Raw genomic sequence first — 144179 nt, forward strand, 5'->3', positions numbered from 1 at the left:
CACACCACCTAACAAAAACAACCTCGTAATCTACACTCGTGCCTCAAGTTCCTCATACGTGGAAGAGGAACATGAAAACCTACCTTTGAGCATCATCACGGGGATTAAATGAGGTAACTTGTGTCTGGCACACACTGGTGCACAAATAAGCTTTGCAAATGCTTTTATTGTTTTTTAACAAGACACGGATAAAGCTTGCCCAGTGACATAGTTTTCATTGGAAAGGTAATATCACATGCTTCTAACCTAAACCTACGTCTGACTTCTATATAATAATAGACAAGTTAAGACACCAGAAGTATTTTTGTAGGTGAGCTCTGTTAGTCTGCGTTAAAGAAGAAAAAAACCTTTTACTACAGACCAAGAAGGAAGAGAACGAATAAACCCTGGCCTCTTTAAACAATGATGGATTTTTTTTTTTTTTTTGTCAGTACGTTCAAAAAGCTTTTCTTATACAAACAGGAGTATTTGCTGGTCAGTACCCAGATTTTTTTTTTCTTTTGATGTATATTAAAAAAATTAAAAGGAATATCCTTAGAAAGACATCTGTGCCTCGCGTGACTCACACTTGATCAATCCCTGTGAACCAAGCTTTTCAGGAGATGTGCAATTATTTGCTCAGTTAGGCTTAAACTTTTTATTTATCTAATCACCCCCCTGTAATGCTTTGATGTGAACTTCCAAGGCCTAGTTTTCAACCACTTTAGCTACATATTTTAAGTCTTATAGTCTAATCAACCCCAGACCATAAAACATGCAATGTCCTGTTCAATGCATCCTATTAGGAAATCAGCTGCCACACGGATTTTGAAATCTCCCCCTGTGACTGGGTGAGCCGTTTGGAGGTGTCATTACTGTCATTATTCTGGGCGAGCAGGAGAAAGCCAGCAGCCAAGTGCGCCCTCCCGCATCCAGACTGGTTTCTCCCTGCGAACGTTTGCCGAGTGACTCAGAGGTGAATCACCGATGTCCGCAGGTGTACGCTGGGTAGTCCTGGAAGCCTTCCACATCCTGGCGGGGGCAAATGTTTACTTCATTAGTTCATGGGGTTACTCAGTATCCCAGCCAATTCAAGCTGACTTACAACAGTTTAATCAAGAAAAGATTTTACGTGTGTGCGTGTGTGTGTGTATAGATAAATATTTATACCATGTATCATATTATGTTATATCCCAGGAGTGCGCTGCAGCTTATAAAGTGAAAAGTAAGCCTGTCATTGTGTAATTAGAAAATGCTGGGTTAATTTATGTTATTTTATTGAAAAACACACTCTTGTAATAGTATCCCTCATCTTTCTTGCTCTCTAGTTGGGCTTCCTAGGAATTCCGTCTCAACACCTGACTAGGGTCTGTCAGCTGGTGAACTGGCAGACTCTACTTCCTTTTCTGGTCCTGGGGCTCGTTCATTTGACTATCTTCAGAAACTCTAGCATATCAGAAACTTTTTTTTTTTTAAGACAGTCAATTTTGGGCTTTGGAAACGAAAAATTAACTAGAAAAAAATATTTCTTTGTTAATATCTGAAGAAATCTTACTTTTATATGATTGTTGTTGTTGTTCTTGTTAGGTGCCACCGAGTCAGCTCCGACTCATAGCGACCCTATACACAACAGAGTGAAACACTGCGCGGTCCTGCTCCATCCTTACAATCGTTGTTATGCTTGAGCCCATTGTTGCAGCCACTGTGTCAATCCACCTCATTGAGGGTCTTCCTCTTTTCCGCTGACCCTGTGCTTTGCCAAGCATGATGTCCTTCTCCAGGGACTGATCCCCCCTGACAACATGTCCAAAGTATGTAAGACGCAGTCTCGCCATCCTTGCTTCTAAGGAGCTTTCTGGTTGTACTTCTTCCAAGACAGATTGATTCGTTCTTCTGGCAGTCCATGGTATATTCAATATTCTTCGCCAACACCACAATTCAAAGGCCTCAATTCTTCTTCTGTCTTCCTTATTCATTGTCCAGCTTTCACATGCATATGATGCAATTGAAAATACCATGGCTTGGGTCAGGAGCACCCTAATCTTCAAGGTGACAGCTTTGCTCTTCAACACTTTAAAGAGGTCCTTTGCAGCAGATTTACCCAGTGCAATGTACCTTTTGATTCCTTGACTGCTGCTTCCATGGCTGTTGATTGTGGATCCAAGTAAAATGAAATCCTTCACAACTTCAATCTTTTCTCCGTTTGTTGCTCCAATTTTGCTTATTGGTCTAGTTGTGAGGATTTTTGTTTTCTTTATGTCGAGGTGCAATCCGTCCTGAAGGCTGTGGTCTTTGATCTTCATTAGTAAGTGCTTCAAGTCCTCTTCACCTTCAGCAAGCAAGGTTATGTCATCTGCATAATGCAGGTTGTTAATGAGTCTTCCTCCAATCCTGAGGCCCCGTTCTTCTTCATATAGTCCAGCTTCTCGGAATATTTGCTGAGCATATAGATTGAATGCGTATGGTGAAAGAATACAACCCTGACTCACACCTTTCCTGACTTTAAACCAATCAGTATCCCCTTGTTCTGTCCGAACAACTGCCTCTCGATCTACGTAAAGGTTCCTCATGAGCACAATTAAGTATTCTGGAATTCCCATTCTTCGCAGTGTTATCCGTAATTTGTTATGATTCACACAGCCGAATGCCTTTGCATAGTCAATAAAACACAGGTAAACATCCTTCTGGTATTCTCTGCTTTCAGCCAGGATCCATCTGACATCAGCAATGATATCCCTGGTTCCACGTCCTGTCCTGAGTTTCTGGCAGTTCCCTGTCAATATACTGCTGCGGCCATTTTTGAATGATCTTCAGCAAAATGTTGCTTCCGTGTGATGTTAATGATATTCTATAATTTCCACATTTGGTTGGATCACCTTTCTTGGGAATAGGCATAAATATGGATCTCTTCTAGTCAGTTGGCCAGGAAGCTGTCTTCCATATTTCTTGGCATAGACGAGTGAGCACCTCCAGTGCTGCATCCGTTTGTTGAAACATCTCAATTGATATTCCATCCATTCCTGGAGCCTTGTTTTTCGCCAGTGCACAACTTGGACTTCTTCCTTCAGTACTATTGGTTCCTGATCATATGTTACCTCTTGAAATGGTTGAATATTGTCTAATTCTTTTTGGTATAATGACTCTGTGTATTCCTTCCATCTTCTTTTGATGCTTCCTGCATCATTTAGTATTTTCCCCATGGAATCCTTCACTACTGCAACTTGAGGCTTGAATTTTTTCTTCAGTTCTTTCAGCTTGAGAAACACCGAGCATGTTCTTTCCTTTTGGTTTTCTATCTCCAGCTCTTTGCACATGTCATTATAATACTTTACTTTGTTTTCTCGAGCCGCCCTTTGAAATCTTCTGTTCAGTTCTTTTACTTCATCAATTCTTCCTTTTGCTTTAGCTGCTCAACGCCCAAGAGCAAGTTTCAGAGTCTCCTCTGACATCCATCTTGGTCTTTTCTTTCTTTCCTGTCTTTTCAGTGACCTCTTGCTGTCTTCATGTATGATGTCCTTGATGTCATTCCACAACTTGTAGCAGTGTCTAACAAAGATAATAGCCATCAATTACATAAAGAAACAATATTGAGGAATATTGCAATGCAACCTCAACGTGCAAAGTGGCTGAAAATCGATGGTCATTAACCAATCAATGACAGGCTGTGACTCTGGCAATATCATTTCATTCCTTACTATGCTCCAGCACCATGTAATACTTTATGTAATTATTGGAAGAAACTTATAGTGTTGGTACTGTTATTGTCACTGTGTTGCAGATGAGAAATGCCAGGAACAGAGAGGTTAAGTAACCTGCCTAAGGTCACCCACGGAGAATAAATGATGCAGCTAGAATTTAAACCCAGTGGTCAGACCCCAGAGCCTGCATTATAAAAGACTATGCTACTATGAGAAGGAGCGCTGGTGGCCCATGTTTAAAGCTCTCAGTTGCTGGCTGAAAGACTGGTGATTTAAACTCACCAGCCCCCCGGCAGGAGAAAGATGTGGCAATCTGCTTCCGTAAAGATTAACTAAAAAACCAAATCCACTGCTGTCGAGTCAACTCTGTCTCCTAGCAACCCTATAGGACATAGTAGAACTGCCCCCATAGAGTTTCCAAGGAGCGCCTGGCGGATTTGAACTGCCGACCTCTTGGTTAGCAGCCGACGCGCTTAACCACTACGCCACCAGGGTTTCCTCTGTAAAGATTAAAGCCTTGGAAATCCTATGGGGCAGTTCTACTCTGTCCTACAGGGTTGCTAGGAGTCGGAGTTGACTTGACAGCAATGGTTATGCTACTATGATGTAAGAACATAATTTTAAACAAACAGGACAGAACCTATATATAGCAGTGAACCCCGCCTACTCCATAGTAGTTATTTTGTATGCGGTATACTTATTCCAAATACTGCCATGACTCAGCACTTCTAGAACTGTCTTTTCTTCTTCTTTTTTAAATTTCCTTCAGAGTCTATGGCTTCTCATTTTAAATATAACCAGTATAAAGTTTTAGCATTTGAGGATGAGTTTGATTTTTGGGGGGGGGGAAAAAACTAAAGTAATTTAGGACCCAGTCTGGCAAAGAGGAGTTTCGGGGTGGCACTAATGGTTAAAGCTCTCACTTACCAACTGAAAGCTTGGTGGTTCAAACCTACCCAAAGGTGCCTCGGAGGAAAGGCTGGGCAATTTGCTTCCGAAAGGTCTCAGCCTGGGAAGCCCTATGGAACACTGTTCTGCTCTGCAACACGTAAGGTCGCTGTGAATCAGAATTGACTGGACAGCAGCTAGAGGGTTGCTGTAAGTTACAGTGTCTAAAAATAATTTTAAAACAGATTCTATAGTTCCAAAAATATTTTGTATAATGGCAGCGTCACTGAAATAAAGATTCAAGCCTGCAGAGATCACTCGGAAAAGCTCTGGAGACAGGCAACAGCAGCATGGATGGGTCGGCTGCAGTGATACATCCTCCAAACACAGTGTGAAACCACACTGGTAAGTCGTGACTCGGTAGGCATCACTTGACTACCTCAGAAGCTGCTGTTGACGTTTTCCCATATCCACATTTACATATGGGACGTGTTAGTCAGGATCTTGGCAAGAAAGAGATAGCAACTCAAAATGGGCTGTTGGGGGCACTTAGATAAAGAGAAAAGATTGAAGTTGTCAAGAATTTCATTTTACTTGGATCCACAACCAACACCCATGGAAGCAGCAGTCAAGAATTCGAATGACATATTGCGTTGGGCAAATCTGCAGCAAAAGACCTCTTTAAGGGATGCTGGTGAGGAGTGAGCTTCTTGGATCAGGTGGACACTTGAGACTATGTTGGCATTTCCTCCCTGGAGGGGAGATGAGAGGGCGGAGGGGGTTAGAAGCTGGCGAAATGGACAAGAAAAGAATGAGTGGAGGGAGGGAGCGGGCTGTCTCATTAGGGGGAGAGCAGTTGGGAGTATGTAGCAAGGTGTATATAAGTTTTTGTGTGAGAGACTGACTTGATTTGTAAACTTTCACTTAAAACACACACACACAAAAAAGACCTCTTTAAAGTGCTAAAAAGCAAACACATCACTTTGAGGACTAAGGTGGGCCTGACCCAAGTCATACTATTTTCACTCACGTCATATGCATGTAAGAGCTGGACAATGAATAAGGAAAACCAAAGAAGAATTGATGCATTTGAATTATGATGTTGGTGGAAAATAGTGAATATACCACAGACTGCCAGAAAAATGAACAAATCTGTCTTGGAGGAAGCACAACTAGAATGCTCCTTAGAAGCAAAGATGGTAAGACTTTGTCTCAGGTACTCACATGTTATCAGGAGGGGTCAGTCCTTGGAGAAGGACATCCTGCTTGGGAAAGTAGAGGGTCAGCAAAAAAGGGGAAGACCCTCAGTGAGATGGCTTGACACAGTGGCTGCAACAATGGGCTCACGCGTAACAATGATTGTGAGGTTGGTACAAGACCAGGCAGTGTTTTTTTCTGTTGTACACAGGGTGGGTATGAGTCAGAACCGACATGATGGCATCTGACAACAACAACATAGTCCTATATGCTCATGTTATAGTATATATATTAGTGATATGAGTGGTTGGTATCCCTGGAAGATGTTTTATAAACAACACTCTTCTGGTAAATGTTTGGCATTAAGATCTGGGTTTTGAAGTAGAATTTATTATTTCTATTATTAGAATCAGACATAACGTTACTTTTCTGTTGCTAAGAATACATGCTTAAATGGTCTTATTTTTACCAGGAACATGTCTTTTTCTTTCTTTCTTTCTTTTTTTTACCTTTTTTCAAGGCGGGGAAGCTGATTTCTTTGAGTTACATTGTTGGTGTCCTTCATATTAAAGAACTGTTGTCTGGTGGCTTGTGACCTCAGAAAATGTAAAGCTCAGTAACCCAATGTAACAGCTGTCGTCATGAGGAGAGAGTGTTGAAGTGATTTTTACGGCACCCAGTCAAGCAATGGCAGAGTTTCCTGACCTCTGCAATGGAAGAGAGCGTTAACAAAACCAAACCTCCGCCATCCAGTCGATTCTGACTCCTGGTGACCTCGTGTGTTTCAGAGTACAACTCCACTCCATAAGGTTTTCAAGGGCTGGTTGGAGCCCTGGTGGCGCAGTTGTTAAGAACTCAGCTGTTAACCAAAAGGTCAGAAGTTTGACTCTACCAGCTGTTCCTTGGAAGCCCTATGGGGCAATTCTACTCCATCCTATAGGGTCGCTGTGAGCCAGAATTGAGTAGATGGCAACAAGTTTACTTTTGGTTTTTGGTGCCCTTTCAGAAGTAGATCTCCAGGCCTTTCTTCCAAGGCACCTCTTGAATTCGAATCACTAACCTTTTGATTAGTATATGAGTGTTTAACCACTTGTGCCACCCAGGAAGAGGGCATTTCAGTAGAACAATAGCCATGAAGGAAACATTAAAAGTAGAGCCTTTATCTCTTTTTCCTCTTCCTCTTCCTCCTGTTCTCCAAGTAAAGCAGAGCATTAGGCTTTTATTTTTTGATAAAATTTTTATTTTCAAATTCTTTTTAATTTATGGAAAAATTACAAAAACCATGCAGGGAATTCCAGTATACCCTGCTCCCAGTTTCTTCTATAATTAACATCTTACATTAGTATTACACATCTGTCACAATTAATGAACCGAAATCAACACAGCACTATTAACTAAGTGACTTTATTCATACTTCCTTAGTTATTACCTAGTATCATTTTTCTCTTCCAAGACCCCATCCAGGACACCACATTACATTTAGCTATCATGTTTCCTTAGGCTCCTCTCGGCTCTGACATCTTCTGGTGGTGCAGTGGTTAAGAGCTTGCCTGGTAACCAAAAGGTCAGCAGTTTGAACCCACCAACCACTCCATGGGAGAGAGATGTGGCAGTCAGCTTCCGTAAAGTTTACAGCCTTGGAAACCCTATGGGGCAGTTCAACTTTGTCCTATACGGTTGTTATGAGTCAGAATTGACTCAATGGCAGTGGGTTTGGGTCTGGTTTTTGGTGACAGTTTTGAGGAATAACGGTCAAGTATTTTGTAGACTGTCCCTTAATAGGAGTTTGTCTGATGTTTTTCTCATGATTCGACTGGGGTTATAGGACTTTGGGAGGGAGACCTGAGGTAAAGTGTCATTCCCGTCACATCAGCAGTCTTCTTTTTGTAGCATTAGTAAATCACCTGGCATCTAGCAGGTCTCAGTAAATGGCAGATTCTTCCTCTTCTTCCACCCCCAGTTCCCTTCAGTCACTGGAGAGCAATTTGTAAATGAAATGTTCTTACAGTGTTTCAGGTCCTGTCTTCTAGGACAGGTGGGAACCAGGTGAAGAGCAGGCTTGATAAGAAAGTAGAAATTCAGATTTTTGCCCATTATATTCATTGGCAACACCAGTGGTCCCTGTGCTGGATATTTGCTCCCCACCCCCATTGTTCCTTATCCTGCTCTGTCCTCAGAAAGGTGATCTGTAATAAGGGATGGTCTCTTTGCCCTCTGTGTTCTTGTTGGGTTTGGTCAATGGGGCACAACCAGGAGTTTGAAAGGCAGGGGAAAGTGATGCGGAGGTACTTATTCTATGCTGTGTCTCTCCCTGCTTGGCCTCCCTCTGAGGAAGACCATGGCTACTGTGAGGCAGCCCTCTCCATAGCGCCACCCTCCTAGTTTCCTGTTCTGCTCCTCCGCTGCCCCTCCAGGCTCAGGGACAAAGATGGTGCCCCTCTATTGCTTATCCGGGATTTGGCACTTTCTCTTGGTTTTCACAAACCCTCCTCATAACCTTGTAAATTGAGCTTTTCTTTGTTGTTGGTGGTAGGTGTTAGAAGATAGACACCATGTGAAGATCACCCAGAAATGGAGGAACACCGGAGCTACAGAAAGGAGACACGCATCTCCCAGTGCTCCAGCAGAGAGAGGGGCCGTCCCCTAGAGCCAGTGCCCTGAATTTGCACTTCCAGCCCTCTAAACTGTGAGAAAATAGATTCCTCTTCTTTGCAGCCACCCACTGGTGGTGTTTCTGTCACAGCAGCACTAGGAAACTAAGGCATATAGCTATTCTTTGGCACAGGTGTGACCAAATAGATAAGGGTAGCCCGAGCGCTGAGCCTTGGTTCATTCCATTACAGGCAAACCTCTTCTTTTCTCTGAGAAGCAAATCAAGTAAAGAAGAACCAAAGGAGAAACAGTGGCAAAGAGTTGGAAGTGTGAGGATTCTGCAGCCTGGAGAATGGGTTTGAGTTGCTCTGACTTTGCCCTTGATTGCTGTGCGTCCTTGGGTAAGTCTCCTAATGTCTGTTTTCTCGTGTCTAAAACAGGGATTGAGGACCAGAGGTAATGCCTGGCAAGTGCCCGGTACATGATGGAAATTCAGGAGATGGTAGTTATCACTGAGCTGAAGACATGGCCTGAAGCAGAAACACCATCATTTTTCTTTCTATAACCCTGACCGCTCATTTACCATAGAGTAACTAGCAGCACTTTCCATTTGGGTCTGTTGCTTTTCATTTTTTGCTAGCTTGTTTCTCCTGCCAAGACTGTGTCTTAGGGTTTTTTTTTTTTTTTTTTTTTTTGATCCCATACAGTTTTCTAGAAGAGATGCACATCGAGTATGGTAGATAATATGTGTTCAGTGAATGAATCAATGAACCTTTGAGACTTTTCCACAGCACGTGTGTACATGGATGGGTAAGCATGTATGTGTATACACACAGGAGTCCCTGGTGGTACAAAAGGAGTCCACCCAGAGGCCCAACAATCTGCCTCCAAAAAATCAGCCACTGAAAACCCTGTGGAGCACGGTTCTGTTCTGACACACACGGGGTCGCCAGGAGTTGGAATTGACTAGATGACTACTGGTTTGGTTTTTTATGTGCACACATGTGGACAAGAAGACAAGTATCCATGGTATCCTTCAGTGCACACCCGTGTATATGGCAGTACAAACACTTACTTATGAAAAGCAATATGGGCATATTCATGACTCAATGAGCTGAGTCACCAGTTCTGTACATTTCAAATGGTTCTTCTCACTAATGTAAGTTAACGTTTTAAATGTGCAAGTGAACGGATGCTGAATTGGTATGATTGTGCTGGAGAGCCTCTGAAATTGGATATTAAAGCATTCTACAAAAAAGTGCCAAAGAATAGCTACATATATCCATGAATGAATTTCCAACAATAAGTGGGCTTTTGAAGTTTTTAGGAGAACACGGTTTCCAATGCCTACTTCAAACACAAAAGCAGACACGTGCCAAATTCTGAAGTGCCCTTCCTGGCTCCATTAATGGAGATCCAGTTCTGTCAAGATAATGCTACTCTAATTGCCCACCAAAAATAATGGGCGTGTCGTATTTATTATTAGTCCTTTTGAATTCTGAAGAATCCAATTCTAAAACGGTAGGTTTGTATTACATTTGTTCCCCAGCACACACTGATGGGCATTTTTCTTCCTCAGTTTTGGAATATTTTCTGGGTGTGACAAGGACATACACGTGGATCGTGTCTCCAGCCACCCCTATATTCCCAGAAAGTTAAGCAGAAGGAATGTAACGTGACGATGCATAGAACAGGGCTGAGTGGTTTAAAAGAAACAAAAACACCAGTTTTATGACAGAAACCAGGCTCCAACTCTTACAAACTGTATGTCCTTGGGAAAGTTACTTAACGTCTCTGCCTTATTTCCACGATAGTAAAATATGGGGGAAAAATACCCACCTTACACAGGATAATTGAGCACTTTAAATGAGATAATAACAAGTATCTGATATATAATTGGCATATAAGAGCTTTTGGCTACAAAAAATGAAAAATTAAAGACCAAAAACAACATTTATAAGAAGGAACCTTATCTTTTTTTTGGAGAAACCTAAAACAGCTGCAGTGAACGATTAAACCTCAACAGTCTCTCTCCCCTGGTCCTGTGAATCACCAAGGGATCAGAGGTCTAACTGAGACACACATAAACATCGCCAGTGGTGCAGAAATGGGGTCTCCCCTGGGTGATGGCATTTGTGAGGCTTTCACAAGCCAGAATCTCTGCACCTGTGAGCTCCACGCTATGGGTGAGAGACAGAATTGTACCTTTGTCGTTGTTAGCTCCAGTCCAATCAGCCCCAAACTCATGGCAACTCCATGACAATGGGATGAAATGCTGCCTGGTCCTGTGCCATCCCCATGATCGGTGTGAATCAGACTGCTGTGATGCACTGAGTTTTCATTGGCTGACATTCAGAGGTAGATTTCCAGGCCTTTCTTCCTAGTCTGTCTTAGTCTTCTTCCTAGTCTGTCTTAGTCTGGAAGCTCTACTGAAACCTGGCAGCATCACAGCAGTACACAAGTCTCCATTGACAGACAAGTGGTGGCTGCACATGAGGTGCATTGACTGGGAATCGAACCCGGGTCTCCCACATAGAAGATGACAATTCTACCACTGAACCACCAATGCCTTCTAGTGGTCAAGAGCTCGGCTGCTAACCACAAGGTCGGCAGTTCAAATCCACCAGCTGCTCCTTGGGAACCCTATGGGGCAGTTCTTCCCTGTCCTATAGGGTTGCTGTGAGTCAGAATCAACGTGACAGCAGTGGGTTTGGTTTTGGTTTTATATGAGTAATAATTACTATGATATGTCTGTTGCCGTAACCCGTGGCTATCTGTGTCTGTCTACTATCTGTCAGTGTCTGGCACAGAGCAGGTCCTCACTCAAGGTTTGATGATGGATGGACTGGAGGAATGAATGGACAAACTCTCACTTCTGTTCTTCTCTTCATCTCATTCACCGTTCTTAGTACTCCCCATTCTTCTTCTTCATTCAGGCGGTCAGCTCTGGCACTTACTTATCTCTTGGCAATACTCACCTCCTCCAGGAAGCCTTCCTCGCTCTATTACTCCTCCATCCCCAGCCCGCAAAGCCCACTTTGTGACCTTTCTTCAGAGTTCAGAGTACTTGAATAACGCCTTTGCACTTGAGTTATTTTACGTTTTCATTGGCTACCTCCCTACTAACCTTCCTCTAGGGCAGGAAATGTCTTCATTTTGAAAAGAAAAAAAAAAAAAACTTTTTTAAACAAGTTTTTGTGTATTTAGGTAGGTCCCTCTAATATGGTGGGCTAAATTTATACAATGTGAAGCTAGACAATGGTCTCACCCTTAAAACACTTACTTGGCTGGAAAGAGAAGACCTAGAAGACCCGCAAGACGAATACCCCTGAGGCGGTGACAGGAGAAAGGGGAGGTCGCATTAGATCATCCTAGACAGCACAGTCGGGAGGGTTGGTGAAGGAGGTGCCTGTAAGTGTGGTAGGAAAAGCACCCCTGTCAAGGGGGAAACATGTGCAAAGGCACTGAGAGGGGTGTGAGAGGCAAGCATGGCAAGTATTTACACTGCACTTGGAGATTCTCCTCTGGCGTGCAGTTCTACTCTGAAACACAAGGGGTCACTATGAGTTGGCATTGACTCAATGGCAACTGGTTTAGGAGTCCTTGAGGGGTGTAAACGGTTAAGCGCTTGGCCACTAACCAAAAGGATGACGGTTTGGATGCATCCAGAAGCACCTCAGAAGAAAGGCCTGGTGATCTACTTGGGAAAGATCACACCCTCTGAAAACCCCATGGAGCGAAGTTCTGCTCTGAAACACATGGGGACGGCATGCGTTGGAATCAGCTCCGCAACAAAGGGTTTGTTGGTTTTTACAACTCTCAAAGGGCCTTCACGCTCTTTCTAAATTATTCTGCGTAACAGTTGGTGAGGAGGAGGACAAGGCAGAAATTACCTGGCTGCTTTCACAGGGGTGCAGAGAGGTTGAGGGACTCACCCAAACCAGTGTCTGGGCTAGGACATGACACAGCTGTCAGCAGAGCTGAGATCTGACTCCATGTCCACAAATAAAGACTCCTGCTACGGACAGAGAAATGGCCCCAGGAGAAATCAGTCAGTTATTGTTTATTGGCAGTCAAGGCCGGGGTGAGGAAAATGAAGACTCCCTTGCTTCTGGGGAGGGAAGCAACATTCCAGGAGGTTCTGTGAGAGGCTGGAAGACCGTGAGAGACTGGGCCTAAGAGTGGACATGGGCCCACACTGCCTTCTTCAGCGATTTATCCTGTGCCAATTCTGGGCAGTGGAGACCCGTGTAAGTCAGGTAGCCGAGACACCACAGGCAGTGCAGGGAGCGTGGCAGAGGGAAGGTTTCCTAATAATGACAATGGCTAGCACTTACTGAGTCCTTTCTCTCTGCTGGACACTGTGTTACCTCATTTAATTCTCACAACAAGCCTAGGGATGGGTGCTCACCCCACTTTTAGAGATTAGGGAAACTGAGGCTTAGAAAAGTGAAGACATGATTCTCAGTTCCCAGATCAGCTGGTAAGGGGTGGAATCAGGATTCAGCTCTGTCTGACTGCCCTCCTAACCACTGGCCAAGGGGTTCTCAACTATTTGTGTGCCAGGGACCCCTTTGGCAGTATGGTGAAACCCATGGACCCCTTATCAGAAAAGTATTTTTAAATGTATAAAATATACAGGAAATCAATTATATTAAAATTCGATTACCAAAAGATGCAAATGTATGGTATAGTGATACACGTTGCTTTTTATTAACAGATGAGATGATAGAGCTGGATGCAGATCATGATTTGGAAGTCACGACGAATATAAACAATGTTCTGGGATATCAGTGACAACTACATGGAATATGAAAACATCTACGATCTCTGTTGGTGATGGAGTCATAAAAACCAAAAACCAAACCCAGTGCCGTCGAGTCAATTCCAACTCATAGCAACCCTATAGGACTGAGTAGAACTGCCCCATAGAGTTTCCAAGGAGCACCTGGCAGATTCGAATTGCTGACCATCTGGTTAGCAGCCATAGTACTTAACCACTACGCCACCAGGGTTTCCGATGAAGTCATAGGTACTATTAATAGGACTGTTTCGTTGCCCACATTCAAAATGGAGGAAAATGATAAATTTCAGTTAGACGTCAGTTTGTTAGTCATCTCGTGCTGCTATAACAGAAATACCACAAGCGGATGGGTTTAACAAAGAGAAATTTATTCTCTCACAGTCTAGTAGGCTACAAGTACAAATAAAATTAGACTGAACTACATGAAATTGCCCTTTTGGTAGGTCTAAAATGGGTAAATATGGGCAATTTCATATAGTTCAAATTATGTTGTTGTTAGGTGCCATCGAGTTGGTTCCTACTCATAGCAACCCTATGTACACCAGAAGTAAACGCTGCCCAGTCCTGCACCGTCCTCACAATCGTTGTTATGCTTGAGCCCATTGTTGCAGCCACTATGTCAATCCACCTCGTTGAGTATCTTCTTCTTTTTTGCTGACCCTTTACTTTCCCAAGCATGATGTCCTTCTCCATGGACTGGTCCCTCCTGATAACATGTCCAAAGTACATGAGACAGTCTCGCCCTTGCTTCTAAGGAGTACTCTGGCTATACCTCTTCCAAGACAGATTTGTTCGTTCTTCTGGCAGTCCATGGTATATTCAATATTTTTCACCAACACCATAATTCAAAAGCATCGATTCTTCTTTGGTCTTCCTCATTCATTTTCCAGCTTTCGATGTATATGAGGCGATTGAAAATGTCATGGCTTGGGTCAGGTGCACCGCAGTCCTCAAAGTGACATCTTTGGTTTTTAACACTTCAAAGAGGCCTTTTGCAGCAGATTTGCCAATGCAATGTGTCGTTTGATTTCTTGACTGCTGCTTCCATGGGTGTTGATTGTGGATCCATGTAAAATGAAATACTTGACAACTTCAATCTTCTATCCATTTATCAAGATGTTGCTTATTGGTCCAGTTGTGAGGATTTTTGGTTCAAATTATAGTTTCTGGTCAACAAAGGGAGCAGCTGACAGTACACCCAGTTCTACTTGCTGGATCCAGTTATGATATGGGATTATCTATCATGTATACCCACCACCCATCTTTGTTGGGAGAGGGCTTTTATTGGGAACCACCTTCTGCATCCCATTACATCACATTACACAGAGTTAATTCTGCAAAGGGTTGCTTCAACAATATTCTCGTTGGTTTTCCAAGGAGCAAAAAATCACAAATCTCAATAGGGCAAAGAGAACCCATGTGACCTGTAAGTGGATGAGGAGGTGGAAGGAGGAGGCGAAAGGAGAATTTTACCCACCTTGGACTACTACTCCTATTTTTATGGTACAAAAAAACCCACAGAAAATGAATTGGAAAAAGACGTGATTTAGACCTGGGCTCTAGCCCATGCTCTATGCTTAATTCTTAATGACTTGTACGATTTTGGGCCTCTCATAGCTGTGCTGAATCCTGGTCTCATCTGTAAGAGGGCATATTGGACTGGAACATTGCCAAGGCTCCATTCACCTTTAACCTTAACAGTGGAGGCCTTGGTTTGCTCCTCAGCTCTGCCACTAGAATACCACAATTTCATTCAGGTCCCAGCTCACCAGTGGAGCAAAATAACTCAACCAGTATAATGTGGCTTAGGAAACCCAAGTTTGGAGTTGACACTGAGCGCTGGTGACGCAGTGGTTAAAGGGCTCAGCGGTTAACCAAAAGGTCAGTGGTTTGAACCCACCAGCTACTCTATGGGAGGAAGATGTGGCAGTCTGTTTCCATAAAGATTACAGCCGTGTAAACCCTATGGGGCAGTCCTTCTCTGACCTGTAGGGTCACTATGAGTCAGAATTGACTCGAAGGCAGTGGGTTTTTTTTTGGTTTCTGCTAATCTGAAGGTGGCAGAACTGGGCAGATGTCTGGAGGACTGTGCGGAAGGGCCTGTAATGAAGCAAAACGAGAGCAAACAGCAGCACCCGGGGTCAGTGGGGAGAGTTGTAGGAATAGCTGTTTGGGTTTGTTTTGAAGTAAATTTTTTTTCTAAAAGCTCATTTCATATCAAATTGTAAGAAGCTCCTGGAAAAGTGATTACAAGCTCTCTTTGCAGTAATAAAACAGCCCTTGGGGCAAAGAAGCACTAAGGCTTGATTGAAACTGATGTAGGTGTGCTTGGGGAGGTCGTGCCTTTTTTTCTTCTAATAATAATACTGTTTGGCAGCTTTTCACCCTATCTTACCACGGATCTTTGCCAAAGCATGAATTTACTTCCGTCAGATTACCTGTCTCCAAAAACAAACTGGCATTTCTTCTAAGGGCTCCGATTAAAAAGGATAAGCTTGAGTGACACCCCCTCAAATGGCTGAATGTCCTCACAGGGCTGGGAAATCAGAACTGGAAAAGTAGCAAGAGCTGTGTTTCATCAGCAACCACACAGCCGCCCAGGCGCTTAGGCTGTGAGAGGGCTGTCGATTTGCTTTGCCCTGACTTTGGCCATGTTTTGAAATGGCGGATAAATTATGATTGTGAGTACGCACCATCAAAATTTGTGTGTGAGAAATCCTTTCAAATTTCTGAACCATTGCTTTGCTCTAGGTCCCAGCTTTCAGCTCTTTGTTTGTTTTAAATATCACCTTCAATAATTTTACTGATCGAATTCTGTTGGCTTCCCCAAAGCACCAAGGAAACAGAGGGCCTCTTGGAGTGGCAGAGCTGAATGCGTATGGAATTTGAATGAGCCAACCATGTATGGGCAAAAGAACATTCTCTCTTTAACATTCCAGTAGACGGAGAGGCGAGTCCAAGGAAGACAGAAAGCAAAATGAAATGAAGGAGATATTTACCATTTCCCTCTTCACATCTGTCTGTGGTTTGACCCCCAAGAAGTAAAGGTCAAAATAATTTTCCAACAGATATTTTTCTATATTTTTGTTAATTTTATTTTCAATGTGTATTTATGTTTGGGAAAAAAATAAAGAAGGGTGTCTTAGGCTGGGTTCTCCAGAGAAGCAAAACCTGTGAAGCATATATGTACATAGAGAGAGAGATTTATCTCAAGGAAATGGCTCACACAGTTGTAGAGGCTGGCAAGTCCCAAGTCCGTGGCAGGCATCAGGCAGGAGGATTCTCCTGACTCACATAGCTGCAGAAACTGATGAACACAAATTTGGCAGGTCAGGTGACAGGCCGCTGGTTCACAAGCTGTGGAGGCTGATGAATCCCAAGATCTGCAGGTAGTATGGCAGGCTGCTGGCTCAAGTCTCAAGACCAGAGAGCAGATGATGATGAGCCGGATGCAGGATCCAGAGCGAGCAAAGACAGAGAGCTTTGCCAGAACATCCATGTATATTGGATGCAGGTCAGTCCCCCACTGAAACTCCCCATACAGTTGATTGGCTGATCACACCTTTGAGATGTTTACATTATATCACAAAATGGAGGATAACTACATCATTGCATAACCACCAAATTACATCATCACATAATTGCCAAACTACATCATTATGTAACTGCCAGAGCACTGAGAATCATGGCCCAGCCAAGTTAACACACAACCTTAACCATCACAAAACGTAGAGAAGAAAGGAATGGGGTTGCAAGTTTCTTAACAGATTATACATTCGAATGCCTAAGAAACACAAAATATTCAAATGAGGTAACATTTCAAGAATTAAGAGCCAAAGTGTGGCTCCTGAACATTCTCTAGCTGTGAATTTCTCTCTCTCTCTTTACCAGTTGTCTCCTTCACTGTAACAGGACCTTGAATAAAGGAGTCCTGTTTTTTTTTTTGTGACAGCTCTACGGAAAATCCTTCGTCAAACATATATGTTAAATTCTCTAATTCAGTATTGAAACCAGCCATCCAATAATGAAAAAATGCATATATTATTGATTTTTTTCACTTTTATAACTCAATCTGAGAAGATGTAGGATCAGTAGATAATATTTTAAATTCATGCTGAAAAAAAATATTGCTCAGATTGCTATGGATAGGTAAACTTTTTATTGCTAAAATTATCTAAGCATGGCTATATTTTTATTTTATTATTATCCTAAAAAATTTTTTTTTTTTTTTTGGGGAACTGAAAGTGGGATTACTGTCACTTCTCTAAGGAGCTCTGGTGGCGCAGTCATGAAAGCACTCGGCTGCTAACTGGAAGGTCACTCCACGGGGAGGGGGGAGGGGTGGGGGGAAGAAGAAAGACGTGGCAGTCTGCTTCTGTAAAGATTACAGCCTTAGAAACCCTATGGGGCAGTTCTACTCAGTCCTGTAGGGTCGCTAGGAGTCGGAATTGGCTCGTCAGCAACAGGTTTGGGTTTTTTTTTTTTTTTTGGTTGTCGCTTCTCTGGGTAAATCATGCTGAGAAGAATTCAGAAGTGGATGGTCACCAGCATCGAGTCCATCAAGGTACTGCGTCTCCGTCCATTCCTTCTGTCAGGGCAAAAGGCAGGAGGACCGGCTCCGGTGCCCCTGGGTAGCTCCTCCTCAGGTGCCTCTTTGTGATATATATACCTCATCAAGAACGGGATCATCCATAAAGACCTGGTAAAAACTGAAGTGGATTTAAAAAATATCTTAGCTCACCTCCCTAGAATTCCCTTAGTGTGTTAGATCGACAACCTCTGGGGATAAGCGTTGTTCTTGGGACTTCATCCACATTTTCACATCCAATCTTCTAAACCAGTGGTTACCAAAATTGTTTGGTCAAACGCCCCAGCAATATTGTAGGTGGGACACGTACCCTCACAAAACACACATTCATTTATTTGTTATATACTCTTAACCACTACACCATCAGGGTTTCCGTCATATACTTACTGCACTATTACTGTATCATATCATTATGAAATGTGTACAAAAAGAAATTTCAAAAGATGAATAAGGAATGAACAATATTTTAAATGATTGCTTTAGTTATTAAAGGTTTAATAATATTTTACTCTTACTAAAAATATCCTTAATAGTATTTTAATGAGACAATGAGGGTAGCACAAATGTTTAAGCTCTCGACTTCTAACCAAAAGTTTGGCAGTTTGAACCCATTTCGAAGACAGGCCTGGCGATCTGCTTCTGAAAGGTCACAGCCTTGAAAACTTTACAGAGCAGTTCTTCTCTGCACACATGGGGTCACCATAACTTGGAATTGAATGGATGGTAGTTAACAACAACAATGAAAGCAAGATGACTGGGTAGGCATTATGCCCTATGAACCCTGACTCATCACTTTGTGATCCAAAGGTCTACCTCTAAGTTCACTTTACTTTTATGCTTGTTATTAATGATGTCAAGGCTTGAACAGACTATTGTTGTTTTTAGTTCAATGTCACAATCAAGGGGCTCATAGCACGGGGAGGAAAAGTGCAGGATTTGCCCTTTCCTTGTTCATTTGCACTCATGTTATTATTACCAATTTCAACATGTGGGTTCATTTCAGGGATCTTTTAAAGCTATTAGTCCACTTTGTGAGGTATATTTTAGTTAAAACTAGATTGTGGAACCCCAAGTTCCACTTCACAGAGCTCTTGAAAACCATAATACCTTACAATATGCCGGGGAAGGTGCTGGGTTTGCCCCCTGTGAGATGGTCTCTCCGCTCTTCGTTGGGATCTCTCCTGAGCTGTGTGAATCTGTGGTCATTTGACATGTGGAACAAGATGTGCCCTAGGGTCAATCCATGCTTGAAGTCAGCAAAGCTTTTATATAAGTAAATATAAGCCAAAACCCACTGCAGTCATGTCGATTCCGTCTCATAGCAACCCCATAGGGTTTCCAAGGCTGTAAATCTCTACGGAAGCAGACTACTACATCTTTCTCCTGAGGACCCTCTGCTGGTTTCAAACCTCCAAACTTCCAGTTAGCAGTGGAGCACCTTAAACCACTGTGCCACCAGGGCTCCTTAAAAGTAAATCTATGTATATGAAATTACAATGCTCAGTATACATATATGATAAAAGTGCACCAATGTCTTCTTCTCTCACTTCTTGGGTCAGCATACCTGATTTTGGAGGTTACTTCTCTAAACTACCTTTTAAAATACAAATCACCCTCATTTTACTGATGAAGAAAATTACAGTCACTGGCTCTCTCTTTTCCTGCCGCCTGCGTTTTCCCATAGCCACTGGCAGAAAAATAAAATAAAAATGCAATGAAGTAGTTTAGCTACCCTGTTTTTGTTTTACTTTTTAATCCCATTTTTTAAAACAATTATTTTAGGGGAGAAACATATCTTCGTTTGGTAGGAGATGAAAAAAGTGTTTGTAAACCAATTATTCATAGTAATTATGAAAACTCAGTGACAGGCATCCCGGGGTCCTAAACTAGAGTTAGCCTATAATGAAATAAAATGACGTTCCATTATTTCTATTAGCGATTATCCTAGCATTCACTTTCTTTTTCTTTACGTCCCAGATCTTCTCACCAACATGCCTACCAGCTAGGCAGCAGCCTTCTTCATTGCCACAGGCTCAGAATTTACCTGTAAAATAACTCCTGTGAAGTGGAAGACTGATTTAAAACATTTCTTGAAAATGTGACCCCATCTCACACTATTCAGCCTAAATTAAACTTTTTATATCATGAGAATAATATATACTTGTTATAAATAAAATTTGAGAATACAGAAAAAGGGTTCAGAATGCAACATGACCAGTTGACGTTTGAATGTATAACCTTCTAATGCTTTTCCTGTTTTTTTACATTGCTGCAATCATACTATATAAGGAAGTACCCTGCTTTTTTTCTTTTTTTTTTTGCCTTCACGTAAATAGAATAAAAATGATTCATGTTTATAAAGTCTTGTTATAAATTCTTCCTAAGCATAAGTTTCAGTGGCTGCACGATGGTCTGTTGGGTGGATGGTAGCATACGCGTTTGTTTATAAAGATCCTTGGGGCAGAAGCATCAAATAGGTTATGTGGGCAAGTGCAGTCAACTCTTGATTACGACTCTAATAGAAAATGTGAGTAGACTGAATGCGTGGAAAATAAATTGTGTTTTCCTTCAGAATGAATTCCTTTCTTATCCCTAATCTGTTCTGAATTTTGCTTAGGCTGAATGAAAGTTATTTGATATTTTGAAAACACCCAGAAAAGTGAACTAACCCATGAATACGGTAATTGGCAGAGAAAAACCGTTTTTTTCTTCTTACAGATAAGATATGATACAATCATTGTATAAAAGATAGATAAATAAAAGTTAATTGCGTGTACAATATTTTAATAAATCCTTTTTAAGTTGTGCGTTCTTACTGCTGTGGATATTATTAGTGTAGAGTTCAGGGATGAAAGATTGGACACTATTTTATAAATATGTCTCTGCCCTTGTGAAGATGATTTAAAAGAAGTTAACTTTTACATGAAAATTTCCATTTCTTAAAATAATAAGTACTGCGCATGGTGAAAAAAGGAACAGAGAACTCTTCTTGAGTCTAAGCTGTTAGATGGAAAAAGACTGTGTAGTCAAGTCGGCTGACAATTAGCTGTGGAAGCAGTATTGCTGGTATCATATGAACCATTTTTAATAAAGGTGCTTGCTTTATGGTGAGGTTATAATTATTTGAAACTAAATACAGGAACAAAATTTGAGGTGTTTTTGCATATATTTCGCTACCTATCTTACAACCAGAATGCTCCTTAGAAGCAAGGATGGCGCAACTATGTCTCACATACTTCAGACATGTTGTCAGGAAGGACTATTCCCTGGAAGACATCATGCTTGGTAAATAGAACTGACACATTGGCTGCAATAATGGGCTTAAGCATAACAACGATTGTGAGGATGGCGCAGGACCGGGCAGTGTTTCATTCTGTTGTACATAGGGTCACCATGAGTCAGAACCGACTCGATGGCACCTACCAAAGACAACGTATCTATCTATATATATGTATTTGGTTCATATGTTATGCATTCATATACATATGAACCAAACTTGGTTATATATACAGAGGGGAGCTAAGGTATGGCAGCCAGGGCATGTGCCCTGGGAGTTGCTTGAGGTCTCACAGCCCCCGTATAGGCACACACACACACACACAAAGACACACATATTAAAATATAAATTAAAAAAAAAACTTTAAACATTTAGTTAACTGGATATTTAGTTCCATTTAAACAAAAATGTTTGGACCATTCCCTTGCAGTTCTTTAGACTTTTCGGGAAAAAAAAAAAAGTTTTAAAACAGTCTGGCTTTTGAATAAAAATAGTCTTCTGCCTTTGAATGCAGAAGATTCTAAGATCTAAGATTCTGCGTAGCTGCTGAAATGACTAAGCCATTTCAAGCAGTTGAGGAAAGCAAAAAAAATTATGGTGTTAATTTGGGTGTCTTCCTAATTTCTCTCCCTCTTTTCTTCTTCCTCTTTTATTTTTGCACAAGTTCATTGAATTTCTTGAATGTTCCAGTGTACAGTGGTTAACCTTTGGACAATTTAAATTGTCCACCCTTTTGTCTTCTGGAAATTTCTGTAATAGAGATTCCAAGACACGACCTTTGAAGATTTTTCACTGAATAATAGAACAGTCACTTCCTCATCACAGTAACGTTTGATAACCCCCAGAAGGGATGGCTGTCTTGCTCCGGAATTAAAGAAACAACCAGCTCTCATGTGCCTTGTTATCTGACAAGCATGTGCAATCTTGGGTCAAACTCGCTGAGCCTCAGTTTCTCAACCGTAAAATACTGTTGTGTGGTTTTGTACCCTCGAGTCGATTCGGGCTCATGGTGATCCCAGGGCAGAACGCCCCCAGAGGGTTTCCTAGGCTGTGATTTTTTTTTTTTTTTTAATTTTTATTAAGCTTCAAGTGAACATTTACCATTCCAATCAGTCTGTCACATGTAGGTTTACATACATCTTACTCCCTTCTCCCACTTGCTCTCCCCCTATTGAGTCAGCCCTTACAGTCTCTCGTTTCGTGCCAATTTTACCATCTTCCCTCTCTCTCTATCTTCCTATCCCCCCTCCAGTCAAGAGTTGCCAACACACTCTCCCGTGTCCACCTGATTTAATTAGCTCACTCTTCATCAGCATCTCTCTCCCCACCACTGACCAGTCCTTTTCATGCCTGATGATTTGTCTTCGGGGATGGTTCCTGTCCTGTGCCATCAGAAGTTCTGGGGAGCATTGTCTCTGGGATTCCTCTAGTCGCAATCATACCATTAGGTGTGGTCTTTTAATGAGAATTTGGGGTCTGCATCCCATTGGTCTCCTGCTCCCTCAGGAGTTGTCTGTTGTGTTCCCTGACAGGGCAGACATCGATTGTGGCCGGGCACCAACTAGTTCTTCTGGTCTCAGGATAATGTAGGTCTCTGCTTCAAGTGGCCCTTTCTGTCTCTTGGGTTCTTAGTTGTCGTGTGACCTTGGTGTTCTTCCTTTGCCTTTGCTCCCGGTGGGTTGAGACCAATTAATGTATTTTAGATGGCTGCTTGTTGGCATTTAGGACCCCAGGCGCCACAATTCAAAGTGGGATGCAGAGTGTTTTCATAATACAATTGTTTTGCCCATTGACTTAGAAGTCCCCTCAAACCAAGTTCCCCAGACCCCAGCCCCTGCTTCGCTAACCTTTGAAGCTTTCATTTTATCTCGGAAACCTCTTTACTTTTAATCCAGTCCAATTAGGCTGACCTTCCTTGTTTTGAGTGTTGTCTTTCCTTTCACCCAAAGCAGTTCCCATCTACAGATTGATCAATAAAAAGCCCTCTCCCTCCCTCCCTCCCTCCCCCCTTTGTAACCACAAAAGTATGTGTTCTTTTCCGTTTTTTCTATTTCTCAAGATCTTATAATAGTGGTCTTATACAATATTTGTCCTTTTGCAACTGACTCATTTCGCTCAGCATAATGCCTTCCAGATTCCTCCATGTTATGCAATGTTTCAGAGATTCGTCACTGTTCTTTATCGATGCGTAGTATTCCATTGTATGAATATACCACAATTTATTTACCCATTCGTCCGTTGATGGACATCTTGGTTGCTTCCAGCTTTTTGCTATTGTAAACAGAGCTGCAATAAACATGGGTGTGCATATATCTGTGTGAAGGGTCTTGTATCTTTAGGGTATATTCCGAGGAGTGGGATTTCTGGGTTGTATGGTAGTTCTATTTCTAACTGTTTAAGATAACGCCAGATGGATTTCCAAAGTGGTTGTACCATTTTACAATCCCACCAGCAGTGTATGAGAGTTCCAGTCTCTCCGCAGCCTCTCCAACATTTATTATTTTGTGTTTTTTGAATTAATGCCAGTCTAGTTGGTGTCAGATGGAATCTCATCGTAGTTTTAATTTGCATTTCTCTAATGGCTAATGATCGAGAGCATTTTCTCATGTATCTGTTGGCTGCCTGAATATCTTCCTTAGTGAAATGTGTGTTCATATCCTTTGCCCACTTCTTGATTGGGTTGTTTGTCTTTTTGTGGTTGAGTTTTGACAGAGTCATGTAGATTTTAGAGATCAGGCGCTGGTCTGAGATGTCATAGCTGAATATTCTTTCCCAGTCTGTAGGTGGTCTTTTTACTCTTTTGGTGAAGTCTTTAGATGAGCATAGGTGTTTGATTTTTAGGAGCTCCCAGTTATCTGGTTTCTCTTCATCATTTTTGGTAATGTTTTGTATTCTGTTTATGCCCTGTATTAGGGCTCCTAGGGTAGATCCTATTTTTTCTTCCATGATTTTTATCGTTTTAGTCTTTATGTTTAGGTCTTTGATCCACTTGGAGTTAGTTTTTGTGCAGGGTGTGAGGTATGGGTCCTGTTTCATTCTTTTGCAAATGGATATCCAGGTATGCCAGCACCATTTGTTAAAAAGACTATTATTTCCCCAATTGACTGACACTGGTCCTTTGTCAAATATCAGCTGCTCATAAATGGATGGATTTATATCTGGATTCTCAATTCTGTTCCATTGGTCTATGTGCCTGTTGTTGTACCAGTACCAGGCTGTTTTGACTACTGTAGCTATATAATAGGTTCTGAAGTCAGGTAGGGTGAGGCTTCCCACTTTCTTCTTCTTTTTCAGTAATGTTTTGCTTATCCGGGGGTTCTTTCCCTTCCATATGAAATTAGTGATTTGTTTCTCTATTTCCTTAAAGTATGACATTGGTATTTGGATTGGAAGTGCGTTGTATGTATAAATGGCTTTTGGTAGAATAGCCATTTTTACTATGTTAAGTCTTCCTATCCATGAGCAGGGTATGTTTTTCCATTTAAGTGTGTCCTTTTGAATTTCTTGTAGCAGAGTTTTATAGTTTTCTTTGTATAGGTCTTTTACATCTTTGGTAAGATTTATTCCTAAGTATTTTATCTTCTTGGGGGCTACTGTGAATGGTATTGATTTGGTGATTTCCTCTTCGGTGTTCTTTTTGTTGATGTAGAGGAATCCAAGTGATTTTTGTATGTTTATTTTATATCCTGAGACTCTGCCAAACTCTTCTATTAGTTTCAGTAGTTTTCTGGAGGATTTCTTAGGGTTTTCCATGTATACGATCATGTCATCTGCAAATAGTGATAGCTTTACTTCCTCCTTACCAATCCGGATACCCTTTATTTCTTTGTCTAGCCTAATTGCCCTGGCTAGGACTTCAAGTACGATGTTGAATAAGAGCGGTGATAAAGGGCATCCTTGTCTGGTTCCCGTTCTCAAGGGAAATGCTTTCAGGTTCTCTCCATTTAGAGTGATATTGGCCGTTGGCTTTGCATATATGCCCTTTATTATGTTGAGGAATTTTCCTTCAATTCCTATTTTGGTTAGAGTTTTTATCATAAATGGGTGTTGAACTTTGTCAAATGCCTTTTCTGCATCTATTGATAAGATCATGTGGTTTTTATCTTTTGTTTTATTTATGTGATGGATTACATTAATGGTTTTTCTGATATTAAACCAGCCTTGCATACCTGGTATAAATCCCACTTGATCAGGGTGTATTATTTTTTTGATGTGTTGTTGGATTCTATTGGCTAGAATTTTGTTAAGGATTTTTGCATCTATGTTCATGAGGGATATAGGTCTAAAATTTTCTTTTTTTGTAATGTCTTTACCTGGTTTTGGTATCAGGGAGATGGTAGCTTCATAGAATGAATTGGGTAGTATTCCGTCTTTTTCTATACTTTGAAATACCTTCAATAGTAATGGTGTTAAGTCTTCTCTGAAGGTTTGGTAGAACTCTGAAGTGAAGCCATCTGGGCCAGGACTTTTTTTTGTTGGGAGTTTTTTGATTACCGTTTCAATCTCTTTTTTTGTTATGGGTCTATTTAGTTGTTCTACTTCTGAATGTGTTAGTTTAGGTAAGTAGTATTGTTCCAAGAATTTATCCATTTCTTCTAGGTTTTCAAATTTGTTAGAGTACAATTTTATGTAGTAATCTGATATGATTCTTTTGATTTCATTTGGTTCTGTTGTGATGTGGTCCTTCTCGTTTCTTATTCGGGTTATTAGTTTCCTTTCCTGTTTTTCTTTAGTCAGTCTAGCCAATGGTTTATCAATTTTGTTAATTTTTTCAAAGAACCAGCTTTTGGCTTTGTTAATTCTTTCAATTGTTTTTCTGTTCTCTAATTCATTTAGTTCAGCTCTAATTTTTATTATTTGTTTTCTTCTGGTGCCTGATGGATTCTTTTGTTGCTCACTTTCTCTTTGTTCAAGTTGTCGGGACAGTTCTCTGATTTTGGCTCTTTCTTCTTTTTGTATGTGTGCATTTATCGATATAAATTGGCCTCTGAGCACTGCTTTTGCTGTGTCCCAGAGGTTTTGATAGGAAGTATTTTCATTCTCGTTGCTTTCTAAGAATTTCCTTATTCCCTCCTTGATGTCTTCTATAACCCAGTCTTTTTTCAGGAGGGTATTGTTCATTTTCCAAGTATTTGATTTCTTTTCCCTAGTTTTTCTGTTATTGATTTCTAGCTTCATTGCCTTGTGGTCTGAGAAGATGCTTTGTAATATTTCGATGTTTTGGATTCTGGAAAGATTTGTTTTATGCCCTAATATGTGGTCTATTCTAGAGAATGTTCCATGTGCGCTAGAAAAAAAAGTATATTTTGCAGCAGTTGGGTGGAGAGTTCTGTATAAGTCAATGAGGTCAAGTTGGTTGATTGTTGTAAGTAGGTCTTCCGTGTCTCTATTGAGCTTCTTACTGGATGTCCTGTCCTTCTCCGAAAGTGGTGTGTTGAAGTCTCCTACTATATATGTGGAGGTGTCTATCTCACTTTTCAATTCTGTTAAAATTTGATTTATGTATCTTGCAGCCCTGTCATTAGGTGCGTAAATATTTAATATGGTTATGTCTTCCTGATCAATTGTCCCTTTTATCATTATATAGTGTCCTTCTTTATCCTTTGTGGCGGATTTAAGTCTAAAGTCTATTTTGTCAGAAATTAATATTGCTACTCCTCTTCTTTTTTGCTTATTGTTTGTTTGATATATTTTTTTCCATCCTTTGAGTTTTAGTTTGTTTGTGTCTCTAAGTCTAAGGTGTGTCTCTTGTAGGCAGCATATAGATGGATCGTGTTTTTTTATCCAGTCCGTGACTCTCTGTCTCTTTATTGGTGCATTTAGTCCATTAACATTCAGCGTAATTATAGATAAGTAAGTTTTTAGTGCTGTCATTTTGATGCCTTTTCATGTGTGTTGTTGGCCATTTCATTTTTCCACATGCTTTTTTGTGCTGAGACGTTTTTCTTAGTAGCTTGTGAGATCCTCATTTTCATAATGTTTAACTTTGTGTTTATTGAGTCTTTACGTTTTTCTTGGCTTTTTTCTTGAGTTATGGAATTGATATTCCTTTTTGTGGTTACCTTATTATTTACCCCTATTTTTCTAAGTAAAAACCTAACTTGTATCCTTCTATTTCGCCTTGTATCACTCTCCATCTGGCAGTTCAATGCCTTCTATATTTAGTCCCTCTTTTTGATTATTTTGATCGTTTATTGATTTCCATGATTTCCTGTTGTGTGTATTATTTTGTTTATTTATTTATTTTTTAGAATTAGTCTTAATTTGTTTGTTTTTGTGCTTTCCCTGTTTGAGTTGTGTTGATATCAGGACGTTCTGTTTTGTAACCTTGTATTGTCCTGGTACCTGATATTATTGGTCATCCGGCCAAACAATCTCCTTTAGCATTTCTTGCAGTCTTGGTTTAGTTTTTGCAAATTCTCTAAACTTGTGTTTATCTGTAAATATCTTAATTTCTCCTTCATATTTCAGAGAGAGTTTTGCTGGATATATGATCCTTGGTTGGCAGTTTTTCTCGTTCAGTGCTCTGTATATGTCGTCCCATTCCCTTCTTGCCTGCATGGTTTCTGCTGAGTAGTCTGAACTTATTCTTATTGATTCTCCCTTGAAGGAAACCTTTCTTTTCTCCCTGGCTGCTTTTAAAATTTTCTGTTTGTCTTTGGTTTTGGCAAGTTTGATGATGATATGTCTTGGTGTTTTTCTTTTTGGATCAATCTTAAATGGGGTTCGATGAGCATCTTGGATAGATATCCTTTCGTCTTTCATGATGTCAGGGAAGTTTTGTGTCAGGAGTTCTTCAACTATTTTCTCTGTGTTTTCTGTCCCCCCTCCCTGTTCTGGGACTCCAATCACTCGCAAGTTATCCTTCTTGATAGAGTCCCACATGATTCTTAGGGTTTCTTCATTTTTTTTAATTCTTTTATCTGATTTTTTTTCAGCTATGTTGGTGTTGTTTCCCTGGTCCTCCAGAAGTCCCAGTCTACATTCTAATTGCTCGAGTCTGCTCCTCTGACTTTCTATTGCATTGTCAAATTCTGTAATTTTATTGTTAATCTTTTGGATTTCTACATGCTGTCTCTCTATGGATTCTTGCAACTTGTTAATTTTTCCACTATGTTCTTGAATAATCTTTTTGAGTTCTTCAACAGTTTTATCAGTGTGTTCCTTGGCTTTTTCTGCATTTATCCTAATTTCATTTGTGATATCTTTAAGCATTCTGTAAATTAGTTTTTTATATTCTGTATCTGATAATTCCAGGATTGTATTTTCATTTGGGAAAGATTTTGATTCTTTTGTTTGGGGGGTTGGAGAAGCTGTCATGGTCTGTTTCTTTATGTGGTTTGATATGGACTGCTGTCTCCGAGCCATCACTGGGAAACTAGATTTTCCAAGTAGTCAGCTAAAAAAAAAATGCAGTCAGATCCCTATCTGAATTCTCTCTCTGGCTCCGGGTATTCGGATGTTAATGGGGTCGCCTGGGGAGGGTGGGGGAGGGATCTGAGAGCTAGGAGTGTAGCACCACAGAATATAGAGCTGAACACGACGTTCACGCTCCGCCCCCGTTCGCCAAAATCCGGGCTGGACGGGTCCCTGGCTAGGACACGGCTTTCCTTGCTCGGAAACCAGTCACTTCCTCCTGGGGACTTCCTCCGGTGCGCGGCACCGCTCGTGGGCACTGGGTGGGCGTTTCCCGCACGAACGGGTGGGCCCGCCCCCAGGGTCTATTCAGGCGATTATAATTGGGTCCCGCGGTCACGCCCCGCCCGTGCGCGCGCCCAAATCCCAGCGGGATGACTTCCGGGTTGAGACGCTGCTTTCCCCGTTCCGGAACCAGTCACTTCCTCCCGGGGACTTCTCCTTCCGGAGCTCCGCACCTCTCGAGCGAACTGGGTTGGCGTCACCTGCACGGCCAGGTGGGCCCGCCCCCTGGGTCAATTCAGGGCAATAAAAATGGACTCCGCGCTCACGCCCCGCTCGTGCGCGCGCCCAAGTCCCAGCAGGACGGCACCCCATCTGGGACGCTACTTTCTGCGCTTCGGGACCAATCACTTCCTCCCGGGGACTTCTCCTTCCGGTGTGCCACACCTCTCGCGCAAACTGGGAGGGCGTCACTCACAGGACCAGGTGGTCCCGCCCCTTGGGTCAATTCAGGGTAATAAAAATGGACCCTGCGCTCATGCCCCGCCCGCGCGCGCGCGCGCCCAGATCCCAGCAGAATGGCTCCCCGTCTGGGATGCTGCTTTCCCTGCTTTGAGACCAGACACTTCCGGGGATTTCTCCCTCTGGTGTGCCGCGCCACACGCGCGGACTGGGTGTGCGTCCTCCCGCACGAACGTGTGGGCCCCGCCCTGGGGTCACTTTAGGGAAATATAGTTGACCCCCCCACCGCTCGCGCCCCGTCGGCTTCTCGCCTAACTCCCAGTGGGACGGCACCCCAGCTGGGACGCTGTTCTCCCCCCTCCCAGATCAGTCACTGCCTCCCGGGTGCTTCTCCCTCCGGCTGCGCCCCTACGCCGCCTGCGCCAACCTGCTAGACTTCCTCCCGGGATGGGTTCGGGGGGGAAGGGGTGGGCCCCCTTTCTGTGCCGTCTGCCCCCCTGGGCTCTGCCCCAGATCGAGCTCCAAAGGTCACCTGCCTGGTGCGCTGGCTCCTAGTTCTGAAAACAGTCGCTGTCTGCCCGTATTTGTTTGTTTTCCGTCTCTAAGTCTGTGCTTGTTGTTCAGAGTTCATAGATTGTTATGTATGTGATCGATTCCCTTGTTTTTCCAAGTCTTTGTTGCAAGAGGGATCCGCGGTAGCGTCCACCTAGTCCACCATCTTGGCCCCGGCTCTAGGCTGTGATTTTTATGGGAGGAGATTGCCAGATCTTTTCTCCCACAGAGTGGCCGGTGGGTTCAAACTGTCGACCTTTCAGTTGGCAGCCAAGTGCTTAACCATTGCACCACTAGGGCTCCTTCATCCATAAAATAAGAACGTTAATAATACCTCCTTCAGAAGGTCAGTGTAAAAATGAAATGGACGGCATTTGTAAAGCGTTTTGGCAGAATACCTAGCATATAGCAATTGCTCAATGAACAGTAGCTCCTGGTTATTTGGTGTATGGTTTCCTTGTGTGTGTGGTACACACAGTACTGACCTCATGTTCCAAGGAGTGGTTGCCCAAGGGCTCAGCTACGTTGCTCTAGGTAACCAAAGGACTGTTACAGAACTCAAGGCAAATAGGATGTCATTTAATTCTCAAATGACATGTTTGTTGGTGTAGTCATTGTATATAAATTGCAGAAATAGCAAACAACCAGCTATGCCTGGAAATACTCGGACTTACAACACAGGTTGATTTTCTGAAACACATTTTATGTGTTCAGTGTGGTCAAGGACTAAAAATGTGGTGAAGGTCAAAGATCTGCTAAAAGACCACGAAAGTTAAAACGAATGCTCAAAAAGAAACAGACACTCACAAAACACTTTGCCGAATATTCAAAGCCCCAGCTTTAAGAACATTTTACTTACCTAACAGAATTTCACTTATGCCCTTAAAAAAAAAAAAAAGCCATCTGCAGTATTTATTTTTAAAATTAGTTGAAAGTCTCACGCAAAATATGGAGCAAGTATTGGAACTGCCCAAGACTATAATGTAAAGTAGTATATTTACTAAGAAAAGTAAGAAACTCATTGCCATTGAGTCAACTCAGACTCATAATCACCTCATAGAACAGAGTAGAACCGCCCCGTAGCCTTTCCAAGGAGCGGCTGGTGAATTTGAACTGCCAACCTTTTGGTTAGCAGCCACGCTCTTAACCACTATGCCGCCAGGGCTCCAAGAAGGCTGCTAGAAATATGGGGGCATTTCATCCATTTTTCTCTCTACCTGACTACCCCGCCCCACAGAAAAAAAAGAACAGCCCGATTTATTTGTCATTGGAGTCTGTCAACTTAATCTACCCAAACAGGAACCAAGCAAGGAAGACTGGAAAACAAGGGAGAAAACACAGCTGCTGGACTCAGTGCTCGGTAAAGGCAAGTCCAGATTAGAGTGATGGTGGTTCCTTTAGAGCCATCCAAAAGCACACCTTCACCTTACTAAAAAGGAAGCCTACTTGTCTGCTCTTCATGAGACAGCAACCGCCCCTCACCGCGCACGACTGTTCCACCTTTTGTCTCACCACAGGACTTCACGTAAATAAAGACGTGCTTGCTGGTGAGGGGAGGTCAAGGTGCACAGCTCTCTCTTTCTTTCCCTAAAGATCTTTTGGGGTTTCCAACCAATTCAGTCAAGGGCAAAATGAATTAATTAGTGGAAAGTGATATTTCAAATAAAACAATTAGCAGTTTAATACAATTTTTACGGGTGGTGGCGACTTCACCAAGTCTTCTGCCTTCTGTTGAAATGAATGCAATCTCAAAGTTAATTTTAAAAATTAGAAGCACAACCTTGAACCTCAACAGAAATATTTAACTATTTGCAGTGGGTGCTTCTTTTATTCTTCTTCCCCTGCTGGGTGAAATGGGAGGGCTTATACAGATTTCCTCTGTTGCTTTATTTAGGAGAAAAAGAAAGAAAGAAAACAAACAAACAAGGGAGACAAGGGGGTGGGGGCTGCCAAACTGCAGTTCTCAGAAGGGTCTCAAAAACATCTCCCTGGTATTCAGTAAGAACACAAAGTAAAGGTTAGCCTGTGCACGATCAAAATGAGGTGCAATACTTGGCAAGAGACTAAGGAAATCAGTAGTTGTTTTTAGTCTCCTACACTTGGCTTAAACATTCTGACTTCAGGTTAAAAAAATTATATACAGAATATACTGTTCTATAAATCAAATCAAAGACCATGAATCATAATGTAGTTGACTAATCAATGATTCTCAAGTTCTGGGAGGTTTTTTTTTTTTTTTCCTTCTAATTCATAAAAAAGTAAATACAAAATTAGCCCTGGAAGAAGTATTTTGGTTTTTTTAAAAAGTAGATGGATTTATTTTTCCCATTTTTTAGGGCACAAGTCACTGCATCTTTGGAAAGCTAGGTACCGTTCAAGTTTTAATATACATGGTGTAATTTAGCAGAGCTTGTAAAAAGTGCTGAGAGAAGTTTAAGGGAGGAGTACCTACCACTGAGCTTACTGATCTGTCAGAGAAAATGAACGCCAGGAGCTTACACCAAACTGCACAACAAGCAACAGCTATGGGTTTAACACTGAGTCTCCCAACATTAACCCTATGAGCACCTGCTAGGAGAAGACCACAGGAAGACAGACAACATGTAAACGAGAGGGACAGATGGGTTCTGGTGAAAGCTGAGTGGTGCCCATATCTCAGGCAGTCTTCCTCAACCGTGCTTGGAAAGGTTAAAAGCCTGTGCCGCCCAAACCTAAGTAATACCACCACCCACAATGAAGAAAGAAATAAAGGGCAAAACAACTTTTTTTTATGAATCGACACTTCTTACTTCAGAGCCATTTCTAACATTGCTGGCCCTAGACATTCTCCAACGAACAACTTTGATAAAAGTGTTTTCTTTCAGCCACATCATTGGTCGGTCTAATCTTACTTTTCACTTTAATTTCAAACCAAAAAGGGGAAAAGTGATTTCAAAAGCTCCTGTAATCTAACATGTACGAGCAGAACTGAAAAGTTTTTTTTTTCCCCTTCAAAATTGGAATTAATCAGCATTATCAGAAAAACAACAAGGGGAACAAAGCCACCCATATGTAGTGCATTAATCATATTGCTAGTAATTAGTGCCGCAGTAGAAACACAAGACAAAACAAAGAAGTTGGAAATAGCTCTGAAACTAGTCATACTTTGTAGGTGACACCAGCTAAGAAATAGACATACCTGGACATGCAGAGAGAACTAGAGTAAAATAGAATATCGAAAATCACACAGAGTTGAAAGACTCAACTGTATAAATCCTGAACCCCAGAGAAACGGAGAAATTGATACATTTATAGTGTCTAATGCCCAGAGTTAAAAAAAAAAAAAAGACAGGGAAGGAAGGGGTGGCAGGAGGATGAAGACAGACCAGAGGAAAAGACTGTTTCCATTTTTAAAGAGAAAGAGCTTAGGCTGTTGTAACAAGGCTAATGCTAGGTCTGGCCAAACCTCAGATACGTGAGATCATTTTGACACACAGAAATACCAAAAGTCCTCTTTGCTTTAAATATATGATTAGAGGACCTTGGGGAATGGAAAAACTTCCTCAGAGAGGTAAAATATTAAATTAATTATAACCTTTAAAGAGTGGAACAAACCACATGGCCGATTTCTGGGCCCTGGATTTTTCTGTATCAGAATCGGCTCTGAGAACCTTCCATAAAGTCATTTCATCTGAAAATACTGATTTGTGGTAATTTCGTTCTAAAACTTAAGCATTGAGCCCAATGAGGTGCAGAAGAATATGGGTGAGCGGAAGCCTAATTGTTTTCTTCTGGCTCTGAAGAGCCCATATCAAATCATTCACCTTTCCGCGTTCCAATTCTTCTTACCACGAAAAGTGAAAATTGGCAAAATAAAAATTATACTCTGAGTGTTACCTCCTTGAGGATGGCCTTACAGGGCATGGGACACACAGGACTTCGTTTCCCTTAAAAAGAGGGAGAGAGTTGTGTTTCTGGACCATGGGGTGGGTGATGCTGACCTGGAGGTGATTTTCACTTTGGGGACTGCAGAGTGAAGAAGACAGGAAAGAAGGGGCCTCTTAGAAACAAGATGGAAGGGAGACGTTTGCCCTGGGCTCGCCCTCTTAGACTTCTCTGCATCTTCCACCCTCATTTTCAAGCTTTGCATTTCTCAGTCTTGGAATCGCATTTTTCCACACTTCTGTCTCTGACTCTCCCCATGTCTCCCTTTTTCACTCCTTCCTCATTGATTCCCTGGTTTCTTTTCTCCCTACAAACCTTGTCTACTTTGACTTCGCATTTTAAGGTACTCAGCAGTGAGTCTGGGAGTCGCTCACCCGCTCGTCTCCCTCTGTCTCTCACCTCGATAGTGTTATTTCTCAATTTCGTGTGCTTTCATTTCCCTATCTGTATGATGATAATAGCAGTGTTTATTATCTTAAGTGGCCTCAACCTTTTCGATAAAAGAAAATAGACTAAGCAAGTTCCACTCTTACTTAATTCGACTAATGAAGCCGCTAAGATAGTATTTTAATGGTCTTTGCAAAGTTAAAAAGAAAGGCTTTAGAAATATGTCTCCATGAAAAGACCATGGTAAACTATAAATTAGGCTGGTAGGAATTATAGGGAAAACGGCTATTAATTCTGATCACATGAAAATAATAAATGCTTCTATACCAAAAAAATAAAGTTATCATATAACCACAAACTGGGAAGAAATGTGTCCAACATGCACATGCCAAATAAAACATCAGTTCAATTAATACACAAACAGCTCTTATGAATTAGTAAGAAAAAGACAAATGACTCACTAGAAAATGAACAGAGGACATAAACACACTGTTTATAAAAAAATAAAATATAAATGGCCAATAAATAAGCAAAGAAAAATGCTCAACATCACTTACAAAAATGCAAATTAAAATGACACATCATTTTTCATCTATCATAATGATTTTGAAAATTTAACAATGGCTATCGTTGGCAAAAACATGGAGAGATGGACAGTCATTTATATATATATTAAACATAAATATTTACCAAGTTCTGTTCTGAAAGGGAAACCCTGGTGGCATAGTTGTTAAGTGCTGCAGCTGCTAACCAAGAGGTCGGCAGTTCAAACCCGCCAGGCGCTCCTTGGAAACTATCCAGCAGTTCTACTCAGTCCTATAGGGTCACTATGAATCAGGATCAACTCGACAGCCGTGGGTTTGGTTTTGGTTTTATTCTGAAGCAGGAAACCGTGGTGGCATAGTGGTTAAGAGCCACGGCTGCAGTTTGAATTTACCGGCAGCTCCTTGGAAACCCTATGGGGCAGTTCTACTCTGTCCTATAGGGTCGCTATGAGTCGGAATTGACTCAACGGCAAAGGGTTTGGTTTTTTGGTTTATTCTGAAACAGGAAACCCTGGTGGTGTAGTGGTTAAGTGTTATAGCTGCTAACCAAAAGGTTAGCCGTTCAAATCCACCAGGTGCTCTTTGGAAACTATGGGGAAGTTCTAGTCTGCTTAATAGGGTCACTATGAGTTGGAATCGGCTCAACAACAACGGTCTGTTGTTTTTTTTTTTTATTCTGAAACACTGACAGCCCGGCTGTAAATTGGTACAGCTTTCTAGGAGGACAATTTAGAAATACCTAATAAATTGTTGGAAACCCTAGTGGCGTTTAACAAATATTTAACAAATTGCTAAATGCACTCATATTTGACTCAGCACCTCTGCTTGTAAGAATTTATGTTCACAAAGATCTATATATGCAATGAATTTACTATTTTAATGCTTGTAGTAGCAAAAAAAAAAAAAAAAAAAAAAAACCCTTAAAAAAAGATCTAAATGTCCTCCAATAGGAGGTTAGTTAAATATATCATGGTAAATTTATCACCATGTATATTATAAAATGATAAAATGAATATAATAGCTGTTATGAAAAGCTATGATATATTAAGTGAAAAAGGGAAATTATACAGATATAGGATATAAATATATACTCTAGTATGATCTCATTATGTAAAATAAGGGCTATATCTATATTTATTTCCACAGGTCTGTTTATGCACTAAGCATTTATGGAAGACTACAGAAGAAACTATGACCAGTTGCCACTCCTGGAGAGTGGTAGCAAGAGTTAAGAAGAGGACTTCACATTTCACTTTATGCTCTTCTCTCCTGTTCAAATTTTTGTTTTGGCCAGGAGTATATCTCTTGCTGTCACAGTTTACAGATTAGTTTATAAAATATGATGCCAGAAAAACACATTTCTTTTCTTTGGAAAATTTCATTTCAAAAAGAGAAGGGAATTTACTGTGAATCCTTAGTTTTGGCAGAAATAAAATCCATGAACAAAGCCAGGAACCATTTTTTCCCACAATCTTAATGTATATTTCACTAAATTCTACATAGATGCGAATATGTAACAGACTGTAAATGGATGTTCATAAAGTTTGCCTGTGGGCGGCAAAAAATTTACATGTTTGAATTAGTGAAATCAGGATCAAAAGCTAATAAAATAATCCTCTCAAATAAGACTAGGGAAAGAATAGTAGACTCGTGGTCTTGGGAAAGCTGAGCAGTGTGTTTTTCACCGTCCCTTGTAACCTACCATACAACTTTAACAACAAAGGCTATATCCAAAAATCACTTTAAAGAAGACCCAGAGATGATATAATAGTAAACCAGAGTGGGAGATTTCTGAGTCTTCAGAACTCCCCAGGGACAGCGGGGTGAACTAGAAAGAGGACGGACCGTGGGTACAGCTAAGCAGCCACCTGAAGTCCAACACTTCATCTCTCTGAGCCTTGGTTTTTCTTTGTTTTTTAATCTGTAAAACAGAGGAAATGAAATTCCTCTTCAGGAACTAATGTAGGAAATATTACTTGACATATGAAGGCAGCATGATACTGTGTGAAGAATATTCACTTTAGAGCCACTTCAGATTTAAGTCTTCACTCTACCGCGTACCAGTTGTGTGCTCTTGGGTCTACTAACCTGTCCTCTCTACACCTCAGTCTTCTCATCTCTAAAGTAGAGATAACAATGTAACTGCTATGGAGGGTAGTTGTGAAGATTTAAGAGATAAGGGACATAAATCATGGACCCTGTTACAAAAACACTGCTGGGAATTCCTGTATACCCTGCTCCCAGTTTCCTCCATAATTAACATCTTGCATTAGTATTACACATTTGTCACAATTAATGAACCAAAATCAACACAGCATTATTAACTAAGTAACTTTATTCACAGTCCCTTAGTTATTATCTAATATCATTCTTCTCTTCCAAGACCCCATCCAGGACACCACATTACATTTAGCTGTCATGTCTCCTTAGGCTCCTCTTGGCTGTCACAACTTCTGGTGGTGCAGTGGTTAAGAGCTTGGCTGCTAACCAAAAGGTTGGCAGTTCAAATTCACCAGCTGCTAGTTGGAAACCCCATGGAACAGTTCCACTTTGTCCTATGGGTTGTTATGAGTAGGAATCCACTGGACGGCATCAGTTATTGGTCAGTCAGTTCTAGGTATACAACCCGCCATCTTTAACAACCCTATAAGGGTTTATAGGCCCACTAATATCATCCACATTTATATTTGAAAATACTGGTGCAGGAAGCCTAAGGAACTTCCCCAAGGTCATCTGTGGTTTAGCTGAAGAATTAGATCTAAACTCCAGTTCTTAGGATGTGCAAATTTTCTTTATAGAATCTGGCTTAATATGGATTTTCCATATATGTATTAGTTCACCTGCCCCTATAATTGATCATAACCCATGATCCTGGTATGTCTAATTTTCCAGAACCCACAAGCCCCAGTTCCTGTTCTCTGATATAGCCACACCTGAGCTACTTCTGCATGAGAAACCAATCTGGCTGACAGGCTTTTCTGGCCATCAGCATGTTTAGGGGCACGGCCGATGTGCGATGTCAGCCTTTGAAAAGGACCACGTACTACTTACTCAGTGATGATAAAGTTGAGGAGGAGGATAGTAAATCATTGCATGGGGTATTGCAGTTTACAAAGTGGTTTTACATATACAATTGTCCCTCAGTATCCTTGAGGGATCGGTTCCAGGACCTACTCAAATACCAAAATGCTCAAGGCTCTTAAATAAAATGGCGTAGTATTTGCATATGACCTACACACATCCTCCTGAATACCTGAAATCATCTCTAGATTGCTTACAATACCTAGTACAATGTAAATGCTATGTAAATAGCACTTCACGCTCCCTCTTAGCCTTTGAGGCTTTGACCACTTTATTGCTTTCTAGGAGCCATTTTTTCACAGAAACAAAGGGCGCAGACAACACAAGGAGCGAATGAACGCGATGCGAGATGAACAATGCACAAAAAAGGAGTGCTGGGGAGAGTCTGGGGGTCTGTGAGACGGCGGAAGCTACAGCAGGGGATGCTGCACATCATTCCCTCCGCCTGGATTCAGGGTAGTGCCCCACGCAGCGCATGGCACATTCAAGTTTTGCTTTCTGGCACTTTCCTTTTCTGGATATTTTCCGCGGTTTGTTGAATCTTTGGATATGGAACCCGTGGATATGGAGGACCAACTATACAATTTAAAATTTAACCTTTATAATAACCTGTTGGGAAGGTATTATCATCAGCATCCTCATCTCCATCTTACAGGTGAGAAAACAATATAATGACTACCTCCAAAACAACAGCTTCTAAGTGGTAGAGCCAGACCTGCTGTGTACCTTCTGGACTTTACTGATAGCCATGGCCTGCCCACTTCCCATTTAACAGATTGTATTATCAAGGCCCATGCTTACTGCCAGCTCCCCCACCCCAGATTAAAAATCTACCCTCCCTATGACTCTTGGTTTTCCTTTTGGCCATATGTAACTATAAACCCCCACGTATCTGTCAGTTTGTCGTACTGTGGCAGCTTGTGTGTTGCTGTGATGCTGGAAGCTATGCCACTGGTGTTTGGATACCAGCAGGATCACCCATGGAGGACAGGTTTCAGCTGAGCTTCCAGATTATGACAGACTAGGAAGAAGGGCCCAGCAGTCTACTTCTGAAAAGTATTAGCCAGTGAAAACCTTTTGACTAGCAGCGGAACACTGACTGATATAATGCTGGAAGATGAGCTCCCAGGTTAGAAGGCACTCAAAAGATGACTGGGGAAGAGCTGCCTCCTCAAAGTAGAGTCGACCTAAATGACATGGATGGAGTAAAGCTTTTGGAACCTTCATTTGCTGATGTGGCACTACTAAAAATGAGAAGAAACAGCTGCAAACATCCATTAATAATCGGAACCTGGAATATACGAAGTATGAATCTAGGAAAATTTGAAATCATCAAAAATGAAATGGAATGCATAAACATCCATATCGTAGGCATTAGTGAACTGAAATGGACTGGTATTGGCCATTTTGAATTGGAAAATCGTATAGCCTACTATGCTGGGAATGACAACTTGAAGAGGAATGGTATTGCACTCATCGTCCAAAAGAACATTTCAAGATCTGTCCTGAAGTACAACACTGTCAGTGATAGGAAAATGTCCATATGTCTACAAGGAAGACCAGTTAATACGACTATTATGCAAATATACGCACCAACCACTAGGGCTAAAGATGAAGAAATAGAAGATTTTTATCAGCTGCTGCAGTCAGAAATTGATCAAACATGCAATCAAGATGCATTGATAATTACTGGTGATTTTAATGCGAAAGTTGGAAACAAAGAAGAAGGATCAGTAGTTTGAAAATAGGCCTCGGTGATAGAAACAAGGCCGGAGATTGAATGATAGAATTTTGCAAGACCAACAACTTCTTCATTGCAAATACCTTCTTTCACCAACAAAAATGGTGACTATACACATGGACCTCACCAGATGGGACACACAGAAATCAAATTGACTACATCTGTGGAAAGAGACGATGGAAAAGATGAATATCATCAGGCAGAACAAGACCAGGGGCCGACTGTGAAACAGACCCTCATTTGCTCATATGCAAGTTCAAGCTGAAACTGAAGAAAATCAGAGCAAGTCCACGAGAGCCAAAATATGACCTTGAGTATATCTCACCTGAATTTAGAGACCACCTGAAGAACAGATTTGACACATTGAACACTGGTGACCAAAGACCGGACAAGTTGTGGAATGACATCAAGGACATCATACATGCAGAAAGCAAGAGGACATTGAAAAGACAGGAAAGAAAGAAAAGACCAGGACGGATGTCAGAGCAGACTCTGAAACTTGCTCTTCAATGTCGAGCAGCTAAACCAAAAGGAAGAATTGATGCAGTAAAAGAGATAAACAGAAGACTTCAAAGGGCATCTGGAGAAGACAAAGTAAAGAATTATAATGACGTGCAAAGAGCTGGAGATGGAAAGCCGAAAGGGAAGAACACGCTCGGTGTTTCTCAAGCTGAAAGATCTGAAGAAAAAATTCAAGCCTCGAGTTGCAATAGGGAAGGATTCTATGGGGAAAATATTAAATGATGCAGGAAGCATCAAAAGAAGATAGAAGGAATACACAGGGTCATTATACCAAAAATAATTAGTTAATGTTCAACCGTTTCAAGAGGTGGCATATGATCAGGAACCGATGGTACTGAAGGAAGAAGTCCAAGCTGCTCTGAAGGCGTTGGCGAGAAACAAGGCTCCAGGAATTCATGGAATATCAGTTAAGATGTTTCAACAAACAGATGTAGCGCCGGAGATGCTCACTCATCTATGCCAAGAAATGTGGAAGACAGCTTCCTGGCCAACTAACTGGAAGAGATCCATTATTTATGCCTATTCCCAAGAAAGGTGATCCAACTGAATGTGGAAATTACAGAACAATATCGTTAATATCATACGCAAGCAACATTTTGCTGAAGATCATTCAAAAACGGCTGCAGCAGTATATCAAAAGGGAACTGCCGGAAATTCAGGTCGGTTTCAGAAGAGGACGTGGAACCAGGGATATCATTGCTGATGTCAGATGGATCCTGGCTGAAAGCAGAGAATACCAGAAGGATGTTTACCTGCGTTTTATGGACTATGCAAAGGCATTCGACTGTGTGGATCATAACAAATTATGGATAACATTGCAAAGAAAGGGAATTCCAGAACACTGACTGTGCTCATGAGGAACGTTTACACAGATCAAGAGGCAGTTGTTTGGACAGAACAAGGGGATACTAATTGGTTTAAGGTCAAGAAAGGTGTGCACCAGGGTTGTATTCTTTCACCATACCTATTCCATCTGTATGCTGAGAAAAATAATCCGAGAAGCTGGACTATATGAAGAAGAACGGGGCCTCAGGATTGGGGGACAACTCTCTAACAACCTGCGTTATGCAGATGACAGAACCTTGCTTGCTGAAAGTGAAGAGGACTTGAAACACTTACTAATGAAGATCAAAGACCACAGCCTTCAGTATGGCTTGCACCTCAACATAAAGAAAACAAAAATCCTCACAACTGGACCAATGAACAACATCATGACAAATGGAGAAAAGATTGAAGTTGTCAAGGGTTTCATTTTACTTGGATCCACAATCAACAGCCATGGAAGCAGCAGTCAAGAAATCAAAAAGATGCATTGCATTGGGTAAATCTGCCACAAAGGACCTCTTCAAAGTATTGAAGAGCAAAGATGTCACCTTGAAGACTAAGGTGCGCCTGACCCAAGCCATGGTATTTTCAATTGCATCATATGCATGTGAAAGCTGGACAATGAATAAGGAAGACCAAAGAAGAATTGAGGCCTTTGAATTGCGGTGTTGGCGAAGAATATTGAATATAACATGGACTGCCAGAAGAAAGAATAAACCTGCCTTGGAAGAAGTACAAACAGAATGCTCCTTAGAAGCAAGGCAAGACTGCGTCTTACATACTTTGGACATGTTGTCAGGAGGGCCCAGTCTCTGGAGAAGGACATCATGCTCGGCAGAGTACAGGATCAGCGGAAAAGAGGAAGACCCTCAACGAGGTGGATTGACACAGTGGCTGCAACAATGGGCTCAAGCATAACAACGATTGTAAGGATGGCGCAGAACCAGGCAGTGTTTCACTCTGTTTTGCATAGGGGTCGCTATGAGTCGGAACCAACTCGACGGCACCTAACAACAACAACTGTATAAAGGAAACCCCGGTCGTGTACTGGTTAACAGCTACATCTGCTAACCAAAAGGTCGGCAGTTTGAATCCACCAGGCGCTCCTTGGAAACTGTATGGAGCAGTTCTACTCTGTCCTGTAGGGTCACTGTGAGTCAGAATTGACTCGACAGCAACAGGTTTGTTTTGTTTTGTTTTCCCTGCAAGAAGTCTTTTCCCTTGTAATTCTGTCCCCAAACTCTTCATAAATTAAGCAACTATATGAATACTATATCTCTCACAGATCAATGCAGACTTAGAAATTGGGTTGGCTTTGCTTTCTTTTCTTTTTAAGATTCGTAAAACAAAAAGCACCATTGCATTTTTTGAAGCCAAATAGGCTGTAAAACTAAAGAAGACTTGACAGTGCAAAAGCTGTCAAATTTCAATCTAAAACACTCTTCATTGCAAAGAAAAGACCAGAAACCACCCTTTGGTTAAAAGTCCTGTGTTGCTCGCCCGGGACCCCTCTTTCCACTCACTATAGGCAGGAAAACAGGACAACAAAACAAAAAGGATAGTGAGTAGAAGAGAATTTGTAGTAAGGAAAGCTTGTTCACAACAAAATAAAATTATTTGGGGAGGCATCTTTGCTTCCTCCTCATCTCCTCCCCGTACGTCTCCACATCCTCTGAGATGTGTTTGTTTGTCTTAAGAAAAGGCTTGCTGGATGTGAATCAGGGGCCTCCATGATTTTTCCAGATCTTGGAGCCAGCAGGAAACTCAACCTTAAACTCACTGAAGCTGCAGTTAAAAATAAAGTGTGGATGGCTCATTTTGCTGCTCAGCGTTGCCCACCAAGTGCTATGAAACAATCTCCCAGAGCATTCCTCAGGCTCCGCAGCCAAAGCCCAAGATCCATTATCTCTAAAAATAAACATGCACTGCCTTCAGAAACAAAGTTGGACGCTCAATACGTCTTAATAAAAAGAAGAAAAAAATTACTTCATGGATTTTTTTAAAGTATACCAAAATTCTTACCCATTGAGTGTTTTGACCTAACTGGAAGGCTGGAAGCATACGACAGTACAGATATGAATTTAGCGTCCAGCTTATAGGATTCCCAGACTGTCGTTGTTCTATACAGATGGAGAATTCAGCAGATAATTAACACGAGTGACTCCGCTCTTTGAATCCCGTGCAAATCTATTCCTTTCATGCTCCAAAACTGAATGTTTCATATAGAATAAAAGAGAACTGCTCACTACATGTTCTGGGCAGCACTTTGTGGTACATTGTGCTTAAATGATAAAACACCCATGTTAAAGATAACAGTCCAAAGGCATGTAGGCAACATGTTGTCCTTGTTAGGTGCCATTGAGTTAATTTTGGCCTGTAGTGACCCCATGTGACAGAGCTAATGGTCCCATAGGCTTTTCTTGGCTGTAATCTTTGCGGAAGCAGGTCACCAGGTCTTTCTCCCGCAGAGCCACTGGGTGAGTTCGAACCACCAACCTTTCAGTTAGCAGCGGAGCACTTAACCGTTTGTACCACCAGGGCTCCTGTAGGTAGTATAGTACGGTTCGAAGAGCTGGCCTGGGAGCTGGGTTCCAGTTCTGACTTGACATTATGTATTGTTGCTGTGTGCCATCAAGTCAATTCTGACTAATAGGGACCCTATATGATAGAGTAGAACTGCCCCATAGAGTTTACTAGGCTGTAATCTTTTTTTTTAATCTATAAAGGGAGCAGATCACCAGGTCTTTTCTCTTGTGGAGCCACTGGTGGGTTCAAACCACTGACCCGCCTGTGAGCAGTGGAGCGCTTAACCACTGTGCTTCCAGGGCTCCCTTCTGCATTGCATAGTCTCAAGAAAACCATGCCCCTTTCTAGACTTCAGTGTCTTCTCCTATAAAATGAGGGGATTAGACCAGATAAAGCTCCTCTAAATTACTGTGCCCAAGATCAGCATTGTAATAAATAAAATGAAAACGACTTCCTCAGTGTGCTTCTAAAAATCATTGTTTTTATCCTGTAATCTGTACTGCTTTCCCTGGAAGGGAGAAGAAAACACTAACAGAATTATGGGCTCATGCAGCTCGCTATTTGAAGCATGGTCTGATTTTACTTTTGCAATGTGTCATTGATGTGTTAGACCCAAATAAAAACCAAAAAACCAAACCCAGTGCCGTCGAGTTGATTCCGACTCATAGTGGCCCTATAGGACAGGGTAGAGCTGCCCCATAGAGTTTCCAAGGAGTGCCTGGCGGATTCGAACTGCTGACCCTTTGGTTAGCAGCCATAGCACTTAACCACTAGGCCACCAGGGTTTCCTAGGCCCAAATAGGAGAAGGCATTTTCCAAAGGGACACAAAAGCAATGCAGCATCTCAGAATGGGAGTTGGTGCCTTTCTTACCAATAGGAATAGATTCTTAAGAAGGGGAAAGTTGTTGTTATTGTTGTGTGCCATCAAGTCAAGTCTGACTCATAGGGACCCTACAGGACAGAGTAGAACTGCCCCATAGGGTTTCCACAGCTGTAATCTTTATGGGAGCAGATTGTCGGGTGTCTGCAAAAAAAGAAAAAAAAATCCCATTGAGTCAATTCCAACTCATACTGACCCTATAGGACAGAAACTCGTGCCCCATAGGATTTCTGAGGAGCACCGGTGGATTTGAACTGCCATCCTTTATGGTTAACAGCTGTAGCTCTTAACCACTACGCCACCAAGGTTTCTGCAAAATGTGTAACTCCAAACCCATGCTTCCTCAAGGAGTAGCCCAAAGAACGAGACTTTCTGGAGATTGTAGGGTCAGTTACTGAATCTCTCTGGCATAGACTAACATAACATTGAGATCACACAGAAAAAAAGCCTGGGGTAAATTCACAGTTTCTCTTCAGATTCAAACGTTTTCCTGTGTTCACCTCTCATACCCTAACACTGTACTACTCATTGATGTTGCCACCTCTTCTTATCTTATCTCACTCCATCTTACCTTTCCTTGCCTTATCTCAGCCTCCTGAAGTCATTACACTCATATTAAGACCCCTTCATAACACAAAGGCTTTTGTTCTTAATAGGGCCCTTCTAAGTCCTCTTCCCCTCCGCCCTGACATAAAACCTTAGTCCTCGTTTCTTTTTGAGTGAAATATTCAGATGGAAGCTAAAAAAAAGTAGATACTTTGTTGAACATGAGGAAAGACACGTGCACACACACCCATCCTTGCACCAGTTAGAAAAGCGAGCTGCCGTGAATAAACTGGAAGGCCAGGAGCTCATGTGTTTTGTGCAAGCAGGTGCTTGGGAACAAGGAGATGTCAGCAGACTCAGGGTGTTGTGTGAGGATCTGGCTTCACTCATCGCCCCTTGTTGAGCACCGGGAGCAAAAATGTGGCAAATAATGCAAAGAAAATCCTCCTAAGAGAGCTGGGTCCAGACACTAATCCAGGCAAGTATGGCTTGTGTCTCCAGTGTTAGGAGGGCAGATTTCTTTGGTATTTAATTAGTGAATGGGTGGAATCTGCACAGTGAATTTAGGTAGAAAACATTTCACTTTTTAGTTCCTGAAAAGTCATGGCGCGGTCCAGGGAAGATATTGAATTACTCACAGCAATCTTAAGTGTCAAGTGGGGTCTCTTGACTACTACTGGGCATCACAATGTGCCCAAACTGAACAAGAGGATGGTAAACATGAGTGAGAATTAAAAATGGACAGGGGATAGATGATCACTTCAAATTTTGGTGTGGAATATGGTAACAGGTATACTCAGGAGCAAAAAACGTGGGGTGCTACTTAGCTTTAAGCTTTGACTTTACCGGCAGAGGGTGACCTTCCACCACTACTAGTGGTCATGTTAGAAATCCAAGTGATCTACCCGTGAGTGGTCAGTCCTAGCGCCCACAAGGGCTACCACAGGTAGAAAGGAAGGGAAGGAAGGCTAGCTGACTAACATTTGTTAAATGCCTGCTCTACACCAGGCACAGTGTGGATTCTGTCAGGACGTTGGCTGGGGAGGGCTGAGGGAGGAGGGGGAAGCAGAGACGATGGGGGTTTTTGACAGAAGTGAGTTTCCTGATCCTCATTCCTTGGCCTGGAACTGCTCCCTTTCAGCTTACAATTTTTCTCCCCTTCTTTCTCTTATTCACCTGGAATTCACTGGTCAGATCACTCTCAGGCTCTGCCTTGACTTATCCCGGATAGATGATGAGGAGGGTGTGATGGTCCTGTCAGCTTCGCCTTGCCTGTCCACCGAGGGTGAGAGGAAATGTCCAAGCCATAAAGGGGGATGGACATGGAGGGACAAGAATCAATGCTGAAGTGAGAAACAGAACTCTAGTAACTTGAGGGACCCTGCTTGAGGAAGACCTACCCTTGGCTGCGGGATTGTCACTTACAGGCCATGGGATCTAGGGAAAATTACACGCATTATATAGGGTCGCTACAAGTCAGAATTGACTTCATGGCAATGAGTTTGGGGTTTTATTTTTGGTTATAATATATACGGAATCCTGGTGGATAGTGGTTAAGAGCTTGGCTACTAACCAAAAGGTCAACAGTTCGAATCCGCCACCCATGCCTTGGAAATCCTTTAGGGCAGGTCTACTCTGTCCTTTAGGGTGGCTATGAGTTGGACTCGGCTCGATGGTAATGGGTTGGGTTTTTTAATAATATATGTAATTTTACATATATGATATGGGCATTTGATGATCCGGTGGTAGAATTCTTGCCTTCTATGTAGACTTGGGTTCTATTCCTAGCTGAAGCACCTCACGCACAGCCACCACCCACCCGTATTGGGGCTTGTGTGTTGCTATGATGCTGAGCAGGTTTCAATGAAACTTCCAAACTAAGAAGGACTAGGAAAAAAAAAAACCTGGCAATCTACTTCTGAAAATCAGCCAATAAAAATCCTATGGATCACAACGGATCGATCTGCAGTCAATCATGGGGATGGTGCAGACCCAGCAGTGTTTCGTTCCCTTGCGCCTGTGCATGGGATGGCCATGAGTCGCTATATGTACGTGTGTGTGTGTGTGTGTGTCTGTGTGCGCGCACACGCGCGTTTCCCCTTCTGACCTTCACCTGGTGTGCTGACAATAGTGCAGGTTCTGGGCCCAGGCTGCCTGGGTTTAATCCAGACTCTGTGATTTATTAGCTGTGTGACCTTGGGCAAATTCTCAACCTCTTTGTGCCTCATTTCCTTGTCTACAAAATAGGGATGGCAGTGCCACCCGCATAGGGAATTTGTGAGGATTAGAGGAATGCTGTGTGCAAATGTGTAGTACAAAACCTGACGAATAGTAAGTGCTCTGTGTATTTTAACCATTTTGGGGCATATTAATCACTACTTCATGGGTTCTCTATAATCAGTCTTGGAAAAATAGTCTTCAGCAGTTAATTTTTCTCTAACATCACTTTCTTGGTAACTATATAAAGGATATTTATTGTCCTACCTTATCTATTATTTGCCATGATTGTTTCTTTCTGAGGTTGCAGAAAAATCGTTCTGTGGAGTAATAGTTCCCTGAATTGATACACCAGTTTCCTCTGCGTCTCCATGGCTTTTTAGATCAGGTGAACCACATCCAGCAGCGTGCGCTGATGGTGGCTGGGTTACTATTACCTGCGTTCCACATGACAGGAGTGTGAGTCACAGACAGCGTGTGGAATGGAATACCCAGGGTTGCACAGGGCATTGGAGGTGTTCTGACTCTAGACCCCAGCTCTCTTCACCACCCTGATGAACATCGTCTGCATCACCCACCCACACCTGCCATTTTCTGAAATGCCACAGTCTAAAAACCAAAAAAAAAAAAAAATCCTGTTGCCGTCGAGTCAATTCTGACTCACGATGACCGTACAGGACAGAGTAGAACTGTCCCACAGGGTTTTCAAGGAGTGCCCGGTGGATTCAAACTGCTGACCTTTTGGTTAGCAGCCGTAGCTCTTAACCCTAGACCAGTAATATAATGACTGATTTCCATCCTGTTTTGTGAAGCACTTGGGTACTGTGGTGACCAAGTTTCATACATATCGAGTGACCTGGGAAAAAACATCCAGAGCCCAAGAGGGAATCTACAGCTTGCAAAATGGGGTTACCAACATGGAAATCCAGTGACATCTAATCCCATTGTGCGGCATTATGTAAATATATGGAGTGTTGTCAGAATGTTTCTTAATTATTACAAATTATCACTGTATTTTCAAGGCCAAAATTTCCAGGAAGGTTTTGGGAAAGACTTGCCCATTCGTAGTTGTGTCTATCACCTAACAAAGTCTCTTGTAACCCTAGCATCTAAGAGCTTTTGGGGTGCTCTTGAATGTGTATGTCTTGAAACTGACAATAAAATGTGTAGAATTTGGACACAAATGACCCACGTGACATCTAGAAGGACAGGATATCAGACTTGAAAGATGCAGTAGAGACAGTACAGTTTGGTGCTCTCCACAGTCTGCTCGCCCGTTTTTATAGGTGAGGAAACTGAAGCCCAGAGAGATTATTTACTCAAGTTTACATAGATTATTCATTCTTATTATAATTATTATTCCATCATCAGGTCCAAACCAACCAACCAAAACCAAACCAACCAATTCTGACACATAGCGGCTCTGTAGGACAGAGTGGAACTGCCCCCACTGGGTTTCCAAGGGTGTAAATCTTTTGCAGAAGTAGACCGCCACATCTTTCTCCCGAGGAGTAGCTGGTGGGTTTGAACCACCGACCTTTTGGTTAGCAGCCAAGCTCTTTAACCACTGCACCACCAGGACTAGTGAAGGGAGATCATGTCCAAATCAGATTCCAAATCCACTGATCTTTCTATTTCACTAACACTAAGGTTATGAAATCAAGTAAATTAAAAATGGCAAAGCGAGCAATGACACAAACAACAGCATCACGTAGGAAAGGCCACCTGAGTGTTACAATTTATTTTCTAAATTATATATTTTTTTATTTTTTTACTTATAGCTCAGGTCTGGTCCACATGCAATTAAAAAAATGGTGAGTAAGAAGTAAATTCATGTCATCATCATACTTTTTTTCATTTTTATAAAATTATGTGATATTAAACCAAAAAAAAGAAAGTTGCTGTCAAGTCCGTCCCCACTCATCGTGACCCTATGGCACAGAGCAGAACTGCCCGCATAGAGTTTCCAAGGAGTGGCTAGTGGATTCAAACTGCCAACCTTCTGGTTAGTGGCTGAGCTTTATTTTCCTATTTCATCTAGTGCGCTTTCTCAGGGAAATCTATTTCCATTCATCCACCATATGGTCATTTTTTAATGTTGATTTCATATAAATATTTAGGTAGCTAGAGAGAGACAGACAGACGATCACATCCTTTGCTCTTTAGGAAATCAACTGTTTAATTAAATTTAGGGATAATAACCAATGCTGGCAAACAAGAAGGCATCAAGGGAAAGGTGGTAAAATGCAGTGTGCTCTGGCATAGCCACACTCATCAAGAGTGCCCCAGCTCTGCTCACCCAGCTCACGCCAAAGCTTCAGTGTGAATCACATTTCAATACTGACATGTATGTGAGTGTGTGTGTTTTCTGCCCTTTCCACTTTGCCCGCACAGGCTAAAAGAAATAATCACATGTTTCGGGTTTTGGTTTTTTGTTTCAAATTTGGAAGTTTCTTTAAATAATTTCTGAACGGCATTTTTCACCCGAGTGCCATGTTCACTTTGATAAGCCCAAAGGGACTCACTGGTTATCTCTGATTGCAGGCAATTCGAACTTTAAGTAAGCCTGCCTTTATCAACCACTGTTTCAACAGCTGATTAATTACTGCTGCAGAGATCCAGGGGAAGCCTTTATCTGAAGAGCAGTTCAACCATTAGCAGAGGAAACTTCCTCGTGCACCAGCAGCTCGGATAACAAGGTAAGATAATAGCTCACAATCCTTCTCTGGCTTGTGCAAACAGGAGCACTCCCTCTTACCCCAATACCAGGGCCGGAGAAAAACAGTCAGCCAAATTCTCAAAATACCATGGTGTTCAGTGGCAAAAACTCTGGTCATTTTTGGGAGGGTTTTTTTTGTTGTTGTTCAGTGACCTCCAGTCAGTTTCGACTCATAGCGACTCCATGTACAGCAGAATGAAACACTGCCTGGTCCTGCACCATCCTCACAATTGTCGTTATACTTAAGCCCATTGCTGCAGCCACTGTGTCAATCCACCTCTTTGAGGGTCTTCCTCTTTTTCGCTGACCTTCCACTTTATCAAGCACGATGTCCTTCTCCAGGGACTGACCCCTCCTGATAACATGTCCAAAGTACATGAGCCAAAGTCTCGCCATCCTTGCTTCTAAGGAGCATTCTGGCTGGACTTCCTTGGAGACAGACTTGTTTGTTTTTTTGGCAGTCAGTGGTATATTCAATATTCTTCACCAACACCACAATTCAAAGGCATCAGTCCTTCCTCGGCCTTCTTTATTCATTGTCCACCTTTCACACGCATAGGAGGTGATTGAAAACACCATGGCTTGGGTCAGGTGCACCCCAGTCTTCAAGGTGACATCTTTGCTTTTCAACACTTTAAACAGGTCTTTTGCAGGAGATTTGCCCAATGCAGTGTCTTTTGATTTCCTGGCTGCTGCTTCCATGGGTGCTGATTGTGGATCCAGGTAAAATGAAATCCTTCACAACTTCAAACTTTTCTCTGTTTATCATGGTGTTGCTTATTGGTCCAGTTGTGAGGATTTTTGTGTTTTGAATAGCATCTTGAAATTATACAGAAGAGCTCTCATTTGGAAGTTCCACTAATACTGCATAACCAACTGTTGTCGAGTCGATTCTGACTCATAGTGACCCCATTGGAGAGAGCAGAACTGCCCCATAGCTTTCCAAGGAGTGGCTGATGGATTCAAACAACCAACCTTTTGGTTACCAACCAAGCTCTTAACCACTGGGCCACCAGGGCTCCAATACTGAGTAGCCGTTGGCTATTCACAGGAGGAAATCAAGGCCCAATAGGATTCAGCAGTGAGCATGGAGGGGTTTGTCTGGTCAGTTTAGAGTTAGCATGTGGGCCTGAGGCCATTCTTCCTGCTAGCTGTACACACTTAGACAAGTGGCTTTGTATCCCTGTAACTCAGTTGCCCTCTGTGTAAAATGGAACTACTAATAAAACCTATAGGCTAGCGTCATTGTCAAAATTACGTGAGCCAAAAACACAAAAAACCCATTGCCTTTGAGTTGATTTCGACTTATAGTGACCCTATAGAGCACGGTAGAAATGCCCCATAGGGTTTCCAAGGAGCAGCTGGTAGATTTGAACTGCTGACCTTTTGGTTTACAGCCACAGTGCCACCAGGGCTCCGAGTGAGCCAATACTTCCAGTATTCCTAGAATTATGTCTGATACATAGAAAGTGTTGGATAAATGTTGGTGTCATTACTAAGTTAGGAAAGAGTGCAAGTTATCTAGGTTCTTCCAGTCTTAATAGAACTAACCAACTCCCCCTGCCCCGGTCATTGCTGTTGAGTCGATTCCGACTCATACCGACCCTATAGGACAGAGTAGAACAGCCCCATAGAGTTTCCAAGGCTGTGGTCTTTATGGAAGCAGACTGCCACATCTTACTTCTATGGAGCACCTGGTGGCTTCAAACCATCATCCTTTTAGTTAGCAGCCGAGTGCTTAACCGCTGTGCCTTATAGAATTAACCAGAGGTAAAAATTTTTTTTTTTTTTAATTAAATATAGCCGAAGAGGACCTGGAACCGTGGCAGGACACATACTATTGTAACTATCACCCCCACCCCACACACTATTATGACTTCTACTGGCAGCAGCTGTCTAGTTATACTAATAACAGCAACATTTTTCAAGCATTTTACATATTTTAATACATTTTCCCTCACCATCCTATGAACCCAAACCAAACCCCTCATAGTCAAGTCGATGCCATCTCATGGTGACCCCATGTGTGTCAGAGTAGAACTGTGCTCCCATAGGCTTTGCAGTGGCTGTCATCTAATGGAGTAGATTGCCAGGCCTTTCTTCCACAGCACCTCTGGGTGGATTCAAACCTCCTTTCATTTAGTAGCAGAGTACAAACCATTTGTGCCACCTGGTGATACCCTTTGACACAGGTATTATTATTATTCCCATTGCAGAGCTGATGGAATTGAAACACAGAGAACTGAAATGACCTGCCAAAGGTCATACATCTTATGATGAGGAAAGAGATTTGACCTCAGTCTACCAGCAGACTGCCTGCTCTTAACCACTATTGCAATCGCTTTGTTACTGTTACTCTGTACTGAGGGCTTACTTGATGTCAGGCCCTTCCCCATTTGTGGACACTCAGAGGTGAGGTGACTTACCCAAGAGTCAAGGCAACAAAATGGTTCAGTCAAAATTCAAGCTAGAGCTTCCCCAACTCATTTACCTGTGCTGTGAAGCCTCTTCAGTGTCCAGGTTTGGAGAGGGGGCTATTGAGGAGTGAGGGGAGAAAAGTGACGGACACTCAGGAATGTGGGCTTGAATCTTTTGACTTTCTACCCCCGGGACCCCCTCAAAGGCTCCAGCCCTTGTTCTGAAGCATCATTTCCTTGTTGGGCTGGAGGGTCTGCTGCAGGTAGGAACAATAACTCTGTCTGCATTCTCCACTACCCATTAAGTGGGAATGTGCAGGAATATGATCTGTTTACCTCATTTGCTTTACCTGTACTGTACTGAGGGGTGCTTTTTTTTAGCAGATGATGCAAACTTGGCTAGCTTTTAAGCATTAGTTTACAAAAGGCTAAGTAAGCCCTCTCACTCTCCCATAAAAAACTGAAGTGGGATTCCTCTGACCACCTGGGGCAGGTGTGGGCTTACTGACCTGTCTCTCCCATCCTTTTATAATACCAGGAGAGAAACAGGGACCTTGCTTCATTCTTGTTTGTGCCCAACTCCTAATACAAACCTAGCACACAGTCAGAAGTGCATTGTGTAGCTCCTAGTAAGAAGCCAATATAAACTGTTGTTGTAATTGAAATTGCACCAGTACAGAACACTCATGAGAGCTGATTTTAAAAAAATGATTATTACTCCCAAGAGATAGGACATAGTTTAACAGCTGAGAATATTTAAGGCTGCAGAAGGGAAAAGCCCAGCAAAGAAGAGTAGAATAAGCCCACCAAATGTTTAGAAGTAGAGTTTTATCATATTTAAGAAAAGGCAGTGTGTCATTTGTGCTTACAATCATTTATTTTATGTGAATGGTCTATGGAAGTAGGTTTAGCAATGTTTTTCAGTCGGCAATGCTTTGCAGAAAAAAAAAAAAAACCCAGTGCCATTGAGTCGATTCTGACTCATAGCGACCCTATAGGACAGAGTAGAACTGCCCCGTAGAGTTTCCAAGGAGCTCCTGGCAGATTTGAACTGCCTACCCTTGGGTTAGCAGCTGTAGCACTTAACCACTACGCCACCAGGGTTTCCCTGCAGAATATAAAAATGGTAATTAATCCTGAGTATAAAACTGCAAGTCCTTTCTGGAGCTCATAGATTGTATACGACCTTTGCCTTCTGAAGTCTTCTATATCCACCTAGGAAAGCCTAAACCACCTTTCCTGCTAAATTTCACAAAGGACCCACCTCTGCTCACCTGGTGCCACATGCATCAAAGGAACTAATTGACCCCCTTAGTACACACAGCTAAACTTCAGCCCCTCATCTGTGAAGGAAATGTCACATCAATTATGGGGGAAAGTTGGCAGGGGGTTGGAATTGGGGGCGGGCTACAGAACTTGGGGAACTTGTTCAATTGGTGCATAAACATTTTTGGAGCACCGAAGTGGACAGGCCTGGGGGTACAGAGATGAGTCTCAAGTGCCTTCTCCCTAGAGGAGTGTCCGGTTACAGAATAAATAACGAAAAGGTGGAGGGCGTTAAATGCCATTAAAAAAATGCAGCTAGGCGCTGGGGGAGCGTTAGGAACACGGGGAAGGCGATCTGGAACACGGGGAAGGCGATCTGCCTAGGTAATGCTGCACTGTCATGAACAGTTCCTTTTCATGGCTCATCCTAACAGGGGAAACTGAGGAAGTACCACACCAAATAAGAACATTTTCTGAGCAACACCAAGAAAAAATAATAGAGAGATAGAAGTGTATGTGCAAAAGATGTTTATACTAGCATTATTAATAAATACCGAGTAAACTTTTTTTAAACTTGACAGAGGATCTATTTGATGAGCTCCTACCCAGCTGTTTTTAAAAATATCACATAAAATAATGTTTGACAAAGGAAAAAAAGATGATGCGATATTGCTGAGGTTGAAAACCATGCTTGGAAACAAACAATTATATGTGTGTGTTGGCACACAATAAAAGCTTGAAAACCCATGTACCAAAAGATCAAATTAGCAATGGTTATTACTGAGTGGTGGAATTATGGGAGTTTTTTTTTTTTTTTCACTGTGATTCTCTGTGTTTTCCAAATTTTCTGGAAAGCTTGTATGATTTTTATGTTAGTATTAAAAATAAATAATTTATTGTAGAAAGGTCACTGTACCCACCCCCAATAATTGCATTCTCAGAGCTCACAAATTCTGGTCAGCCAGTCCCAGCATTCCATCGCATTAGTTGCATTTGTTCTTGAGACAACTTCTTCCCTTTGGATTAGCCTGTTCTCCCGGCTGCGACGATGACTGAAGTCAGCCTGGAAAAGCCCTGCTTTGTTGTTCGGCCTCCCACTGAACTTGAGTTTTCACCAGTGAATGTTTCTTATTTGATTTCTCATGACAATTTTCTTTCTTCATTCCGTTTAAACGTTTGTGTGTTTATGTCACAGCTGTCTGTCTTGTTCCCTGGGGACCCGTCTTGGGGATAACTGTTTGGATGGTGACCACTGTGCCTGACTCCACTTTGGTCCAGGGGGGCTCTCTGACTGCTAGGCTTGCCGGTCCCCCCCCCCACCAATGCCATTCCCATGCAGCTGAGGCCCAGAAGGCGTGGTAGTAGTGATGTCCTGCTTTACTTCTGTGTCTCTTCTGCCTGCGTCTCCCTGTGCTGGACACTGGACACTGAGCGAGAAACGTGAGAACACGGTCCCTGGTACCAAGGAGCTTATTGGAGTCAGATACTAAGCAAACATATAAATGAAAATATAATTGCAAAACGTGGTAAGTGCCATGAAGCAAAGAGAGAGATACACAGAGAGAGAACGAAGTGGGAACTGGGGAATGCAAGTCTGGGGAGGAAGTAACATTTGAGCTGAGACATTAAGAACCAGATGAAGTTCACGCAGGTAAAAAGAGAGGGGACATGCTTGCCAGGCAGAGGGAACAGTGTATGGGGAGGGATGCAGAAAGTTGACAGAAAGAGAACATGCACCTAGAATGTCAGTAATTGGCGTTATCTCACAAAAGCCTGAACTGGGCGCCAGATGAGTCCTTAAATTCAAGAATGAAGGGGTCTTTTTTATATTTTAAAATTTTCTTTCGGTGTATGCAATTCAATAGATGGCATCTTTATAATGACTTCTGTACTGAAATTATCTGAAAGCTTCCTGTTCTCTGTTTTTGCTTATATATATATATAAATATAAATAGGGTCGCTATGAGTCGGAATCGACTCAAGGGCACTGGGGTTTGGGGGATATATATATATATATATATATATATATATATATATATATATATATATATATATATATAATTGAGCCCTGGGGGCACAGTGGTTAAAGCACTCAGCTGCTAACCAAAAGGTCGGCTGTTGGAACCCACTAGCCATCTGTTTCCATAAAGATTTACAGCCTTGGAAACCCCGTGGGGCAGCTGTACACTGAATAGAGTCGCTATGAGTCAGAATCAACTTGACGGCAGTGGGTTTTGTTTGTTTTTGCGTATTGGCGTGTATTCTATTACATGGCTTAAATGTTGAAGGCCACTTTCCCCATCTTTGGGTTATCTTTGCTTTTCTTCCTATGCCAGTTTGTATTTTTTCTTTTTTGCCGTGCTGGCTCTTTGAAACAGAACTTCCACTTCCTGTTGTCTTCTGTGTGGCAGAGGAGCAGCTCGCCGCGCTGCCCATTCTCTGAAAGCCCTAGTCTGTCTGCACCGAGGGACTGCATCTTTCTCTTGGCCGAGCGCGCGTTACTTTTATGTGGCACTGAAAGTAGTTTCATAATCTGAAGAATAAACAGATTGCCTGTCAAATTCTCTTTCTTTGTTCCATCGTGACCTACTAACATTTACACTGTCTTGCGGAAACATGGCAAATAGGTTGGTTGCCTACATCAACTCTTCCCGTTGCAGGAAAATGTGATCGTGCCCGGCGCTCAAGAAAGGGGCCGCACCCCACCTCAAGGCCACATTGACCGAAGGCAGCAGCTGAATGCCCGGTAGTTATCCACAAGTGTGGATCATCTTAGGACATTCCCTTGAGAGCATGGATACGTGGATGAGACTTTTTCATAAAAGCATCCATTTCTAAAGCCATCATTTATAGACTCATTTTTTTTCTTATTGTGTTTGGATAGATGTTGAATACGCATTTCTAAGAATCCATGGGTATGGAGAAAAGTTTTTTATAGATAAAGCAGAGGATTAAAAAAAAAAATTCTACAATGTCATAAAAAAAAAAAAAACCATTGCTGTTGAGTTGATTCCGACTCAAAGCGACCCTGTAAAACAGAGTAGAACCGCCCCATGTGGTTTCCAAGGAGCAGCTGGTGGATTTGAACTGCCAACCTTTTGGTTAGCAGCTGAGCTCTTAACCACTGCACCACCAGGGCTCCCCATAGAGAGTTCCTATAGTATACTCCCCATGTTGGCCCCATTCCCTCTTCTGTTTAAACATCTCCAACCATGTGGGCCTTCCAGTGCCACCCATTACAGCTTTGAACAGCACAAATCATTAGGCAATTCTCCCCAACACTGAACAAAGTCGGCTTTTCTTTTTCATCCATTGCCATACTTCTGCTGTGCACAGGCAATGCAGACACTTATTTTACTGAAATACTGTTGGGGAAAGAACAGAGAACTCAAGACTCTAGGAGTCTGGTTTGAATTAGTTATTCCATAAATCATTTTCTCTTAGATGGCACCAAAATTCTTTGTAATTAAAACAAACAAACACATTTTTACCTTATAAACAGAAATTTCCAAACAATGTAGAAAATGTTTCAATGGTTTCTTCTTCTGGGGAGCCAGCATTCCCTCTAATGGCTTTACGTAAACAATTAACATTTTTCTGAACATGGTGCCTTCTTTTTTTCTTTTCATGATAGTACGTCGGGATTTTAGGAAAATGTTGGGACTTGATAAAAAGTGCTGGAATGAGTCGTGATGGCCAATGATCTCGGTCACCTGGTGATTAGATGGCACTGCAGCCCTGCCCCTTTCTAAAGCCCTTCTCGCTTAGTCCATTCCCCCAAAGAACCGGTGATTGCCGGTCCTAATAATTGCTGGGCTTAGCTGCCAGATTCATTCAGAAATTGCTAGTATTGTCCTTTGTACAATGATATGTCCCTATGCTCTCTGTCTCTTTTCAGCAAACCAGAATCCTGGATATAATTCGATCTTCATTATGGAGAGGAAAGCTGAATTGGATAATAGAAGACCTGAAGAGTTTAAATGACAGAGGATCAACCTCACTGTTCCCCATCCGGCTCTGCTCCCTGGTTGACGTTGATGTTCGTGGCTCAAATTAATTTGATAGGGACTGGGGAAAGAACAGAAACCCCGGTGGTGCAGTGGTTAAGTGCTACAGCTGCTAACCAAAAGGTCAGCAGTTCAAATCCACCAGGCGCTCCTTCGAAACTCTATGGGGCAGTTCTACTCTGTCCTATAGGGTCGCTATGAGTCCAAATCAACTCGATGACAATGGTTTGGTTTTTTTGTGGGGAGGAAAGAATAGTTTGAGTTCAAAACCTGAGGCTAAGGGCTTTCCCTCTCCAAACCGCCAGCCCTGAAATCTACCCAAATCTTAGATGAACATCTCAGGAAGGGAGATGGCAAGACTGCTTCTTTGCACAAGCAATGGACCCCTCCCACCTGCCTATAGAATGAATGCCCTCTGCGTCTGATGGAAGACGAGGGATTGCAGGGGATGTTTTGTTCTCCTGCCTCCTCACAGTGTAATTGTTCAAGCTCCTAGGTGCTGCACTGATACACGAAGAAATCCAGAGAAGAAGTACAATACATCTTCATTGTCTTTCGTCAGTAGCCCTTGATTAAATATTTCTTACCTGGGCTAAGGTAGCATGGGGTGGAACAAACCATGGGCTGCAAGCCTGAAGAGGTGAGTCTTACTCTCTCTTCCATGTGTATTACTGTGTAACTTCAGTTCAGTTGGCTAACATCTCTGAGTCTTGGCGTTCTCTTCTATAAAAACAAGGAGACAGGCTGAATTATCCCAGAAATTCCTCCTGGGACTAAGATTTCTTGATTCTGTGATGTTAAGTTATACTCAAAATCACCGTGAAAAAAAAAAAATACAGAGTGAAAGAAATTTAAAATCAGTAAGTCACTTATCTGGTGATGGCTACTCCATAAAGTAATTTCTGATTTTGTCTGCCCATTTCGAACAGCTGGTAACACTAGCTGGGTCTCAAGAATTCAACCAATACTTTTTATGTAAATGCTGCACTTTTTCTTTCTTACTTTGGAGGCATCTCTTAGGAAATATTTTAAACAACCCCATGCTTTTCACAGTCTTTGTAATTAGATTTTGAGACATTTGCTAACTTTATGTACATATTTGTCATACTAGGTATGTCTGAAAAGTAGTGAGGCTAGTTTCTAAAACTCACACCCAAAGGATGCCACACATCTTGTCCTCCTGGCCATGGAAAAGTCATACTTGAAGGATGGTTAAAAACCTAATAGGTCACTGATTGTTCATACCCCTGCTCTTTGTCATCTACAGAGGATGCAAGTTAAAAACAAACAAACAAAAAACACCTACAGTGAAACCCAGTGCTAAGTCATAGTATCATTCCAGGCATAAATGGTGCATTAACGTTCTTCGGAGTATTTTTACGTTAATTATTTTATTAGGGCCTCCTTACTGCCCTTGTCAGGTACAGAAGAGAGGAGCATTATCTCTGTCTTGTAAGCGAAGAAAGTAAAGCTGGGAGTTTACACTGGGATGTTGGGAGGTCCTGTGCTGAGGCTGGAGAGCCATCGAACTGAGTTTCTTGTGAAACAAATTAGCATTTGGGTAACTTTGCATTAGCCTGGTTTTTCCTGAAATGAAAAGGCATCAAACAAATCTTGAAGGCAATCCCCTTGAGTCTGGGATGGCTTGTATGTATAGCATGGGCTCAGGCATACATTGTCTCTCTGTTTAATGGTATTTTGAAGAGAATTTCTTATAACCCTGACGGTGCCTAACAACCAGAGTCTATGGTATACACACATGGATATGCTCTGCAGAGCTCTGAATGAGCTTCTAGAAATTGAATGAAGCCAGCTTGGCAGGTTTTCTAGGCTGCTGACAGTGACTAAAATTACTGTGTACTTTCTAAGAGAAGACTTTGTATAAAGTACTGCCTTCATACCTTAAAATGTCTAAAAACTTTTTTCAAGACTAGGGTAGTCTCTTTCCACCTTGAGTTTTGGATTGACAAATGAGTGACATACCACCACATGAGTGCAGGTTGGTTCGGGGATCCCTTGCCTAGCTCATCAGAGCCCTGGACTTGAACGGCAAGAAAGTCAGAGCGGTGGTCACATTTTAAGAGCTCACAAATGTAATCCAGCAGCCTGAAGAGACATCTCCCACCATCTAAGTGACCCCTGCACAAGTCCCGCAGCTCAGCTTACACTTCTTAGCTTGAAGCCTTTGCAGAATCCATACAAGCTGTGAAATGATCCCTTTCCATAAAACCCTGTGACAAAGAAGCACACTCTGCTTTCTGATATGTGTTGCTGAGCTATCTGGAATTGTGGTTTAGCTCCACAGCCTTGGGCCTTTTGAAAGCAATATCATTTCTTTCAAATGAAGATAAGAGCGAGCAAGGTTACTGTTGGTATTGCTTTCTCTTTCACTCTTTTTCCTCCATGAATGTTTCAACATTTTGGAGGCAGTGAAAAAAAAAAAACTAGGTTTGCTGGTCAGTAGTAGCAACTTTGGAGAAAACGTCTTCAGTGGAGCTTCACGTGATTTGATTTAGCCCATTTGAAAGCAGCCACTCGCAGAGACAAGCAGCATCTTGCAAAACCTGTTGCTTTGTCATCTGATTTCTTGAGGAAAATACCAAGTACTTTTTTTTTTTTTTTTTTTAACATCCTCTATTTCACATTGCTTTAGCAAAGTCTTGGAAAATTAGGTCCTAGAAGGATCCAGTCTTACAGATTTATTCAGTGAAAAGAGAGATAATTCATAGGGCAGGGCGAGAAGTACAGGAATGGTGTCTGGACTTCACCATGAAATCACTCAATTTCAGAACCTCTCAAATACCTTTTGTTAGAGAAAGTTTGGGTTGATTTAATTTCTTGAAATGCATCAGACTGGTAGAGACTTGTAGTGGAAATATGAATCATAGTCCCTGAAAGTCAAGAGTGTCCTTAGATGTCTTCTAGCCCAACATCTCATATAAAGGAATCTCTTCTGTAATTCTCTGCTCAGACATCTCCAGGGGTAGAGCACGCATCCACCCTCACTAGGCCCCTCAACCCCATGTTAAAGAGGTCTCATTTTTAGAAATTTTTTCTTTGACCTAGAATTTTCTTCTCTTTACCTCTCAATCAGTTCTGGTCTTTGGAACACGGCGATTAAATGAATTCTCTCTTCCACTTAGCATTTAATTTGAAGACAACTGTCATAATGATCCTATTTGCTTCTCCAGGCTAAATATTCCTCTTTTTAAAAGTTTCTTCTAGAATAGGGCTACCAAACTTTAATATTTTATATATATATATATATAAAACATTTTTTTAAAATAAATTTAAAAGACATTTACTGTTCTTGGTCAGGATTCAGTATGGTAAGTGTGTCTTGTCTCCCTGTAGTAATCTCTAAGTTCTATGAGATCCTAATCAATAAATCTAGTTCTGGTTCCTAGAACTGTCAGAACTCAGTCAATTTCCTGCGGGCTTACTATGTGCCAAGCTATATTCCAAAGGTATACATCTATGCATATGATGGACAAAATCTTTCATTCATGGGGTTTACACTTTAGTGGAGAATAATAGAAAATACTCTCTTAAAAAAATAGGTCATTTAAGAAACGTCTAGATGGGATAAAGGAGAAAATGTATTAAGGCAGTAGAATAGAATGACTGGGATTATGGATATGTAAACCCGTTACCAAACCCATTGCCGTTGAGTTGATTCTGACTCATAGCAGACCTATAAGGACAGAGTAGAACTGCCCTATGGAGTTTCCAAGGAGTGCCTGGTAGATTTGAACTGCTGACCCTTTGGTTTGCAGCCGAAGCACTTAACCACTATGCCACCGGGGTTTCTGGAGAGATGCTTCTTCAGCTAGGATAGATGGGGAAGGCCTCTTGAGGAGAGAACATTTGAGCAAAGGCCTTAATAATGAGACTCAGCCCTGCAAACCATTACAGAAGGACAAGCAAGAGCAAAGGCCCTGAGACTGCTCACCATGTTCAAGGAGACCAGAGTCACTGGAGTAGAGTGGGATGGAGTGAGAAAGTCAGCCGGGGTTGGGTGCTGTAGTGCCTCAGGCTCCACAGTAAACAGCTAGATTTCATCGGAGAATTTTAAGCTAGGCAGCAATAGGGTCTGATTTATGCTTGGAGAAGATCACACTGTCTACTGTGTGAAGCTACCACCCATCTGTCAGTTTGTCTTACTGTGGTGGCTTGCACGTTGCTGTGATGCTGGAAGCTATGCCACCAGTATTTCAAATGTGAGCAGCGTCACCCATGGTGGACAGATGTCAGTGGTGCTTTCAGATGAAGACAGACCAGGAACAAAGATCTGGTGATCTACTTCTGAAAATTAGCCATTGGGAACATTATGGATCACAACAGATCATTTTCCAACTCTCTTGCTTTGTCATCAGGAGGGATCAATCACTGGAGGAGGACATAACATTAGGTGAAATAGAGGGCCAGTGAGAGTGAGACCCTTGAGGAGACGCACGATAGTCACAATGATGGACCCGAAGGTGCTGGTGGTTATGAGAATGATACAGGATGGGGCCACATTTCATTCTGCTGTACATAAGGGTGCCATGTTATCGTTGTTAGGTACTGTCAAGTCAGTTCCGACTCATAGCGACCATATTGGACAGAGCAGAACTGCCCCATAGGGTTAGGTTGCCATGAGTTGGAGTCAACTCGACAGCAGCTAACAAAAACTGCATGAAGAATTGACTGCAGAGGGGACAAGAGTGGAAACAGAGAGACCAGTTGGAGCTGAGGACTGAGAGAATGAAGGCCTAAACTACAGCAGTAGGAGAGGAGATGAGAAGTGGTAGGGCTTTGTGTTGTATTTTGGAAGTAGTGCTGACAGATCCTGCCAATGGATTGAGTATGCAGTGTGAAGGGAGAAGGGGAGCCAAGGGCAATGCCAGTTTTCTACCTTATCAAGAGGGTGGGGAGAGGGAGCGTATCCGTGTTGCCATTTACCAATCTGGTTAATGATGGAGAAGCAGCGAATGGGAATCAGTGGCAGGAAACAGTTATGTCTTGGACATATTATGCTTGTAATGTCTATCAGATACCTAAACAGAGATTTTGTGTAGACCATACTTCGGACATGTTGTCAGGAGGGATCAGTCCCTGGAGAAGGACATCGCCTTTGGTAAAGTACAGGGTCAGTGGAAAAGGGGAAGACCCTCAATGAGGTGGATTGACACAGTGGCTGCAACAACGGGCTCAGGCGTAACAACGATTGTGAGGATGGCGCAGGACCGGGCAGTGTTTCATTCTGTTGTGCGTAGGGTCGCTATGAGTAGGAATCGACTAGATGGCACCCAACAACAACAACAACATGGGATAGAGAACTTTGTAGCTCAGGGGAGAGATCAGAGTTAGATAAATAGGGTATTTGAAGCTGTGGGACTGGATAAGATTAAGTAGGGAGAGAGTATAGATGGCAGAAAGGAGAAAGAGAGAGGGAAGAAAGAGGGAAAAGAGAGGAAAAGAGGCCTGAGGTGCCCTAATACTTAGAGATTAGACTTAAGAAGATCCAACAAAACAGACATACAAGGGAGGACCAGTGAGCTTGGAGGAAAAGCAGGGCAATGTGGTGAGCCCCAAGCCTCAAAAGAAAATAGATCAATAAAGTGGGAGAAATTACCTCTGTGAAATGATAGTGAGCATCAAGTAGGGTGAGAACAGAGATGTGACCACTGAAGGAGAGAGAGGGGTGATTGCAAGAGCAACAGGGGATACAGATCAGGACCACAGGGTGAGGGGAGTTTTAAGTAGGAACGGGGACCTTTCTTTCATTGTAACAGAAAGGCAAAACAGAAGATGGTATTTCCAGTAAGGAGATGACATTGTTTTGTTCTGTTCACATCCATTTTCTAATATAATTGATATCTGGAAAAACAGACATACCTCAGTAACCAAGAAAATGTTATGAAAGAGAATAAGTGGTAGTGGAGGGGGGATGGGGGTGTGAGGTCTACCAGAAATTAAAATGTTTGGCACTATACAAGAACTGAAGAGAGAATCCAGAGATAGAGCACTGAAACAGAATTTTAGTGTATGATAAAGGTAATCTTTCACAAATTAGCAGGGCAAAGACGGACCAATCAATAAACAACATTGAGAAAAATGTCCAATTGTTTGGAGAAAGATGAGCCTTCATCTCTGCTCCTCTCTTTAAAGCAAAATAAATTCCAGATGGATCAAACAATTAAACATCGAAAATGCCATAAAAAAGATATTTGAAATGGAGAATTTTTAAAAAATATAGTCTTGGCATGGTGAAGGCATGACACAAAAAGAAAGAAATGGACTAAATTCAATTAAACAGAAATTTAATACAGCTGTACAAATAAAATCACAACATTGTAAGACAAACTAGAAAATAAATTTCCAATGCCTATGGTTTTTTATGGTAAAGGGCTAATTTTCTTAACATGCAAAGGACTCTTAGAGGTCAGTAAGACAAAGAAAAAGATAAATAATCCGACAGAAAAACAGGTGAAATACATGAACAGGGGACTTCATACAGAAAAGAATACTAATTGCCAATAATCATGGAATAGTACTTTATCTCCCTCATAAAATAGGAAATGCAAATTAAAACAATAATAAGATACACCTCTTCAGCTATAAACTACTTAAAATTTTGAAAATACCTAAAGCTAGTGAAGGGGTGGAGAAACAGGCAATTACAAAGAGCAATTTGGAAATAGTTAACAGGAACAAGGACAAGACGAAATATGCGAGGTCACTTACCATTTGTAGGAGTTTAAACTGTGGATACTTTTGTATGGATGCGCAGAGTGGTCAGTAATGCTTATTACTACATTACTTGTAATAAAACAGATTGGAAACAACCTAAATGGTCATCATAAAATACATAAAATCATAAAATACACTGTCATAGTCAATGGAGAATTATCAAACTAGGTACATTCCTGTGATAGAATATTATGCAACAATTAACAAGAATGAGGTAGAATATATATGGATAATGTAGAAACATAATTAAGATATTTTAAGTAAAAAATGTCAAACTCTGAAAACTTTGATCCCAAGTGTCCTGACATTTGTTAGTGTGTGCGTAGAAAAAACCTGGAGTATGTGTAATGAGTTATTTACATTTGATGTCTCAGAAGAATCAGAAGAGGGTGTTGGGGCGCCAGTGAGAAGACTTTTACATTTCACTTTATACTTGTCAATACATATATACATTTTGTTTTACTATGAGAATGTATTATTTCTTTAATAAGAAAACTGTTGTTGTTGTGTGTCGTGGAGTCGATTCCAACTCATAGCAACCCTGTAGGCAGAGTAGGACTCCTCCTTGGGTTTCTGAGGCTGTAAATCTTTACAGAGGCAGACTGCCACATCTTTCTCCCAGGGAGCAGCTGGTGGGTTCAAATCACCAACCTTTTGGTTAGCAGCTGAGCACTTAACCACTGCACTGCCAGAGCTCCTTCAATAAGAAAACTAGTTACTTAATAAACTATATCTAGAATCAAGTACTATAACCCAGATTTGGTCTAATAAGTGTAGAATGCAGTTTGTGGCTAATATTTCCCTTCATCTGGCCATTCTCTACTTTCTTTCAGTAGAAGCTCTCTTGTCTTCCCCAGAGCCTTAATCTTCACTAGATGATTCCTGTGTTATTTCAATTCCACTCCAATAACATGATTCAAGACCCTTCTTTTTGTTTGGAAATACAACATATGTATTTTTAAAATGGAGTCTCCATTACAGAGCCTATTGGTCAGTCTGGATGGAATGCTACTGCAACGAGAGTCCACCCACAGTGCCTCAGTTTCCTAGGACTGCTGTGGCAAAGTACAAAAAACTTATGGCAACAGAAATTTGTTCTGTTACTGTTCCGGAGGCTAGAAGTCTGAAATCAGGATGTCAGCAGGGCCATGATCTCTCCAAAGTCTCTCCAAGCTTCTGGTAGACCCAGGCGTCCCTTGGTTTGCAGCTGCAGTATAACTCGTGTGGCCATTTTCTCTCTGTCTCTGTTCTTTCTGTGAGGTTTCTGATACACGACTTTGTCGAAATGAGAAGCCACGCACTTACTCACATAAAAACAATGTCATAAGGTTAGTGAGTGGGATGTTGGCCTGGTATTTCACACCATGTTTCCAGTCTGCTCATCTCTGGCTCCTTCCTTGTGAGTTCTGAAGCCAGCCCCTTCACCTCCTCTGTTTTTCACCAAAATCTCTATGAATTGATAAAGAAGTTCAAAGAGTAAGAAGTAAGACTGGTCTTAATCATATTGTCTACTATGCCAGGAATGACAAATTGAATAGGAATGGCATTGAATTCATCATCAAAAAGAACATTTCAAGATCTACCCTAAAGTAAAACGTTATCAGTGATAGGATAATATCCATAGGTCTACAAGGAAGACCAGTTAATGCAACTATTATTCAAATTTACACACCAACTGTTAATGCTAAAGATGAAGAAGTTGAAGATTTTTACCAACTTCTGCAGTCTGAAATTGATCAAACATGCAATTAAGATGTGTTGATAATTACCGGTGATTGGAATGGGAAAGTTGGGAACAAGGATGGATAGTTGAAAAATATGGCCTTGGTGATAGAAATGACATGGGAGATTGCATGATAGAATTTTGCAAGACCAATGACAGATTCATTGCAAATATTTGTTTTCAACAATGTAAACAACGACTATATGTGGACTTCACCAGATGGAATACACAAGAATGACATCAAGGACTTCATACATGAAGAAAGCAAAACGTCATTAAAAAGACAAAGAAAGAAAAGACTAAAATGACTGTCAAAAGAGACTCTGAAATTTGCTCTTGAATGTAGAATAGCTAAAGGGAAAGGAAGAAATGATGAAGTAAAAGAGCTGAACAGAAGATTTCAAAGGGCAGCTTGAGAAGACAAAGTATTATAATGACATGTGCAAAGACCTGGAGTTAGAAAACCAAAAGGGAAGAACATGCTCGGCATTTCTCAAGCTGAAAGAACTGAAGAAAAATTTCAAGCCTCGAGTTGCAATATTGAAGGATTCTATAGGGAAAATATTTAAATGACTCAGGAAGCATTAAAAGATGGAACGAATACAGAGTCACTGTACCAAAAAGCACTGATCAACGTTCAAGCATTTCAGGAGGTAGCATATGATCAGGAAACAACGGTACTGAAGGAAGAAGTCCAAGCTGCACTGAAAAAAAAAAGCATTGGCAAAAAAACAAGGCTCCAGGAATTGACAGAATACAAATTGAGATGTTTCAACAAACAGATGCAATGCTGGAAGCGCTCACTCTTCTGCCAAGAAATTTGGAAGACAGCTACCTGGCCAACTGACTGGAAGAGATCCATATTTATGCCTAATTTAATGACAATTACATTAGCAGCTTAGCTATGAGAAAGTCTTGGTTATGGCTTCCAAGCTGTATCTTTTTAAGCAAAATTGTACCTCTTAGTAGTATTAGCTAATTTACAGAGAATTTCAAGAAAAATAACTTGAACAGAAAGAAAAGGAAGACATGAAACAAAAAAGCTTTCCAAATAATTTTCTTAATTCTCTAACAGATTCTGCCCACATCAACAGAACTGTCCTTTTAGGCAGACCCTCAGTGGGTAAAGTTTATTTTCTGCCTTATCTTTAAATTACCCTGCCTTCATTTCTCCTTATTTTTTACGACTCCTTTCCCTACCGCTCTCTCCTCATACTACCCCATAATAAAAGTCTACCCAAATAAAGGAATTGCTATTCATCACTCACACTTTAGAATGAATTTATAATGTTTTCTTCTCCAAGATATTTACGTTTAAGCCATTAATAGTTCTTGTAGAATAAAATTCACTGAGCCTATGAATAGAATTTCAGGTAGAATTCTACAGCTAGAATCCCCTCCAAAAGCTTATTCTCTCATTAAGTCTAACTGTACTTGATTAATCAGCTCTAAAGTGATTTGGCTTAGGTCTCTGGAGCCATAATAACACAGTTAACACGCTTATTGTAAATTTAACAAGAAATAATTGAAAGAAAGACGTTCATATTTAAGAATCTTCCCCCGAAAATGTTGCCAAGGCAGGGAGTATTAAAAAGATACAAAGATCCTTGGGGAACACATTCTTTCAAGCAGGAAGTAAGAGAAAGAAGAACCAGGAGGACTAAGATCTGAAAGGGGCCTTGGAGAATGCCAAGCCCAACATTCTAATTTCATTGACAACAACGCTGAGGTGAGAGAGGCTGAGTACCTGCTCGTTGACACATGGCCACTAGCGGCAGAGAGGAGGCCAGCACTCAGCTCCATATTGGTTTTGAGTTTGGTCATTCATTCATTCATCAAATACTCATTGTGGTTCTCCTGGGTCCCAGGCAATGTCTGCAGTTCTGGGATACAGTCACGAATAAAGTTGAGTGTGATGTGTGATGATCACATTGTCATAGCTGTGGATCAAGAGTTGCTCTCTAGACCATTGCACAAGAACCTGCTTCACCTGCATGACACGTTAGTGAGCAAGCTTCCTCGATTAGTGATGATCAGTGGAGTGCTTAGCGGGAGCTTAGCAGGAGCTGACATACGTACTTTCTCACCATAGATTACAGGGGAAATTCAGCTCACACATTTCTGACTCACTGGAAGTAAATACCTATTGGGTAGCGATGGCAGGAAGACTTGCTCTCCGAGATTCTTCTGTCGTAGGTATGAGTGAAGAGATAAGGACTTTCACATTCTAACAATAAATAAATAAGTAGAATCACACTGGATCCTTTTTTGTTTTTAAAAGTTCAAGCATACCACATTCTAGCCAGCATCAAGTTGGGTTCTCCAAAAATATCTCTAACATATAAGGTATATAAATATATCTCTCTCTATCTCCATTAAGTTGGGGAAAAAATGACTTTTCTATGCCATATTCAGAAAAGAAATAATTATAGCAACTTAAAAAAAAAAACAGATTGTTGTGGACTTTTTCTGCTTCTTAAAAGTGAATTAATTTATATTTCATTCTCTAAACAAAAGGTTTTTGTCTCTTCTCAATTTTTTTCTCTCTTATTTAAATCACGATGGCCCATAACAGTTGGAAGATCTGAAAATTGAAATATACACATATATACGCATACACCTATATATCAGGGAAGAGAGACTAAATTTTCCCGAGAAGCTCCTATTTGTTAGGCATTGAGATAGATGTTTGCATGTGTCCAACTTAATCTCATCCTTGCAAAGTTCACCTGAAGAAGTGGGGATTCTGCATTTAGAGACCATGGTTCAGATCCCAGCCCTGACAACAGGTGTGCTGCCAGCTGACTGGTCTGTCTACACCTGAGTTATTTACAAATCAGGGGCAATTGCACGTGCCTCTTGGAATCGTGGTGAGAATTGCATGTGCCTGGTACATGGTAGTTACGTAGAACACATTGATCTTAACTGTTTCTCTTCCTGGTTTTTCAAACGATGTCTACGCATCGTACAATCCAGGTTTAGATTTCCTTTTTCTGCCCACACCTCACGCAGCTCAAGGCCCTCATCTTCCAGAAAGCCTGGCCTGGTCAGCCCAACCTAGTCTTCTGCTACCAGCTTTATGCCCACTCCACCCGGTCCTTAGATGGATGGTGCTACATTTTAGATCTATAAGAACATATTCAGGTATATCATAATGGAAGCTGGATACATTTGGGTTTGGTTTTTTGTTTTTTTTAGCCACTTCTAGTGACTTACCCACAAAACAAAATTCCAGGGCCGTCGAGTCGATTCCGACTCATAGCAACCCTATAGGACAGAGTAGAACTGCCCCCATAGAATTTCCAAGGAGCGCCTGGCAGATTCGAACTGCCAGCCCTGTGGTTAGCAGCCGTACCACTTAACCACTACACCACCAGGGTTTCCAACTTACCCACAGTCACTGTTAAACATGCTAATACCCACAGTATGTTATATCATAGTGTGTTATATCACATGTAGAAAACAAGTTGTTATATCACATGAAGAAAACAAGTTGTTATATCGCAATGTGTTGTATCACATGAAGAAAATAAATTGTTGTATCACAATATGTCATATCACATGAAGAAAACAAGTTGTTATATCACAGTGTGTTATGTCACAAGAAGAAAACAAGTTGTTATATCAGTGTGTTATGTCACATGAAGGAAACAAGTTGTTATATCACAGTGTCTTATATCACATGAAGAAAACAAGTTATATCACAGTGTGTTATGTCACATGAAGGAAACAAGTTGTTACATCACAGTTTGTTACGTCACATGAAGAAAACAAGGTGTTACATCACAGTGTGTTATGTCACATGAAGAAAACAAGTTGTTACATCACAGTGTGTTATGTCACATGAAGAAAACAAGGTGTTACATCACAGTGTGTTATGTCACATGAAGAAAACAAGTTGCAAAATAATATGTGCGATACAATTTTGTTTTGTTTTTGTAAAGTATCTTTGTTTGCATATGCATAGAAAAAAAAAATTTGGAATGATGAACACACCAAACAGTGTTCACTGTTAATAAACAGGATTGGGAAGTAGGAAGCAAACGGGACATTTTTGCTTTTTAATTTTTTAAGTAACTGTGTTATTATGTTATTTTAATTTTTTTAGTTATTTATGTAATAAAAACAATTTGAAAATGTGGCAAAGAGAGAATACATATTCAGTTTAAAAGTACTGTTAGAAATGTCCCACACACGGGTAGCAAGAATGAGTTAGTCTCTCATTAACACTTTCTAATGCTAAAGTGAAGCCCTGGTGGCATTGTGGTTGAGCTCCGCTGCTAACCAAAAGGTCAACAGTTCAAATCCACTAGTTGCTCCTTGGAAACCCTATGGGGCAGTTCTACTCTCTTCTGTAGGGTCGCTATTAGTCGTGTCCAAATAGAGATACCTGCTTTTAGAGAAGTTGCTATATCACAATCTGAACTCATTCATCCATTAAACTTGGGAGTGACTGTAAAATTTACAAAACTGTCTTCCTGCCAAATGGAACCCACTTCTGAGTTAAATTTCAGATTGTTCACCAGCCAGAAAGTCTGCAAAATTAAGACAGTTAAGTGTTTATGTAGGAAATGTGAATTTCAAAATGAAAATAAAGCATCTTTGCCTTCACATTCACTAAGGTTTTCAAAGCACATTCTATGTATTCCCCTCGCCTGTTCCCTCCCGCCCCCTCCACCGCCGATGGTGCTATGCATTTTTTTAAAACATATTTTTCTCCTTGAGTCTCAAAGCAATCTGGTGAAATAGATCACGCTATTCTCATTTAACTAGTTGTGACCGGTTGCCACCGAGTCAGTCCCAACTCCTGTGACCCCGTGTGTATCAGTGTAGGACTGTGCTCCTTCGGGTTTTCAATGGCTGATTTCTTGGAAGTAGATTGCCAGGCCTTTCTTCTGAGACAGCTGTAGGTGGACTTAAACCGCCAAGCTTTTGATTAGTAGCCAAGAGTGTTAACTGGTTGTTTGCTGTTGTTGTTGTTGTTGTTTTATCCTCATTTACAGATGAGGAAACTGAGGTTTGGTACAGAGACTGGGTGGCTTTTTCAGAGTCACTCAGCTGGTGGTATTAGAATCAGAACGCAAAATCTGCTTTATTGACTCAAGGACTCACATTCTCCCCTCAACATCACACCGCTGCTTGAAGATGTTGGGCCCTGGAAACAACCAGCAAGCTTTTCCAACAAGCAAGCTGTGGTACAGAACCTTGGTCTACTACTGTCACGCCATCGCTACCAAATGTCTATATTTACAGTCATATGCAGCAAACCCCGTAGAATTCCAAAAAACAAAATCATCCAATGATTATTGACAGTTCTTTCCTGTGTCAGTATAACCAGTATAACATGGGTTAACCACAATTTGAAGACGGTAATATCTGCCAAGTCCTCTTCAGGAAGAGATTTGACTTAAATTAGAATTTTACCGTGCTTCTTTGTAGCTAAACAAAGCCTGCATCTTGCTGTAAGTGATAGAACTTATTTATACTTGATATCCTTTGAAAAGTGGTAGCACTTCACCAAATCAAGCAGAAAGTCTACCTAATTCTTCCAGATGAAATGACACATAAATGATCAGATAACAGCGCTGTTAATATTTAAATATTGGCATAAACCTATCTGTTTATTTCCAAGGCTGTTTGAGACCCACCAGAGGGAGGTGGATTTGTGTTTGTGTCTTGATTCAGCCTGTCAGTGTTTGGAGGGCATCTATTGTAACCCAAGCATCACCCAGGCACCAGAACCAGCATGACCAGTTCCTTTTCTGTAGCTCCACGACACATTTGAACTTATGCATGACTTTTCTCATTGCCAAGACTTTGGCCAGCATTTCTTGTTCATCGTTCTTCATATTTGTCTTTGCATCTTGGGTGAGTCACTGCTGTGCTTGTGACTGAGGCTTCCTGGGGTGAAATCCTGGCCCTCTTTTTTTGCCATCCCACACAATCCTATTGAGTGAGTCTGTTTTTTATTAGTTTGCAGATATCTCAGTACATTGGCCCCAAGTCAACATGTAAACTGTGTTTTCTTTTTCATGAAGCATAACCTATAGGAAAGGCCTAAGTTTAGGAAAATGATTAATGGAATTTATATGAGATCGCTGAATCACCCCCACCCCCTCACCAATACTCTGGTCCTTGGTTCATACCCTTGACCTAGCCAGTTCATGACCTTGAACAAGTCTCTCTCCAGGTCTCTAGGTCTCTGTTTCCTCTTGTGTAAGATGAGTGTACAGGTCTGTCATAGACATGCTCCTGCTGTTGCCCTCCTTGTGTCCATGGCAGATCACTAATTGAATGCCAAGCTCTTTCCTGACTAGCCTGGAAATGGCTTCAGAATCCTGAATTCAACATCCTCAATACACACAGGTAGATGGTACATCATTAAATGACTTTTGGGAGCACTTTTTCCTTTTTAAAATCACATCTTCCTACTTAGACTCTTTTGAAGGCTATCTGCGTTTGCATATTTTGTGATTTTTAAAGGGGATAAAGAGAACACTGATGACTGGCACTCTTGGGAAGTCTCCCAAATGACCTAGACTTGTGGTGGTTTTCCTGGTGGGATTTGCAAAGAGATTCAGGTACTCAGAGATCTTGATGGGTTTGATGATATTTTTATAAGATTGTTCAGGAAACCTTGTATTTAAATGCTGGTTTGACTGCTGCCATCTGTCTATTATATCGCAAAGACGAGGGATGATGTTTGAAGAGTATTTATTTTGTTAAAAAATTTATAGCACTTATCATATGGCATGCTGTCTTCTTAGCACATTTTAAGTATTAGTTCATTTAATCCTTACGATAACCCTCTGGGGTGGGTGCTACTAATTCCATCATTTTACAGATGATGAAACCAAGGCTCAGAGTGGTTAAGCAACTTGCCCGCAGTCACACAGCTAGCTGGTCAAGCGTGGAGCTGGGATTTAAACCCATCAGTTCAGTTTCAAAGAAAGCCCTTAACCACAACATTATTTTACCTCTTCACCTACTGGAAACCTGATGAGACATAGCCCATTTGGGAGCATTCTTGAAAAGATAAAAGTTTAGTGGAAGAGCATGGGCCCTGGGCCTCAACTAGTACCTACACATACCGTAACAATAGTGCCATGAGGATTAAATTAAGTAATCCCTGCAAAGGATCTGGCACACTGAGTAGGTGCTTAATACAAGCTACTATCTCTATCCTGCTTTTCCTCATAAGAAAGGATGCTTGCAAATATGTGAATCCAGGAGAAAATCAAAGAATCATGTTCTCTATTTTACATATATAGTTTTTTTTTTAACACTCCATTCTGAAATAACTTTTTACTAAAAGTACGAGTGAAGAAATCAAATGAATGCAACCAAGGGTTCAGAGTTCGGTGAAAGAATAAAGTGAAGAGAACTTGTTTAGGAAAATTAAGTGGTAGTCTTTGCATTTACATATGCTCTATGGCAATATTCCAAAGCCATTGGTTCACTCAACTTTACTATATAAAAGACGGAACCTCTTTCTGAGCCCTGATTTTTAAAAACAATTAGGCATCATTTTAGGGAATCATTATTTAGACAAAAGGCCAACAACAGCAACGAAACAAACCAGCTGTTGCTGCTTATGCCTACTGGCCCTCTCTCTCCTGGTTCTCTCGCCTGCAAACCTAACCCATTGTTGTTAAGTCAATTCTGACTCATAGTGACCCTATAGTCTCTCTGTTTGGCAGGATCAGATATTTACCAACGATCTTCTTACTTCAAAAAACTGCTCCATTCATTTCTTTCTTGGAAGGCTCACGGAGGTTCTGAGGGTGCTAAGCATTTCTTGACGACTAGAAAGGTTTCTCCTGAATTCATTCTGGCCATGCTTCATACTCAAATGCAAGTACAGTAATTCCTCTTTATCTGCAGTTTCACTTTCTGAGGTTTCAGTTACCTGAGGTCAACCACCATCGAAAATGTTAAATGAGTAGGTAGCATGAAGAAATCTCGCTCCATCTCACTCTGTCACTCACATAATTTTTATTACAGTATATTGTTATAATTGTTCTATAATTGTTCCATAATTGTTCTATAATTGTTGTTCATCTCTTACTGTGCTTAATTTATAAATTGGACTTTATCGTAAGTATGTAAGTTTTTTTTATGTAAGTATAGGACAAAACATAGTATGTATAGGGTTCGGTACTATCTGTGGTTTCAGGCATCCACAAGGATTTTGGAACATGCCACCCTTGAGTAAGAGGGGATTACTGTAAGCATACTTAGCAGTTTACTCCATGGATGGCACTATCCATTGATTGGGATTCCTTTGTAAGAAGTCCTACTGAGTACACATCTCAATCAGTTGCTATCGAGTCAATTCCGACTCATGACAATCCTCATGTGTGTAGAGTAGAATTATGATCCATCAAAACAGAAAGACAAGAGGTTTGGTGGGAAAAGATAGACAAACTTGCATTTGAATTACCTCTGGGACATTCAGGTGCAAATTTCTAGTAGGCAGTTGGGTATAATCATCTCGAGCTCAGAAAACCATGGTGGGCTGGAATATATGGATTTGAGGCTCTTCAGAGCGTACAGACCACTGAAGAATGGAGCATTTCAAGGTGTTGGAAGAGAAGAAGAAAGAGCTACAATGGAAACAAGAAGGGAAGGTAGCCAGAAAGGTACAGGGATAAACAAGACGCAGTTGCCGTAAAAACAAGGAAGGAGAAGGAGGATAAGTGTCAGATTCTAAGTGGAATTAATTAAAATAAGATAGGAAAAATGTTCACAAAGCAAATCAGTTGCTGTGGAGTCAATTCCAACCCAGGGCAACCTGACTTGTGTCAGAGTAGAGCTGTGCTACATAGGGTTTTCGATGATCATGGTCTTTCAGAAGTAGATGGCCAGGGCTTTCTTCCAAGTTGCCTCTAGGTAGATTTGAACCTCCAGGCTCTCTAGTAGGCAAGCACTTATCTGTTTGTACCACCCAGGGACTAGGCTCTTTTTCTGCCAGCTCTGGTGGAAGATTCTTCCTTGCCTCCTTCAGTTGCTGGTAACACGTTGCCATCGAGTCAATTCCAACTCATAACAACCCTATAGGACAGAGTAGAACTGCCCCACAGGGTTTCCTAGGAGCAGCTGATGGGTTTAAACTGCTGACATTTTGGTTAGCAACCGAGCTTTTAGCCCCTGTGCCACCAGGGCCCCAAGGATTTCTTGGCATTCCTTGGCTAATAGACAGATTCTTACCTACTGCTGTCTTCCTCCTATGTGACTCTATTTCCTCATCCATCCTTCTATTTTATAAAACACCACTCAGGTGGATTAGGGTTAGGGCCCATCCTACTCTGGTATGACTTCCTTAACTCAGCTGATAACATCTGCAAAGGGAAGCCCTACTTCTCCAAGTAAAGTCCTATTCCCTGGTGCAAGGGATAGGACTTCAACATTATCTTGTGGTGGGGGGGGAGTGGGGGGACACACTTAAATCAATCAAACCAGGCCAAATGGTAGAATCCATACCTTCAACAACTGGATATTGAAAAGAAGAATCACAAATACCTACTCTATCAAGTAAATCCACACATTTATTGACCACCTGCTCTACTTGAAAGACACTACACCAAGCACAATGATGGGGGGAAAAAAACAATAAAAAGCATATCACAGTCCCTGAGTATTGAGAACATAAATTTGTTACTTTATGTTTCATTTGAGTTCAATCTGGCATTATAACTTAATTTGAAACATGAGCTGCATTTATTCAGAAGGGTTAAGCTTTCTAAAAAAGGAAGGTGGTTTATATACCAAAGTGCGTAATCAAGATCAGAGGATTTTGTTCAAAAAAAAAAAATCAATCGTGTATGATTGTGCTCATCAAAATTATTCCTCGTTATCTCTGTCGAAGCCCTAATAAGTATTGCAACTTTATCCTATTTCTGGAGTTTTCTTGTCACTAGAACACATTCAATTTTCCCTGCTCTGTGGCTTGATATAGAGGGTAGCTTTCCCCCTTGACAGCAGTTGCCACTTAATGATTCCAGTCCCAGAACTTTGAAACCATCTCTTCAGTCTCTCCTCCTATTCTCTCTCTTTGAATTATGCATGCTACTGGTGTCTATCTGAAAGATGGTCCCTTCACCCCTCAACCCCCTTACCTATCTTTTAGCTCCTGGGACTCCCAGTGTTTCATCTTAATCTCTCTTGTAATGCAATATGACTCTTGAATTTTACTGCAGTCCTTACCAGGGTCTCCAGGAGGAAGTGAAAGAAAAGTCTGCCAGTGACATGGCAGCAGAGACTGTAATTTCCATGACCTTGTAGAGGCTGCTTAAGTTGTAGAATTTGGCACTATAAATGTTTGAACAGGGTTATGATCCATCCCTGACTCCAAGGACTCTGCTTCCATATCAATGGACACCCTCTCACCCAGGTTTCTGTGGATGAGATACCTTCTCCCCTAAACACTCCCAGTAGGAACATCTAGGCCAAATAAAACTTTCTGTGGCTTGTGTTAACTTAATTGCAATAGGACTCATTCACCTCTTTTCTGGTACATTTTAAAATTCTGGCTTATGTGATTAAATTCGGTGCTAGTGTTATAAAAAGAAGCTAACAGAGGTGGGGCCAAGATGGCGGAATAGACGGAGACTTCCCACGAGCCCTCTTACAACAAAGACAAAAAAAAAAAAAAACAAGTGAAACGAGTACATTTACGACAAGCTAGGAGCCCTGAACATCAAAGGCAAGGTTAGAAAATGAACTGAGGGGCGGGGAAAGAAGGAACGGTTCAGAAGCAGAGAGGAATTACTGGATCTAAATCACTGCGAGCCCTCAGGCACCATTCCCAGGAGCAGCTGTGGCGGGCTGGTACTAGCGTTCGGCCGCAGTTTCCTCAGGGAGAAGAAGCCAGACACACAGCTTACTCAAACCTCTGGAACCACAGAGGAATGGCGCTCTCTGCAAAAGCTAAGTACTTGCATATATTTTGCCGCGCCCCCCTCACACAAGCCAGCTTCAGTGGCTGTTGATTTCCCTGGCCCTGAGATAGGCCCTGTTGAGTGCCTACAGCCATCCTCCAGGCCCTAGAGAAGGAATAAATTTGAAATTGGGGGAAAAGATAATTTGCCAGTTCCACTAACTGGAGGAGCTCAGGACAGAAGTGGCTCCTGTCTAGGCATAAACAGTCCATGGACTTTGAGTGCCTTTCCCCTCTGCATGGACCTGTGTGGACCCAATTCAGGGGAATAGGCCCTTGTTGGCAGACTACAACTGTTCCAGCTGTGCAGTGGAGAGGTGGGTGTTTGATGTTTGACACCGCTTTGCCTATTAAACAGGGTCCTCATCTACCTACACCAGGGGCCTAAGGACTGGTGGCTCCACTCAGGTCACCCAGCCACCCGCGACAGGGGTCCAAGGATAACTGGTACTTCCCAGTCCTTACAACCAAAAATATTGGGTGCCCATGGTCTATCTGCAGAACCCACCCACCTGTATGCTCTAGGGAAGAGGGACACACTTTACTCAGAGACACGTGGGGGGATGATTCTCAGCCCCCCTGCATTGTTCAGAGCATGACCCCCTGCTGCAACCAGATGCTAGTACCTACACCAATCACCCCTGTCCCTCTAAGACTATAGGACAGAGCCTGTACCACGCTTTTGATGATCAGCTACCTGCACACACACACACAAAAAAAAACCTGAGCTGAATTCATACAAGAAAACTGAATGGACTCCTAGACTGATATACCTGATAACAGCTCTAGCCAGCTGGGGACAGGACACCAGAGCTCCAAAGGAGAAAATAATCAAGGTAGCTCACTCAAGCAACCCATTTGGGCATATCAAAACAAAACAAAGCAAAAAGCTATGATACAGTAAAAAAAAAAAAAAAAAAAAAACATAAAATAACTTAATACAATAACTTATAGATGGCTTGGAGAAAACAGTCAATATCAAGTCACATAAAGAAACAGACCATGATCACCTCAACAAGCTCTCAAAACAAAGAATCAAGGGATCTTCTACATAAAAGTGCCTTCCTAGAATTACCGGAGGCAGAATACAAAAGATTAATACACAGAACCCTTCAAGACATCAGGAAGGAAATGAGGCAATACACAGAACAAGCCAAGGCACACACAGATAAAGCAACTAAAGAAATTAGAAAGATTAATCAGGAACATAATAAAAAGTTTAATAAGCTGGAAAAATCCGTAGACAGACAGCAATCAGAAATTCAGAAGATTAACAATAAAATTACAGAATTAGACCTCTCAATAAAAAGTGAGAGGCGCAAAATTGAGCAAGTGGAAGGCAGAATTTGTGAACTTGAAGATAAAGCACTTGGCACCGATATATATGAAGAAAAATAAAATACAAGAATTAAAAAAAATGAAGAAACCTTAAGAATCATGTGGGACTCTATCAAGAGAAATAACCTACAAGTGACTGGAGTACCAGAACAGGGAGAAATAACAGAAAATACAGAGAGAATTGTTGAAGATTTGTTGGCAGAAAACCTCCCTGATATCGTGAAAGGTGAAAGGATATCTATCCAAGATGCTTGTTGAACTCCACATAAGGTAGATTTTAAAAGACAGTCAGCAAGACATATTATAATCCAACTGTCCAAAACCAAAGATAAAGAGAGAATTTTAAGAGCAGCTAGGGATAAACAAAAAGTCACCTACAAAGGGAAGTCAATAAAAATAAGCTCGGACTGTTCGGCAGAAGCCACGCAGGCAAGAAGGCAATGGGATGACTTCTATAAAAAAATTGAAGAAAAAAAATTGCCAGCCAAGAATCATACATCCAGCAAAATTGTCTTTCAAATATGAACGTGAAATTAGGACATTTCCAGATAAACAAAAGTTTAGGGAATTCGTAAAAACCAAACCAAAACTATAAGAAATACTAAAGGGAGTTCTTTGGTTAGAAAATCAATAATATCAGGTATCAACCCGAGACTAGAACACTGGGCAATCAGATGTCAACCCAGACAGGGAAATCACAAAAATAAATCAAGATTAAAAAACTCTCAAAACAGGGAAACAGCAATGTTATCACGTAAAAGAAGACAACATTAAAACAATAAAGAGGGACTAAGAAATGTAGCCATACATCTTTCATATGGAGAGTAAGACACGGCTATATAAAGAAATAAGAGTTAGGTTAAATTTAGAAAAAATAGGGTAAATAGTACAGTAACCACAAAGGAGACAAACTATCCTACACATCAAAATAAAATACAAGAAAAAAATAGAGACTCAGCAGAAACAAAATCAACAACAACAAATATGAGGAAAAGACAATATATAAAGATAATCTACTTTGCACAAAAAATTAAGTGGGAAAAAGAAACTGTCAACAACACACGAAAAAAGAAATCAAAATGATAGCATTATCCACCATTATACCTATCCATACTTACACTGAGCGTAAATGGACTAAATGCACCAATACAGAGACAGAGAGTGGCAGAATGGACTAAAAAACATGATCCGTCTATATGCTGCCTACAAGAGACACACCTTAGACTTGGAGATACAAACAAACTAAAACTCAAAGGATGGAAAAATACATATGTATCAAGCAAATAACAATCAAAAAAGAGCAGGAGTGGCAATATTAATTTCTGAGAAAATAGACTTTAAAGTTAATTGCATCATAAAGGACAAGGAAGGATACTATATAATAATTAAAAGGGACAATATACCAGGAGGATATAACCATATTAAATATTTATGCACCCAATTACAGGGCTACAAGATACATAAAACGAACTCTATCAGCATTGAAAACTGAGATAGACAGCTCCACAATAATAGTAGGAGACTTCAACACACCACTTTTGGTGAAGGACAGGACATCCAGAAAGAAGCTCAATAAACACACAGAAGATCTAAATGCCACAATCAACCAACTTGACCTCATAGACATATACAGAACACTCCACCCAACAGCAGCCAAGTATACTTTCTTTTCTACTGCACTTGGAAAATTCTCTAGAATAGACCACATATTAGGTCATAAAGCAAGCCTTAGCAGAACCCAAAACACTGAAATATTACAAAGCATCTTCTCTGACCATAAGGCCATAAAAGTAGAAATCAATAACAGAAAAACAAGGGAAAAGAAATCAAACACTTGGAAACTGAACAATGCCCTGCTCAAAAACGACTGCATTATAGAAGACATTAAGGATGGAATAAAGAAATTCATAGAATCTAATGAGAATGAAAACACCTCCTATCAGAACCTTTGAGACACAGCAAAAGCAGTGCTCAGAGGTCAATTTATATTAATAAATGCACACATACAAAAAGAAGAAAGGGCCAAAATCAAAGAATTATCCCTACAACTTGAACAAAAAGAAAAAGAACAACAAAAGAAACCGTCAGGCACCAGAAGAAAACAAATAATAAAAATTAGAGAAGAACTAAATGAAATAGAAAACAGAAAAACTGTTGAAAGAATTAACAAGACCAAAACCTGGTTCTTTGAAAAAATCAACAAAATTGATAAACCACTGGTGAAACTGAGAAAAGAAAAACAGGAGAGGAAGCAAATAACCTGAATAAGAAATGAGACAGGCGATAATACAACAGATCCAACTGAAATTCAAAGAATCATATCAGATTACTATGAAAAATTGTACTCTAACAAATTTGGAAACCTAGAAGAAATGGATAAATTCCTAGAAACACACTCCCTACCTAAACTAACACAAACAGAGGTAGAGCAACTAAATAGACCCATAACAAAAGAAGAGGTTGAAAAGGTAACCAAAAACCTCCCAACAAAAAAAATCCCTGGCCTGGATGGCTTCACTGCAGAGTTCTACCAAACTTTCAAAGAAGAGTTAACACCACTACTACTAAAGGTATTTCAGAGCGTAGAAAAGGACAGAACACTCCCAAACTCATTCTATGAAGCCACCATATCCCTGATACCAAAACCAGGTAAAGACACCACTAAAATAAAATAAAATTACACACCTATATCCCTTATCCCCCATGTCTCTGTCAGTTTGTCATACTGTGGGGGCTTGCATGTTGCTGTGATGCTGGAAGCTATGCCACCGGTATTCAGATAGCAGCAGGGTCACCCATGGAGGACAGGTTCCAGCTGAGCTTCCTGACTAAGACAGACTAAGAAGAAGGACCCGGCAGTCTACTTCTGAAAAGCATTAGCCAGTGAAAATCTTATGGATAGCAGCAGAACATTGTCTGATATAGTGCTGAAACGTTTCAAGATCCATCCTGAAGTACAACACTGTCAGTGATAGGATAATATCCATATCCCTACAAGGAAAAAATAATAATAATAAATTTTTAAATTTTTTTTACACAAGGAAGGCCAGTTAACACGACTATTATTCAAATTTACGCACCTACCACTAGGGCTAAAGATGAAGAAACAGAAGATTTTTATCAGCTGCTGCAGTCAGAAATTGATTAAACACGCAATCAAGATGCATTGATAATTACTGGTGATTTTAATGCGAAAGTTGAAAACAAAGAAGAAGGATCAGTAGTTTGAAAATATGACCTTGTGATAGAAACAATGCCGGAGACTGAATGACAGAATTTTGCAAGACCAGTGACTTCTTCATTGCAAATACCTTCTTTCACCAACATAAACGGCAACTCTACACATGGACCTCGCCAGATGGGACACACAGAAATCAAATTGACTACATCTGTGGAAAGAGACAATGCACAAGCTCAACATCATCAGCCAGAACAAGGCCAAGGGCCAAGTGTGAGACAGACCATCAATTGCTCATATGCAAGTTCAAGATGAAACTGAAGAAAATCAGAGCAAGTCCACGAGAGCCAAGATATGACCTTGAGTAACCCCACCTGAATTTAGAGACCCTGTGAAGAATAGATTTGACGCATTGAGCACTAGTGACCAAAGACCAGACGAGTTGTGGAATGACATCAAAGACATCATACATGAAGAAAGCAAGAGGTCATTGAAAAGACAGGAAAGAAATAAAGGACCAAGATGGATGTCAGAGGAGACTCTGAAACTTGCTCTCGAATGTCGAGCAGCTAAACCAAAAGGAAGAACTGATGAAGTAAAAGAACTGAACAGAAGATTTCAAAAGGCATCTTGAGAAGACAAAGTAAAGTATTATAATGACATGTGCAAAGACCTGGAAATGGAAAACCAAAAGGGAAGAACACGCTCAGCGTTTCTCAAGCTGAAAGAACTGAAGAAAAAAATTAAAGCCTCGAGTGCAATAGTGAAGGATTCTATGGGGGAAAATATTGAACGATGCAGGAAGCATCAAAAGAAGATGGAAGGAATACACAGAGTCATTATACCAAAAAGAATTAGTCGATATTCAACCATTTCAAGAGGTGGCATATGATCAGGAACCGATGGTACTGAAGGAAGAAGTCCAAACTGCTCTGAAGGCATTGGTGAAAAACAAGGCTCCAGGAATTGATTGAATATCAGTTGAGATGTTTCAACAAACGGATGCAGCACTGGAGGTGCTCACTCATCTATGCCAAGACAGCCTCCTGGCCAACTGACTGGAAGAGATCCATATTTATTCCTATTCCCAAGAAAGGTGATCCAACCGAATGTGGAAATTATAGAACAATATCGTTAATATCACACCCAAGCAACATTTTGCTGAAGATCATTCAAAAACCACTGTAGGAGTACATCGACAGGGAACTGCCAGAAATTCAGGCAAGTTTCAGAAGAGGACGTGGAACCAGGGATATCATTGCTGATGTCAGATGGAGCCTGGCTGAAAGCAGAGAATACCAGAAGGATGTTTGCCTGTGTTTTATCGACTATGCAAAGGCATTCGACTGTGTGGATCATAACAAATTATGGACAACGTTGTGAAGAATGGGAATTCCAGAACACTGAATTGTAATCATGAGGAACCTTTACATAGATCAAGAGGCAGTTGTTCAGACAGGACAAGGGGATACTGATTGGTTTAAAGATGTGTGCCAGGGTTGTATTCTTTCACCATACCTATTCAATCTGTATGCTGAGCAAATAATACAAGAAGCTGGACTATATGAAGAAGAACGGGGACTCAGGATTGGAGGATGACTCATTAATAACCTGCGTTATGCAGATGACACAACCTTGCTTGCTGAAAGTGAAGAGGACTTGAAGCACTTACTAATGAAAATCAAAGACCACAGCCTTCAGTATGGATTGCGCCTCAACATAAAGAAAACAAAAATCCTCACAACTGGACCAATGAGCAACATCATGATATACGGAGAAAAGATTGACCTTGTCAAGGATTTCATCTTCCTTGGATCCACAATCAACAGCCATGGAAGCAGCAGCCGAGAAACCAAAAGATGAGTTGCATTGGGTAAATCTGCCACAAAGGACCTCTTTAAAATGTTGAAGAGCAAAGATGTCACCTTGAAGACTAAGGTGCGCCTGACCCAAGCCATGGTATTTTCAATTGCATCATATGCATGTGAAAGCTGGACAAAGAGTAAGGAAGACTGAAGAGGAATCGAGGCCTTTGAATTGCAGTGTTGGAGAAGAATATTGAATATACCATGGGCTGCCAAAAGAACGAACAAATCTGTCTTCGAAGAAGTACAACCAGAAAGCTCCTTAGAAGCAAGGATGGCGAGACTGCGTCTTACGTACTTTGGACATGTTGTCAGGAGGGATCAGTCCCTGGGGAAGGACATCATGCTTGGCATAGTACAGGGTCAGCGGAAAAAAGGAAGACCCTCAACAAGGTGGATTGACACAGTGGCTGCACCAATGAGCTCAAGCATAACAACGATTGTAGGGATGGCTCAGGACTAGGCAGTGTTTCATTCTGTTGTGCATAGGGTTGCTATGAGTCAGAACCAACTGGACAGTACCTAACAACAACAACAGATACATGAGGAAATGCTCACAATCATTAGCCATTAGAGATATGCGAATCAAAACTACAATGACATTCCATCTCTCACTCCAACAAGGCTGGCATTAATCCAAAAAACACAAAATAATAAATGTTGGAGAGGTTGTGGAGAGACTAGAACACTTATACACTGCTGGTGGGAATGTAAAATGGTATAACCACTTTGGAAATTGATTTGGCGCTTCCTTGAAAAGCTAGAAATAGAACTACCATACTATCCAGCAATCCCACTCCTTGGAATATACCCTAGAGAAATAAGAGCCTTTACACGAACAGATATAGGCACAGCCATGTTCATTGCAGCACTGTTTACAATAGCTAAAAGATAGAAGCAACCAAGGTGCCCATCAATGGATGAATGGATAAATAAATTATGGTATATTCACACATTGGAATACTGCACATCAATAAAGAACAGGGATGAATCTGTGAAACATTTCATAACATGGAGGAATCTGGAAGGCATTATGCTGAGTCAGTTGCAAAAGGACAAATATTGTATAAGACCACTGTTGTAAGAACTCGAGAAATAGTTTAAATTGAGAAGGAAATATTCTTTGATGGTTATGAGAGGGGGAAGGGAGGAAACGAGGGAGAGTGGTATCCTCTAATTAAATAGTAGAAAAAAAAATTTTTTTTTTTAAGAACTACTTTAGGTGAAGGGAAAGACAACACACAATACAGGTGAGGTCAGTACAACTGGATTAAATCGAAGAAGTTTCCTGAATAAACTGAAGGTCAGCATAGCAGGGGTGGGGGTTTGGGGACCATGGTTTCAGGGGACATCTAAGTCAATTGGCATAATAAAATCTATTCAGAAAACATTCTGCATCCCACTTTGAAGAGTGTCATCTGGGGTCTTAAACGCTAGCAAGCGGCCATCTAAGATGCATCAACCGGTCTCAACCTACCTGGATCAAAGGAGAATGAAGAACACCAAGGACACAAGGTAACTACGAGCCCAGGAGACAGAAAGGGCCACATAAACCAGAGACTACATCAGCCTGAGACCAGAAGAACTAGATGGTGCCTGGCTACAACCGATGGCTGCTCTGACAGGGAACACAACAGAGAACCCCTGAGGAAGCAGGAAAGCAGTGGGATGCAGACCTCAAATTCTCATAAAAAGACCAGACTTAATGGTCTGACTGAGACTAGAAGGCCCTGGTGGTCATGGCCCCCAGACCTTCTGTTAGCCCAGGACAGGAACCATTCCCAAAGCCATCTCTTCAGACAGGGATTGGATTGGACAATGGGATAGAACAAGATGATGGTGAAGAATGAGTTTCTTGGATCAAGTAGACACTTGAGACTATGTTGGCATCTCCTATCTAGAGGGGAGATGAGAGGGCAGAGGGTGTTAGAAGCTGGCGGAATGGACACAAAAAGAGAGAGGAGAGGGAAGGAGTGGGCTGTATGATTAGGGGGAGGGCAATTAGGAGTATACAGCAAGGTGTATATAAATTCTTGTATGAGAGACTGACTTGATTTGTAAACTTTCACTTAAAGCACAATAAAAATTTTAAAAAAGAAATTCTGGGTTATATAATCTCCCTTCCTATAGTTCCCTTAAGGAGTCCTGGTTTTGCAGTGGTTAAAGAGCTTGGCTGCTAATCAAAATGTCAGCGGTTCGAACCCACCAGCAAATCCTCAGGAGAAAGATGTGGCAGTCTGCTTCTGTAAAGCTGACAGCCTTGGAAACCCTATGGGGGAGTTCTACTCTGTCCTACAGGATCACTGTGAGTTGGAATCTCCTTGAGGGCAAGGGGTTTTCTGGTTTCCTTTCGTTTTGTTCTGTTATACATAAGGTGGCTGTGAGTTACAGGCAACTTGACAGTAACTAACAACAATATTTTCCTTGCTCTTGGCACCATCTACTTGCTTGTTTTTCACCTGTTGATTGGAAATACATAATGCAGTTGAAAGGCAAACAGAAATAATTCCTGAGGTATCTGCTGTTTTTTCTCCTTCCTGCCTCTCTGCTCTGCCGGCAGCGTGGACAATCAGTGGCGTTGTTTCTGTGTAGCGTGTTATGCGTGGTTTGCACTCCCAGCAATTACCCTTTCCACAGCCTCTGCCCTGAGCAGAGCAGCTTCTCAGGTTACTGCTGGCCTCACTACAAACCCGACTTTGTTCTTTTAACCAGCTTCTCTCGATGCCATCTCATTAAAGTATACTGCCAGTGAAAGCAGCCCTGATAAGTATCTCTCCACTTGTAACCTGGTCTGAAATGCCTATCTAACTTTTCTTGTTGAATGGGCTAAATATTCCCAAATAATTTAGTACAGAAATGTGGCAAACAGCAGTGCATGTTGTCACCTGTGTTTCAAAGAAGACCTTGTGTTCAGCACAGACCACTAGCCTTTTAAATTGTTGCTTTCTTCCAATAATGAGATAATTTCCATTCATGCCTTTTAGTCTTAAATGTAGATTATGACAGAGTATGAGACCCAGGCACTTAGCGAAAAAAAACAAAAAAACATTGCCTTCGAGTAGATTCCAAATCATAGCGACCCTATCAGATAGAGTAGAACCACCCCATAGGGTTTCCAAGGCTGTAAATCTTTATGGAAGCAGGTTGCCACATCTTTCTCCCACAGAGTGGCAGGTGGGTTTGAACTGCCGACCTTTAGGTTAGCAGCCAAGCACTTTAACCACTGCACCGCCACAGCTCCTTTTTTATATGCATAAAAATATGCATAGGAAGGTAAAATATATACTATATACTAAGACAAACATTTGACATACTGAAGCTAAATAAGAACCGTATGTACCTGTTCCAGCTTACCTACAAATTCGACTTAAAAGACAGACTTAGGAACACATCTCATTTGTAAACTGGGGACTGCCTGTGATTTATTTATAGGCTAAATATTTACTGAGCACTTTCCAGGGAGGTCATACAATGGAGTGGCTAAGAGTGTAGACTTTAGGTTCATATATCAGCTCCACCATTTTGTTGTTCTATGATCCCAGGTAAAACCAAAAAACCAAACCCGTTGCCAATGAGTCGATTCCAACTTATGGAGATCCTATAGGCCGGAGTAGAACTGCCCCATATGGTTTCCAAGAAGCAGCTGTTGGATTTAACTGCTGATGTTTTGGTTAGCAGCCTTAGCCCAGGTAGTAATGCTAAAAAGAACACATTACTTAGCCTCCTTGTGCTTCAGCTGCTCCATCTGTAAAATGGGGTTGGGTTTAAATGAAATAGTCCATGTCAAGTGGTTAAAACAATGCCTGGCACATAGTAAGCACTCCCTAAATGTTCCTGATTGTTTTTCCTCTGTAGGAGGGAGAGTTGTGGAAAACCAGTATGACAAATGTCTGCCGAGGAAACGCCTCACATGTGTGCCTATGATATATGTGAGAAATGCACGTAAACTTAGGTCTCCTGAAAAAGGGGCACTTGAAAGGGCTTAAAATTTGAAGAAAGGAATGGGAAATGGCTACTATGAAAGTTTTATAAATATATACACAAACTGCTTTGGCTTATGACTGACTAGACAGCCTATTTCATGGCTGTGCTACTATTTACATTAAACCCCAAAACCAAACCCGTTGCCATTGAGTTGATTCCGACTCATAGCAACCCTATAGGACAGAGCAGAACTGGTCCATATGGCTTCCAAGAAGCTCCTGGCGGAGTCAAACTGCCAATCTTTTGGTTGGCAGCAGTAGCTGTTAACCACTTCACCACCAGGGTTTCTACTGTTTATAGCATACTTTTTTTAATATTTATATTAAAAAATCTTAAAGAGCAAAAATGTCACTCTGAGTACTAAGGTACTCCTGACCCAAGCCATGGTCTTTTCAATCACCTCATATTCATGTGAAAGCTGGACAATGGAAAAGGAAGACGAAAAGAATTAATGCATTTGAATTGTGGTGCTGGCGAAGAATATTGAATATACCATGGACTCCCAATAGAACGAACAAATTTGTCTTGGAGGAAGTACAGCCAGAATGCTCCTTAGAAATGAGGATGGCGAGAATTCGTTCCACGTACTTTGGACATGTTATTTGGAGGACCAGTCCCTGGAGAAGGACATCATGTTAGTAAAGTAGAGGGTCAGTGAAAAAGAGGAAGACCCTCAAGGATATGGATTGATACAGTGGCTGCAACGATGGGCTTGAACACAGCAACAGTTGTGAGGATGCACAGTCCTGGGCAACGTTTTGTTTTATTATACATATAGTCCTGTTATACATTGGTTGGCACCGACTCGGCAACACCTAACAACACAACAACAAGACTCATTCTTTTCAAAGGACTAGGATTTACTTCTACCCACCTGAACATTTAAGGATGCACAGATGAGTTGCTCCAGTTTGAACTGTGAACGACAGCAAAGCAACCTTACATATGTATGCCTTTTAACCTTCAAGCTCCCCTATAACAAACATTTCTTATTTTACAGATAAAGAAACTGACACAAAAAAGTAGGTGTTGGCTCAGACTAACACTGCTGCATCTACTGAAAGTCGTGTTCATTTTAATTGTGAAAACACGTTTCTGCGCCAGTATGTGGACTTACCCAGATGATCCTTCTACTGATAAATAAAATAAATAAAAAGTATGGTAAAGGGTGTCATTGTGTCTTCATGTTAATAGGCCCGAGCGAAGGCCAGAAAGAGAAGTAACTGGTTATACCCTACGCAACAGAGGCGCAAGGATTTAAACCAGGAGCTCATTGATGTGAGGTCCCTACCCTTTCTGTGATGCGATCAGCCTGTTTCTTTTTGGTGACGTCCACCGGCACGGTTTTCTGGGTAAAACACATGTGCTAAAGGTGACCATGGTAAAATGATCCATATCAGCCAAACAGCCCTGAGCAGTAACAAACAGGAGTTTGAGGCTTCTACCAGATGATTAGCCAGGCTGAAAGGATTTATTTGTGCAATGCTTGTACTTTTTTTTTTTTTTTTTTCACAAACGGAAACAAATTTGTCCTATAAATTCAAACATGCATTGCAAAGACGGTTACTGCAAACTCAAAGGATTGAATTACGTCTGTAACTAGTAAATGTTTACATACCAGGAGGTTTTAAAATTCTACCTACGTTTAAAATTAACCATCACAAATTCAGCAGAAAAGGAGTAGGGTGGACAGGATCTCAGTAGAAGTGGGAAAGAGCTTCTTGAGTTTATCCTGGTAAATACCTGCCAGCTCCCTCTAGAAATCAGCCTGTGTAGCATTGTGGATTCAGACAGGCCTGGTTTGAATATAGGCGGGGGAAGCTACTCAATCTTTCCAAACCCCAGTTCCCTCATCTATAAAATGGGGTAATAACACCTAAATGGATGTGGGGGTTAAATGAGACAACTTGCCTGGCACATGGCAGACACTTGCTAAATGTTTATCCACCTTTCCTTCCACTTCACGGATCTCATTCTTTTAAAGGGAAAACAAAAGACTGGATTCAGAAGGTAGTATTTTCCCATTCATTAAATGAAATTTCCCTGGAGAAAGACAACCAGGATCATTTTTCTTTCATCTCTCTTCCCTAATTTATCTTTGTCCAAGCTTTGCCTTGGTGGCCTGGCATGCCCCTCTCACCTCCCTATGCCCAGAGGTGGCCATGACCCCCTGGAACTTTGGATGACAGTCGTGTCGGGGTTGGCTTTCTGCTGCCCGCTCAAGTTGTCAACACCCAGATGCTGAACTCTTATCTGTTAAAAATCAGGGCCCTCTGACTCCACGAGAGAAAGTGTGTCTGGCGGCTTCCTCCTTGGTCTGGAGGTGCTTCTCCAGATCCTTGCAGGCTGTCTGAGTTCTGTGCAGCTTGGGGTAGTGCAGGGCGTTGTGAAGAAAACTATTGCTCCAATTTCCACGCAGCCACAGAGCAGAATGGTAACAAAAATCAAAATCACAAACACTAATGAGGCTCCCTCGTTGGCTCCGGCTCCATTCCTGTCACCACCTTCTACAGCCCCAGAAGTGAGTGGAGGATTATAGGTTTGGTGGAATCCTTGGGGCACATTCAAAGAGTCTGAGGTTTTGTTTGAAAGTCTGTTTGCAGACAGTAAAAATGGATTAAATTGCCTCTCCAACACAAAGAAATACCAGGTCTCAGTTAGAGGTAAGACACCAGAGACTTAAAATGTTACTAGACACAAAATAATGAAAAGAATCCAGAATGCTGGACCATCTTTGCAGCCAACACTGTAAAAGTTACGTTTAAGAGTACATGCATTAATTGTGTTGGAAGAAACCAAAGAAATGATGCATTTAACAATACTTTTTTTCTTCATAAATGAAAGGAAATGGATTATTTAAAGGCTATGGTATGTATTATATATTACTTTTTTTTTTATAAGTACATTTGTTCTATTTCCTATTGCTGCTCCTTCCTATAAAACCCATATTCATTATGTGTGTAATTTCTACACGTGATGTGTGTGGGTCAAACTGTATTCATAAAATGATATTGGAATATAAAATTAAATGAAGAATAAAGATAGGACTGTCTTTAATTTCTTAAACTGTAAGATTTCAAATAATTCTAAAAGCTTAAATCTAGGGAGAAATTGAGAAAGAACTCTTCATGGTAACTGTCGTAAGATCATACCGATAAAACAGATGATGCATTTGGTGAGGTACCAATGATTATCCAAGCTTGGAAGCACTGACATTTTCAACTGATCTTACCTAACAGGGATACTGTGACAAGGATCAGTTATTTTTTTCCTCAAATCGTCTAGATTATTATGAATCCCACAGAAGCAGGCTAGTTGCTCCTTCTAAGGCTGAATTAAGATTTTCAAAGTTTAGTAAATAGACATGGTTAATGTACATCATGTATATATATATTTTTTTTTTTCATTTTTCCCTTTCTCTGTGTGTTCACATGTGTGTCTACAGCTATGCCTAAGCATTACTTGATTGTCTTCTCTATGGCAGACATTGTGCTGGGCACAGGCAGCAAGAATATGACACAGTTCCTGTCCTCAGTAGGCACCCCATCCCTCACAACAACCAGTGGACGGTGTGTGCACTGTAGAGGTGTTAAAAGCCATCAGGGATGGAGAGAGCATAGAGCTTGAAAGAGAAGAGAAATCTTAATGGAGGAGTTGGCACTTAAACTAAGCTCTGAGAGAATATTAGAAATTATTTTGAGAATGCTTTTCTTCTTCTCAAAAAAGTATGTCATGTTTATATTTTTAAGTTAGAAAAAAAGTACCATTCATAATCCCAGAGAGGGTCGCTGTAAATAATTTGGTACATTTCTTTTCTGTTTTTTTTGTTTGTTTGTTTGTTTTTTAAACAGGGGGATGGATGGATGGATGGATGGATGGATGGATGGATGGATGGATGGATGGATGGATGGATGGATGGATGGGCAGGTGGGCGGGTGGATAGGTGGGTGGGTGGATGGATGGATAGACATGTAAATATACATTAAAAAAATTACATATCAAATTATCATACTGTATATACTATGGTACTTAGAAATCTTTTCTGTTACTCAACAACATATCATGAATACCTTATATTTCTAAACATCTTTTCGTAAACATTACTTGTAATGACTGAATATTATTCTGTTTCTGATTGCGTCATTGTGTATTTAACTACATCCCTATTTTTGGGCATTAGGTTGTTGCAAATTCCCTGCTATTGTATACAATTCTGTGATGAATTTCCTTCTTGCCAAATCTTTATTTCCATATATGTTTACATCCTTAGGAATAAGGTCCTAGAAGTGGAGTGGTTGTATCACACACCGTGTAAAACTTTCAGGCTTTTCATAGAGATGATCAAACTTGGCTTCAGGGAGTCTACGCCCATCTCCTTCCCCGCACCTTGTCAATGCTGGGTAATGTCCTTTCAAAGTGTTTGACTTAGAAGGCCTTTTGGCACACACTTATTGGGTGGTTTGAGGTTAGGGGAGGGGAGAAGGCATTTGGTGAAGGAAATAGTATGAAAAAGGCATGAAGGTGTGAACTCATGAGCACATTCAGAACACTATTCTAGGGTGGTTGGAGTACAGGGGGGCATGGAGGGGGAGTAGCCTGAGCTGAGGCCCAAAAGGCAGATTACAACCAGGTTGTGGAGGTCCTTGAATGCCCAGCTAAGAGGTGTAAATATTGTCGATAGATGAAAGGGAGCTCACAGAGTCTGTGGGAAGGGCAGTGACCTGAACAAAGCCATGCTCTTGTAGGATCATTTTGGTGGTACCATGAGGGTGAACTGGAGTAGGGTGATAAAGAACCCTGAGAACCTGTTTACTGAAATAGTCAAGGAAAAGGATGACAAGTGATCATTTTAAGGAGGTGGCAATGCAATGATCAGAAGAAAGGATGAAACGGGGCAGAAACCAAGTGATGTTCTGGAGTTTCTTTGGCTCCCTTGCATCTTCTGTTTTTCAACACCTTTCTCTCCCTTAGACACTTCCGCGTCCCCGTTGACAGAGATTCCCAACTGCAGGGTTGTGGCTTTAATATGGGGCCTTTGAGGACCCAAACCAAAAAGGAACCTGTTTTCCATTGTGGAATTTCAGGCCGTGTGACAAGCCAGGGGACAGCATCTTTAGACAAAGGCTTTTTATGACGTTTAACACACACAGTCATTTTTTCGAGCTAGGTGAGAATCCTTCTGCACTCATAATCTCACCAAGATATGGTTCTGTGCTTGAATTTATTTGTATGAGAAGCCTTATAAATGTGTGAAGTCAGTGGTTACTAGTTTATTGTATACAGCATCAGATTTCACCTTCTAGTACTATGTGGTTAAGCATGGACTTTTGTTTCCCCTTCTAGGTTTCACACTCCCTAAAGGCAACCAGCAACAATTCCATTGAGGTCCAGTCGATTCCGACTCATAGCAACCCTTTAGGACAGAGTAGAACTGCCCCATAGGGTTTCCAAGGGGCAGCTGGTGGATTCGAACTGCTGACCTTTTGGTTACCAGCCAAGCTGTTAACCGCTGCGCTACCAGGACTCCTCCCTAAAGGCAGAGCCTTGTAACTACTTGATAAATGTTTGTTAAATTGAAAAAAAAAAAAAAAAGATGTAAAGTCAAAATCATATTTAGTGATACAGTCAATAAAAGTGACTCTGTTAAAAAAGATACAATCATACGACAGTGAGACTGTTGCCAAATTCTGGGACGTTTAGTCACCACAACCCTGACAGTTGTCTCTCTTTTTAACTCTGACAGCTGCTCACAGACTTCACCAGCTGAGGAAGAGCAGAGAAGCTAGCTCAAGGGCAGGCGCAGAGGAAATGGTGGGTTCCAAAGGAGCTGCTGGGCCATCCACATTCCGATGCCCAGCCCACAGCTGAAACAGTGACTAGAACCCAAGGGGAGAGGGTCAAGCTGCCTGTCCTGTTTAGGAATTCCACTGCACAGTCAGCATGGCTAAAATTGTGAGAATTCCTCAAATTTCCCTGAAATCAAATCTTCAATTATATGAGATGATTTCACCCAAAGAAAATCCTAACCGTGAGCACCTTGTTTATAAGATCTTCTTTTGAATTTGTATCTATATTTAGTTTGGGGGCCGTGATCAATTGCATTGCCTTTTGACAAGATTGCTTTTTATTCTTTTACTAATATGTGCGTGCATCTCCACGTTACTCCATCTCTGTCTTTTTCTGTCTTCTGTTATATAAGATTTTACCGCTGTCTTCACCATGATCACACTTCGATGGTCAAAAAAAAAAAAAGATATATTTCAGGTGTTTGAGATGAAGGAGGTTGCATGAGTTTAACCTTCCTTGGTATCCTTGTGAGCTTTCTGTATTTAATACTTGTTTTATCTGAAGCCTGTGGAGGTTCTAAACTATTAGAAGACACACTTTCTGAGAACTACCTTTCTAGTAGCCTGAAGTAGTCATTGATGTTGGGTAACAAAGTTATTCTCTGTAATCCTCTTGATGTTGTAAATGAAAAAGAAGACGGAGCTAGCACCATCTGAACTTTGGGCAAACCATTTGCTCAAAAGGATCATCAAAGGACCAAGCCCTGGCAAAATAATATTTTTCACAAAATCCAGCAGAAAGGAAAACATTGAAGAACACACACAAAAATGAAATTGGTGCAAATGAACGCCATTGTGATTGGGGACCAATACAAAACAAACCGCCACCACAGCCTGGAAAGGAAAGCCACAGAAGACAGACATTGAAGTGGTAGCCTCACAGTGGCCATCTTTTAACAGCTTTCTTTCTTCAATGCTTTAACCTAAAAAAAAGAAAGGGGGAAAAAAAGGAAGAAATAGAAAAAGAAGGAAAAAAGAAAAAGAAAGAAAGGGAAAAACCTACCCATTGTTATGGCCCTTATTCATCCTTCATTCAAAGTTATTCACTCCGCATTAATTACCACTTTCTTCAATGCACCGGGAGCTCCCAAACACGGCCTGTTTTCAAAGAGGCACACTTCCATGTCTTTGCTATTTATATGCAGAGCCTGCTGAAATTTTCATCCCAATACTTTGAGATTCCCCCTAATTTTTGCATACTGTAATTGTTCATAAAAAAAAAAAAAGACAAAAGGATGATTTCATGCTTCTAGGACAGTTGTTTGCATGTCTTTCATTTTTCTTTCCAGCTGTGACTGGCAGCACAAGGTTCTTTAGCAGGTGTTCTGTCTGCCCTATGGTAATTTTTAACTTTCCCTCACTTTCTTTTATGTCTGTCACATCTATTTTAGAGACATTTTGACCCCTGTTGCCTGGTGCTGTTTTTCCCACCTTTCTTATATCAATGTCATATCTGCATTTTTTTCTTATTATGTCACTCTCCTTAGAAGCCATTTAAGTAGAAGGAAAAGAATTGAGTTGAGAGTTCAAAATCTTGTCTAGACATTTTAGCTACACAGTAATTGGATCTCTGACGTCCACTCGACTCTCATTTCTATGAGTCTGATCACTCTGGAATTTGTGAAAATTACAGTGTTAGTTTATAGGAAATTAATACACCAAACCAGACACACCATCATCAAGTTGATTCCAACTCATAGTGACCCTACAGGACAGAGTAGAACTGCCCCATAGGGTTTCCAAGGTTGTAAATCTTCACAGAAGCAGACTGCCATATCTTTCTCTTGCAGTTTAATACACAGTCGACTTTTTTTTTTTTTTTGCTCTAGTGCTACTGTTGAGTAGAAAGCTTTGATTCTCTAACACTATTTAAACATAAGAAGGAGATTGATGGAGTTGGTTTGGCAACTAAACTTTAATGATTAAAACTTAGTTAGAAAACATATTTGTGAGTCAATTCAAATATTCATGCAAATTTGTGGTGTTCCAGCTTATCTGGCTAAACAACATATCTTAATGTTGTTTGAAGGAATCAAGAGAAAAAAAAATATGAAAGGAAAAGAAAAAGAATTCAAATGAATTGTATACACTTCTAAGATTTTATACACTTATGGAAACCCTGGTGGCATAGTGGTTAAATGCTATGGCTGCTAACCAAAATGTTGGCAATTCAAATCCACCAGGCACTCCTTGGAAACTCTATGGGGCAGTTCTACTCTGTCCTATAGGGTCGCTGTGAGTCAGAATCAACTCGATGGCAACGGGTTTGGTTTTTTTTTTTTTTGGTTTAAGAATCCAACTGGTTCAGACAAATTTCATAGATAACACAACATCACATCAAGGGACAGAATGCTAGACTTGGAAGAAAACTGTTTCTGTTTTCTTTTTTTTTAACAATTGAAGAAGCTGAGACCCAGAAAGATTGTGATTTTGCAAAGTTATTGAGCTCTACTGAAAGGCAGATTCTGGTCCTATGAGACCAATCTCAACATATTTTCCATCATATACCTGGAGTCTGTTAGAGGCATGCCAGCTGCGACTGCATACTGTACAGTGTGTCTTGCCCGGCCCTGGCACCATCATGGTGCCATGATCTCCCATGGCCTGAGGATGTGCAGTCAAGCTTCCATGTCTTAAACGCCTAAAATAGAATAGATGCTATAGAAATGATTGTTGCTATTATTGCTATTGTTACTATTTAACAAAATCAGTGTAGGTCCGCCTTCTAGCACTGTCTTTCATGAAGACCAGAATTTTCCTTTCTGTATGTGAACAGGTTCACTTTTGAAAGCTGTTTGCTGCGCAAGCATATTCAGATAACAGGTGACATGTGCAAAGTCAGTAATGTCTATTTCACTACCATCATCAGGGTCTGTCATAGGTGAAGCACTTTGGAAAACATAAATTACAACAATAATAGGAGCTCAGAGTTGCAAAGGACTTCCCAGGTTATCTATTTCAACAACCCTTCTGTTAATGAAACTTCCCCTACACTTACCCTAGGTTTGTTACATTAGATAGCACAACATATCACAAAACAGACCTAACAAGAGTTTGAAAACAAATGAATCTTATTAACAGTAGCCATTGCTTATGACATGTTTGTTGTTGTTGTTCTGTGCCATTGAGTGGATTCCAACTCATAGCAACCCTATATGACAGAGTAGAACTGACCCATAGGGTTTCTTAGTTTGTAATTTTTACGGGAGCAGATCTCCAGGTCTTTTCTGGTGCTCTATATAATTATTTCTAATTCTTATAAACAACACTGGTACTTACATGTTCATTTTAACTCCATTTCAGTATATGAATAAACAAGCCTCCATGGGGTGTCTGGCTGTGTAATAGCCAGGGAAAGGCAGAGCTAGGGTCTCACCCAGACCTGCACGACCCTGAAGTCCAGCTTCCTCCTCACCTCCAGCATCCAGGTTCTTCATTCAGGAGGCGATGGCTCTAAAATCCTGAAGAAATGTACTGCACTCTGTTTTGTTTTCCATGTTCTCTATGAATTATTTGTCTTCTCTGCTATTCATCTAAGAATACCCCTAAACTTTGAATTTGAGTATGCCCATCTTTCTCCTTGACTGATGACCAGGCATTGAACAATTTTATAGGTTCAAGGAAATCTAAGCTTCTTGAAAACCAGATATGAAATAAACTTCTTGCCTTGATTCAGGTGGAAACATCACATCAGCTCAATCACATGGGACCCAGAGCTAGGAGACATCTGAGTTCAGGTCTTGGTGCTGTCAATCCCGGGCAGCTTTGGCCAAATCACAGCCCCTCTGGGCCTCAGTTTCCCCACCTATCAGATGCAGTGGCTAGTAGCTACCTCGCCTTCCTCGTAGAGTGAAGACTGTGTGAGATAACTTAGTGTGATCCTGTATGTAAATGTAATTTATAAACTTTATAGTTAATAACAATTCATGTACTAAACCTCTATGGCTTGTGGGAACTTTTTAATTAAATATTTTAAAATGAATTCTCTCAGAGAAATAAGTAAATAAATAAATAAGAATTTCCATATCCTGAGGAAGAACCAAAACACCACCATTCTTTTTGTAGCTTCTTGAAAAAGAAAAACCTAAAGGTAACCCTAGGTTTTTGTTTTGTTTTGTTTTTCATGGAAACAACTATTAAAAATAAGAGGGGATGTATCACCCGAACTAATTGTAACACTCTTTGCAATATAATTCCATTGTCTGGCTTCTAGACAAGTAAGAAATCTCTTTTTTTTTTTTTTTTTTAATTACAGAAACCCACTGCCGTCGAGTCGATTCTGACTCAAAGCAACCCTATAAGACAGTAGAACTGCACCATAGAGTTTCCAAGGAGCGCCTGGTGGATTCAAACTGCCGACCTCTTGGTTAGCAGCTGTGGCACTTAACCACTACGTCACCAGGGTTTCCAATTACAGGAAAGTAACTATTAAAGAACAAAGGAAAAGCACTGTTGTGGTTCATGGGCTCCTAGAACTGGAGAAAGACTTTTAGATAATCTAGTCTGGCTCCCTCATTCAACTCCTGATGAAACATATACTCAGAGAGAGAAAGTGATCACAGAAGTTCACCCAGCTCTTGAACTTGGACCGGGAACACAACTTCTAATTCCAAATCCAGGGCTCTTTTTTGCTGAGCCACAGGCCTTTGTTCCCACCCACCAAGGACACCTGGAAGGCCTACAGTTTACTTTGTTAGAGCTGTAAACGCCTAGTAAAAATGTTTGTCTTCAATTTCACACAATTTTTAGGATATCACGGCTGCCTCCGAAGCCCCCCAGGCAGCATAGACCAGACTGAAGACACATCAGAGTCGGGGGGTGGGGGGGGGTGGGAAGGAGGGCTGGCCAGCAGAAGCAGCACATAAAGGGATTTTTAAGGAAAAATAAAGGTGAAAAGATCTCTTTATCCACTGCTGAGGACTTTATTTATCAAGTATGTAGCTATACCTTCCTACCAAAGTAGTAAATTAATGATTGAGAGAAGGAACAGAAAGGGGCCACCACCACGCCCAGCTCCTCCCCAATTTCCACAGGGAATTGCTTTCCATTACAATTTTCTCAATCCTGCAACTTGAAACATCTGATCCTTACTGCTGCTCAGGCTTGACACTATTTGTCATTTACGTGACCACACAGACATATCTTTTTATTGTCCCAAGGCTTAAGTATCATTAAAAAAGGAGTAAATTACAGCTACTTGTGTGTTAGATTCTTTAAAACAAAACAAAAAACTCTCTTTGAAGAAAGCCAGGATTAGGACACATAAATAGAAAAATTGTAATTAGCAGCTGTGAGATGTAGCCAAAAAACAAACACCTGAAAACATTATTGTAAGTATTAAACATTGGTGCATATTAGCTTTTAGCACGTGTATTACGTTATGCTCAGAACTAACGTTTCTCTGCATTTTCAAGCATTAAAATTGCATGTTACAAGCCTCCTTTCCAAATTTCACTTAGGGTGTTTTTTTCTTTTTTTCAGCCTCACCATTGTTGACTTTATATAAGAAGCTTGAGTGGAGCACCGTTAGGCAATTTTTGTTTTCCTTGAACGTAGTAAGTCTGTAGCATTATCTGGAAGTCTCTTTAGTGAGAGACACTTGTACACATTAATTGGTGATTTACGACAGCCATTTTGGGTTATCAGACAGGAAAAAAGTCCTCTGTCAGTTGTGTGCTTTCTAAAATGTTTGCTTATTTCCTCTTCAGAATAGAATTTTTATTCATAAAGGACTATTAAGCTTTTAAGGGAAGTATAAGCAACTATTAACGTCAGTCTTCTGTAAAAACATTAGTCTCTAACACAGTGTCTTCCAGGTTAACCCAATAATGCTAAACAAGGCAATTTTTCCTGGTGTGCTTACATTTACACAGCACTAATAAAACGCAATTTTGTGAAACCATAGGTCAAAACTGATTCCCGCAGAGACAATAGGATCCAGCTGAAGCTCCCAATAAAGTGTTCTGAGCATATTTAGATGTTTAATGTTTGGAAAAGGAGCACACATCCCTTACAATCCCTCTACCCCAACACCCAGGTTCTGCAGCCTCCCTTCCACCAACCTCACAAATGCTGTGTTGAAACCATCTTCTGTAGCTCTAAGTGGGAAATAGCAATGTAGTAATATAATAAATAAAAAAATTATGATGTTGATACTTAATGTTAAAAGCTCCCAAAAAAGATTCAAGGCTATGGTGATGTTGTCATCCTCTAACTTGGGTGGTTAGTTCACGTGTTTTATAGGCTTTATAGCATATGTGTTACTCTTTATCGCTTTGTATGTTTACGTGATTAAAATTTTAAAGTGGTAACATGAAAGGCAGAAAAATTCTCTGTGGACAGATTTGTGTGGCCAAAAGTTATCTGAAATATTGTCCAAACACCTTGTACTTGAGACTGGCCGTGTCTCAGAACAGTTAAAACATAAAGTGCGCTATGAATCATGGTTACTATTTACTGAGCACTACTTTGTATCAGACACCACGCTAGGTGCTCATGCACTACAGATGGTTAAAATCCCCCAAGGCTGGACCACGGTCTTGGGGAATATCTAGCTCAATTGGCATAACACAGTCTATAAAAAAAATGTTCTACAACCGACTGTGGTGAGTAGTCCCTGGGGTGTTAAAGGCCTGAGAGCAGCCATCTAAGATACATCTACTGGTTCAGCCCAGCTAGAGCAAAGGAGAAGGAAGAAGACCAAAGACACAAGGGAAAAATTAGTCCAAAGGACTAATGGACCACAACTACCACAACCTCTACCAGACTGAAACCAGAACAACTAGATGGTGCCTGGCTACCACCACTGACTGCTCTGACAGGTATCACAGTAGAGGGTCCTAGACGGAGCAGGAGAAAAACGTAGAGCAAAATTCAAATTCACACACACACACAAAACCAGGCTTGCTGGTATAACAGACACTGGAGAAACCCCGAGAGTATGGCCCCCAGATACCCTTTTAACTCAGTACTGAAGTCATTCCTGAGGTTCACCCTTCAGTCAAAGATTACACAGGTCTATAGGGCCAACAATAACACACAGGAGGAACATGCTTCACAGTTCAATCGTGTGTACGAGGCTAATGGGCACACCAGCCTAAAAGCAAAGATGAGAAGGCAAAAAGGACAGGAAAAATGGATGAATGGAACCTGGGGTGGAGAAGGGGAGAGTGTTGACACATCACGGGGTAGGCAACCAATGTCACAAAACAATTTGTGTATTAACTGTTTAATGAGAAACTGATTTGCTCTGTAAACTTTCACCTAAATCACGATTTTAAAAAAATCCCAAAAAACCCAGGGTTGATGTTATTAACCCCGTTTTGTAGACTCAAAGAAATTAAGTAGCTTGTTTAGGATCACTGTCAGTAAACAGCAAAGCCAGATTTAAACCCAAGTTCTGTTTTCTTTTATAAATGTAAATGAAAGCAGTTATACATAAAACTATTAAAGAAATATGAAGTGTTATGGCAAAGACACTTACAACCCAGTTGTCAGTATATGATTTTTTAAAATGAAAAGAGGAAGAAATGTAATTTTGTTTTCATTTCTTCATTTCCACTGCCTCTGAGAACAGAGGTAATTTGTATTTCGATGTAGAAGCATCTGTATATGTATATGTATTGGCTAGCACCTGGTAAGCTGTAAGTAAACAGATGCTGAATTTCACTGATTCTCATAACTGGGCCATGTCATGGGGTATGGTAGATTGGCCCTAAATACAATTTAAAAAAATATTACTATAGTACTTGCTAAACTATTGCTGAAAATTCAAACACTCCTTAGAGTGTTGAGGGGTAAGTTAATTAAGAAGACTTTTTTTTTTTAATTTAATTTCTCAGTGTTCAGGAGGTTCAAAGTATAAATGTGGGCACTAATTTTTGGTTGCCAGTCCTTACTACCTCATTTAGCCACACTCTGCGTGATGATTACGCTGTTAGACCTCAAGACGCTTCTCAATGTTACCCAAGAATAATACTGTTGGGTCACGTTTGCAGCAGAGACATACTGTTGAGTTTAATTAGATGTTTAGTGTTAGTGATTTGGATTGTCTGGGCTAGGGCTAATACAGCACATACATTAAATTAAGGCTGCAGCTCCTTCCTTGAAAAGGAAATTCATTCCAACACCTGCCGCAACTACCCTTTTCAGCCGAGTGGACGAGGGTAGTTGACGTGTGACCCCTTCACCTCTCATGCACCACCATACCTGGGGCATTTTACTCAGAAATGTGCAGCCGTCCTGTTTGTTTGCTCTCTGCTCTGTTGTTCTGTTGTTTGTTCTGCACACACGGCTCTACGTATTTGCACTGAACACAGCTAAAAGCCCACAGCCACCGTGGCCTCATTCTGACATGTAAACAGCATCTGGGAGCGGGGAATCCTGAACAGTGTTGCTGAGTGTGAGGACTCAAAGTGGGAGCGTTATTTTTATTAGTATTCAATAAAGCCTGATTTGGCAAAACACATCTTTGAGATGCACTTGCGTGTTTCTCTCCCATTAGAGGTGGTTACATTTTCAGGAACTACCTTGTTTCTGAGTGCGGTCAAGCAGGAGGAGCTGGCTGGCTGAGAGGCCGGAGAGGGGATTTATGCTTTCAGTTAGAGGCTGAGCTTAACAGTCCTTTTAAATCCTAAAATTCTATGATTCTACTGGGAGGTTGTTGTGTGCTGTCAAGTCGATTCCAGCTCATAGTGGCCCTATATGACAGAGTAGAACGGCCCCATAAGGTTTCCGAGGCTGTAATCTTCACAAAGAAGCCCTGGTGGCTCAGTGGTTAAGAGCTTGGCTGCTAACTGGAAGGTCAGCAGTTCAAACCCACCAGACACTCCTTGGAAACCCTATGGTGCAGTTCTACTCTGTCCTATAGGATTGCTATGGGTCCACGGCAACAGGTAACCTTTACGAGAGCAGATTGTCAGGTCTGCTCTCCCATGGAACCTCCAGGTGGGTTCAAATCACCAACCTTTTGGTTAGCAGATGAGCACTTAACCACTGTGCCACCAGAGCTCCTTCTGTGGGGAGGAGGAGGCAGCAGATATTTATGATACTTCAAACCCACTGCTGTTGAGTCAATTCCAACTCATAGCAAACTTATAGGACAGAGTAGAACTGCTCCATAGGGTTTCCAAGACAGAAGCAGACTGCCACATCTTTCTCCCTTGGAGCCACCGGTATGTTGGAGCCACTGACCTTTTGGTTAGCAGCTGAGCACTTTAACCACGGGGCCACGAGGTCTCCTCTTATGACAAATAATTCTAAAACAGTTACTTTGGCAAAGGTTTATAAAATAGCATAAAGTAGAACTATACGATTTTTTTCCTGAGTAAATAATTGACCGGTAGTGCTAACTGGCACTTTAGACTTCCTCAGCTCCTGCCATGGAGACCACTGGGTTTCCATGCACTGTTAGAAGGCTACTGGGGACTCTTTTGAGCAAAGCCTGAGTGAAGGCCCACTTTTATCGAATTACTCAGTCACACCTTAGTTCTTGCCTTGTATATATGATTTTTCTTTATGCTCATGTCTCGTTACAACCCTCCGCTTGCCTCACTGTGACTTCAAGCTTCCCCTGAAAACAAAATCCATTTTCTCAAAGACTCTGAGGTGTTCGGCAAAAGAGCTTATCCTCTTGGAAATCAAGTCCTTCATTTGGAAATTGGGATGATACTCGAGACCTGTCTATCTCAAAGTCAAGTGGGGAAACTTGTTAAGGCTTGTGAGATTAAAGTCTTCCCTAATTTTGAGTTTGCACATCCCCAAAGGCAGAGAGGAGAGCACTATGGCTGAATAGGAAATTGTGGTCTCTAACTTGCTGGGTGGGTTTGGGTAAGCCATCTCATCTTCCTGGACTTATGATCCTCATCCCTTAAAGGAGGGAGTTGAAAAAGGTTGGTCTCAAAGATCCCTCCCAGTGCTTCCTGCTCTAAGGATCTCCTGCCCAAGAGAAGACACTTCCTACCCTTCCTAGGTGGCCACCTAAATCTTGACATAAACCTGGAGATCACTGGCTTTGGATACTTTCTCCACCCTATTAAAAGTGCAGGAGAAATCTCTCAGAGGTATGGGGAGGCTGCTATACCAGATGAGAAATCTAATGAGAAATGAGCAGAAAAGAGCTCAGCCAGGCTGGCACTTCTCCTGCCCCCGACTCTCTCTGTTAGGGGACCGTTCCTTGGAGCTGCAAGGTAGGGCCTCTGCTTGCATCCAGAAGTGGCACACACCCATTTCCCACCCGCAGGGCCAGCACCATTGCCCAAGGCCACCACCTCTACCACAACCACCAGGAGAGTTGCTATCAGCTTGCTGTCCTATCTCAAAAGTCTGAAGGTAGAGTTGTGGAATGAATGGGGTGCCCGTACCTGTGACTGTGACTGTGACCTTGACTAGGAAATAGAGATTTTCTTTGTAGATGTTATCAGGTAAGTTAATGGCCGTAATAGAATACATCCTAATCCTCTATGACTGGTGTTATAAAAAAAGGTGACAGACATGGAAACAGAAACACACAAAGAGGGAGGGCCGTATGCAAGGATCCGTCTGCCAGCCAAGGAACGCCAAGAAACGCCAGGGCTTAAGAAGCTGAAAGAGACAAGGTAGACTCTTCCCCCAGAGTGACAGAGAGGCAGTGCCCAAAGTCATACTTCTAGCCTGCAGAACTGTGGGAAAACTGTCTTTATTTAAAAGCAACCCACTTCGTGGTGTTTTGAGGCAGCCCCAGGAAACCAAGGTATTTCGGTTATGGAGTACTACTATGGGGCCCTGGTGGTGCAGTGGTTAAAAGCTTGCCTGTTAACCAAAAGGTCGGCAGTTTGAATCCACCAGCTCCTTGGAAACACTGTGGGGCAGTTCTGCTGGGAATCGACTCAACAGCAATGGGTTAGCTAGTTACTATGAGGCAGCCACTGTGCTGTACACTTTATGTATGTTATCTCATTTAATGTCACAGCATCCCGAAGATGTCAGCCATTACTATTGTCCCAGTTTTCTAGAGGAAGAAACTAAGATCATTTTACAATTAAGTGCCCAACCCCGTTTCCAAGGCAGGACTGTGAGCTTGCAAAGTTTGTGTCCTTTCCAAGCCACCCCACTGGGTCCCGTATGGTCCATTTGTGAAGTAAACACCTCAAAATTTTTCATTACTAGCGTTCTATTTTTAAAAAAGGAAATCTCAAGGAACTTGGGATAAAAATGTCTAGCGTAATGTTGTTGTTGTTGTTAGGTGCCGTCGAGTCAGTTCTAACTCATAGCAACCCTACAGGACAGAGTAGAACTGCCATATAGGGTTTCCAAGGACAGGCTGGTAGATTCGAACTGCTGACCTTTTAGTTAGCAGCAGACTTCTTAACCAATGTGCCACCAGGACCCCAAACTGGCAGTGCAGCCTTCATCAGCCCTAGCCTGGTGCTTCGCAGCCTTTGCAGGTTGGTGGCATTCGATTCCCCTCCTCTTGTAAGAGCTACTGGCCATCTATTTTTGAGTGAAATAAAATTAATTTCACTTTGAGAGTTCTTTGGAACATTTCACGACATTCGGTGATATAACTGGGGACATCCTGGAGTGTCACAAAACCAGAGTTGGGGATGAGTGCTCTAGTGACTGAAGAAGCAAATTAATTTTTCCCTCTGGTTTTCTTCGGATAGTTGTATGTGTGAAAACACAGCTTTCTGCGGCTTTTATTGTGTGTTTTGACTTCTTCCTCTTTGTTACCTTTTCTCCTCTTTTTTTTACTGTGTGTGGACTACTAAAAGAGCTCATTAATACACCTCTTAACCTAATGAGCTTTCTTCCAATGAAATAATGCCCCACGTTCCAGGAATTTGCAGGGTTTTAGAGCCGGGAGAAGGCTGTGATCTTCTGAACCACTCTGCTGCCAGGCTGAGCAAAGATGACTCATGAAACACACGTTGAGGTATAGGAAAAACAGCTCAGCAAGGTGGTACTCTGCCTTAATAACAGGAAAAACACATTTTCAAAGACTTGTGCTAGGTTTCTTTTGAAGACTCTGCTCATGGTTTTCAAGGTATCTGACTTGGCCTGATTGGATTCTGGAAGAAGTGGAGTTTTAGACGAGGGACCCTGTATGCTGACATCATGATGTGTTTGTAGGCAAAGCGAAACAGTTTCCTGGGTAAATTAAATATAAATGCCTAGTTCAGGGTGGCCCACTTAGAAGCTAAATCTCTTAAAACCTAAGCATGGCTGCTTTGTGACCTTTTAAATCTGCCATCTTTCTGTTTATCTGTCGCTGACAACTTTTCGGTCTGCTTACAGTCTCCTCCATGGCTCCTTGCTCCACCCATCGTACTTATCCAACGTTCAGTCAAATAGTTGTTCACACACTTCACACACTCCATTAGCACTGGTTAAGCCCGGCTGCAGACATGGTGCTTTCACCAAATGCTTCTCCATCAGCCAACTCTGTGACCTTAGGAAAGGTACTTAACCACCCTCAGCTTCAGTTTCTTCATCTGTTAAAATACAGGATTGGACAGAATCCCTCCCAACAATTTTTAAACAAGCCCTAAATTCATGGCGTGGACATTGACACACAATGTATTAACCATCCAAGTTAAGAAACAGATACAGCGTCAGCAGCTCTTTCTCAGCAGCTGATTTTGATGGCTATGGTGTCATAAACCGGCAGCCTAGGCAACCAGCCCGATGCAGGGCTGATTCTGCCAGTGCAAGAACACAAGTGCCACAGAAGCCCAAGAGGCAAACCTGATTTGCAGGTTGTTTGAGTTTTAGTTGTTCGTTTCTTGTTTTAAGATGCCTGGCATCTCGCTCACTCACTGTTTACAAGTAGAGCATTTAAGACCTGTTACTTAACACTTGGAGTCCCTGGGTGGTGCAAAAGAAAAACACATTTTGCTGCTAACTGTGAGGTTGGAGGTTTGAGTCCACCGAGAGGTGCCTCAGAAGAAAGGCCTGGCAATCTACTTCTGGAAAATCAGTCATTAAAACCGTAGGAAGCACAGCTCTGCTCTGACACACATGGGGTCACCATGAGTCAGAACTGATAGCAACTGGAAAGACTTAATAGGTCCATCACCTCAGTAATAGTCAAAACCAGATAGGCAGCCAGATGAGCAAGAGCGTGAACGGACGGCCACTTGTCCCCAGGGCCCGCTTTCTTGCTTCTCCCTTTTGCAGTAGGAGGCCCTGAGCTGAAATAAGCCCTTGTCAGCCTAATGATTGCCACATTTCCCAGACTCCCTTGCAGTGAGGTTTGCCCACGAGGCTGCATTTGAGCTAATGGGACGGGAGCTGAAGTGATGCGTGCAAGGGCTGGTCATCCCCTGGCTGGGAAATAGTGGCAGCTGGGATAACCTCGAAAACAGGTATTGGGGCCACCAAGGCTGCCCACCAGGCATGGACCATGTCCTCTGGACTGCTGGGAGAGAAATAAACTTCTGTCTTATTTATGCTGTTATTTTTTATGGAGACTTCTCTACAATAGCTAGTCTATATGCTAATACACACTTAGTTATGGAGTTGACAAAATAAACCAGCTTAAAAAAAAAAAACGAAACAAAAAAACAAACCCATTGACGTCCAGTCAATTCCAACTCACAGAGGCCCTATAGGACAGAGCAGAACTGCCCTATAGGGTTTCCAAGGAGTGGCTGGTAGATTTGAGCTGTCGCCCTTTTGATTAGCAGCTGGGCTCTTAAAAACAGATTTTTTTTTTTAAATCTTCTCCTAAATAAGCTTTACCCACCCAGTGCTGTCAAGTCGATTCCGACTCATAGCGACCCTATAGGGCAGAGTAGAACTGCTCCATAGAGTTTCCAAGGAGCACCTGGCGGATTTGAACTGCCGACACTTTGGTTAGCAGCTGTAGCACTTAACCAAACAAGCTTTAGGAGATTTAAAAAAAAAAAAAAAATTAAATATTAAAAAAAAAATAGTACTTAGAAAAAAAAATAGTCCTTAGGGAGGAAGGTAAAGAGGAGACATACTTATACTGTCTTTTAGACAGAAGAGGCTGAGGTGTCAGAAGATAGGGATGTGGCAGAAAAAAAATTAAGTGACAACAATATAACCAAACCCACTGTCACCCAATTGATCCTGACTCATAGCGACCCTGTAGGACAGAGCAGAAACGCCCCATAGGGTTTCCAAGGCTGTAAATCTTTATGGAAGCTGACTGCCACATCTTTCTCCTGCGGAGCAGCTGGTGGGTTTGAACCACAGCCCTTGCGGTTAGCAGCCAACTACTTTAACCACTGCACCACCAGGGCTCCTATTTTAAAGTGACAAGACCCTTAAAGACCTTTTTAATGTAAGGAGCTGCTCTTAGGTCAGGTGAAACTTAAGATGAAAAGAAAACTCTTGGATGTCGGGGAAAACCTACAATCATACATTTTATTTTGTTCTTTTGTTATCACAGTCTTACGACCGTAGAGTGAACAAAGGTTTTACACTCAGGCAAATTTGGGTTCAAATTGTAACATTGTCACTTAACTACCTATGACTGTGGCAAGTGACTGAAGCACTCAGTCTCAGTTTCCCTATCTATAAAAAGGGAATATTAATAGATGTTTCCTCACAGAGTTGGTGTAAAAATTGAAATAATGTATAGCTCAAGCAGTGCTTGGTGCATTGTAGGCACTTCCCTTGAATAAGGAACCGTTACGATTATCCTCGTTTAATCCGGGTCTGACTTGTAGCTTGGCAATGCTGCTACTGAAGAAGATTCAGTTGCAATCTCGCTAGCGTTTCCCTTTCTGAGTGAGCTGAGCTAGCCTGTCTCTGTAGGTCTTTCTGCCCAAGCAGCCACCTTAGAGCAAGGTTTGCAGTAAGCTCCTTATACTCCATTTGCAACTCAGGCAGACAGCAAGCAGGTTAGTGGCTTCCCGGGTTTTTGCACTGTGTGAGGCTGAGCCTGCCTTCACAGATGTTTACTGAGAGGCTTGGGTTACTGGGTACTCCACTCAGGGCTTAGAACTTGGTAAAATTACCTGAACCGGTCGTGTTCCCATTGCAGTCTCATTTGCAAACACAGAACCTTGCTCTCTGTGCTTCTCACTTGTAACGGGCTGCACCTGGCCCTTCTTTGCGGATTATTTCCTGAATAACACTTCCAGGACGCTGCAGATGCCTGCCTCAAAGGACCCTCGTCTTTCGGGGGCACTTTGCCTCAGCAAATCACGGTGCTTGCATTTGGAGGGAGGTGGAAGAATTTTAAACGTGTGTCACAGGACGTCTGGATCCTCTTACGCACTTTCTAGTTGCCCTTGAAAGATTTTTTGTGCAGGTTAAAGGGACAGCAAGGTTTCCTCGGAATCGGAACCTTCTTTGTGCTGCTTTCAGAAGTTTTTTGACTAGGATTATCTCTTCAGGAATCCCAACTGGGGAGCTGAAAGAAAGGACTACGCTTCCCATACTGTTCAATTTGCTCAAATAGATCCCTCTCATCAACCAAACTCAAATAAGCCCCAATTAAATCAAGTGAAATTGCTGACGAGGTGGTAAAAACACATCACCTGTGTATTCAAAGCTCTCCTCAATCTATGGCAGCAAGGGGTGTCCACATTTTTTAAATATCTGCATTTTTTTTTATTGTGCTTTAAGTGAAAGTTTACAAATCAAGTCTCTCATACAAAAATTTATATACACCTTGCTATATACTCTTAGATGATCTCCCTCTAATAAGACAGCGCACTCCTTCCTTCCACTCTCTATTTTCATGTCCATTCAGCCAGCTTCTGACCCCCTCTGCCCTCTCATCTCCCCTCCAGACAGGAGCTGCCCACATAGTCTCATGTGTCTACTTGATCCAAGAAGCTCACTCTTCACCAGCATCATTTTCTATCCCATTGTCCAGTCCAATCCCTGTCTGAAGAGTTGGCTTTGGGAATGGTTCCTGTCTTGGGCTAACAGGTCTGGGGACCATAACCTCCGGGGTCCCTCTAGTCTCAGTCAGACTATTAAGTCTGGTCTTTTACGAGAATTTGAGGTCTGCATCCCACTGCTCTCCTGCTCCCTCAGGGGTTCCCTGTTGCGTTCCCTGTCAGGGCAGTCTTTGGTTGTAGCTGGGCACCATCTAGTTCTTCTGGCCTCAGGCTGATGTAGTTTCTGGTTTATGTGGCCCTTTCTGTCTCTTGGGTTCATAATTACCTTGTGTCTTTGGTGTTCTTCATTCTCCTTTGGTCGAGGTGGATTGAGACTAATTGATGCATCTTAGATGGCTGCTTGCTAGCATTTAAGACTGCAGACGCCACTCTCCAAAGTGGGATGGAGAATGTTTTCTTAATAGATTTTATTATGCCAATTGACTTATATGTCCCCTGAAACCATGGTCCCCAAATCTCTGCTCCCGCTACACTGACCTTCGAAGCATTCAGTTTATTCAGGAAACGTCTTTGCTTTTGGTTTCGTCCACTTGTGCTGACCTCTCCTGTATCGTATGTTCTTTCCCTTCACCTAAAATGGTTCTTATCTACTATCTAATTAGTGAAAACTCCTCTTCTTCCCTCCCCACTCTCATAACCATCAAAGAGTTAAATATCTGCATTATTTTTGTCAACCTTAAATTCTAACGATGGCAATGTATGTATTCCAACTGAACTCATGCCAGCTTCACCAGGTATTCAGGAGCAGAGTAGCAAGGATTATTTATGGAATGCTTCCTGTGAGCCAGACATAGCACTTGTGACTTCACACCTACTAATCCTTGAAGTTAATATTGCAGTTATCTCCATTTTAAAGGCAGAGTAACTGAGGCCCCAGGACAAGGCCACACGGACAATGAGCAGCAGAGTGAAGATTCAGACCCAGCTCCATTTTTAAATTCTTGTCATTCCCAGTATTTCCTACTCCTCAGATTGGAGGTTTTCTTTGGATTACTTTACCTTATCTTACCCATTGTCATCAAGTTGATTCCGACTCATAGTGACCCTATAGGACAGAAGAGAACTGCCCCCATAGGGTTTCCAAGGAGAGGCTGGTGGATTCGAACTGCTGACCTTTTGGTTAGCAGCTGAGCTCTTAACTATTGCACCACCAGGGCTCCATTCTTTGAATTAGGCGGTTCCATTTTGTTACAAAACTGAAGCTCATATCCCAGAATTAACTTCGGTATTTTTCCCTTTATCACACTGGAAATTCATGACTCAGCAGATACCACGATCTTAAAACAAAAGTAGGAAGAGATGTTTTATGAGTGAAGTGCATTTCTTTTCTTTTCTTTTGGCAGATGGAATGGAAATAAAGCTTAATGAAATTTAGTAAAGTTCAGATTATTTAAAAATTTATCTTTTTGTCTGGATGTATCCTGGATATGCAGAAAGGGCCAGTTTCCCTTAATTGGTTCTGACAAATCAGTTCCCTTCTGCCAAACAATTTGTCTATATCCCAAAGGCCTTGACCCATTGCCCTTTGAAAAATACAGTAGCAGTATCGGACCCTTTTTCCCCTTCCCCTACCTCCCTGCTCCCCAGAATCCCCCCCCCACCCCCACCCCCACCCCCGGACAGCCCCAAACTCAGATTTCCTTAAATCCTTCCCCATGGCCAGTTAGCAGACAGTATGTCATTAAGGGCAATTACTTTGTGATGTCTCTTATTATCCTCCCTTCTGGCCCTCCCCTGAATTCCCACTGTGCCCACCCCCCCACCCCCCACCCCCATTTAGATTTTCAGATGAAGTGGTAGATAAAGCCTGAAAGTGAGCCCGGCTCACCTGGCCTGGGTGACATAACTAGGAGAGCAAGGCACACCTGACAGAATAAAAGGAAACAGTGCAGAGTGAATGGATGCCAAGAGTTAGGCCAGGCAGAAGGGCTGCAGGCCGGGGGAGTGGCACAGGTCCAATCTGCCCGTCTACAGCCACATCCTACCAGCCGGGTGGTGTGTGAAAAGACAATGAGGGGAACACACTGTCATTTGGGCTTAAAAAAGAAAAAAGCCTATGATACATTATTCTGGGGAGAAAATGCCTATTTGAGGGATATTTTTTAAAAAACAATTATTTATACATTTTGTCATTTTCTTTTTAAGTAGTTAAAATGTATGCTATCTACAGGAATCATCACAGAGGGTTCCTGACAGAACAGGAGAAAAATGTAGAACAAAATTCAAACTCACAAAAAAAAGACCAGACTTACTGGTCTGACCGAGATTGGAGGGACCCCTGAGAGTATGGCCCCCAGACACCCTGCTAACTCAGAACTGAAGTCACTCCTGAAGTCCACCTTTCAGCCAAAGATTAGACAGGCCTATAAAACAAACAAACAATACAGGTGAGGAAGGTGCTGCTTAGATCAATCAGTATACGAGACCAAATGGGCAACACCTGCCCAAAAGCAAAGCAGAGAAGGCAGGAAGGGACAGGATACCTGGATGAATGGAAATGGGAAACCCAAGATAGAAAGGGAAAGGGGGAGAGTGCTGATGGGATACCTGAGGTTACCAGAAGCTGGAAGCCACAAGAAAGACTCTCCCCTAAGGGCTCTAGTCTTGCCAACACTTTGATTTAGGACTTCTAGCTTCCAGAAGGAGTCCTTGGACGGTGCAAATGGTTAATACACTCAGCTGCTAACCAAAAGTTGGAGGCTCAAGTCCACCCAGAGGTACCTTGGAAGAAAGAGCTGGACATGGACCTCTGAAAAACCAGCCATTGAAAATCTTTTGGAGCGCAGTTCTACTCTGACACACATGTGGGTCACCGTGAGTTGGAGTTGGCTGAATGCAACTGGCTAGCTTCCAGAACTGTGAGACAATGAATTTCTGTTTCTTTGAGCTGCCCAGTTTGTGGGACTTTGCTATGGCAGACCTAGGAAATGAACATGTAGTTAGACATTTGATTTAAATATTCTCATTATGCCAAGCTAGCTCTTTTAGGAATTTATTTTCATCCATAAAATGTAGATGCTTGTAAAAAAAAAAAAAGTAAAACAAAAATAATCTAAAAAGACATTGGGGGCTGTATTTACGCAGTTAATCGGTATTACATCAACAATTCCCTCCCTGCACTGCTATTTGAAATGAATGTTATCATAGAAATGTCCAGCTTAATTATATACTTACTGTAGAGTGATCTCTGATCTGATGTATAGGATATTATAAGAAGATATAAACAAGTAGATTTTATTCCACATTAAGTGTCAATTATAGGTGATGTAGATAAGATGGTTTCTAAAGCTCCTAAGGTGAGTCCTATCCCGTCATCATTGGCATATTATTCATGCCCTGCCTCTTGGGAAGACCATTGGCCATGCACACACACACACACACACGCACATACACATGCACACACATGCACATACATGTGTACACACACATACACACACACACTTGCACATGTCAGTTGCTCTCCCACTCCCCCAAAATATCCCCTCAATTTTTTTATTGTTTACATTTTAACATTTAAAGTCAGCTTCCCTAAGATGAGATTATTGAAACCGCTGGTTTATACTTTTGTGTTTTTATAAGAGATCAATATAGTCTGAGCTGGATGGAAACTGCCACATAGGAAACAAATGCCGATATGATGACCTAAAAAAAAAAAAAAACCCACTGCCGTCGAGTTGATTCCGACTCATAGTGACCCTATAGGACAGAGTAGAATTGCCCGGCAGAGTTTCCAAGGAGCACCTGGGGGGTTCAAGCTACTGACCTCTTGGTTAGCAGCCATAGCACTTAACCACTATGTCACCAGGGTTTCCCTGATGACCTCAGGCAGCATCAATCTGAGGACCACAAGCTGCCCCCACTATTCTCCTTGCCTTGATGGTCTACAATTATCCTCCTCAACCATGATATTCACAGTCTCTCATAATTTTATCTTGCTTCTCAGATCTTGTCTTTAAATTGTTACCAGAGTTTCCTTCCCTTGAGTATATCCCACCTGAATTTAGAGACCATCTCAAGAATAGATTTGACACGTTAAACACAAATGGCCAAAGACCAGACAAGTTGTGGGATGGCAACAAGGACATGATACATGAAGAAAGCAAAAAGTTATTAAAAATACAGGAGAGAAAGAGAAGACCAAAATGTATGTCAGAAGAGACTCTGAAACTTGCTCTTGAACCTAGAGTAGCTAAAGCAAATGGAAGAAATGATGAAGTAAATGAGCTGAACAGAAGATTTCAAAGGGCAGCTCGAGAAGACATAGTAAAGTGTTATAATGAAATGTGCTGAGACCTAGAGTTAGAAAATCAAAAGGGAAGAACACCCTCAGCATTTCTTCAAGCTGAAAGAACTGATGAAAAAATTCAAGCTTCAAGTTGTAACGTTGAAGGGTTCTAGGGGCAAAATTTTGAATGACGACAAGAAGCATCAAAAGTAGATGGAATACAGAGTCATGTACCAAAAAGAATTGGTTGATATTCAATTATTTCAGAAGGTAGCATATGATCAAGAACTGATGGTACTGAAGGAAGAAGTCCGAGCTGCACTAAGGCATTGGTGAAAAACAAGGCTCCAGGAATTGATGGAATACCAATTGAGATGTTTCAACAAAAGGATATTATGCTGGAAGCGCTCACTGGTCTATGCCAAGAAATTTGGAAGACAGCTACCTGAGCAACCCACTGGAAGGGATTCATATCTTTTCCCCTTTCCACCAGAAAGTGAAAATTATCTAATAACATCATTAATATCACATGCAAGTAAAATTTTGCTGAAGATTGTTCAAAAATGGTTGTAGCAGTACAAGGACAGGGAACTGCCAGAAATTCAAGCCACATTTAGAAGAGGATGTGGAACGAGAGATATCATTGCTGATGTCAGGTGGGTCTTGGCTGAAAGCAGAGAACACCAGAAAGATGTTTACCTGTGTTTTATTGACTATGCAAAGGTGTTCAACTATGTGGGCTGTAACAAATTATGGATAACATTGTGAAGAATGGGAATTCCAGAACACTGAATTGTAATCATGAGGAACCTGTACATAGATCAGGAGGCAGTTGTTTGAACAGAACCAGGGGGTACTTCTGGTTTAAACTCAGAAAGGATGTGCGTTAGGGTTGCATCCTTTCACCATTCCCATTCAGTCCGAGAAGCTCGACTCTGTGAAAGAGAACGAGGCATCAGGATTGGAGGAAGACTCATTAACAACCTGTGATATGCGGATGAACTATATTTCAATTCTTCTTTCAAACCTCATTGGGTTCCCACTCGATAAGTAAAGCTTATCCCTCTTTTTGTGTGATAGGAACCTTTCCATAAATCAGCTTCAAGGTACCTTGCACACAACATTCTCACTACTCCCTTCGCATATTCCCTACCTTTCCAACAAGCACCTCCTTTGCACCAGCCTGGCAGACCCTCACTCTTTAGCCAGGAAGGCTCTTTCTCAACCTGCTCTGAATAGAAGAATCCCATCCCTTCCTAAAACGAGCTCAAAAATCACACTAATCAAAGACAGCCAATTACAATGGGCATTGCTTTCATTCTCTCACAGAAACACCTTTCTTCAATATTCTCCTTAGCCTCTTTCCCTACCTCCCAAGAACTCCAAGCACAACCAATCATGTCTTAGTCTACAATATCACATGGGTTTTGAAGGGTTTTAAAAATCTCTTTGTTTTATTCTGGCTCGAATTATGGTAGTTGTTTACTTACCTCTTTCCAACTGGATTCTAAGTGGCCTTGAAAACAGAAATTATGTCTTAATAATTTTTCCATATCTGGAGTTTTATTTTAACTCTGTATTTTTGGCTTTAAAGATTCAGAATTTGATGATTTTGAATTAGAAAATACAACAGCCTTAATTTAACAACTGAAAAACTACAGCTGTGTAAAGGGCACCATACGCACAAAGTAGACACTCAGAAATGTTTACTGAATTGGAATGTGGACTGAATTACATTGTCACTTATAGAATGAATTGTTGAGAGATAACATTCTTTATTCTTCCTTAGTTCAGCTATAGCACAAGCTAGGGAAGACCAAATAAAATGGTCGATCACAGGCTTTTTCTCTGTTTCTTTAATATTTCTCAGTTGCCAGCTACAAACCCATGAAAAAAGATAACTTCTTGCCTTCGAGAAACTGACATTGCTTTTGTATAGATTGTTTCATTAATGTCTAAGCAAGTACATGACAGTACTTCACATTCACTGACAGACTGAGCAATTTAGGCTCTAGTGACACAACTCTTGGAGCTTCTAGAAGACTGTATAGCTAGTGCTTCCACACAAATCCTCTAAATGCCATTGCAGATAATAATAATAACAACTTACTTTTATGAATACTTTACCATTCATAAGGAACACTGGTGGCACAGGGGTTAAGTGATCAGCTGCTAACCCACCAATCGCTCCTCAGGAGAAAGATGTGGCAGTCTGCTACCATAAAAAAAAATAAAGATTAAAAACAAAAAAAAACAAACCTACTGCCATCAAGTCGATTCTGACTCATAGTGACCGTGCAAGACAGAGTAGAACTGCCCTGTAGGGTTTCCAATGCTGTAAATCTTTATGGAAGCCGACTGCCACATCTTTCTCTCAAGGAGAAGCTGGTCGAAGTACCAGTGTTTGGTTAGCAGCCAAGCACTTAACCACTGAGCCACCAGGGCTCCTCCATAAAAATTACAGCCTAGGAAACCGTATGGGGCTTCCTACTGTGTCTCATAGAGTTGTTATGAGTTGTAATCAACTTGACAGCAATGGGTTTTTACCATTCATAAGCTGTTTTCATACATATTTCTTAACCCTCACAGCAAACTTGTGAGGTAGGATTTAATCTCATTTTTCAGGTAAAGAAACACATGTGTTTAAATGCCTTGCCAAAGGCCATGCAGCTAGAATGTAGCAGAATCAAGTCAGCAACTCTCGTCTTTTGGCTCCAACCCCAGTGTTCTCCAGAGCTCTGTGCAGGAATAGGTCAAGGACTGAGCACCTGGACCCTGGAATAGAGAAGTCCAGGAGCTGCACAACCGCACAGGATGGTAACATGGCAAAGCTCTTGAGATAATGCTGCGTCCTATTGTAACCAGGGGATCTTGGGCAGGGGGGTGGATCATGTATGTGAGGACAAGCACCAAAGCAAGAAAACAGTAGAGAAGCATCCAACAGGCAGACACAAATCTGCCATCTTCATGAACAAAACCCAAAACGAACCAAGGTATTTTCCTAAAATGTGCTGCACCTGAAGGGAAGTTTGGGTCGCCATCCAGCCCCAAGGAGGATCGTGACTGGACCAGAGAATGGTCTCAGTATACCCAGCACCTAGCGCAGTGCCCGGCATTGGAGGTATAGGATGCACTCTGGAAGTGTAGGACTGAAGTAATATCGTTGAAACAGGTACAGGGCACTGCACATGGGCAGGCCTACATGTTTTAATCCTTTCAGCCCAGAAAGGCCAAAACAGAGAGGGACACATATGAAATCTGTAAATCACAAGTAGTGTGGTTAATGCGAACCCATACCCATCACCGTCCAGTAGATTCTGACTCATAGCGACCCTATGGGACAGAGTGGAACTACCCCGTAGGCCATAATCTTCCCGAAAGCAGACTGCCACATCTTTCTCCTGGGTTAATGTGAACATGTTCCCCAAATCCTGAAGATAATAGAACAAGAGGGTACCTCTCAGAGGTTGAGTGAGATGAATACAGGCTCTATAAGGAGTATTTTTCTGAATCATTTCTGTGTTACTAAAAACGTACTGGTGCAAACATAAAGTTTGACCAAACTGGGGAATGACAGAGCTAAATGATTCCTAAGAGAAACTGGGCTAACTCAAACCTTTGCAATGTGTCTATTGAGTGTGAACTACGTTTCAGATCTGTGCAAGATGCTAAGGATCCCATGTTGCTGTCAGGTGCTGTTGAGTGGACTCCGACTCGTAGTGACCCGTTGTACCACAAAATAAAACATTGCCTGGTCCTGCACCATCCTCATGATCACTGCTATGCTTGAGCCCATTTTCGCAGCCACTGTGTCAATCCATCTCGTTTAGGGTCTTCCTCTTTTTCGCTGATCCTCTACTTTACCAAGCATGATGTCCTTTTCCAGGGACTGGTCCCTCCTGGTAACATGTCCAAAGCATGTGAGACATAGTCTTACCATCCTTGCTTCTAAGGAGCATTCTTAGAAGCCATGTTGTTGTTGTTGTGAGGTGCCGTCGAGTCAATTTCAACTCATAGCAACCCTATGTACCCCAGAATGAAACACTGCCCAGTCCTGCACCATGCGCACAATCGTTGTTATGCTTGAGCCTATTGTTGTGGCCGCTGTGTCATTCCATCTCGTTGAGGGTCTTCGTCTTTTTTCTGACCCTCTACTTTACCAAGCATGATGCCCTTCTCCAGGGACGGATCCCTGCTGACCACATGTCCAAAGGATGTAAGGCATAGTCTCACGATCCTTGCTTCCAAGGACATTCTGAATATAGTAAACAAAAATTACAATTCTTAGTCTCTTGGAGCTTGCAATCTGGTTGACATGTGTAAGAATGATGGATGTCCTTGATATGTCCTTTTGACCTCAGATAAAACTTGGGTCTGATTTTCAATTGTGGCTTCTATATGCTTATTCCTCCCTCTCCTGGTAATATTGGAGCAATAAAGAGGAAGGTGATTGCTGATGCTGAATTTGGAGTTTTAGCACCAAGCAAGCAATTATCAACTATCTGTAGCAGCAAAGAGAAAGACAGCAAATGACTGAAGACTCCTTTAAGACCAGTGGAGCAACTGCATATTAAATGTGGTCAACTGCTCTGTCGTTTTTGAGCTCTTTAATACAATCTAAATTCCAAATATATTTATTAAGCAGGTACTATGATTTTTTTTTTTTTTTTTATGATAGAAAATGGAGCCCTGCTGGTGCAGTGGTTAAGAGCTCAGCTGCTAACCAAAAGGTCAGTGGTTTGAATCTATCAGCTGCTCCTTGGAAACCCTATGGGGCAGTTCTAGTCTGTCCTACAGGGTTGCTGTGAGTTAGAACCGACTCAACAACTTTTTTTTTTTTTTTAAATAAAAGGAAATGGAGTCCAATACAGCCCTGGTGACACAGTGGTTAAGAGCTCGTCTGTGAACCAAAAAGTCAGCAGTTCAACCACCATCCGCTCCTTGGAAACCCTACGGGGTAGAATCAACTTGATGGTAACAGATTTGGTTTGGTATGATAGGAAATACGGTATAACAATGAATAGGATATCAATGTACCCTTTATTACACACTTATTCTATGACGAACACTGTATCAAATACTTCATGTTCATTTTTGCAGTTAATCCTCAAAACAACCCAGCAAGATAGTTACTATTCTTACTATCCAGTCCTGATGAGGAAGAAACTGAAGCTCGTGGTGGCTCTTTGATCCAACATCAAGTTTACCCAGGGTAAGGTAAGTAAGTAATATTGAACTCAGGATATAAAATGAGTACTGTCTGATTCCAGAGTCCAGGTTTTTAATTAGATGTGATAGTCTCTAAATCCCTGCCTTCAATGATCTTAGTCTCTGGAGGAGAATGATAAATTAAAAGATCATTTTCAGCATTATTGATAACCACTGCAAGAGGAACAGACACTAGATCACTCTGGGGATGTGTGGGAAACCATTAAACCCAGCTGTGAGCATCAGAGAAGGTGACATGTAAGCCAAGTCCTGAGGATGAGCAGGCAGTAACCTAGTGAAGAACGGTGGAAGGACAATCCAGAAAGAGAAACAGTGTGCACAAAGGTGCAGAGGCAGGTCTGGAGAACTCTAGATACAGAAGCCATGATCAACAATAGTCATCCAGTCACCGTATGGCACAAAATACAAAGTGCTTTCCATGAAAATGACCTCACCTGTGCTGGAACTCTGCATGAGGGTGCACAAGGGCTCGCTATATTTGTGGAATCTGATTCAAGTTTGGCGGGCCACCTATGCCCTACTGGTTGGTTGCACAGAAGCCTGGAGTCCTGGCCACATCAGGCAGTACAGCCTAGGAAGGCATGTGGACAAATGGCCAGTGTGGGCTCTGCTGGTGCCATCCTTCCATCTGTGGCTGCATGACAGGTGGTGATTGGCTCTTCCTTCTTTGTCAGCAGATGCTGCTAGAATTCTCAGACTTCAGTTCTCCATCAAAGAATACATTTGGATGAAGAGGGAACAGACTGAATAAGCAATGAGAGCCAAGCCTGTCCTGGCAGGCCAGAGAATGTAAACTAGGAGGGAAGAAGGCAAACCATGGGATTTGGAGCAAAACCATGAAAAAAATGAAGTTAGTCTTTACACTCTTCCACAAACATCTTCCTTGTGGCACCTTCCCAAAAGCCATTATTTCAGAGGCTGCATTAGTTTTAAGGTAATATGGATTCAGAGTTATTGATCAGCATAGCTCCATACATTCATTACTGCTTCTTAGAGGGAGAAATGAAAAGGCTTCAGAAACACACAGACCTGGATTCAAGCCTTGGCCCTTCCCCTGACTAGCTGTGTGGCCTCGGGCAAGTTATTTATCCTTATCTTTATAATAAGAATAATAATGCTGGCATTGAATGACTGGCCTGGGGATTAGAGATGTAATGTATGTAAAGCACCTAACTGGCCCCTCTGTAGGCATTCAACAAATGGTAATTATTATTATGATTGTACTGACATTTAAAGAAGAGTTTTTTAGCGCTTTGACTCAAATTTTGACTAATGGTGGGAGTTGTGGGCTGCTACAGATAGCTATTTTTGTAAGTATTGATTTTTTTCTGAATTATATAATAGTTTAAATTCAGTAAGGATTCTTGGCACTTAAAGGAATTCTATAGGGTTGCTATGAGTTGGAATCGACTTCAAGGCAACAGGTTTTAAGGATATAGTTAAGTAAACATATTTCTGAGCCAATAAATGTAAACCTATTATCCAATTGTTACCAGTGAATTTATGGGACCAAGAGAAAAGAATATTTGTAATTGAGACCCCAGGAAAAGTCTGGTATATATGGTCTCCATACCTAGGTCCATGATTCATTTAGGAGAAGAGCCTCTAGTAAATTAATGGTCTTTCTTAACACCTTGAAGATTTCTACCTCCTGATTAGCCAAGTACTCTGGTACTAAAACCAAGCTCACCAGTTGTTAGGAAAGAGGGCACATTTTTACTCTTCTGACACTGAGTAGGAAACCCTGGTGGTGTAGTGGTTAAGTGCTATGGCTGCTACCCAAGAGGTAGGCAGTTTGAATCCACCAGGCACTCCTTGGAAACTCTATGGGGCAGTTCTACTCTGTCCTGTAGGGTCACTATGAGTCGGAATTGACTCGACGGCAGTGTGTTTGGTTTTTTGGTTTAACACTGAGTAAATGAGATATTTGAGTTTAATTTATTCAGTTACATGTCAGTGCTGAAATGGAACATTGAAGAGAGACAGTATAGTGGAGAGAGTTCTGGGCTAGGAACACTGAGACTTGAGTTTTAGTCTAACTCTGTCCCGGCTAGCTGTAAGAACTTGGGCACAAAAGAGTAAAACAAAAATCTATTACTTTCTCCTTGGGACAGAGCAGGGGAGTCACCAGGAGGTTTATCACTTACAAATGAGGTGTGATGAACCTAATTCTCCCAGCGTCTACATTCATTTATGGTTGCAAGTTAGGTAGCTCTGGAAGTTAAATTAAAACATTTAGGCTTTCCCATAAAACAGTAATTATTTGGCACCCACTTTACTCATATCTACATGTTTTTAAAAAGCTATAGAGCATTACTTCTCAAATGTAAGGTGTAATGTTAAACTGTTGTCTTTTGATTAGTACATTTTAAGCATAGCAAGTACTACAGGGTGGGATGGGACGGGGCTAGAATATTCCTGGAAGACTTTATAGCTGCCAACAAAAGCGTACATTTCAATCTTTCTTAAAGGAATCTTGCTCAATTACATGATTCTGAAAACACAAGCACACTTTACGTAGAAAGAAATTTTCTAAGGGTCATATACATATTTCACTAGTTGAATGATTCAGGGGCTACATTTGAGGAAGAATAAATCACTTACCTTATTTTAAACCATCCATGTTTTCTCTAATGCTGTTTATGAAATCCAAAAGGCATTTATCTAAAATAAATAGAGTAACTTGTACAGTGATTAAACTATCTCCTTAGGTAGATCATGGAATTGCAATTTAGCCTACAACACTGAAGTGAGCATCAGTTAGAGATGCAGATAGGCTGAGTCAGCTGCTCATCAGAGAAGGGATTAAAGACAGGCTAAAAAACCCCAATAAACTCCCAAGTATGCAAAACCTAAATACAGTAATACAATGAAAGCACACAATCAAACCAATTGAGATAAAAATGAAGCACTTACCTAGTGGATCACCTGAAAAGTGTGGCAAATTCCTACAAATTGCAGGAATTCACATTGCAAAGTACTCAGCAATACTTCTGTGTGGTTCGATAGCCAGTCCAGAAAATCCTGCAGTATCTTGCAAAGTGCTCCACAGGCATTCAATACTTTTGAACTGGTATCATTCTACATCCCTCACTGGGTCCAAATCCTGTAACCACTGGTCTTCAAGCAATACAAAGGGAAGCCCTGGAGAAATGGAGGACTGATTTTCAATTTGGAGGATGGGCTAGAGATAAAAAGTCTACTACTCAAAGGTACCCTGGCTACCAAAAAAAAAAAAAAAAACAAAAAACACACAACAGTTAAAAAAAAATGCTCTTTTGATTTTTTTTTTTAGTATTTGCTTCTAAAAAGGACGAATCCCCCAGCTTCCCGGCCCATATTTTAATAACCCAACAATGGAAGAGAAATATTTGACAGACGGTGTATTGGATGTTGATGATATCCAACTGCTTCCAAATCTGTGTAAATAAAACCCCAACAAATCCCTACACAATGAAACGACTGAATGGGGCTCTATTTATCTGCCGCTGAAGGATAAAGGGCCAAGCCAATCCTATTGACAGTTATGTCTGTAGCTTCCAACATATCACAGAGGTCACTAACCTACCACTACAGTGCAAGCTGACATAAGCAGTTGATGTATGTGCTCAACAAAAACTAGGACTCAAATCAATTCACTGCTGAAACCCAATTTAGGGAGCTCTTGGCTTTTGCAGTTTTGGTTGATCAAATTCAGATACAGGATCCGATTCGTATTTCAGTAATGAAGACCGGGGATGGAACTGATATATTGAAAGGCATATTTTTCCATTTCTTTTCCATATAAAATATTTATGGATGCCATGTTCTACAGTGTACTCTGACAGTGTAGCAGCTGCCAAAATCTTGGTACCTGAGGCCGCTTTTACATCAATAAATTATCGAAGGTTACATCTGTAGCAAGATAGCTTTATTTGCCCATACAAATAATACCAAGGTACATAATACAGTTATCCCAGCTTTTGTTCCCTTGAAGGCGGACTATTGTTACACTCTGTACTACAAAGCATGCGGGGAAGCTCCGACCAAGATGTTGAGAGGAGAAACTCTTGCCTCTGTGCTCTGGTAAAGGCAGTGTGGTGTAGGGGAAAGGCCATAATTTGGAGTCAAACATCATAAACTGTGTGAGAGTGACCAGACTCTTTTAGCTGTCTGAAACTCGGTTTGTCCGTTCTGAAAATAGTGATGATCCCTCTACCTAACTGCAAGGTGACGGAGATCAAGAAATCAGCAATGTCTCTAAATTGTCTGCCACATGACAGACAGTCGGTTAATATTATTTACTGTGCAGGCTTCTAAGAATGTATCGTAAGGGGCTGATACACCAAGGCCACAAGAAAAGTCCTGGAGAGCCTCTCCCTCCTTTTAAGAAGACGGGCTGAGTGCAGAAATTAAATTTTCTTGAGTTCTGAGGTTGATTTCACAAATGGGAGATTTTTTTTCCTTTAGAGTGCTTGCCCTCTTCCTCCTATCTTTGCTTAGAACTTGGTTATCTCCTTCCTCCTTCCCGTAGGACTGTTCTGAATATATGGGCAAACCAAAAACCAAACCCACTGCCATCAAGTCAATTCTGACTCATAGCGACCCTATAGGACAGAGTGGAACTGCCCCTTAGAATTTCCTTGGAGCAGTGGTGGATTTGAACTGGTGACCTTTAGGCTAGCAGCCAAGCTCTTGAGCACTGTGCCACCATCTCCCCAAGAAAACCACTAACCATCTAGTCCAATATTGGTATTAAAGCCTTTGTATTCTGAAAGTACTTTTAAAAAAAAACCTACGGCTAAATTCCTTTTTCCCCCTAATTAAAATACATACATACAAATATATAGGGTCGCTATGAGTTAGAATCGACTCGACGGCACTGGTGCTGGGTTTATATATATATATATATATATAAAGAACAAAGTAAGCAATCTTGCGCCAAAACCCATAGATGTGGTGTTCAACGTGGGATTCAGGCCCGCCTGGGAAGCTCAAACTCTGACAAATAGCGGTCCTGCTGACACACGCTGGGTTAAGTGTAAGAAACATGTTGGCCTGCAAGAGGAACTTCGCGACAAGGATCCAACTGCTCCAAATCAAGGCACAGCCTCTTAGATTTCCCAAAAAATGCACCCCTGTGAGTTTCCTTGCAATACAAACACCCTTGTAAACTGGATTAACTCTTAGATGGGTCTTTCGGATACTTTTTATTAATATATATTTTTTTAAAAAAAGAACAACTAAAAGTTCATTGGATCTGTTGTTTGTCAGATATGATTCTAGTTCAATGTTTCTTTACAGACAGTCTAATCCTTGCAAATTAGGCATTTCTAAACACAGTCTCCACCATGTATCTGTCAGTTTGTCGTACTGTGGTGGATGGCATGTTGCTGTGATGCTGGAAGGCTTGCCACTGGTATTTCAAATACCAACAGGGTCACCCTTGGTGGATAGGTTTCAGCGGAGCTTCTAGACTAAGGCAGACTAGGAACAAGGACCTAGCAGTCTACTTCTGAAAAATTGGCCAGTGAAAACCTTATGAATAGCAGTGAAACACTGTCTGATGTAGTGCCAGACAGTCAAGTTGGAAGGCGCTCAAAATATGACTAGGGAAGAGCTGCCTCTTCAAAGTAGAGTCATCCTTAATGATGTGGATGGAGTCAAGCTTTCAGGACCTTCATTTGCTGATGTGGCATGACTCAAAATCAGAAGAAACAGCTGCAAACATCCATTAATAATCAGAACATGGAATGAATGAAGAATGAATCTAGGAAAATTGGAAATCATCAAAAATGAAATGGAATGCATAAACATTGATATCCTAGGCATTAGTGAACTGAAATGGACTGGTATTGGCCATTTTGAATCAGAAATCATGACCTACCATGACAAGAGTGACAAATTGAAGAGGAATGGTGTCACATTCATTGTCAAAAAGAACATTTTGAGATCTACCCTGAAGTACAACACTGTCAGTGGTAGGATAATATCCATATGCCTACAAGGAAGACCAGTTAATATGACTATTATTCAAATTTATGCACCAACCTCTAAGGCCAAAGATGAGGAAATTGGAAGATTTTTATCAACATCTGCAGACTGAAATTGATCAAATATACAGTTAAGATGCACTGATAATTACTGGCGATTGGAATGTGAAAGTTGGAAACAAAGAAGGATTGGAAGTTGGAAAATATGGCCTTGATAACAGAAATGATGCCAGAGATTGCATGGTAGAATTTTGCAAGACCAATGACTGCTTCACTGCAAATACCACTTTTCAACAACTACTATACACGGAAACCTTGCTGGATGGAATACTCAGGAATCAAACCGACTACATCTGTGGAAAGAGACAATGGAAAAGCATGGTATCATCAGCCAGAACAATTGTCAAGAGCTGACTGTGGAACAGGCCATCAATCGCTCATAAGAAAATTCAAATTGAAGAAACTTAAATCCACGAGAGCCGAAGTACGACCTTGAATATGTTCCACCTGAATTTAGAGACCATTTCAAGAATAGATTTGACGCACTGAACACTAATGACTGAAGACCAGACGAGTTGTGGAATGACATCAAAGACATCATACATGAAGAAAGTAAGAAGTCATTAAAAAGGCAGGAAAAAAGGTGTTGTTATGTGCCATGGAATCAGTTCCGACTCATCGTGACTCTATTTACAACAGAATGAAACACAGCCCAATCCTGCTCCATCCTCACGATTGTCACTATGTTTGAGCCCCTTGCTGCAGCCACTGTGTCAATCCATCTCATTGGCGGTCTTTCTATTTTTTTGTTGACTCTCTACTTTACCAAGCATGATGTCCTTCTCCAGTGACTGGTCCCTCCTGAAAACATGTCCAAAATAAGGGAGATGAAGTCTCTCCAACCCCGCTTCTTAGGAGCATTCTGGCTGTACTTCTTACAAGACAGATTTGTTGGTTCTTCTGGCAGTCCATAGTATAGTCAATATTCTTTGCCAACACCATAATTTAAAGGTGTCAGTGTCAATTCTTTGGTCTTCCTTATTCATTGTCCAGCTTTCAAGTGCATATGAGGCAATTGAAAATACCATGGCTTGGGTCAGGTGCACCTTAGTCCTCAAAGTGACATCCTTGCTTTCAACACTCTAAAGTTGTCTTTTGAAGCATATTTGTGCAACATGATACGTTGTGTGATTTCTTAACTGCTGCTTCCAGGGGTGTTGATTGTGGCTCAAGTAAAGTGAAATCCTTGACAACTTCAATATTTTCTCCATTTATCATGATGTTGCTTATTGGTCAAGTTGTGAGGATTTTTTGTTCTCTTTATGTTGAAAATTGAGGCTCAGAAAGGTTAAGTGGCTTGCCCCTATCCCCAAGTCTGAGGAATATGAATCTAACTCGGTGTGGCTTCAAATTCTGCTCTTTGCATGATCCGCTGCTTTGCATCTGTTGTATGTTCATGGAGCAGCATAGTAAATCAAGGATCCTCAACCCTACTTCCTTACCCACCGGCCTCCTTGTTAAGCATGTTGCCCTGACCCTACCCAGTAGAGTGAGGAGGAGGAGGAAGCAAAGGAGTTTGATTTGGTTGCCAAGAAAAGTATCCTCTCAGTATCCATGAGACAAAGCATCACTAGGTGTACTACCAGTCTCCCGTTGCTGGGATGCAGCACTATCAAGAGGCAGCAGAGACTTTTCCCACCGGCATTTCAAGGAGGACCCCATTGCAGGCCTGTAGGTTCTAGTGTAATGTACAATGATACCTGACTACCACGGGGTAACCCAAAATCTGAGTTTGGATCACAGGGTACCTTTGAGTCTTCTCTCTGCATTGCAGAGATGGTGCACTTCAAAGGAGAGTGTAGTGACTGAAGAAATAGCTTATGCTCTGAGCAATCAGAGTGAAGGCATCAAAGCCACCAATTTTTAGGAGCCAAGTGTTTTGTTTGTCTAGAAGGTGACATCTTGAAAGCTCACAGCTTCATGCCCATCATCCTAGGATGTGTAAAATCAGTTCTGTCCTTCTAAAGCAAAAAGCCAAGTTCTGACTCACTTGGTTTTCTGAGCAGACTCATGGTTTCCATCATGCCTCCCCAACCAGTTACCACCTAGTCAAATGTCTGCACCTCAGGAGCTTGGAACATCCCAAGGCAGTGTGACCTCAAGCTAGCAAAGGCAGACCTTGCAGCAGCACGTCTCCCCTTTCACTGCCAACTCATCCAATATTTGACTCATGTGAAATGGCTGCTCATTGGTTAGGTTCACTAACGAGAACTGTTTCAATGGTTCCATTTAACAACCTGGAATGTCCTTTGAAGAAGGCCAAATTAATGTGATTTTTACCTTAAGAAGCTTAGAAACATAGCTGCCACTAACTCAATAATTACATTGTACTGCCAGCAACAATTCAATATTTTTTTTTTCCCGCCTGAGGGTTACAACACATTTGCACCATGGGGAAGCTTTTTCTCTTTACTTCTCAAAACTGTACCACAAACTCTTCCTTTATTCATAACAGCGAGATCTCCAGCTGAGACAGGCACTTTTGTATTGCTCTAGATGACAGTTTTCTGTGTTCTTTCCAAGTGTGGGGGGGAGGGGCTTAATAAACATATCTGGCAGGCCTTCCCTAGCTGGAGGGCCCAGGATGGCACTGTGTGAGAACAATATGCTCGCGCTAGAGGGAAATAAATTTATCCAATTATTCAATTAATAGATTACAGTCAAGATACTTGTTATCCTACAATGAAAAATGGGACAAGAAATACAAGAATTAGGGTAGGTCCCAAGATTAGTAACAGCAAGCAATATGGCATACACAGATCATGAGGGCCTGGGCAAAAGCATGAAAAAACATACCCACCAGCCATCCAAACACACACACACACTCATGACTGTACTCTTAAAAGTGGCGGAATCAGACTACTAGAACCAAATATAGTGAGGGCCTAAAACACTCATTAAATACTTTCTGGGTTGATTGGTGGGAGGTTTGGATTAGAAGGAGCAGCTCTAGAAAGAGAGATGGTGGTAAGAGTTTTCTCTGTGAAAACCGAAAGTATTTTTGGAGGGTTTCCTAAGTAGCTGCCTGTCTGCTCCTCCAGCACGAGACTTTTCCTCAGTGGGGAATACCTTAGAATGTTCTCTGTGCCAGAATTGCTCACTCTGAAACCATTCCTGGTTTCAGAGTGAAGCTTATCAAGTTCATAAGGAAATGTTAAGCTCTCCTTAACAAGACATGAACTGCTCACTTAAACTCGTGCTTTGCAGGCGGGTGGATACTTTTCTTTCCGTGGGGTGTTGGTATGTTTTTTCAATTTTTTTTTTTCAAATTGCAGCGAGTAGATATTGATCCAAAATCACTCAGAGGAGAGTGGCAGGAGATCAGGCTGGAAAGTTACCTTGGAGGGAAAAACTGTGAAGGATAATTGTGCGCTCTCTGAGGAAATGCTGATTTTGTGCTAAGCAGAATGGGGAGCCTTTGAAGGTTTTCATGCTGGGGAGTCATCCCCTTTTTCTGCTTCCTAATCCAGCTGCATTGTTTTAAATTCCTAGATTTTATTTAGAATTTTTGGAACTAAAGTCTTAAGACAAAGTTCACATGTGCTAGAAGTACTCTCTTTAAAATGGTAATGTGATTAGCACTCCAGGAAGCACCAGCCAGTTACCTTTGAGTCGATTCTGACTCACGGTGATCCCATGGATGTCAGAGTAGACCTGTGCTCCACAGGGTTTTCAATGGCTGATTTTTCAGAAGTAGATCACCAGGCCTTTCTTCCAAAGTGCCTCTGGGTGGACTTGAACCCCCAATCTTTTGGTTAATAACCTAGTGCATTAGCCATTTGTACCATCCAGGGACTCCCAGGAAGCACCTGTTGCCATTGAGTTGATTCCAGCTCATGGCGGCTCCACGAGTGTCAGAGTAGAACTGCTCCATAGGGTTTCCTTGGCTGTGATCTTTACGGAAGCAGATCACCAGACCTTTCTTTGGTGGCATTACTGGGAGGGTTTGAACCACCAACATTTAGGTTAGTAGTCAAACACAAACCATTTGAGCCCCAGGGACTTCCAGGAAGTACAGGAGTAGGTATTTGCAATACAGAAGAGTAGGGGAGCAATTGCTTAAGCACTCCAGCAGGGAGCTGGTGCTTTGGAATCAGCTTCTTCTTATCTATGAGGATATACCTCTCAATTGTATTGACCTCTTGGTTGGTCATCAGTCCACTTTGGGCTCGGGTGGCTTTAAGTGTATTTTTTACTATATTGTGATACTGAGGAAACAATCTCCATTTTACAGAACATATAGTAAAGTCAATGAAAATGATGGAAGAGCTATCCAAAGGGGACTAAGGGAAAAGGCAGGAAATACATTTCCAGATAGTAGAATCTTTTGGTCCCTTCAGCAGAGATTGAGGAAAGTCCCTGGGCATCTTTAGTCCTTTCCTCTGTCAACTTTCCGGGTGGGAGGGTAGACAATTCTTCCAGCAAGCAAGTGGGCACGGGAAGTTAAGCAGATGGTTTGTTTTAGCTACCGAGGAAGCTAGCCAAGGCAAGAGCCTGAAGTTGGAAATCGAAACCCTCTTCTCAAGGGCAGAATTGTTCCCAGGTTTTACATGGATGGTTGTCTCCCAAGAAATAAATCAAGGCAGCTTTTTGTGTATCTGTCAGTTGTGACCTTGCCTGGTGTCTCCCAGCTGGAGTCACTAGCATCATCTTCGGTAGGCTCAGCCAGTCCCCATGCCACCCTGTGCCCAGTCCCTGGGCCAAGCCAGAGCAGGGCAAGCCTGGGCCTGTCCAGAAGGGTGGCTGTACTTTAGAGGGTGAAGGCACCTTTGCCAGGTCTGCAGGCAATTTCTGTAGACACCTTCTCCAAGAGTGGCAGACACTGCTTTAAATTAAGTGCATGTGTGCAAGGTCAAGGATCATGTTAGGATACATGTACATGTGGTGGGCCATGCCTGAAAAGGCAGTACACGCAAGTTATCCAAAGAGGAGAAATAAATATACAGAGCTAGAGCTACCGGCCAGGCAGAGACCTAGGTGGAGACAGAAAGGACAAAAGGGTAAGTGACAAAGAAGTCTGGTATATCCCTAAGCCAAGGTTACCAGGTGGTCAGCTGCTTTCAAAGGGACATAGACAGAAGGAAGAGGACAGGGCCCAGGGACCAGCTGGTGGGACCTGAAGTGCAGCTTGTTACCCTGGTGGCACAGTGGTTAAGAGCTACAGCTGTTAACCAAAAGGTCAGCAGTTCAAATCCACCAGCTGCTCCTTATAAACCCTATGGGGCACTTCTACTCTGTCCTATAGGGTCACTATGAGTCAGAATCAACTCAACGGCAACGAGTACCTTGGCTTTGCTGTTGGGTTTGCTTCCCATGGGCCTGGGCAGCCCCCTGGCCTCAGAGCTCTGGCCTTTTCTGGTCCTCCCCACCTTGGCCAAGGCTTCAGTTTCTAATTCCTCTACTTCAGCTTAGTATTTGGAAACGGGACTCTATCCTGGATTCCAGAGCCCTTGGCCAGACCCCAGTTGATTCCCTTCCTAAATCTTCCTGGGAGTCTCCCCATGAAAACAGGGCCCTGTTGCTGCGTCTTCCCTTCTAGTTGGGTCCTGTCGTAAGTGAGCTGATTTCCTGAAAGTGTTATGTTGCCCAACTGACTTTGGGTGACAGCTGCCCTGAAGACTCTAATTTTGATTTTCACTCCCCAGATTTGATCTGTTGAGGTACTCGCTCTTGCTCAAATGGTAGCCCTGTGCACACTATATATTAGACAAACTGAGGTTCCTGCAGGGGTCAGACTTTCCATCCTTTAATTCACCCATCTCCCCTCTACCACTGCTAACTTCCCCCTTCTCACTTCTATAGAGGATAAATGAAGTCTCAGCCTTACTTGTGCTTGAAACTACCCAAGTTATGACAGTATCTCTTGTATGCCTTGGATGGTTCAAGTGTTAAAAAAACATGGACAGTGTAACCCCCATTTATAAAGAATCTTAAAGTCAGTCCACAAAAGAAAGCACTCATAAATGATAGACTGTATAATAAAATTGCTTTGTAAAAAAAAGTCTCAACTGTTGGTATCATTAACTTTACAATAGGATCAGAGCGGAGAAAAAGCTAATGTATGTGAATAGAGCACATCATATACATTATCTCATTTAATTTAATTCTTACCAGAACACTAGAAAGTAGTTACTATTACCCCTGTTTACAGACAAAGACATTAAGACTTGGAAAGGTTAAGTAAGTTGGCCAAGTCACTCTGTTCATGAATGGCAGATGTGGGATTTCTTTTTCTAAAATCCAAAATTTTCCTTCTATGCAGAACTGCCTCCATGTACCCAACAACAATGTATAAAGTTGAAGACAATTTGTAGATCAAAAAGTATATAAAAACCAAAAAAACCAAACCCACTGCCGTCGAGCCAATTCCGACTCATAGAGACCCTACAGGACAGAGTAGAACTGCTCCACAGAGTTTCCAAGAAGCACCTGGCGGATTTGAACTGCCAGCTTCTTGATTAGCAGCCGTAGTAATTATGCGAATGCTCCTTAAAATGTTCATTAGAAGCAAGGATGGCAGGACCATGTCTCACATACTTAATACGTGTTATCAGGAGGGATCTGCCCCTGGAGAAGGACATCATGCTTGGTAAGGTAAAGGGTCAGTGAAAAAGAGGAAGACCCTCAACCAGATTGATTGACACAGTGGCTGCAACCATGGGCTTAAGCATAAAAATGATTGCGAGGATGGCGCAGGACTGGGCCGTGTTTTGTTCTGTTGTATATAGGGTTGCTATGAGTCGGAACAGACTCAACGGCACCTAACAACAACAACAATCATGTGGTATGAGAAATTGCAAAAGCAGCTTGGGAAAAGCAAAGGTCAATATGGCTATCTTCATGGCTTTCATAGAGACCATAGGCCTTAAGGTGATCTTTGGAAAACTGGAGGGATTGAGATAAGGGGGAGTGTATTTCTAGAAAGGGAAGCAGTAGGGGTGAGCCTAATGGGTGGAATTGGTGCCCTGGAAGGCCTATGACATCAGTCTGGATGAGTTGGGTTGGATAGACAAGCAGAGGAACATCAAAAACCAGGCCAAAGTGTTAGACATCATGGGGTAAGAAACGGAGCCAGTATCACATTGAGACTGTTACTGAAAGCGGCATCAGTCATTATGATAATCCTTTTTACTCACAGCCAAGAGGCAAGGTTGCAGCCAACTGGCCCCCCATCTCAAAACTTTTCCCCACCACATCTATTTTGATGATTCACTTGTGAGATTAAGGTATGCATTGCACTCATAATGATGAGGGTGTGAAAAGGATAATGTTACAAATCCAATATCCTACACACCAAGTCACTGAAATTGGTGGCCATCTTCCAAACCGGATTTGGAGTAGAGCTCTGCTCACTCATTTCTACCCACTAACAAACACAGAACTCTATCTCTTTATCTGCCCCACCTTTTTTTTTTTCTCTCTCTCTCAAAATGAAAATGTGACTGTCAGAACAAATTCAGTGTGGTGGAGACTGGAGAGGGAAGATGAGGGAGAAGAGATTAATCCCAAAGATTAACTGTTGGGTCTCTGGCCTTCCTACTGTGGTGGCAACAATTCTCTTGTGAAATCTGAGTCCAGTCGAATAGAACCCCATTTCTCGCACAAAAAAGAATGTTTGAGAGTCCTGCTATGGGCCAAATGTGATAGCTTTACTTCTAGAGTTTAGTGGCAGAAACAAGGAAAAATTGAGCTCATTTCTAAAGCTCTTTCTAGACATAACACTTGATTTTGAATCAGCCCTGATATAATTTACATTGAAATATGAAATCACTGAGATACTACACATACAGAATAATTTATTTCTAACACCATTTAAAAGTTGAGGGTGCTAACATCACTTGGATTTTCTCTGCATCAGCTTACAGTAAATAAAGTATGGGATGATGGGACAAAAGTGTGCCAGAGGTAAAGAGCGTGCTGAAAATGTGAATTATGGTCCAATTCTGCCACCATCTTCCCGTGTGAGCTTGGGAAAATCTCCTTACCTACCTGGGGGCCAATCTCCACAGCTCTTAAAGGAGAGGATTTAGAATAGAATCATTCCCAGGACTATTTCTAAATATATCATTCTATGAGTCCGTGACCTTGCTTTACAATTTAACCAATCAAAGGCTATTCATTTAGAGATGAAGAAGGCTATAAGCACTGGCTATGTGCTGAAATTGCTTAGATCTGAGCATAAATATTTACATTTTGTCTACCTCGCATCTCCAATACAAGATGGAAGAAAGATCTGGAAGGCACCAAGTTCATTTAGTCACCACTGCCCACTTGAGCCATTAGAGATCTGAGTTGAATTCAGTGGGATAAATGCCAAATCTCCACTTCATCTGGTGATTCGTGCACACAGCCTATGTAACAATCCTCAACACACTTTGGTGAAAAACAATTTTTAGTAACTTTATGTGTCTATATACTTTTTTTTTTTACTTTGAATTTTCCTGGCTTCTCCTTTTGGGGATTCATATTCTTCACAATTATCAATATACCAACTTTATTTCACCAGACTGCTCATTTAAAAAGATTTCCATTCTGCATGTGGTACCCACAGGCATGACAGGTAATTCCCGATGAATATATGTTAATAAAAGTATTGCAGTCATAATGTAATGAAAGAAAATGGCAGAAACACTCGAGGGATGTAAGAATAAATATATAGTCACTTTATAGTTGGGGCGAAAACATAATTCTTGGTATTCTTGTGAGAAGAGGAAAAGGGCAAAATGAGAGGGAAAAAAAAGATGCTTTCCAGATGAAATTAAACCTATCCTTCGTAGTTTACAGTATGTCAAACTTAACATTTTCATTGAATTATACTCATCACTACATAATAGTTACAAAATTAACCTTTTTAATGCTATGTTTGCCCTGAACCATTATATGAGTATTATAGCAACCCAGTGTTACATGTGGATAGAGCATTAAAAGTTTTATATTTAATTACTATAATTTGAAGCTTAAAATACAAAATTTCTAAGTAATGTGCACATATATTTGTGAAACCACAAATGAAAATGGATGCTCAAATTTAGCCACAAACAATAATATGCATTCTAGTAGAATTCCTGTCCCATTTTCAGCGCATTCATTATTTGTTCATTCATCCAGTAAAAAACTATATCCCAGCCCTGAATCTAAAGGCAAGAAATAATCTTTAACTCTTGAATCGAAACTATCCCATGAAGCCGCAGATAAACTAAACAACAGTTTAGCCCAATTAATAAAGAATGTTTGCCTTGAGCATAGTGCTCTTACAAAGAATTACCTATACAAGCGTAAACTGACAAGTTAATAGAAAGCACAGATGAGAACTTTAAGGGGCAGAGAGCCTAAATTAATGGTGGTGAAACAATACAGTGCAGAGACAATGAAAATGGTGACAAACGTGAAGTATGTGAGCAATGGCATTGAACTAATCATGTAGAAATTGTGAATGTATATTGTCACCAAAAATAAATAAAATATTTTAAAAAAGGACTCTATCCCAGGCAGTTAGACACTGCTCTAGTAACTTGTTATACAGTCAGGATATTCACAGGACTAAGAAGTAAACAAATAATAAAAGATAAGTGATAAATAAATATAATAAACAAAACAGGATCATGTGATAGAACCCTGGTTCTCAAAACATGGCCCTTGGACCAGTAGCTAACAGCATCATCTGGGAACTTATTAGAAATACGAAGTCTTGGGCTCCACCTCAGACCTGCTGAGTCAGAACCTCTGATGCAACGATCTGTGTTTTAACAAGTCCTCCAGGGATTCGATGCATAGCAAAGTCTAAGAACACCCCTGATGATGGATCTGTGGCAGGACAAGAAGGGAACTTTAGATTGGGAACACAGGAAAGGCTTCTCTGGGATGTTTGGGCTGAAGCCTGAATATTGAGAAGGAACTGGCTTTGAAACAACCAGTGGAAGGCTTTCCATGACCAAAGGAACAGCATTGCAAAGGCCCTGAGGCGGAAAATCTTGGCAAGTTAAAAAGACAGAGAGAAGACCAGTGTGGCTGGACCATCGTAAGAAAGGAAAGACAGTGACAGAAACAAACAAAAGTACTGTTATTTTTTTAATTACTATTGATTAATAATAGCAACTCACATTTGTTCAGCTCTAAACTTTGCAGCTGAGTCCCTGGGTGGCACTGTACTAGCCAAAAGGTTGGTGGTTCGAACCCACCCAGAGGCACCTTGGAATACAAGCCTGGTGATCTGTTTCTGAAAGGTCACAACCTTGAAAACCCTACAGAGTTGTTCTGCTCTGCACACATGGGGTCACCATGAGTGAGGATGACTCAAAAGCAACATCAAGACTTCGCAACACACTCTGAGATATCTTCTCTCAGTCTTTCCCTATAATAAACTTTTGAGAAAGGGAGAAAAAAACAGAGAAAGGGAGAGCAGATATTAATTCCATGTCTAAGGTGCTAAGGCCACTAGCACTGTGGCCCTGCAAGATGCTAATTATGTAACTACATAACCCTAGATATTAAAGAGACCTTAGAAATACAGCCAGAACGCTCCTTAGAAGACAAGATGGTGAGATTTTGCCTCATATACTTTGGACATGTTATTAGGAGGGATCAGTCCCCGGAGGACATCATGCTTGGTAAAGTAGGAGGTCACTGAAAAAAGAGGAAGACACTCAGTGAGATGGATTGACACAGTGGCTACAACAATGGGCTCAAACATAGCAATGATTGTGATGCTGGAGCAGGACCAGGCACTAGTTCGTTCTGTTGTATGCAGGGTAGCTGTGAGTCAGAACTGACCCAATAGCACATAACAACAACAACAGAAGTCATATGGTTACAGTAAATGATTCTTAACTAAAATTATACTGCAGAGAAGTAAATCCTTCTATATCCTTCACCCCCAAGGAAGGGAGAGGAGTGGGTGAGCAGTCTTGGAGTGAGAGTTGCCAAACACAACGGTGGCCACAGATAGGGAAGGGACCAGGTTCAAGGCAATACGTTTTTTCCTCTCAGGTCTCAGCACCTGAGGTTTGGACAAAAAAATGAGAGAAGACGAGGGAGGAGAGGTGGCTGGTCACACACTGAGCAGAGGCTGGGTGATTAACCTTTGGACATGGCTGGTCCATTTTTTATCATCATATTTTTATATATATGATGATATATATGGACATATTTATATATCTATGGATGGTATATATCGGACATGGCTGGTCCATTTTTTATCACCATATATATAAAAATATGATGATAAAAATGGACCAGCCATGTCCAAAGGTTAATCACCCAGCCTCTGCTCAGTGTGTGACCAGCCACCTCTCCTTCCTCGTCTTCTCTCATGCTCACCCTTGGTCATTCAACCTCAGTCCCACTGAGCCCCCAGCTGTCTTGAGAACATGAGGAGCTCTTCTGCATCTCAGGATCTTTGCACTTTCTGTCACTCTCTCCTAGCAGGTTGTTCACTCAGACTTTGTGTTTTAGTTGTCTACATAAATTTGACCCCAAAGATGCATTACTTGACCACTTTGTCCAAAAAAAAGTCTTCCTCTGCATTTCTTTGTTCCTTTGATCTGCTTGATTTTTCTTCAAAGCACATGGCACTACTGGAAATGACTTTTTTTGTCTGTTTGCTCCACTGGCATGGAAGCTCCATGAGTGTGGGAACCTTGGTGTCTTGTTTCCTATTCTCTCCTCAGTGTAGGATATGGCACAACTTCCCTTGGGGTGACAAAGAATGATTGTCCAAGCAACTGGAAATCCATCCGAACAGTATTATTAATCAATTTCTCCATCTGGTTTGCAAGAATCAAGGTATTCCCCCCTTGGCTGTGGTATTAGCTTCCCATTGCTGCTGTAACAAATCCCTACAAACTTAGTGGCTTAAAACAACTCCAATTTATTACCTTACAGTTCTGGAGGTCAGAAGTCTGAAGTAGATCTCCCTGGGCTAAAATCAAAGTGTTGGCAGGGTGCTTTCCTTCTGGGGACTCTAGGGAAGAGTCTACTTTCTTGCCTTTTCCGATTTCTAGAGGCTGACCACATTCCCTGGCTCGAGGACCCTTTCCATCTTCAAAGACGGCAATAGCCAATTGAGTCATTCTTATATCATGTCACTCTGACACTGACTCTTCCACATTTAAGGACCCTTGTGGTTACATTTGGAGCCCTGGTGGCATAGTGGTTAAGAGCTTGGCTGCTAATCAAAAGGTCAGCAGTTCAAATCCACCAGCCACTCCTTGGAACGCCTATGGGGCAGTTCTACTCTGTCCTAAAGGGTCTGTATGAGTCAGAATTGACTTGACGGCAATGGGTTTGGTTTGGCTTTGGTGATTACATTAGGCCCAGCCAGATAATCCAGGATAATCTCCCCATCTCATATTCAGCAGATTAGCCATTTTGATTCCATCTGAAACTTTAATTTCTCCTTTTCATATAAACAAATTGCTGTCGAGTCAATTCGGACTCGTAGCGACCCTATAGGATAGAGTAGAACTTCCCCATAGGGTTTCCAAGGAGCGTCTGGTGGATTTGAACTGCCGACCTTTTGGTTAGCAGCCATAGCACTTAACCAACTATGCCACCAGGGTTTCCCCTTTTCATATACCCTAACATATTCACAAGTTCAGGGTTAGGACGGGGGCAGGTATCTTTGGCAGGCCATTATCCTGCCTACCACACCTACCAATCCAGTACTGTTGTGTTTCTCTGTATGTATGTGTGTTTGTGCATGCATGTGTGTTTTAAATTACCAGAATTTGTTCTTGGGGAATCATGTTTACTCTTGGCATTTGTGGCTTTCCTTTCAGTGTGATCACAAACTCTCTAATTTAAAAGTCTCCTCTCTATTTTTTGCTGAAGATCAACAATATTTTCTTCAATTAGAATAGTGCTTGTTTCACTTTTCTCTTGAAAACTGGGAAGATGTTTGCCCTTCTGAAAAAAGAAGTTTTCTCATTAAGGGTGCTTGATACTCTCTCTCTGCATCTCTCTTGGCTCTGTTTCCTCTTCACATTGTTTTTCTTGCTCTCTTGGTTTGCAGATAATCCTTCTCATTAAATCAGACCACACGTAAACAGAATGGATTCCTGGTAACAGCAAAAGATTCCCCAAGAAAGGGCCCTAACATGAATCAGAACCAAGGCTCCTCACATTTATGTCTCCTCAAAATTTCTAGAACGTGTTTGCCCATGTCATCCATGCTTATCCTCACAGCTCTCATTCTTATTTTTCTTAATGAAAGCAGCTTGATGTTTAGTTAGCTTCTTTTCTTATTTCCTTACCAGATTTATCTTATTCTGGGCTGGTCTCATCTGAACACTCTTCAGTTTTGTTGTTGTTGTTGTGTGCGGTAGAGTTGGTTCCGACTCACAGTGACTCTACAGTGCAGAGTAGAGCTGCCCCATATGGTTTCCAAGGAGTGGCTGGTGGATTAGAACTGCTGACTTTTTGGTTAGCAGCCTGAGCTCTTTACCACTTCACCACCAGGGCTCCTTTGCATATTTAGTATTTGTAAATCTCAAGGTGAGAGCTTTGGAGGGAGAATACCTACTCCAAGGCTGTCACAAGCAAGAAGTGCTCATCCAAGTTCACACATGGCCTAGCAGCCTGTAGAGCCCAGTCCCTTCATGCTCGGGGCCCTTCCACGGCACTGCCCGGCCAGTCTCATCCCTGTGTGCTTTCCTTCCTCCATGAGTCCTATGAGCCGTTTTAAATACAAACTCATCAGAAAGCCCCCTTGGCAGTCACACAAGCGTCTTCAGGTGTGCCTACCTTTATTCACATTGGGATTATTCATGAATATATGATCAGAATTACATTTTTCAGAGTGTCCTGTCTCCTTTGAGCTATGTTCCCTTTTCAAGTCTGTGTCCATAGAATGACGCAATTTCTTGGGAGTCTTTTCTTTGATTTAGGGGGAAAAATCTATTCCAAAAACCTAAAGAACATATTTGGTTACTATGCTCAGGCTTCCCTGCTTCGGCTATTTTCAACTCTGAATAACGTGGTCATTTTCTCCCACAGTCCCCATCACCTCCACATGCACCACCTTCTGATAAGGGCAGCAGTCCCCTCTACCTTCTGGAAGATCCAGTTGGCAGTGAGGCACAGCAAGGTAAGAATTTATCGGATTCACTGGTTTTAGCACAACAAAACTTCCTGCCAATGACTCAATGCTACATGTTCCATTTGCTAGTTGGATAACTTCTCTGAGCCTTATTTTACCACCTATCAAATGGAGAGAAATACCTACCCTATACACATTTCCTAGAATTTCTGGAGAATACCAAATGAGAAAAAATATGAAAATGTCTTGTAAAGTGAGAACTAAATAAATAGAAGATCTTAAGTGACTATCCCAAGCCCAAAGTACATGAAGAAATATTAGACAGGAACTGTCTGGCTAAGCAAAGCAACAAAACTGGACCCAGAGGTCAGAGTATGCCAGCTTTAACTCAGAATGTAGGGTTGTTGCTTGTAGGTATTCATGCCACAGCCTGTTGAGAAACCAACCATTCCGTGAGAATAAGAAGAACTTGGAGAAGGGGACTCAAGTGTCAGAGAGTGGAGCCTATGCAGAAAAATGAAACCAACTGACAGACTTCAAAGTGTATAGCCTGGATGGGAGGTTTAAAGATATAAAAGAAATAGCCTGTGCCCTCAATGAGCTGTCAGTCCATCAACCAATTTTCTAAAATTATGCAAGAAAGAGTTTCAAGCTCCAACTTACTAAAGGGCACCCAGCTTGCTGAATGTAGGACAATAAATATAAAACTCTGGTTTTTGCTCACCATGTAATCTGATATGTGTTATTGTTATTAGTTATCTTTGAGTAGATTTTGACTCTTGATGACCCCATGTGTGCAGAGTGGTATATACCAAAAAACAAAAACAAACAAACAAAAACAAACCCATTGCCATTGAGTTGATTCCAACTCATAGCAACCCTATAGGACAGAGTAGAACTGACCCATAAGTCAAGGAGTGGCTGGTGGGTTCCAGCTGTCGGCCTTTTGGTTAGCTGCTGAGCTTTTAACCACTGCACCACCAGGGCTCCAAACTATATAAGTAACTTAGTTTAATGTAAAGATTTGTTAGTTAGGATGAGCTAGGTTATGCTGCCCATAATAAACATCTCTGAAATTTCAGTTGCTTAAAACAACAAATGTTTATTTCTCCTTCATGCCAGCTGTCCGCTGCAGGTCAGTCCATGGCTCTGCTCTATGTCACCTCACTCCAGAGCCCAGACGAACAGAATAACCACAATCTCAGCCTGTCCAGTTATCGTGGCAGAGAGAAAGAGAGCTCACGAGGGCTTAACACTGCCATTGGTGCACACAACCCATTGGGCAGAGCTAATTGCAAGCTCCTCCACCCACAAGGGGAGCAGGAGTTGCAATTCTTGCATGTGGTAGGAAGTCAGAGAACCAGAAATACTTAGCTTTCAACAGTAATGGCTACCACAGGTTTTGGAATATTCTCTTTGTATTTTTTTTTTTAATAATTTTTATTGTGCTTTAAGTGAAAGTTTATAAATCAAGCCAGTCTCTCACACAAAAACCCATATACACCTTGCTACACACTCCCAATTACTCTCCCCCTAATAAGACAGCCCGCTCTCTCCCTCCACTCCCTCTTTTTGTGTCCTTTTCGCCAGCTTCTAACCCCCTCCACCCTCTCATCTCCCCTCCAGGCAGGAGATGCCAACATAGTCTCAAGTGTCCACCTGATCCAAGAAGCTCACTCCTCACCAGCATCCCTCTCCAACCCATTGTCCAGTCCAACCCATGTCTAAGGAGTTGGCTTCAGGAAAGAGTCTGTCCTGGGCCAACAGAAGGTCTGGGGGCCGTGACCACCTGGGACCTTCCAATCCCAGTCAGACCATTAAGTCTGGTCTTATGAGAATTTGGGGTCTACATCCCACTGCTCTCCTGCTCCCTCAGGGGTTCTCTGTTGTGTTCCCTGTCAGGGCAGTCATCAGTTGTAGCCGGGCACCATCTAATTCTTCTGGCCTCAGGATGATGGAGTCGCTGGTTCATGTGGCCCTTTCTGTTTCTTGGGCTCGTAATCACCTTGTGTCCTTGGTGTTCTTCATTCTCCTTTGATCCAGGTGGGTTGAGACCAATTGATGCATCCTAGATGGCTGCTTGCTAGAGTTTAAGATCCCAGACGCCACTCTTCAAAGTGGGATGCACAATGTATTCTTAATAGATTTTATTATGCCAATTGACTTAGATGTCCCCTGAAGCCATGGTCTCCAGACCCCTGCCCCTGTCACGCTGGCCTTCGAAGCATTCAGTTTATTCAGGAAACTTCTTTGCTTTTGGTTTAGCCCAGCTGTGCTGACCTCCCCTGTATTGTGTGCTGTTTTTCCTTTCACCTAAAGTAGTTCTTATCTACTATCTAATTAGTGAACACACCTCTCCCACCCTCCCTCCCTCCCCTGCCTCGTAACCACGAAAGAATGTTTTCTTCTCAGTTTAAACTATTTCTCAAGTTCTTATAGCAGTGGTCTTATACAATATTTGTTCTTTTGCGACTGACTAATTTCACTCAGCATAATGCTTTCCAGGTTCCTCCGTGTTATGAAAGGTTTCACAGATTCCTCTCTGTTCTTTATTGATGCATAGTATTCCATTGTGTGAATATACCATAATTTATTTATCCATTCATCCGTTGATGGGCACCTTGGTTGCTTCCATCTTTTAGCTATTGTAAACAGTGCTGCAATGAACACGGCTGTGCCTATATCTGTTCGTGTAAAGGCTCTTATTTCCCTAGGATATATTCCAAGAAGTGGGATTTCTGGATAGTATGGTAGTTCTATCTCTAGCTTTTTAAGGGCAGTGCCAAATCAATTTCCAAAGTGGTTGTACTATTTGACATTCCCACCAGCAGCACAGAAGTGTTCCAATCTCTCCACAGCCTCTCCAACATTTATTATTTTGTGTTTTTTGGATTAATGCCAGCCTTGTTGGAGTGAGATGAAAGCTCATTGTAGTTTTGATCTGCATTTCTCTGATGGCTAATGATCGTGAACATTTCCTTATATATCTGTTAGCTACCTGAATGTCTTCTTTAGTGAAGTGTCTATTCATATCTTCCGCCCATTTTTTAATTGGGTTATTTGTCTTTTTGCAGTTGAGTTTTTGCAGTATCATGTAGATTTTAGAGATCAGGCGCTGACCAGAAATGTCATAGCTAAAAACTTTTTCCCAGTCTGTAGGTAGCCTTTTTACTCTTTTGGTGAAGTCTTTGGATGAGCATCTTTTCGTATTTTTGACATCCTGCCTTGAGCCCCCCAAAATTGAAAGTGCTTATTTACGTGTAATAGAGCAATATAAAACAAATTCAAAGACAGTGAAGGAAAATGAGCCACAAGGACATTGAGAATAAAAACAAAACAGAGAACTGAAAGTGTTAGTACTCAAATGCATGCAATGAAGTCCTCACACTTGATAGATGAGGATCGTAAATTTGGCTCTGAGTTTCCTACCAGCCATCAGGAAGAAAAAAATACAACCAGCAACAAAATTCACAGGATTCATAAGATAAAAACAATTACCTCAGTAAAGAATAACTATTTCTGCTACTGAAGCTGGAGAAATTTCCTCCATGGGTATTCAAAGCAAAGACAGCGCGAAACACACGTATATAATAGAGGCGAGAGAAGGTTCTCAGGGCTGTTTTAGAATCTCAGTATGGGGCTGGAGCATGGCTTCAAAGGGGGAGGATATCAGGAGTTGGGAGTCGTGAGAGATCAGTATGAAAGATCCACGCACTCATTCTCTGTAGTGTGCCTAGATCAAGAGGAAGATGGAGAAATGTATGTTTAGGTTCTCCAACAGTATCCTTCTTAAATCCTGTTCAAAGACACCCCTTGGTGTGGCACTGGAAATCCTTCCTGCAGACCGTGGTTCTCCTGGTAAAATCACCAAGGACGTTCTGAATGAACACTTGGGTGAGCTTGTATCCTGTTCCTGTCCTCAGACTCAAAGGGCTAAAAGAGAAAGTGAACAAAAGCAAAAGTCTTAAATAATCTTACGTTATTTCTGACTAAATTTTTCTCAGAGAAATTTGAGGGGGAGGGAGGAGGATTTGAGTATATTGTCAAACCAGGTTTCAGGAGGGTGAGTCCCATTCCCATGTAGATAGGACCAATATTAATGTATTCATCATTCATGAGTAGAAGGTGAGAAGAAGAAACTCTTTCTCAAGGCTTCCAAGTCAGAGTTCCAGGTTGACCTCCGGCCAGTACATGGCCCATGGATTGAAGGTCTTCTTCTCCATCTTGCTCTTTTCAGACCTCTCTTTCTTCAGTCCAGCCTTGTGTAGAAGTGAGCTCCTAAAAGCTCACACAGTAGCCTCATGCATGATGCCCCCAGCCGTCGTTGTTTTGCCTTACTTACTGCCTCCATCATCACCTGCCCTAATCTGTGTTGACTGAGGGCAAGGGTGACACATGTGTCTGGGCTAAGTTGAGGGGCACAAATTAGACAAAGGAAGTACCTCCTTACAGAAGCTTCAGTCTTAGAAGAACAGAAGCACAGTTTTCATTTTATTTGAAAAGGTCCTGTGTGAGTCCACCTGAGCAGTGTTCAGCGCACAAATCTATCTTTGGTCCCCACAGGGCACCAGGCACTGTGTTGGACACTGAAGGTTCAGTGGTGACCAGCACACATCTGTGCTCTGCCCTCATGGGACTCAGTGTGGAGGCAGACTATTTTATTGAAACAGTTTTAAAAATCAGCCAGTCATTGTTTTATTATTGTTTACACCTACTAGATAAAACTTGAGGGATCACACTTTGTAGCGCTTCATGTTTTCTACTGTGCATAGCCTTTCCTTTGATGAAACGATTCCGCCATTGGAGTCATTGGCTTGTGGGTCCCTGTGAGACGTCACCTGCACTAGTTCCCACTCTTTCCTCATTGAAGACACGTATGAGAGAGGATGTTCATAGGCAAAAACCAAACCAAAACAAGCAAACAAAACAAACAAAAAACACCTTAATAAGTCTATTCAAGGGAGTGTTCAGTTCAAAGTACATGGCTCGTAACTCCATCTCTTTTCAAAAGAAGGAAGAAGTGATTGCGCATGATGCAGTTACAGGAGTAGTCTGGAACTGACTCCATTTCACTTAAAAAATGTAAGCAACTCTTGAACTTTATCAGTAGTTGTGGTAGGATGCACACCTAACCACATGTGGCTGGAAACCACTGACTTGCCTCATCAGTTCTCCTGTCCTGTTAACTGCCACTCATCCCTCAGGTTTCAGCTCCAATATCACTGTCTCAAAAAACCCTCTTAAGAACCCTGGTATACACACAGACAACACTCTATTCTTTTCTTTTATGATACCTATTGAAGTTTGGAATATCTCCTCGCATAATTGTTTGAATATCCTCTCTCGTATGTGTCTCCAGTAAGGAAAGAGTGGGAACTAGTGCAGGTGACGTCTCATAGGGAATCAGAAGCCAATGACGCCAATGGTGGAATCATTACATCAAAGGAAAGGCTATGCACAGTAGAAAACATGAAACGTTACAAAGTACAATCTCACACGTTTTATCTAGTAGGTGTAAATAACAAAACAAGGATTGGCTGATTTTTAAAACTGTTTCAATAAAAGACATTTTAAAAACTTAGTGCTGAGGCAGAAATATGTCCAACGCTGACATGACACAAATATCACATGGGCTTTTTTTTTTTTTTTTTAATGTTTCCTCATCTTCTCTCATCCCAATCTGGTGTGTTCCACATGTACACATATGATGCATTTCATACGTGTTCACCCTCATAGCTTGACAGGTGGGAGGGAGCATGCCGTCATCTCTAAAAGCAGACAAAAGGCCGTTGGTTCTGCTCTGCATGATGGTTTGTGAAGACAGAATATCACATGCTTCTGTTGATGATTATATAGCTCTATCCATCTGTCTGCCACTGGAGGGTGGGAGATGGGGACACAGCTCCCACCA

Source organism: Loxodonta africana, chromosome 1, assembly GCF_030014295.1.
Source record: "Loxodonta africana isolate mLoxAfr1 chromosome 1, mLoxAfr1.hap2, whole genome shotgun sequence".
Classification (NCBI taxonomy): domain Eukaryota; kingdom Metazoa; phylum Chordata; class Mammalia; order Proboscidea; family Elephantidae; genus Loxodonta; species Loxodonta africana.